We start from the raw sequence: 102,404 nt of genomic DNA on the forward strand, positions 1-102,404 counted from the left end.
ATCTTCAAACTGTGAAAACACAGAAGATACTTTTTTGGAATGAAAAAAATCCAGGGAACATGACAATTCAACATATTGCATCTGGGGCTGTAAAAGCTACTTGTCATGACTGATGAGAAAATAATATGAAGTGTGAATCTAAAGGTACTTTGCACAGGCAAATGCTGCCGAGGTGATCCAGGCACCACTCAAAACCAGGTACCAAACCCATGTAGGATGGAAAGCTCCGATCCTACCAGGCTGAACTGTGATGCTGAGGTACAGCAATAGAATTTGACCACATCCAATTCTCTGAAATTAGTTCACATAGGCACCAATACAGATAATCTTTCCTTTAATAGTGAAGGATTTTATAATGAAGCAGAAACATATAATGTATTCCATGCAACCAACCTCATTTATTGAAAAGTCCTAATTTTATTGCCTTGTTTAGTAACATGTTTGTTCAACAAACTAATCTTTTTCATGAAGCAAAGCACAACTTTTTCTTATAAATAGTATAAATTATTTTATTTACAGAAACTTGTTACAAAACAAATAGACTATATATTTATTTTTCTTTTAAATATCCAAAGTAATTTTTCTATCCCATGACATTTGTTCATGTACTATACAGCAGCCAACACAGAGTTCAGCTGATCAGATGCTCTTGATTATGTATACAAATTATCAAACTATTCACACATTTTACACAGGAGATTGCTTTTAGAACCAGGCTCAACACCGAGCAAGATGCTTCCAAGGCCTACATTCACATTGACATTATGTAGTGCTCATTTCAAAATTATCTTTAAAATGTTAAAATATCTTGCACAAAAGGTAAAAATGATTATTTTCTGCTGAACAGTGAAACATTTAAGAATCTTTCTAAGCCCAATTCCCTCCTCCAGCACAGAATGAGTAATAGACAAGAGAGAGAGATTCCTTGGCAAGAGAACTCTTACAGGAAGACAACTACCTTAGAAATGCCATTTGGAAATCACATCTTTATTTTTTTCATGGTTTTAAGAGGTACTTACTTGGGTTTTTTTGTTTGTTTTGGATTAACAACGATTTTGGACATTTTCTAAATTATTTTATTCATGAATACCACTCCCCCTCCTTCCCAAAATGAGACAGTTAAATAAACTGCAGGTTGAAACCATACTTCATACCCTTGGCATTATACTAAATATCATCAGTTACCAATGGGATTGTTCCAACACAAGGTATTCGAATTAAAAAGATTTTACAAAAGTTACCAGCATCATTTGCTTTCTTTTGTCAACCCATTTCACTTATTTCAGAAATATTATATATGTGTGTGTATATATATATATACACACATGCACACATACATACATATACACACACATATATTATATACAGGTGGAAAAAGCAAGCTCCAAAATTTCAACTGAACATTCAAGTCTTTTAAGGAGAAGCTGTCTAAACAGTCCAAGCTTAAAACGAGTTATAATCAGGCACTTTCAGTTTTTCCGTTAGTTTTAAACCACATGAGACCCACACGGATGCGCACGCACACACACGCACACAAACACTAAAAAAAGAGAAGCAGTGTGTCACTTAACTAAATGGATCTTCTGGGAATCAGGCAACTGATAAGCAATGCCATCTCGACCATTCCAGCTCCGATCCTGCTCCCGGGGCAGGCCCCGACCGCGGGACTGGGCGATCCTTTGCGTGGATCCACTCCCAAGACAGGAAAAGGGACACAACTTTCACAGAACAGAGGCATCCCTTACGTTGTAAAGTAGGCATGTTAACTATTGGCTTGGCAGTGAACCACTTCAAATTATAAAAAGGTATTTGCTTTTTCTTTTTTTAATTAATTAATAAATAAATACTAGATGATCTCAATTGTACCAAAACTGGATATAAGAAAAAAAGACCTGTGCAAAAATACATATTTAAATATGTACAATCAATTAACAAAATATGTCTTCTGAAATAGGGATACTTCAATATTTATAATAGAACAAGAAATTCCAAAATAAAGATACAAAAGTATGTTTTTTTTCTTGTATAATTCTTTGTTCATCATTGCAGCAATTTTTTAGGTTAAGAAAACTGCAGGAGTCATAATGAGAAGTTGGAAAGACTATAAAAACTGTATCTCTTAAATTAATAACAAAATCTGTCTAGAAACAACCCAGCCACTGCAAATTCAATTTTGCAAGGAAAATTCATTTTAAGCTTCCTTAATTATTTACAGTAACAACTATGTGACAATAAAAGCTTCAGGAACAATGTTCTGCTTATAACCAAGATCTAAAACATAATATTTAAGCAGGTCTATAAGGGCAGAGAGAATTTATGTTCTAACTCTTTGCTCCCAATGGCTCAAACCCATGTGACACAGGTGGCTGCAGACGCTGGCTCTGTACAGCATTTCACTTTTAACACATCTGCTACTGAAGGATCCTGAATTTGCCATTTTGCTTTCAGATCAACAGAACCTTAAAAAGCCAGGAGAGTTTGATCTCAAACTCACTACTGTCCAATCTTGCCGAATTTTTGTTTCCTTTACCTTTGTATCTAACCAAGAGTCAAATTGCACTTGTGACTGGCGCTATCCTGAAGTGGAAGCTCCGCCCCAGGGACTTCAGAGCGTGGATTTCACTCCAAACGTGCAGGATTTAATGCGCTTTGAATTCTCTTTGTGGCACATCACTTTGGTTCCTTTTAAATTAAACCAATTGCAGTTCTAACAATCCTTTCAACAGGGCATCCTATTAAATACCAATCCTTTTGTTCCTGAAAAGTTGTCTACTATTTTTTTTGAAGTTTGCATAATAAGACTCTTATTATGTACATTGCTTTCTGTGTGATCTTTTGTATCAATTCAAAGCTAAAGTGTCTGCATAGAGGCTTCTTGTTGTTTTGCTGTATAGCAATGATTTTGTAGGAAGTTCAGGTGAAACTGAAAGCATTATTAGGTAAACAACTAAGCAACTGCTACTCAAGAGTGGCTTTGGATTCCCTGATGTACTTACTACTTGCCACCAGAATGGGGAGAAGGCTGGGCTATGTGAACAATTGGACAGGCGCAGATTGTCTCTACTCAGCAGTAGCTGGTGCCCCTTTAAGGCAGGAAAAAAAACCTCCTTGGTTAGTAATTAATTTTCCTTTCCTTTGCCCCCTTAATAAAACCTTAGTCAGCTTTGAGCCTTTACCTGATGTTTGAAAACTTAAAAACATCCAGACGGGTCAAACCATAATATAATGAGCCCTTTAGAGGAATTCACTTTTGAGGTGTTTTGAAGCAAGACAAAATATTTCATAAAAATTGGCTGGACTATATAAAACTGTGTAAAGCCCCCTGTGCTCATAAAGCCTGGGTGGGCATGGGATGACTGTGATGCACAAGCCTGTGGTTCACAGGGAATTCTACTGTCAAATTGGTGTTTATTCCAGAATTTTGACCAAAAAATCTGAGTAGTGGAAGGTGTCACACATTAATGATTTAGTTACACAAACAAGGCAGAAAGAAACTGACTTTCATGGTTCCTAGAAAATATTTAAATACTTTAAAAACTTAGTTTTAAAAGGGCTAATTTCACCAGCTGGAAGACATATCCAGCCTAATTTTACCAATAAGTTATTTTTTTAAAATAACAAAGGCCTATGGCATACAGTATAGGTCAATAAATACTTCTTTGGGCATAGAGTTTTAGAGGTTATTTGCCTTTGTCTGTTCAATGTTTTTGGAATTTTTAAAGAACAAAATTATCTTTTCTTCCACAATCAAATCATTAAAAGAATAGAAAATAGGGTTTGTATCACACAAATAGGACATTTTTATACTTGTTTTCTGAGCACTGGCCTCAAACAAGTTTTTTCTGGTTTTGTTGGGTTTGTTTTGTTTTAAACTCCTGATAGCTTCTTATCCCAAATTACCTGCAAAAGGCTGGGCAAAACAGACTACTTTTTGAATTGTGCTATTTTTTTATATTCCATCAAAGGAACATTGCTATAAAAACACTAAAGCCATATTCCCTTCTTGAGGGCTTCTTTCCATTGTGCCTCCCACATTTTTCCCCTTGTCATGGGGTCCTCTCCATTGAGGGTGTCTGTCTGGTTGGTTATCACCTACAAAAGACACCATCAGTATAAAAATAAGTCCACAGTAACGTTTATTTCCCCCCAGAAAACATTCGTTTGCCCAGCCAGACTATGTCAAATAGTGGCAAGATGATGTACTCCTGTAAGGAAAATCTCACAGATTTGTAGCAAACAGTCCAGACCACTGTTAACACTGATAAGAGCAATTATGTGGCTGAACTTCATCCAGTGTCCATTTCTAGTATATTCGTTGCTACAGACATGGCTTCAGGGAAATTCCTTGTTTAAGTGACAGTCCAGTAGATATCCACACCTGAGGACCATGGGAAGTTGGGAAAACTCAAGGCATCTTGGAGTCCAGAAATCCAGATGGAGGTTTTGCTTGTAGTGAAAACTGTCCAGTTCATTTCTCACCATGGTGCCTTCAGCTATCAGGGACGGGCTTTTGGCTTGGGGGCAAAAAAGAGAAAGAAGGATGAGTGACCCAGGCTGTTGGAGCAGAGGCTCCGAAAACACATTTCTGGGACAGAGAGAGTGCATTTTGGGGAGAATCTCAGGCACAATGTGACACCAGTAACATGCAGTTGGGCTTCTCCAAGACTTGACATTTCCCATCTAAAGCTCTTGGAAGTTAAAAGGGTTTCAGGCACAGTTCCCTTCCTTAATTCACTCAAATTGTATTTCTCTGTTATTTATATTGCAATGTTCAGGCAACAATTATTAGGTAAGTACAAAAATAAATTCAGCCATCTGAGGAGGGTTTTTTTTGGTCACGGTAAACACACACAATTGTGAAAATCTTCCTCTATGGGTGAATCTGAAAATTAAGAAACCACTCTGAAAAAGCTCTTACTGACCTCCTGGCTCTCAGGTACACAGATTTCAGGGTTTTAGCAGCAGAGGAAACCAAGTTTCTTGGCTTTTCAATCCAGAACACACTAATTTCCAGTGAGATTTGTTTGAAAAACAACAAAAACCCAAACTAATTTTTAAAATGGGATCTTACATACTCCTGAGATATGTTTCCTGTATGGCATATCTGTTCACTTTACCAACTAAAAGGGTTTCTATTTTATTTATAACATTTAATCTTGTTATTACTAAGAAGTTAGTCAATGACACCTTGGGATAATAGGCTTATTTTATCATAGTATCACAGCTCTGTTACCAGCACCATTATGTTCCACTTTGTAGAATGTTTATTCCTGACACAGAAACAGGGAGTCAGCCTCAGGCACACAGCTCAGTTCCAAAGGAGGCTGGAAAGATTTACTTTTAAAATTATGTTTTTAAAATGCAACAAATTAGTTTCATCTGAAAGCAATTGACAGGCAACATCTAAGGAACTTGAAACATCACACTGAAGATTACTTTCATAAAGTGTAGCTTTCTTTTTTTTTTTTACAGTGTTTATAAAAACTTGTGTAAATGTACTACAAAAACCTCAAAATGAGTAGTGGACAGATATGAGAAGTATCTTTCACTTGAACAGGATCTGGAATTGGCTACCCAATAATTAAGAGATGTAAAGTAATATAAGCAGGTGAAGAAGCATGTTCATGTTCACTAGTTTGAGACAAAATTTCCTACCTGATGAAAAAGAGAATTGTTCATCAGTCCTTGCGTCCCTGGGATTGCACCAGTGTGTTTTGCATGAACATTGTTCACTGATGTCAATTTGGCAACTTTGTTTGATTTGCTGCTGCTGCTGCTGTTGATGCTGCTTGAACCAGGTGAGCACTTTCTTTTCTTTCCTATTAATTTGTCAAGGGAAGTATGTGAATGTGAAAAACTGCTGTGTGAATTTACAGTCAGCTCACTGGACTGATGAACAAAGGGCCCTAAGGAGAGCGTGGAGTCGCTGCTGTTCATCATCACACTCATTCTCTTTATGGATTCTGCAGGGCTCCCGGTCGGAGGGCCCCTCCCTGATTGGTCGTGCTTGAGGCTAACAGAGTTAGCTTTGCTAGTCATACAGTTGAGGCCAACGCTGTGGGACGAAGCTGTCACCGACGGATGATAGGAGGTCCCAGAGTTTCCAGAGTTAACCACACAGTTTTTTCTGAAGGACTCTGTGGAATGGGAAGGTGCGAGCAGTGCGGAACTGTTTTTACGCTTCTTTCCTGAGCCGCCGCTGCTACTGACGCTGCCGGTGCTGTTACAGGTGCCACTGCCAGCAGAAGATTCCTTAGGTTTAAAAGATTTGCTGGATTTCATTTTCTGAGGTTTGCTGGGCATAGGTGAAGGTACAGAGGAAAGCACTGTAGGTGTTGAAGGGGATGAAGACACTTGTCTTGATTGCATACTGCAGACAGGATCCACTGCCCCCAGAGCAGCAGGATTGGCGTTTAGTGTCGTCCCGTGGGATGGTACCGATTTGTTATTCAGAGACACACAGGAAGGAGAAACCAACGCTGGCGATGACATAACCGTGGTGGGTAAGAGGAAACCTGCTGCACTGACACCGTGCTGGGGAGCAGGCACCGGGTTTGTCCGGTGTGGTGCACGGACCGAGGCTGCGGTACTGGATGCTGGAGGAATTTTCCTGCAGGTGAACAAAATGACACAAATCAGCCCCGCGTAGCCACCATTCTTCAGACTAATACTCAGTCTAATAATGCTACATTAAAATGATTGTATCTTGAGGCCGATTAATGCCACTGAAATACTTCATTAAACTGACAGTTAATTGTTGCAAAGCACAAAGCACAGACCATCAAATTTCATTCTGATTAATGTGAACAGAAGGTTGCTGCTCTTTAACTAGAATCACAGGTTCCATGAACTTCTATATATACCAAGAAGAATAAAAACTCTTTCACTTTACTCACTTCCACATCTGTGAATTAAGATGCTTCTCCAACATGAAGTCAAGTGCACATCGAATGTGGTTCCACCGCTTGTCAAACACGTAATAACCTCTTCCAATTTGCTGACTACCAAATGTGCAAAACTGAAAAGACAGATTTTTATTGGTGTTTTCTACTTCCAGTAACAACTCTCTAAATAAAAATGCCCTTCTTTATAAATAAATCTTGCTAAATAATTTGCCTGTTGATGTTTAAATAGAGGACACAAAAACATAAATTCAATTTTTTATTTCTATGACTTAACAGCTATTTGAACACTTTCAGCCTTGGTATATTGGGATCATTTTCTTCCCATCTGATACTCTCATCACTAAAAGGAAAAGTCAAATTTGAATCCCTCTGATTAAACATAGGACTGCAGTGTGTGTTTGTGCTTATGTAAAAAAAAATTTATATATGTAACATCTGCTTCTGAGGAACTACCAGCTACCTGCTTGTAGTCTGTTTTTTTTAAAAAAAGATAATTTGACATACTGTCTATGCAATAAATTTTCTTTTAGTTAGACTAACGAGCTTTTGCCAAGATTTAAATATTAAAACACTTTAGTGCTACCTTCAATGAGATGTTGCCACCTTGAGTAAAAAAATGTATGTGGGTGTAGGAGGGAGTCCAATAACAAAATCTCACCAAAAGACACTGTTTACACGTCCTTATTCCAAACCCACAGTCCTTTAGAGCAGTTACCAATTTCATCTTTAGTATTTTGGCATTTCATTTCTTTTGGATTGGGGGAAGCAAGCTATGAAGATTTTTTTTTTTACCATGTTTATTTTGCAACTAGTTAAACCTTCACTGCCTACTAGGCCACAAAATGTCCTCAAAATACAGAAAAAAAAATAAATCACTCCACAGAAAACCACCCTTAAAACCCCCAAGGAACTTGTTTACAAGTTTAGAGCCAGGGACAGACCAAGGTTAACTTTTAAAACATACAGCGGCTGGTTGAGGATGATGACCTGAATAATGACAATCCAGTTTTTCAACAGGCTCTTCTTTTTCATCACATTCTCCCTCATCACTGGATAACCGAGATGCTGGCTCAGCTGCAGGCAAGGGAGGGTGAGGGGACTCGTGGACAGAAGGAGACTCGCTGGGGGCATTTCCACTGTGCTGGGCTGGACAGCCTGGAGGCCTGGGCAAGGCAAGCAGTAACCACGTGTTACTGAACAAAGTCTAGTCAAAAATTCCATCTTTAAGTGCTTACTATTACTGATAGAAGGAAATCTACATCAACAGATTCCTGGTATTGTTCATAGTCTTGGAACACACCCACCCACCCAGAAGGAGGACACAGGGTATGGTGGTACCCCTGGAAAAGCAGCGTTGCCCAATTGTTGCTGAACTGCTTTCATTGATGCAAGTCAGCTCTTACTGCTTCAGACACCAAACCCTCCTCACCAGGAGTTACACTCAGCAGGTAATTGCTAATTGCACACAGTCATCAGGCCTAGAGCAAACACACTGCCCTGTCCAACAGATCCATATCACTCCCTCAAAAATCTGCCTCACGAAGCTGCCAGTATTAATTTCATACCACTGGATCTGCAGATTTTCCTTACCTTGGAAGACTGGGGAGGTGAGGTTTGGGTTTATTAGGTAATAAAGGCTTTGCTTCTGTAAGAGTAACTCCATGAGAATTTTGGTGCAGCTCCTGGGAAGTTTTAGTAGGTGAGGGATGTGGTTCCCTGAGAGGGGGCATCTGCTGATGATGATCCGAATGTCGAAGAAGTTCCTTTTCCCTGGTTTTGCTTTTGTGCTCAGCTAATAACACATCAAATCGTTTTCTTCGACCCTGTACAGCCCTCCGCTGGGTTAAGGAATGTGTCTGCAGAACCATGAATAAATCATTAATCCCAGGCTATTACACTTGTGGAAGTCAAACACTCAAAACACGTGTCTAGAACTCTAAAACAGAAAATCATCACACTCCTGGGTTTAGTAAACAAATGGAAATATGACTTAGAAAACAAGTTTATAATTGGTTGGTGGATGGTTATACTTTGTATCACTGATGCAAAGTAACATAACCAGCAATTCAGTAAAATGCTTCTTTCAAATTTCTTTTTAAAATATGAACTGCCAAATTTTTCACAAGGTCAAGACTAGAACTGAAAATCCTATTTTTACATTGATATCTCAATTGCCAACTCCTGCAGAATCAAAAAGAGAAAATATTTACTTTCACTTATGAAAACATTCAACACAACAAAGGGAAACCTGAAAAATATTTATAAAAATACTTTGCTGCCTTCTATATACTAACATATTCCTTGAAAACTAATGCAATCAAATAGATATTAAGGAATACAAAACATGCAGCAGAATCCAGAGTCAGACAGGACTCCAAATTCTTTGAGTGTCCTGAACATTATACACAGTTAAGATGTGTATGTGAATAAATGGCACAAATTCTAAGGACGGTGAAATAGATGGAAGTTATTTTTCTGAATTGTTAAAGTCACACACAGTATCTTTTTTAACATGACACCAAGGATTTGATTTGGTTCATTTTAGTAGGCAAATATTACTATCACATAATTCAGATACAAATAGCAATTCCAAAAAAGTATTTAATGACCAGGTATATTACAAGGAATTACCGAGAAATGTTTTTAGTTTCTCTTTTTCACTTTTGACCTGCATCTTTCTCTTGTAAAATCTTGCAGCTTTTCCCTGCTCTATTAGCAAAACAACTTCCTCCCCTCTGTAATTCCAAAAGGGCAATGTGTTCAAGTTCAGTTTCTCTGGCTCATTACTGCCAGCTTCATTTACCTTTGTTCTGTAGGTGGTTTATTTACCAGATGCTTCTCAAACTGAGGGGTTAAACTGCTTTGCAGGAAAGCAGCGAAATGTTGCACAGTTAGAGGGAATCTCGATTTTTGGTTCCTCGGGACCAAGTGACAACCCCTTTCCCGCAAGATTTTGAAGCCGGGGAGACAGTTTCTCTGACTGAAAGGTTTTGTGGATTGTTTAATTTAGAGTTTGACCTCTGGGCACGCTCCATGGCTTTGTAGGAGCCTCATTTCTGAGCTGGCTGCAGCAGTACATGCAGCATCATTAACATTTACACTAATACCTCCCAAGTACCTGTTGCAAACTCTGCTGGGGGAAGAGAGTGTGAGAGGAGAAGAGCTTGAATTATTTAAATCCTGCATAAACAAATAATATTTTCAATGCTTATGAGGAATTTTAAAATTCATGTTCTACAACCCAAAGGTTACCCCCAAGGAGAGGAACGTGCTGGCCCCTGCTATCTATGTGTGGAGTAACAGAGTCTGTCCCACACCAACATCCACATTTAAAGGGTTTGTACAAAAATACAATTATCCAGGTTACTTTCAGAAATATGTTTTTGAATAAGTAATTAAGTGAACTGCAAAAACAATTCCCTCTTGGTTCTGGGCAACATGTTTTGAGAGGTACATTTAAAGTGGTAATTACTGACTGTAGAAATTTGTAGTTTTCCATTTTCTACCATATTCCTCAGGAACCTGAATTAAAACTCCAGATAACCTTATTCTGATTCAGACATCCTACCTTGCATGTTAAAGACCTAGTACAAGGTTTCCTGGTTTCCACATCAATGACACCACAGTATATATCAGGATCAAATTCTCTCTCTGTCAAAGATACAGAGTATTGAAAAGTTATCAAAAGACATTCAGAAATACTAGCATTTAGTTTCATTATAAAAATTAAACATACTGGAAACTTCTAAAATAAAACACAGGCAAATGTACAAACAAAAAATGCACAATAAAACTGTACAAATGAAATTTTCTACACTCTCAGCAAATACAGATCTCCAGTCTACAAACAGAATGGAGACATTTACACCTGTGAGTTACCCCAAAGGAGGAGTGGATTCTGCCTGTTAGGAGAAGAGGTCACCAACATTATGGACTGTGACAAACAGGAGTTTCTTGGTTGTTGGTTTTGGCATCATTCTACTAACATTCAAAATAATTGTGTGAAAAGCAGACAAAGTTCCCGGTTTTGAGTTTAGGTGGAGCTCATTGTTCTGTTTTCTGTGTACTTTTGGACCTTCCATACAGAAAGAAAGAAACTAAAGACTTTAAAGACAGTAGAAGAGTGTAACAGAACTGACAGGCCCTTGAGATCTGTACAGTTTCTGAAAGCAAAAGCCACATTTCAAGGTGTTTATATCCTTTAAGTGTATGTCAAATTATAGATTTAAATTGTAATATAACAAAAACTTACTACAAGTTATAGTATTATAGATGTGTTTAATTTGCTCCTGAAACTTACTTCTACATGTGTATTTCTATAGATACAGCACTAGGAGGCATATAGGAAATAATAATTAAAAACAATTACCTGACAATCTTTTATGTAAAAATTTCCTATTATTTGTATTTTCTTCAGGTTTCTTTTCCAAAAATGGAGGCACAGAGAGAAGACCTTTACCATTCAGTATCTGTCCAGGGGAAGGCAAGGGTGGCTTTGGTATTGAGGGACAATTAAGGCCAGTCTTTATTGAGGAACTCACAGTAGTAGAACAAGTTGGACCAACAGCAGCTTTTAGTTGGGCACCATCTATCTTTGGATGAATCTTTTCCACTTTGACAGATGGAGTCATACTATTATTTATGAAAAACAAAGGGAGGAAAATTGAAAAAAATAAGTTAGAATATATTATTGCTCCACACCCTGATCTATTCCCAAAGCAAATGTAGATGTTTCTCCTTTACTCTCTTATTATCTTTTTCATTTTCATATTTTTATGGTATTTATAATCTTGTCTGTCTTCTTTTCCCCCATTTCCTTGTAAGTATTTCAGAGTGCCTTCAGAAACCATTATTTGGATTCACAAGACAGGGTATCACCAAAGCAACTGAAAAGGACCTGTTGCATCCAGTGAGAAATGCCCCGTTCTATGACAGTAAATTGTATCAGCACTGCTGATCTCACATGTGCAGATCAAAAATCACCTGAATCAGAGCTAAAACTTCCTTATGGCCAAAGTATGTAGATTAGATCAAAGAATTAAGAGCCCCGAGTAAAATGATCTTAATTCATGGTGATTTAAGATACAGCTTTGCAAGAGTTCTTGTTCAACACAGTCATGAGTACGATCTATAATCTTTGACTGGGCTGCTGGAAAAGATCTGGAAGAGTTTAAAGTGATTATCTCTTATACCAAAAAACTCTCTGGAAACAAAAGAAAACTCCACTGATAGAGCAGTGCCTAAGGAAGTAATAACACTGAATTCTTTGTCAAAAGGCATACTCACATTTTATCATGAGGGACTTTGCTGTGCTGTACCGAATGCATTAACCTGTTGTTTCCGCTGATCTGCAGCTTGTCTTTGGGTGATTTCAACAACTTGGAATTTGATGATGATGCACTAGTACCTCCACTGGATGAACGATTGCTCCCACTTCCACTGCTACCTTTGTTTTTTGAAGGGAAAGATGAAATGAGGGAAAATACTGAAGAGGAGGGAGGAGTCAAAGGCGGCTTGCTGGAGGAGCTGTGTCTTCTTTCTGAAAAGGAGCGGAAAAAAGGGGATTTTAAGCTCCCATACAGAAACAATTCTTAAATACTTTATGTTGTCATTTGCTACATTAACATTCTTGCTTTATTGCCTTGGGAGGTCCCCTGCCACACACAGAGCATGGAGGATTCAAGCCTCACAGTAATCCATGAGGTTCCACTCAATACTGGTCTCCAGAGGGTTGCAGGAGTCTCTTCAAACTTTGGGAGCTACACTCCTCAGTCACTAAAGCTTAACTCTCTCTCCATCTTAAAGAAAAAGCAAGTGAGAATCAGCCCTGGACCTCAGACACACAAAGCCAAGAGACCCCTGTCCTCAGGCTTATCATATTTCTTCAAAGGTTAAGAATAATTTCTAATTATATCTACTAATGGTCACAATTACCTTAGATCCAACACTTTGACTTTTACTTTGTGACAACCCTTTGGCACGTTCTACTAGACCTCCAGTATGGAACGCCCCTGAGAACAGCAGATCAACTATTGCGTTCTGGGGTATTGTTGTTTTTTGTTCAGTTTCGGATGTTCTCCTCTTTTTCTGTTTAGCAACAACAGCAGCAACAGATATTCTTCTACAAAAACAGAAGTCTGAGCATTTGAATTGAGTGGTCATATTCCATCACGGAACAAGTTATTTAATTAACATCAAACCATGGACATTTCTATATTGCCAGCAACATTTCAGCTAAAATGATGTATATTGCAAAGGCAGTTCTTTAAAGCAATGAATTCTCAAAACACCTGGCAGCTTCAGGAGTGCCCAGCTTTGCCTACACATGCACATGTTAATTGACTGCCTGCTCGGGTGATAGTTGGACAGCTGTGATTCCTCGATGATCTGTGTAATCAACACCTGCTTAAGAGACACGTCTGGCAATGAAGTATACACAAACCACAGATCTAAGAGAAATGAGAAAGAGGTCTATCAGAGGAGTGGAAAGGCAGCGGTAACACCTCTTTCTCAGCCAAGTACTGCTAAAGGTGCCCAAATCTACCACCGATCAATCCCAGGATCAGCTTACAGAATTTGACTTAAGTGAACTGGGAAAGCACCAGGCCACTCATGAAGTTACAGCTACGGCCAGGAGTGAAAGTCAAGCCCAGTGCGACCTGTGCAGAAGTCTGCAACACTCTGGGAAATGTAAATTAGTAAATCTGTGTTCTGCTTATACGACCTATTTTTCCCAGTCTTAAATACAGCAGTGACATGGCCCTTCGATGATGCCCAGCCAGGACTCCATCGGTAGCTGGAAACTGTCAGACAAAACAGCCCCAAGCCTGCACCAGCATCATCGGGAGAGCAGGACTGAGACAGAGCAACAGCAACAACCAGAGTGGCAAGAGGAAGACATGGGAATTTGACACCTGGCAAGCCATTTTTTTACAGAGGTTGGGAAGTAGCATTTGAAATACGTTCATTAGCACAGGGAGAAAAAAAGAAAAACCAAACCAAAAAACTCACAGAGCTTAGACTAAGAAACTCCAGTCAAGAAATGATCTCTGAGACTGAACCAACTTCTGTGTGTTTCTGTTTAACTGCAAAATGGGTGCAAACCACCTAATGAACCTTCAGCAAAACAGTCATCACTTCTGAGTCAATATTTACCAAAAAGTGGAGAGGTCAGGTGTGAAATGCCCAAGAAAAACACACAACAAATGCAGTAACTTATCATACATCTCAAGGAACAACTGCTTTAAAAATGTATTATTTAGAACCAATAGTTATCTGTGATGTGCAAAATCATCTACTTGATTTTTTCAGAACCAGCTGTCACTGAGAAGTCTGTAAATGAAGTATTTTAGCATATTCATGTTCTAGTAAATGCCTGTGCTTCTGGTATGACGTACTGCTTATTGCCAAATGGTTTTTTATAGCAATGGCAAGAATCCCTGAGCAGCTCTGATAAGTTACTATTTGAGGGCCATTAATTCAGTGATGCTACACCCTGTGAGATTACTCTGCGAGATAATGAGAAAAATTGCTCAATACTCTTCCACCTTCTGTATATTTAGAAAATTCAACATCCAAGTGCTTATCACAGTTACAAATGATCTCTAATAAGCCAGTGGATGACTAATGCAATCTTTGGGAGTTTGTTATGATGACTTTTGCTTTTTGAAGGAAGAGAGGATGTTACTTCCTTGAAAAATCCTGGCAGGTGAAAAGAAAAAGGGACTAGAATAAGACTGAGAACCTCCTTGCATCCCGTCAATAGGAATAAACTAGACAAAATAGTAATCTGAGCTATTAATCTGAATGACAGGAACACTTCTCTTCTGGCAACTTTAGCTGGCACTGTTCTGGCACCAAACTGGATGTTACTGATTGCTATTTGCATGAACATTTCACAGCACCAGGTTCAAGTAAGTGTGTTTAATATAAAGTGTTTGAAATTGGTGATGATAAAAAAATTACCCAAGAGAACTAAGCTGAATGGTTGATCACACCCCAATACTACAGTCTACCTGTCAGAGAGGATTTTCATACACAGACACCCCCAGAAAAAAAAACCACCACCACATGAACGTTTTCTAGAATTCTGGGATGATTTCTGAAAGAGATATTGTAACATTGTAAGGCTGAGAAATCTTCACTTACCCTTCTGTGCATAACCACCACTTGTGTAGTCTATCAACAAAACCAGAACAATTTTCAGCTTATTTTTCATAACCTGCCTAGACCTGTTTCTTTTGTTTACTTACGTACAAGTTGAGGTAGGGCTACTACTAGAATGTGATTATATTTAATGTTTCAGTAGTTTTATAAAATTCATGTTTTTAAGTGAAATCTCCTTAAGTTCTGTTTCGTAAAACATGTGACGAGCATTGATGCCTCATCTTATTAGTTAATATTATTTTTGAAACCAGACATCTGTTAAGCATGGCATACTTCACCTAATGAATATACTTATTGACAGATTGACATAGTCTTTTAATGGAAAAATTGCTACACAAACTGTCACTGAATAATCAAGACCACCATCCTTATTATGCTAAGCATATTATAATAATAAATTCTACTAATCTTCTGCCAATCTCATATAGTTCCCATTTTTCATTAACTCTGCACTGAAAAATATAACTATCTCCAGGTGTTCAGTTTTCAAATTTCAAAAGTTGGCAGTCACTTCCCTTCCCGTAACTCTTGAGAGAAAAATGGGGTTTTTTTACATCATCATTGCTTATACAACACATCAAAGTGGCATTTCCAAAACTGCACCTGTGTATGACGGTTCTCAACCCTAAAATTTGGGGCAAGGAATTCTTTATGTTTGCGTTTTTCTCTTGGATTTGTTTGTTTTGCTTTTTAAATACTGGAAAGATGTAAGTTTTGGCTTTGGACAAAGAATCAGAAAGTCTTTCTGGATCCCACAGCACTGCGAAGGATCTGGCCAAAAATGAAAGCTGCGCTCAGCAGAAAATTTTAACAGATAAACTCTCCCTAAACACCTTTGCATTTATAGAATATCTTTGTGACCCTAAGTAGAAGGGCTGGACAGAGAGGTAAAGCTGGGAAAAGAGAAGGAATCCCAAAGCAATGTCCCTGCTCGATGACCAGCATAACTGTGAACTGTCAAGTTGGAAAAATGCAGCATCTCTGTGCAATAGTTCAGCAAGAATTATATATATAATAAATATATATATAATGTCAGAGGACATAGGACTTCCTCATAAAATGGATATTGATAATATAAATCTCTTAAAAAGCATTACAAAAAAATTAAACAGCTTCACTTGGACCTTAGTCTTGCTGCCAATTTTCTTGGGTTTAAACTCCCTATGTTCCATTGTGTACGTCCTACCAAACATGCACTAATCTCTGACAAAATGCAAAAAAGTAACATGGAAAGGGAAGAGGGGAGAAGGGAAGGAAAGGGAAGAGGGGAGAAGGGAAGGAAAGGGAAGAGGGGAGAAGGGAAGGAAAGGGAAGAGGGGAGAAGGGAAGGAAAGGGAAGAGGGGAGAAGGGAAGGAAAGGGAAGAGGGGAGAAGGGAAGGAAAGGGAAGAGGGGAGAAGGGAAGGAAAGGGAAGAGGGGAGAAGGGAAGGAAAGGGAAGAGGGGAGAAGGGAAGGAAAGGGAAGAGGGGAGAAGGGAAGGAAAGGGAAGAGGGGAGAAGGGAAGGAAAGGGAAGAGGGGAGAAGGGAAGGAAAGGGAAGAGGGGAGAAGGGAAGGAAAGGGAAGAGGGGAGAAGGGAAGGAAAGGGAAGAGGGGAGAAGGGAAGGAAAGGGAAGAGGGGAGAAGGGAAGGAAAGGGAAGAGGGGAGAAGGGAAGGAAAGGGAAGAGGGGAGAAGGGAAGGAAAGGGAAGAGGGGAGAAGGGAAGGAAAGGGAAGAGGGGAGAAGGGAAGGAAAGGGAAGAGGGGAGAAGGGAAGGAAAGGGAAGAGGGGAGAAGGGAAGGAAAGGGAAGAGGGGAGAAGGGAAGGAAAGGGAAGAGGGGAGAAGGGAAGGAAAGGGAAGAGGGGAGAAGGGAAGGAAAGGGAAGAGGGGAGAAGGGAAGGAAAGGGAAGAGGGGAGAAGGGAAGGAAAGGGAAGAGGGGAGAAGGGAAGGAAAGGGAAGAGGGGAGAAGGGAAGGAAAGGGAAGAGGGGAGAAGGGAAGGAAAGGGAAGAGGGGAGAAGGGAAGGAAAGGGAAGAGGGGAGAAGGGAAGGAAAGGGAAGAGGGGAGAAGGGAAGGAAAGGGAAGAGGGGAGAAGGGAAGGAAAGGGAAGAGGGGAGAAGGGAAGGAAAGGGAAGAGGGGAGAAGGGAAGGAAAGGGAAGAGGGGAGAAGGGAAGGAAAGGGAAGAGGGGAGAAGGGAAGGAAAGGGAAGAGGGGAGAAGGGAAGGAAAGGGAAGAGGGGAGAAGGGAAGGAAAGGGAAGAGGGGAGAAGGGAAGGAAAGGGAAGAGGGGAGAAGGGAAGGAAAGGGAAGAGGGGAGAAGGGAAGGAAAGGGAAGAGGGGAGAAGGGAAGGAAAGGGAAGAGGGGAGAAGGGAAGGAAAGGGAAGAGGGGAGAAGGGAAGGAAAGGGAAGAGGGGAGAAGGGAAGGAAAGGGAAGAGGGGAGAAGGGAAGGAAAGGGAAGAGGGGAGAAGGGAAGGAAAGGGAAGAGGGGAGAAGGGAAGGAAAGGGAAGAGGGGAGAAGGGAAGGAAAGGGAAGAGGGGAGAAGGGAAGGAAAGGGAAGAGGGGAGAAGGGAAGGAAAGGGAAGAGGGGAGAAGGGAAGGAAAGGGAAGAGGGGAGAAGGGAAGGAAAGGGAAGAGGGGAGAAGGGAAGGAAAGGGAAGAGGAGAGAAGGGAAGGAAAGGGAAGAGGGGAGAAGGGAAGGAAAGGGAAGAGGGGAGAAGAGAAGGAAAGGGAAGAGGGGAGAAGGAAGGGGAAGAGGGGAGAAGGAAAGGGAAGAAAGCTTCTCAGGTTTGGCTACTGCTTCTTATTCTTCCACTTGGACTTGCTGCGATATATAACTTATTGATATATTAAAATAAATGAAGATATCCTTTCATAGAAATAAAGCATTTGATTTTTCATAAAATGCTACTTTCTTTGCTGTTTGCTTAGAAAAAAATAATTAAGAAATAAAAATTTAGAGTAACAATAGTCTCAAAAAATTTTAAAACATTCCTCCCAGGTCTGTGCTTATTTCCCAAAATATAGGAATTGTTTTGTGCTGTTCATTCTGTCTGGGCATCAATTAATAGCTTTGGGGAGCAAATACAAGATGTACAGATCAAATTTCATAAACGCATTTTTTTACACTGACTCCTTATGTAAGTACTGGGCAAAAAGTCAAACTGACCTGTGTCAGCGCTAGAGGAGCTGGTGGTAAAAATGAAGCCCAACCAGGCAAGCACAAGTTCAGTTCAAACACGTTGTAACTTCAGAGAACATTCAGAAAGGTTCTAACATAGGTTAAAAGTGAGGTGTAGAGTAGGTGTAAGAGCATCACTCAGACTATAGGATTAGATGGTGTATATTGAAGTAAAGCACTAAAAAACCCCTTGATGCCTAATTAATTATTTCATATATGTCTTGCATAAAACATAAGCATGATAACAGTGAAAACTGAAGCAAACTCATCCTTTTCTCCATCATACTGAGCTAATATGCAACTTGTCATTTGACAAATTATTTAATACGGCCACATTAGAATAAACATCTTTTACCTGAGGATAAAATTTATTTTCTGTCAGAAGGAGTATTAAATTTCTAGAGTAACTGTGGAGAGCTAATTGACTTGATCTCATTTCTCCAGGAAGATCAAATCCATGACATGGCAGCACAGCACAGACACTGCTGTGGAAGGCACCTCACCTTCACTCCAGACTTTACTTCAGCAAGCAACTAAATCCCTTTTCCAGCTCTAACCAAAATGCCTGTGTTGGGCTCTGATTCACCATCACTCTAATCTCACCATGGCAAAGAAAAAAAAGGAAAAAAAAAAGGGAAAAAAACAGATCCATGAGGATTTTGCAGGAGAAACTGGGAGCTAAAACAATCAGGCAGAGCAGGCAAATTCCCGTTCCTGGGATGCCACCCTGGCAGGTGCAGCTCTTGGGAGCCGTCGGATCTTGATCTGCTGCTCACTCACTTATTGCTGCTTCATTATCCCACTCTAATCACGGGACCTAAATACCAAGGATTCTGCCTTAATCTTCCACTGATGTCCCTTTAATCATCCCATCAGTTCCGTGTGCACTGTAAGTCAGGATGAGGTCACTCCATCTTCAACTGAGTGGTGTTTAACCTCGAACCCTGAGCTGAACAGGGAGCAGCTGAACAAAGTCATCTTCACTTCAGAAAGTCACAGAATGGAGTATTTATGGAGTCCAAGTAACCAGTACGACAGACTGCCAAGGCTTGATGGGCACCAGTGCAATCTGTCATCTCCCTAGAGATACTTTGTTTTACTGTTTCATAAAAAACATGGCTTTGCAACTGGCAGCTGATATTACTGCTTATCATTCAGGTAGCAAAACCACAAGGAGAGTCTGACTGACAGAATGTGTATGCTGTGGCACTCCATTCACCAAAAAGTAATGCTTTAGGCAAGAGAGAAAAACAAAGGAAACATATCATTTATATTGTAGGATACCAAACACAAATTAGGGTGGCACATACATAAGTCTTACGTTGCTTTATGTATTCACATCACTTACCACAATGGTTTTCCATGTCTTGACCAGAGTTCTTCAATATTATAAATAGTTATGGGTACAAACTATTTATCTAAGAAACAGGTTTATATAATATCTTTTATACAGATTATGACCAAGCAATACCGGTGCAACTTTATGCCTTGCAATTCCTCACTTGAAAAACATTCTGTGCAATACATAAGTTTATAATTTTCCTAAATATTTACTTTGGAGAACCAAAACCCACTCACAAGCAATCACTGTGCAAAATACCTTAGATAAAGGTATGTGAAATTATATATAGGCAGGGTCAGTTTTGTTGTTGCCATTGAAGAAAGCAGAGGAAGAATTGGAAAAAGATGATCCTCTCTAGTAAGATTCTAAAGATCAATTTCAGTCCTTTAAAATCACATTTCAAAAAGAAGACAATCCTCTAACTATAATTTAGGGTATTTAAATTATGCTCTTTATGGTACCATTGCAGCGTGGCCAGGATGGGGTTGTAATTCTCTGGTAGCACAACACGACCTGGGCAGGAATGCCACCTCCTCCAGACCCAGCACACCTTCCCTGATCTCCAAGATTGCCCCCACAGAAAGGAGAGTGAGGACTAGACTGCAAACACAGTTATTAAGAACACAGCAATAAACAGCAACACTAAAATGTATTTAAATAAATAACCATCAAGTACATCCCTGTCCCCACTGCTGCCTCACCACAACTCTCTGTTCATTACTAAAGCTAGTTTTTCCATTTTTCCCTATTTGTTACTAATCCTTTCACAAGCCCTTGTATTCAACACACATGCGTAGTTCTGTAATCAATTTCCACAGGATTTACAATTCCTCCTTAAAATACATGGGGCTTTCCCTGAGAGATGTCAAAGCAACAACCACACACAGTGCCATCCCAAGCCTGCAGACAGACAAGGGGGTTGCTGTGTTGTGCTGTGGTAAACTGGAATTAGGGATACTCCCATCAGGTTTGTTTCAGCTATTCAGAGCCCTGTGAGACCAGTAAAACTCTCAAGAGCAATGAGGGAAAACAGAGAGGCAAAATATTAAATTATTCACAGAGCAGAACCACAAGCAAAAATGGAGCCAGTGAGACCAACTGTTGGAACAACCCCCTTCATCACCCAGCAAAGGATGTTTTCCCCATCCTTCTCTATCGTCCTCTTTGCTCAGGTGAATCCAAATACAAGCACTTTAAGATCTCAAAAAGACTCTGGCACAACATCCAAGCACAAACTTCTGTTGCACTTCCCCAGTGAACTTGACAGGAGGCAGGGAAAGGACGGATTTCTCACGAGGGAACTGGCCCTGGCCCTTGCGCTCAGTAACTGTCTTGTAAATCTGTCAAGCACTGACATATAAATATTGCAAAGTTATTATGGAAGGAGAGTAGAGTGTCTTAGATGGTAACCGGGCCATGGAGAGATTATAACATCCACATTATGAGCACTAATACTAATCTCTGTGTAGTCTGTTGATGACATGGCAATACCTGCACTGATTAAAAGGCAGGTATTGAATAAATCGCTTTTTTGCTATTAAAAAAAATAAACTGTTATTTGAAATAAAATTTAGAAAAGTCACAGAGGCAATAAACAGAAGCATCAGATAGGGGTAACCAGCAAAGATCAGCAGCATCTCCAGATGCAGAATGTGTCAACCTCCTCAGAAACACAGGGGAAAACTGCTGTCTTGTACACATTTACCCTGAATAACATTAAAGAAAAGCTTCAGTTGTTCAAAATGAGCCTAAAGTAAATTCAAAAGATATACCCCACCTCAAGAGTATTCCAAAGTTCAGTAAAAAGTTGAGTAAACAAAAGTCTAATAAGGAACAGCGTGTTGAAAGATGAGAATAAAGAATTAAGGGAAGAACCACCACCTAATTTCTGCTCGCTCTCTCTGCCCATTCTCTACACAGAAATCAGGTTTATACCCTTATCATCATGTTCTTCCCCTTCAGCATCAACAATGCTCCTTACAAGAACTTATCACATAGTATAATAATATGGCATGAATTCAGATGAGCTCACCTATCCAAATGCCTGCCTGACTTTCATCCTGCTAATCCTTCTATTCATGCCAGGATCAGGAATTTTAATGTTTTCCCCTGTAGCTATTTCTTTACATGTAGCAAATTTTAATTGTTGTATGTTGACTGTCAGACTCAGCTCTGTTACAAAAAAAAAAGATGCTGACAATGAAAACTCGCTTAAAGGCTGTTAGTGAACCAAAATACAAAGGAGGTTACAGGTTAACTGATAAAGTTCTGGAGATGTGTGTAAAAGAAAGGCCTTGAAATGGAAAGCTCTCCATACAAAAGTGCTCCATAAAAAAAAAAGAGATCAAGAGAAGGGAACTGACTTTGTTTTGAACAGGCAAATAGAGTATACACAAAATAAGCAGTATCAAGGAAATCACATTCTTTGATTTTGTCTTTAAGAAACTACAGGATAAAAAGACGCTGAGCACAAATATTTTTCTTTCGTACTGCGTAACTAGTGACATCACCTGCCACAGGATACGAGAGCTTTGTAAGATTAAAAAAGAAAATATAACCAAGTGCATGGCTGCTTGAACTAGTCAGCTACAAAGCTCCTCCTACCCCCCAGGTGTTGCTGCTCACCATGAGGAAACGCTGACTGATGGAACAAAGAGGAAGCTCCTGCCACTATCTCTGATGTCACTCATCCCTCACCTGTCCCCTGCGTATGGCACAGGCCACACACAGCCTATGGATGCAACAACTCATGTGCTTCCCTATGGGAAACGGGACAAAAGCATTACCAAACCTCTACATCTATGGGCAGTGCCCACTGGCAGGAAAAATTCCTGGAGAAATGAGAACAGCATAAGTGATCCAGGCTGGGGTTCTGCCTACACGGCAAACACACCCTATTTTCTGTTCTGGGGTTTTAGACACAAAATTTGCAATTTTTTAGGATGGAAAAGGAAGATGGGAAGCAAATCTGTGATAAGGTACATTACAGTATTTTTCAAATTTCCAAAATTTGAAATCTCTTGGAACATAAACACTCAATTTGCAACATCAATGGAAAACAAATAATTTGGTTTCTTGTTCTAAGTCAGATCCTTATTTTTTTAATATTTAGTATTTTTAGGCATTAGTAATTTTTTAAGAATAAAAAAGGATCAACACAGCTTATTTCATTAATACTGGTCAATCACAATTGGCATAAAACAACTTTTCATGTTTAAAAACACTGACCACGTTAAGTGTACACTAATTAAAATTTACTGCAGCATTAGCACAGCAGTCTCAGGGAAATCACTAATACAGTCAAACCAGGGCACAGACCTACTGTGCCTTCACAATAATGTCTTTCAAATTAAATATACCAGCCTTTTCACATTTCCCTTTGAAAGAATGGAGCAATGCTGTAATTAGGATGTGCTAACTCAAACGTTTGTGCAGTTTAACCTTTTAAATAAAAAACATGACTGCACTTGACACAAGCAGGCTGTGCCTGCATTTCCCCTCTCCTCCAAAGCCAAGCACAGACCATCCTGCCCACAGCCAGCCATCCGCAGAGCTCTAACAGGAATGTGTTTGCCCTCTGATTTATAAATTACACGGATGAGCACACGCCGAAAAACAAGCTAAAATGAACACACTCTTAATAGATTCTTTAATTAACACTTTGATTAACAGCTGCCAATTTATCTAAGGCCCTGACAGGACTGCAATCAGCTGTTTGAGCTTTGATTGCTCTTTTCTCTCACTGAGCTGTGGATTCAGAGTGCTTTGGGTTTTTGAGTTTCTGCAGGGAAGCAGCTCCAAGCAGTGCCTGGGTGGGTATCCACATGCTCTGTGTGCCCCCGGTACCCTGCAGGTCTGCAGAGACACGAGCATTGCTCCTCGGGTGTCCCTGCCCGTGCCTGCCTTTGGAGCTCTGCCAGAGCACTGTGGTGACATTTCAGAAGGGCTCACGGGGCCGCTTGCAGCGCTTAATCCCTCGCTGTGGGATTATCCACGTCGCGCAGCAGTTCCACGAGGCCCCACCACAGCAGTGCCACTGTCCATGCCAGGCCACCTCCCCACTGGTGCTCCGGGCTGGCCCTGGGCACCCTGCGGCAAACAGGTGTCCCTGGACCTCTGCCCAGCCCCAGCTTAACCCACAAACCTGCTGCTGACAGCGCACCAGAGCCATGGGGTGGCACGGGCAGTGGTCAGACACGGCCATGGCATCAGGATATGTGGATGCTCCATAATTCCCATCCGGCAACGTGCCAGGCCCGTGCCAGTGGCTATGGGATGATTCCTACAGCAAATGTTCTCATCACTCACCGCCCCACGTTGCGTTGGTTCTCCTGCAGCTGCATCACCCCTCCTGGGGGCACCCACCATCCCCACAGCTGCAGTTCCCTGTGGATGTGGCTCCTGCCACCCCGGCAGAGCAGCACTGGACACTCCACTGTGCTTTTCCAGCAGCAAAAATTCACTCCAATATCTACTGTCCTGAACTTCCAGATCAGGATCCACATCCTGAATCTCCAGGTTCTGAGATCTGACTGTCAAGGACTGATTGCCATCCAAAATCAGGGTACAGACAGTGAAACCTAATTTTTACAAAATTATAAATTTCTGGACTATTTCCTAAATAATCACTTAAAAAGTTACAGCATATCTGCTGACAAAAGGAGTAGGAAGAAACAGCTTGTGGCTTTTGCTCTTAAGTCACCGTACTCAAAGCTGAAATGCCTGGTCTTTTCCTCACTTATCAAATTACACACAAACTCATTTTCAAAATGTAGCCACTAACTTTTTCACTAAAATAAGAGGTTTGCCAAGAAGAGAGGCAGCCAAGCTTGTACAAACACCTTTGTGCACTAGTATGAGTGTGTTATCATATTACTCTCCTTCCCCTAAGAATGGTTAAACAGAAGGGAGCAGCATTTCAGCAGATTGGATTTTGTTTGGGTTGGGGTTTTTTTCTCTTTATTTAAAGAAACATTCAGAAACCTGGACGCTACTGCTCCCATTAACAGGCTTAGAAATTAATACTAAATCCTAAACCACAAACACTAAATACTAATGTTCCCATGTCTATGTGCTCAGAACACAAGACAACAACCAGTTCCTCTGTGGCTCCAAATTCCAAGAAGTTGACAGCTCGTATCACCTACCCCTTAGTTGTGTTAAGGGCAACTGAGGAACACAAAGACATTTCCTTGGATTATGCTGTTTTTGAAATACAACTCCTTCCATCGCTAAAATTGGTACCAGAGGCAGGCATGTTTTTGGAGTATTTGTTTCTATTGTACACTCTCCTACTTCACACCCGTAATTAAAACTGGGTAAGTCTCCAACAGATTTCAGTGGTTCACAAAATTCTTGACTTCGAACTACTATGTGGGGAACCAGCACTGATATATTTGTCTTAAAAAGAAGAATTTGTCCTTTTTTACTCTTTGATTTGGCCCACTCTCATTTTAGGACCATGAGGGCAAGTAAGTTCTATTTTGTTGCTTGTTCCACAAATAAACTGACCAAGATCAGTCAATTTAATTCCCACATGGGACAATACAGAAAGCTCTGTCTTCCTTCTGGGTAAGAGCAAGGACAAAGAACCCAACCACGAAGAAACCCCAGCAGCTGGGCATCAAGGCAGGAGCTGGAATGGAAGGGAGAGGCATGACGGGACATTCACACAGGGACAGAATGGCCACGGCCCATGGGAAGGCACACAATGGCCCAGAGAACGCAATGGGATTTTCTGCCTGCTTATGGTGTAGCAGCAGCAGATATGTATGTGCCAACTGTCTCAATCTGTGCATTTTTATTTACTATTTTCCAACTTCCAAAGACTTCTGAGTGACATTACGCAGTAAATATTCATATTGAAATATTCATATTCACCTTGAAACAGACTGTGAATGTGGCACAGGGAAATCACACGCTGCCAGTGTACTGTGACAAATGCAAAAGTAATTCCATTTAATGTAGTAAAAGCAACCCATTATATAAGGCAATGAAATTAGGAAGTTCTTTTCCTGGTACTAAATATGGGAAAAGGTTTTAAGTCTTGCTTTCTATCAACACTACTTAAAATCAATTTTAAAATCCCGCAAACATCAACAACATTAGATTCAATATAAACTCTTATGCCATCAATTAATACCTGAGTACAGAGGCCTAAAATTAGCCTTGCAAGCTGTGATAACACATTGTGCAGATCCAGACACAAAGAACATCCACCTGCGCACGCTGCTCACCCCAGGGGGAGCTGCAGTGAGGAGACTCCTGCTCTGACATCAGAAGGGCAGGGCAAGGGGGGAGAAGCAGTTGGATAGGAATCACTGTAGAGAACCCAATTTCCAGGTCTCTGGTGTTGCAGTCACCCAAGAGGGGGAACTTGAATTTTGCCAAAATTGCAAAAACATTGTTGTATTGCAAGGGAAGAAAGTTTGCTTCCTACTGCTGCAGATAATGTACAGAACAGCACCAACCCCGTCCTTTCTGTACTTCCTCACTGAACACACACAACACTAACAGAGATATTGGTATTATTTGTGGTATCAGCACTACACCTACACATACAGTAGCCCTCTTGTATGAATGGGCACTGCAAAATGTTAAGAAATGGAAAACAAAAAAATAAAATGGGAGGGGAAATAACTACAACCTGAAGTATTCTTCACATTTTGCATTGCCAGGAAAATTCTTTTTCAGATTGGTTAGAGAATTTTCAATCTTTTACTTACATTAGATTTCTTGTCTGGTTTTGCAAAAAGAGATTAATGCAGCTCTACCACATCTCCTTCCACTTATCTATGTTTTAGTGTTCTGTATTTTGAAATTAGGCTAATTTTAAGAAATCTGAAGTGCTGGATTTGAGATGGTGCCCTCCCACTCCCCTGCTGGGAGGTCTCCTAAAGATACTGGGGTTTATCATTAGCATTAAAATCAGCATTCAGACAGCAAAGGTAGGACCTCTCCATGCTCTTTCAAGGGAAGGCAGGAAGATCTTTGCTGGCCATCATCACATGCACACTCCAGCCCAGCTGTGCCATGTGCATGTCTCATTAAATTGGCAGGCCAAAAAAAAAAAGGGCAAAACATGATATGAAACCTGAAGCTATGTCTGTGCACAGAGCAGGAGGTGCTGCAATGGGAGAGTGATGGAAAAACACACAGGACAAAGCTACAGATCACCAGGCTTCATTATGTCACTGCACACGAAAACTCACTTATCCTTTCTCAAAATTCAGCCATCTCAGGCACCAATTTCACAAACACTTCAAGCTGGCTGGTGTGAGCTGACACTACCCCAGCAAAAAGCACTCCTGCCCTCTCCCCCAGTCCTGACTGCTCAGCCTGAGCCTCTGCACCATCTGCTCTCTCCGTAACAAAGAGCAGAACCATTCACTCAAAGGCCCTGCAGTCTCACAAACCAAACGCCCACTTGTGCCAAAGGTGGCAATTAACTGAGCACGGACTAGCAAGAATTAAACTGGGACTTGATCCCAGGGAACGGGCTGGAGGCCTGAGCAACAGGGAATGACAGAGAACTGGGGTAAGAGCTGCAGTAATGATGAGTTTGCCAGTTCCTAGAAACTTTGCAGGGTACATAAAAAAACTTCCAAGGAATTTCATCTGATTGATATCAACACTGCATAAGCTGGGCTTGCTTACAGTGCAGCCTGTTTATATTTACATTTAGTACTGTCTGAGATGATTTTGTTGTAAATATTTTGTTTTAAAGAGATTGTTTGGTTACTGGCTACTATTATTATTCTTCCTGGAAGGAAGAGAATGATGGGCCTTGAGCCAACACCAAACTTCTTAAAGTTGATCAGTTGAGAACTCGTGTGGTTACTTGGCAAACTGACTTTGCTGCTATGAGGGGTGTAGAGGAAGAATCCCACCAAGTGCTACACAACAACATGAAACCAGCCTTAGTGAAGGGTGAGGCAAATTCATACAAAAAGTAATGCTACTTGTATTTATGGTGGTTTGTGTCTTTTTTACCCTCAAACTCGAAAGGAGTGCTCTGAAGTACCACCATGAATTAAATCCCCAGAGCCTCCAGAACCAAAATGCCGTGGATTTTGGAATCAGTTGATTTTTCTGTCTAGCAGTTGCCACTTTGGAGAGTGTCTTACACGCTACAGAACAAAACAAATATAGCAGGCAAGATTACTGGTTTTGTTGTTTTCTTTTCCAAGTGGGCAAGCTTAGAAGTTCCTCAGGTTTCAGAAAACTGGAGTGAGTCCAGGATAAAATGGATGACTGAGTACAGAGGAACAACTTGACAGTCTTGTTGGTGCACAATCAAGTGACAGCGTTTTATGCCTTAGTATCAACTCCACTTACACAACATGCTTGTTTATACCTGAAATACAAAATATAACTGCTGCTCATGTAGCACATGGGTACACACAGAGACCAAAGGTTTCAATACAGAAATATGTAATTTATAGGGACTAAAAATCAGAAAAGGACATTTAGTACATGAGATTTCAAAGCATACAGCCAACACTTATTGTGGATCACTGTCACCTGGACAACTGGGACAGGGCAGAGGAAATGGCAAAATAGCAAACAGGCCAGGGCTTTCAGCACATCCTAACTACCTGCCAAGCCTCCACCTCCCTGGGTACATCCTTGTGATCACAGAAAAAAGGGATGGGTACGCCCCCAAATGTCAGTGCACATCCTCAGTCTCAACACTGACCAATCCTATGGAGAGTTGGACTGAGAAAAGAACTTGTCATTACTAAATTTAAGTGATATTACCTGTCATTCTCAGACCATGGCAAGCCAGATGTGAGCATCAAGCCTTGTAATACTACACACATATATAAGTTTATATAATTTTTACAGCTATTAAAGTAGTCCCAGGTATTTTCAGAAGCTGAAAGGTGGATTGCTTTGTGAACCACATGATGACCTTTGGTCTAAGGGTACACAGCACTATGATGGGGACGGGACTGATCTGTGGCAGTTTACAAAACTTTCCTCTGACCTTACAGGTGGCATCTTTCCAGGCACATATATGTTTACATGTGGCTTGTCACGGGCCATAAGCCAAAGTGAAACTGAAGAAAACAAGTACTAGCCAGTCCCATGCCAATGATGAGCAGGGCCAGAGCTTTACTGAGTACTGTAAGGCTTCTCAATATCATCTAGGAGACTGAAAGAAATGAAAACAACTGTTTCACCACTTCCACCCTAATACACCAAAACCACAAAATGCTTATCCTAGGAACTCAAATGAAGACTTCAGACACATAGTAACTGAAGAGACACAGCCAATTTTCCTCTTGGAGGAGACAAGAATTCCACACGCATACCTACAGACAAAGATGAACAGCTCTTAAAACTCTCAATGTGCACCACATAGAGCTTCTCATCAGCTCAAATCCAGCTCCACAAATAATCCACAAACATCAGAAAGTGTCAGGCTCAGGGGTGGAAGGGTGCTCTCAAAAGGGCACACCTTCTACCTAACGCACAGAATTCACCACAACACGCCACAGAAACCAGGGCTTTTCCCAGAGCCAGACATGACAAACAGGTTCTTTGTAACCAGCAGGGTCACACACAGAGCACACGGCACAAAACCACTTCTGCCTGGCAGAGGTAGAAAATCCTCTGGGGTAAAAACATAAGAAGGTGACCTGGCTAAAAGAGAAGGCTTCTTTTCAAAAAGCTACTTTGTATAGAATTGTGAGTTAAAGGTTTTCTGACAATCTTGCCAAACAATCAGGAAAAACTCAGTTCTGTAGGAACTGCTTCAACCCTTCAGGAGCGTGGTCTAATTGCATCCTTTTCAAAGCAGTGCAAGGAGACAGTGTCATCCCAACCTGGGCAACTCGTTATCTGGGGAAAAGAGAACAGAAAAGAGGACAAGAATCTCTTGGCAGCATTTCTTCTTTCTGTAATACATCTTGGGGAAACAAAATGTAATTGCAGCCTTTGTGGTCAGCAACTCCCTCAGACATGGCAGAACTTGCATGAGGCAGCAAGAACAGGCGAAGTTTATCAGGAGTTTACATATTATACACACGAATAGCTTCTTCTCCCACACAATTTTGCTATTGTTCAAAGGATTAACCTATTGCCCTGCTAAATGACAACTGGAGAAACATCTACATAAACTATAGAGTAAAAATATTGATTTTCTATATAAACACTAGTTATGTTTTTGGTTCATCAATAGGAGATAATAGGGTTTGAAAGTATTTTGGCTGTTACTGCCCGAGACAGCTAATGATGGCCTATTAGTCAATAATAGCATCACAGACTTATGTATAATTGCATGTCATATTTCTCTATTCCTGTTTATTCTCTACATTTTAAAAAAAGATATCTGTAATTGTTTCATATTGTTATGGAGCTCTTACAGAGCTAATCCAAGATTTCTATTGAAAAGCTGCTTAAAACTTTGCTATAAAGAGGCACAACACAACATTCAGGAATCTGAACTGACTTCCAGGCCATTTACATTTCTTGGATATAATTATTTAGTGCTAAAACTGAATAAAGTCTAATGAGAAACTTTAAAAGTTGGTGTTAATCGTGCTCTTTCAAAATTAATTTCCATCTGCAATTATTTATTATTTTTTTAACTTATACATGAATCATGTGGTTATTGAATGCTACTCATCAATAAACTCACAGGTTTCATTGTATACAAAGTGTTATACACTCCCTCTTCTGGCAATATCTTAAAAACACAGTTTCTAGACCTTATGTGTATCACATACTACATTTTAACTGTATCATTACTTGTAAGAAAAAGACCTCAAAGAAGTATCATGTCAGTATCTGCAAGCTTGTTTTTAAAAAGCCAGCAAACATGTTAAAAATGAGTAAAAAAATAACAGGTGAAAATTACTTCATTTAATGCTACTTAACTAAACTAAGCAGCAGCCCCTAAAACCAAAATATCGATTTCTTTCAGCTTGATAAGAAAACTACAGTCTCAAGTTTTTAAAAAGTGTGGCACCTGCATGGCTACATTTTGGAACACTGCCTACTTTTCCTGGGGCAGCAGGTGAAGAAGTTCCTACAAAACCCTGTTTTTATGTAGGCCCAGCATGGATAACTAACTTCCACCTACCACACTGCCTGCTCTTCTCTTCAGCTGTAGAGAACTGGTGGGCATTCCTCACCGCAAAAGCTGCAGAAGGCTACACATACATCCTAGTCTCTAAAAGAAATATTATTTACAGTATAGAAAAAAAATTTTAAATAAACTTAAGAAGTCCAGTCAGAAACAACAAGGTGACCCATTAATTAATAAGTGCCCATGCACACATATCTGCCTCTCCTTCTTCCCCTGATGGTCAGTGCCTGAAACAGCCAGGAGAAATGTCCCAACCAGGACACAGTGTTGCTTCCTTCACCTCCCACCAAAAGGTGCAAAATCCAAAAATGCCACAACACCACACAAAACACATCTTGGCATTGCTGCCAAACATTAAGAGAGAGAAAAAAACAGTGAAAAGGCTTTTGTTTGTTTTGCCCTGTTTATCTGCTTCTCCTTTCTTTCACTTTTGCTTCTCCTTACAGAGCAATAAAACTGCCACTGCACCTACTTTATTCTCCCTCCTTCAAGGTCATTTTCTTCTACCTACCTTATTCAGCTTCCTCCTTATTGTCTTCATCTATTTCTTTTTAAATGTGTTTTACTCAAGTGCTTTGTTTTACATTTCCCTTTTTGGCTATTCCCCCGTGTCCTCTCTTGGACACACACCCACCCAGACTTCAAACCACTTAATCCCAGCCGTGCTGAGCCAGCCCTGCCCAAGCTGCCATCCCCCTCCTGCCCACCAGAGCTGGGCACTGCTGCCCCAGCCAGGTACTGCACAGTGTGCTGGGAGCACTGGTATCTTGCAAAAAAAAAAAAAGTGTAACTGATGGTTACCAATGAGATTTCCTATCTGAGCTAAGAAGCTGTGCTTGCAAAGAAAAGAAGGCTACCTCAAACACAGCAGTTGTTCAAGAGCTGGATGCTGGGATGAGAGGGTACAGTTCGTGCAACTGGAAACTATGTAATTCCATGGAAAAAAAATAAAAAAGGGAAAGAAAAGAAAAAAAGGACGAAAAGCAACAGGAATTATTTTCTTTGTGACAGTTCAATACTCAAAACGATTTTACAAGCTTCCCAGAACACTTCTCCCTGGAATCACAAAGCTCTGTGGTGTTCATCTGAGGTCTGCAGTTCTTGGAATCATCTATACAGCACATGAAGCTTCTGCCCCAAAAACAAATGAGAAAGTCCATATAAATCATTGATCTGCATGTGGTTAGCTTATGAAATTAAACTACTCCTAACCCCACTCTCCAACACCAAATTCATATCTCCAAGGCCCTGGCACATTCCCATCTCTCTTCTACAACAGCAGAAATCCTGCTCATTTTTACTCCTATTCAGGCTTCTTCCATCTCCCCCAGCCTTAAACGAGGTTGCAGCTTCATTTCTCTGCACTCAGCTCAGGGCGCTGTGCCAGACCCTGCCTGCCCATGGCCTGCCCTCGCAGTGCCACCTCCTCTGGCTGGGCTCTACTTGAAGGAGGGGCTGAGGCATTAGAAAAGGGCCCTTTCAGCTGTGAAGGAAACCTCCCAAGGATGTGGATCATGTAAGCTGATGCAGAACTGCCTTCCCTGAACCTGCAGAAAATCCGAAACAATGGTTGGGAGAGCCATGTCCTGCTCCACGTGCCGTTTCATCTCACAAACTGAATGCTGAGTGATGAAACTTAACATTGACTTTTTGATTGGTTAACTCTCAATGTCAATCATTTTTAATTGTAGACCTGATGCAACTATCCCAGTTGGCTTCTTCCAAAGTGAAGCTACACCAACAGTGTTGGTGAAGTCAAATACACCAACAGCCACGTTTTATTGGAACTACTTGTTCTCTTCAGATCTTGCACCCATCTATTAACCAACATACTCACTTTCTCCCTCTTGCTGAGCAACTATTTTTGTAAATGACAAGGAACACCACACTGCTTCCTCTTTTCTCACAAAGATAAATATCTTCGTTTTTCTTTCTTTCCTCTTGTTTTTTCACCATCAACATTTACCTTGAAAAGGGAGTAGCTCCCAACCTCCAAGCAAATACCTGGCAAGGAGATCACTATAAAGGAGCAGGGTTCTCATGGAACCCCTGCATAATAATTGTCTGTTAGACTGGTTTTAAATATTTTAACATTTTAGCAAGAACAGAATAAAAAATCTGTTCTCTCTTCAGCCAGTATTACACCACAAGGATTTGTGCATCTAGGTCTTTTGCTATGGCAGAGCACCATGAAATTCAATTTACACTTAACCAAAGCAGAACCTAAAGCACACCAAAGCACTTGAAGTTTGTGGTATTTTAGTGCACATGGTGTTGCAGGGAGAATAACATGAGTTACATGGTATGCAGCAAACAGAATAATCAGTATCTTTTTTAAATCTGAAGCTGAACATCATGGGTTTTTTCTTAGCTGATACTTTAAATTGCTTTATGTCTTCAAACACAGCTTGACAAATCCATGTACTCACAAAAAAGGAGGAAGTTTTACTAGAAAACTGCCATCAACTTCTCAAACAGGCTCCCTGTGCTTTCATGTAGTAAACAAAGACCACAGCCATTCCATTTACAAAAATAACCTTCTGCATGTGAACCGTCTGTGAGGCTACAACAAACCACAGCGCCCCGTGAAATCTGCCTGGCACATCTGGTGCTCAGCCAATGGCTTTGGGGTGCACATTTCAAAGCTCCAAAGATATTTACAGAGTTTCTTTCCAAGTTGTAGTATTTTTATTTAAAAATTACTAAATAGCCAGTTGAAACCTTTTTTCCCCTTCTGAAATGAATCCTGCATTGACCTCTGAGCCCATTCCCTTCTGGGAATATGCCAAGATGATTCTTGCAAAAGCTACAGAATTTCACAAATCTCTACCAAGAAATAAAACTAGTTGTTGCTGGACCCAGAGACTAAGATCCAACTGCTGGAACGAATCTGGACTGTGAGAGCTACTGGGAGAAGACTGCATTGGAAAAGAAGCTGTTGAAGCTGCCAGTGGTAATTTGTTAAATCATATACATTAACTCGAGCCATAATATGCCAAATGCCACCTGTGCATGTTTGGCAATATGCTTGGCAGATTGCTCAGCACATCTGTGACACACCACAGAATATTCAAGCTTTATTTTGGTTATTAGACTACTACAGAAGATTACTGATACCCAAGAAAATTCTTATGATTTATATAAACCCTTTTCATACTGCTTTAAAAAGACATTAGTGAACAGTGGACACTTAATTACTGAAACAAATTGCTTCCTGCCAAAAGTATGCAGGCCATAATGAAGGCTTATACCTCCAAAATGCGGATGAGCTCAGGCAATCTCCCATGAGGAAAAAAACCACACACAAAAAAAAACCCCTAACAACAAACACCCCAATCCTCAGGTCTAATGGCTTTGGAACAAGATTCAGTACATTCCTTTCTTTTCTTATCTGCTTCAAATGTTGCCTTGCACAGACACTTTATCTTTGACTTTCTAATCCATGAATCCACACTGAACACAATTTCTGTTCTATTCTAAACAAGCAACATCTGCACAACTTTGAAAAATAAAACTTAAAAATATTAAATACTGATGTCAGATCTTTCAGAACCATTAGCTGCTGCCAAATTTAACAAAAAGAGGGTAGGAGAAATTTTTTCTTCAATTCACGGCATGTCAGAAGAATCCAAATATATAACACTGCAGGGACTGCAATACTTAAATTATACATGAAACAAATCCAAAGTACAACAGCATATTGACAGAGATAGTTAAGAGATCATTTATCCCAATTAAAATCACAAGTATCACATGTTCTCTCCAAATCCAAGCACTTAACAACAGCACCAAAAACCCCTTTATGACTCACCAAAGTGGAAACGTGCTAACTAAAGGCAGGTGTGAGCCCTGGCTGAGGGAGGAAGGAACCTGGTTATACAATTAGATGAAGGAGATTCCAGACAGACCTTGCACTGACTTGCAGGATGGACCCAGGATCTGCCCTTTAACATAAAGTTGTGTGATAACTTCTCTATTCCCATCTCATAATCTCCTAGAAACCACAAAAGATGGGCAAATCTGTACTGTTAGCCCATTTCTGAATCCTGTGCTTCAGGTTTAAATGTGCACTGATTGGAAACAGAAACGTTGAGCGATCCCCCAGCAGCTCACAGGGCAGCAGCAGCAGGCAGAGCCCGTGGCAGTTGCTCACCTTTGCCACTGTGCCAAACCCATGGAAGTTAATCAAAACACTCAACATAGCTTTTTAATGACTCAACAGCCCAACACACTATCATCATCTCTGTCCAACACGTACTGTATTCATGGTTTTCACAATCACTACATGACTCACAGGCACTCTCAGTTTAAGTTTTACAGGTAGCCTTCATTGTTATTGCTGAGAGTTTAACCCTACTTTGTATTTAAGAAAACCGAGGCACAGAGGAAACACACAACTCTGAAAAAAATGAATTAGGAAAAAGTAGAAGGAAGAAACCCATCACAACCCAGTGCTGATGCTACTTTGACACTGCTGAGCTCTCTGCGAGCCACAAGCAGCCCAGCCAGGGCAGGGAAGCAGCTCAGGAGGCTGATAACAACAGGGAGATGTGATAAACCCGTGGAACGGATGAAATGTCAACGAAAGGTCACACAGCCCAAAACCCACAGCGCTTCAGGGTTTCCACAAACAACCTGGAATAACTGTCACAATGTCTTCCTCAAAGAGCCACCTCTCAGTGCAGTGCAAGAACTGCATCAAAAATGTCTTCATGGGAAGGAGAGAGGGGAAACCAAAGGGACACGGGCACATCCCCTGTCTTGAGGAATGGACAGCAACTTGACACAGCAAACTGATTTTTACTGTAAGAATTTCTATATTAAGAGAGGAAACAGCAAGGACTTCAGAAATACACCTGTTATAAATATAGAGAGAGGGTCTATGTGGCACTGAAGCTGGAGAGGCTGAAGTGAAGAGAAATACTCCAGCTGAAGAAAAACACTGTGCTTTCTCAGAATAGGTCATCATGATAAGTGATCTCAGGTGCTTCACCCACAAGACTCAATGCCTGAACTCTGTATCTTCTTTCCATCTTCCATCTCTGAACTGATCCTGAGTCATCCAGGGAAGATGCTGATACCATGACAGTGTGGCCATTGAAAAAGCAGCAGCAAGAACACAAGCAATAAAAGGCTTCAATCAGTTGTCCAGTCCCCCAGATGAAGCAGCAGGGATCTGACAGAACAGAAGAGTTGTCCTTGGCTGGCTGGCCTGCTCCTTCCCCACCATCTCTCCAGCAGCACTACCACCCTACACCAAGTGGCTACAGCCCTTGGAGTGCACTGACAGCCAGTTGATGGTCACAGAGGACAAAAACCACCACAGTCCCACTGCTTTTAACCTGCACGTGGTGTTACCCACACCAGCTGTACAAATCAAGGCTAGTATGTATACCAACACTATAGAATAAATAATTAAAATGGCAATTTATACTCCAAATGCCCGCTTGGATTGCCTCAAAAAGTAGAATTTAATTTTGAATTAGTGACTTTTCTAGTCAAATCTATGAAATAGAGTAATATCAGTTTTGTACACAAATCTGTGATTTGTATCAATACAGTATTTTAATAACAAGGTGAAATGTTCTAATGATTGAGGTGATATTTAAATTAATTCTGACTACAGGAAAAAAGCCAGGATATGTCCTGGAATGCACTTTTAGCCTACCTAGTTAAGTAGTTTATCACAAATATGCTTTGGAAGAAATTAATTAGCTCATTAGGTTTAGCTAATAGTTTGTTTAGCCTTCCTTTGACAAAAGTAACATTTCAAAATAGCATATTCTGCTATTCAGAAAACAAAATCCCACATGACAAGTTTCAGAGAACACCAAGTACAAGCAACACACACCACCAGGAACTGTAGAATATTTTAAGAGATTACTATTTCTCTAGTAAAAATTAAAAATAAAAGACACTAAGAACAACATCAAAAGATACAGCATCATTGATGCACTGTGATTTTTCAAAATTTGATAAAGTAACCTCTCCTTTATCAATCCTTGAAATAACACCACCAATAAAAAACTTAATTCAGGGCAAACTGACTGTGATGAATCCAAAGGGTGTTTTACTTTCTTGTTATGGTGATTGCATACTTTTTGTTTTAAAACAACTGTGTATTTTCACTTCAGCAATTCCCTTCTCCTGAGCTACGCTATGTTTAAAAAAAAAAAGATCATTGCCTGATATTCAATTATGTGCCACATTTATCAGCTTTCACATTCAATTTTCTAAAATAAGGGACAACTGTGTAAGGATTTCAAGAATGTGAAGGCTGATAAAAAGTTTGGAGAACTACTGCTACACAAAATCACCAAGTCAGCCTTCTTACCTTTCTGAGGCTGTTTGGCAAACTGAGGTCCTTTAATGATGTTCACCCCACCCAAGCCTGTTTTTCTCATCAGAATGACCCCGCCTGTTTCCTCTGCACCACAGCCCGTGCAGAGCCTCTTCATTGTTCAGAATGGGCTTAAGAAATACTAAGAATAACCTCACCATTTCCATCCTCTCCTTCTACACTTCTCAAAGTATGAATCTGCCACTGATGTAAGGTTTGCATCAGAGAAAGTTTCATGTTTAGAGATCACACTTCTACAAAGTGGTACAGAATGGAAACATTATGTGAGCATTTATTACTAATTTATTTTAAAATTATTATTCATGCCTTTGTTTCTTAGTTCCCTGTTCACTCTGTCCCTTTTAAATTGCAAACAGTGTTTACAGAAGAGTTTGAATTAACTTCCCATAACAAGTCTAACACTGGTACAAGCAGCATTACAACATGCCATGTTCTCATGTCCATGCTCAAGAACCAATGTCACACCTATCGACTCTCAAACTGCTCCTTCCACCTGCCCCTAAGGCTGTCACAGCAATGACCACACTGGTTCCTACAGCACAGATACCTGTTTGTCAGGCAGAATTTGGAGATCACCTTCTCTTTTCACAAAGACAACTCAAGTGTCCACAGCTCTCCATCACTACCAACCTAAGGCAGTTCCACATCACTGGCCTCAAGGTGGAATATTCAATATGCCATCACTCAGAACTGGGTACCACCCAGTCCTCCCCCATAGATTTATTTTTAACTGACAGAATCAATTTTGTATGATATTTTAGAAGGACTTATTGGACAACAAAGTGATATTCAGTGACAGGTGAGGAACTACACAGGCATGGAATGGACTTGCTCTTGGCTAATAAAAAGGCCTAGAGCAATCAGAGGAAGAAAAGCTGATGTCCTTTTCTTCTGGCTCCCAACAGCTCTGGGGAATTATATCCACAAAATTGCGTGTTTTAAAACAAAAAAAATTATTAGTACAGCCATCCACACAATAACAAGAAAACTAGTCAGAATTAGGACAGAAAACCTATTCAGACTCTTCTCCGAGTCACTCTGATGCCACTGCTGGATCCAGCAGCAAGCACAGTGGTCCATAAGGCAATATATCATAAAACCAAGTGAGAGGTAAAGGTAAGAAGTTCACCCTCTGCACAGCATAGAAAGACCCTTTTCCAGTCTCAAGGAGCAGAAGTGAGTATACCCTTCCTTGCCAAAGGGCTGGATTATTTAAGATGCAAAAAAAATTATCCCCCGTTCTCAATGTCAAGAGATGTTCCCTCCCCATATCCAGCATCTTGTATCCTTGTAAACACCAAGGGAATCAGTGCACTGGCCTAGAAAAAACAGAACATGTACAAATACATGCACACAGAAGGAGGATGCTCTGTCCATCTTTTTTGTTAGCACTTGGTCAGAAAACATCTCATGGATTTCTCAGGAAAAAAAAAACTGAATTCCAAAAACCTCCCATCCAAATATCAGCATGAAATTGTTTTGAAGTTAATTTCTAGTCTTGAGAAGAGCAAGAAAAAGCAGAACTGTCAACCTTCCCCAGTCAGGTTTGTAGGAAGCAACTGAGCACTTGAACTGGCTTAGCATTTCACGTTTTCTCAGTCCTCTGTAAACACTGGCCAACCAACACAACAAGAGCTTCCTTGCATAGTTTATACACAAAACCATCAGACTAGTAAAAAAAATACAAATTGACACTTGTGAAAATAAATAAAACAAGCCTACTGGCTATTGGAAGCTTACTGTGTTTTACAAATTTTGTTGTAAGTTTAGCTTTCAGCTCAAGTTCACAGTTCACTTGTGCAAAAATAATCTGTATAAATATGTAAGGAGACATGACAGACACAAACACACTGAACACACTGGCTGTGAAATACACTGGATACGTCACTTTGAAATGGAACTGTGCGTATGCAGCATTTCAAGAAAGCATTAAAGAATTAAAAAGAACAAGATCTTTTCATAATTGCATTACAATGTATATGAAATTATTAAACACAGGTTATGTTCTTTGACATTTTTTATAAAGATCTATGTACCATCAATTTAAAAAAAAATTGCCAGGCTTAATCCTGATTTAACCTCACCCTTAATTATTAAAAATAGTTAAGCACTTACCATAATGTGATTGAAATGCCTGTGGTTTTACGACCTGATTACAGTGGTTACACATCACCAAATAGAAATCATCATGAGCCGGGCAAAGACCAAATATTGGCATATCTAAAAACAAAAAGACAAAATGGCATCTCTCAGCTGCTGACAATTATCGAAAAACAGTTTAATTACAGAGCCATGACACTAGTGTTGAATCATAATTTTAAGACATTTGTATCAAATTTGAAAATGAGGAAAAAAGAGCATATAATGCAATAGATAATTTTGTGCTGGAGTATTACAAAAGCAAAAATCTTCCTACAAAGATAAATGCAAAATGAGTGATTACTCGTAGAAAACATCTATTAGAAAATGATTTAGGACTGATTATCTTATACCAGATGCAAGAATGTAATAAAAAAAGACTGACTTCAATTGACAAACACAACGTAAGAGGGGATGGTTTATGTGTTCTGAAAGGGGTTTGGATTTTATTCCAATAACATTAAATGAATTCAAAAGTGAACTTTATTTTCTATTTAATTTTTTAAACCATTTTAAACACACACTCATTTACCAGGCAGTATTACATGCCTAATGGTTTTATTTGTTCAACAGTGCATTATAGTCCAGCCATCTGCTGCCAGAGATCCACGTAACAGCTACACAGGAGAGAGAGCTGGAGATAACAGTGTTTCAGAGCACGTGTGGATTTTGGAGATAACACACACACTTGTAGACTTTTACTAGTAAAATAAAACTTCTACAATTTTGTTTTTAAGAATACAGTTTCTTAGTAACATATTTAACATTTATAACTGCATTCAGAGACCACTAGGGAAATAAATTCAGCATTTACTACACAACTTAAAGGTATATCACATTTATATAACTAAAGATGTTATTCAATAACTAAAAGACAAAAATAAGAAACATGAGCATAATATGTGCCTAAGAGATCTGTGCCACTATTTAAAGATTTAAAATTGATAGAAGCAAATTTATTTTCCTATGAAAACCCTCAAGTAATAGATTTATCTTAACAGTAACTTATTTTCTAAGTTAAACTTATTTACCTCTGTGCTAGAACAGACCCCAGAGGTTTGCCTATATATATTTTTAACAACCACCACAGTTTCATTCATTAATAGAAGAATAATTATGAAATAAATTGAGTGTGCCATAACACAAGGTAACCCCTGGCAGAACACCACCATCAGCCCTCCAGAGCCCCTTGGACTCCACTTTGCCTCTCACAGACAGAACTTATCCACACCAGACTTGTAGAATTAAGGACTTCCCTTGTAGTACCTTCATCATAAAAAATTAACTCCTTTTCTTTAAAAAACAGAGGGTCCATCCCAGGTTTTCCAAAAACCCCATAGTGCCACATCAACACTAAGCAGGATACCTGCAATAACAGCTCCAACTGGATTTTGCAGTTGGACACAGATGACCAAGGACACCTGACTTGGCTGAGAGAGATCACAGCTACTCATTTAAGTCACAGGCACCTTTTGCAACTGAGGTTACATTAAATAAACAAATAATCTCATTTGCACTTCATTAAGTAGTGACTCTTACTTATTTATTTATATGAAATTTATTGAATAAAGCATTAAGACCTCCAGCACACCCAAGTACTGCAAATCAAGCAAGGCTAGTAAATACATGCTGAGAGGGGGAAAAATCAGATAGGAATAATAAACTTCTATTTTTCAGTATCTACTTTCAATGATGCAATCTTAAGCTAGGTAAGAAAACAAGTATAAACTTAAATGTCCTTGCTAATATTTCATGCAGGAGCTCTTTGGGTATGCCTGCATATAAGTTTCCACATGGAAAGCACATACTCCAGGTCACTTCCACCTGCCTACCAATCCACCAGGATGAATGGGACAATAACTGCGTGCACTGCCTGATATTTACGTTGTTAATGGCCCACGGAGAGGCTGCTACTGTGTGATGTCCAACGAACTGTAAATCCACATCCTGGAACCTGTTCCCATAACTACACCTTTCAGACCGCACTGGATTCTCAGACTTTACACCAAAGGGTACAGAATGCAAGGGGGAATAGTTAACATGAGAGAAGGAGTGACTCTCTGTCTCCTGCAAAATAAAACACTCCTGGATACTTGTCTGGGACATCACATACAAGTACCATCACTGTAAGAAGTCTTTATGAAAATTTGATGGCAATACAGAACGACAATTTTAAATGACAACTGAAACAGTTTGGCAGAAATGAATGTAAACTAAAATGTTTTCCTATTTCAGTTTGGGGATCCCAAGAAATTTGAATAATTTGTAAGTATCCTTTACACTGTGAAACACATCTTCAGTTTTAAAATCTTAGCTCCAAGTGGCAGAAAGCAATGACAGACTACCAGGAAATACACAAACTCACAAAGCACTATTCTAAGAGTAAAACCACTTGACACAGAGAAAAGGATTTGCTGCACACTTAAAAATCAGTGTGATTTCAAAAGAAGGCACAAGGCTCCAGCCAGATCACAAAAATCAGTATAAAAGATGTTCTACCCCACTGGGATCTCCTAGAGCACCAACAACAGATCAGAATCTCAACGTTCCAGTGAGAGAGTAGCAAAGATTAGAGCCCCCAAATGTAACTCCTTTTGTTTTCTCATATGAGGTAAAATAAACAATAGCTTTTTATTACCAAAGCATTTATTTTCAATTCATACAATTAAATTCTTCTGTTAGAGAAACTTACAGGGCCCTAAATAACAGCAGAGTCTGACCACGCTGAGCACGGTGTGAACAGCCCAGAAGGGCCACACAGTGGGTACCAATGGGCAAAAAGCAGGACAGGACCAGTCCTTCATGGAGCCCTGAACAGCAGCTTTAACCTTGGCTTTGAAACTGTAAGGAGTGTGACACAACCGAGATCAGTTAAGACAACAGGAAGAGACCTGAATCCACACTTCCAAACCCAGGAACTCCACTCTTAGTCAGGTAAGTTCCCATGTCTCTATTATACCTCACTGTCTTTAATTGAGCAGAGCAAGAGCAGGTGTCAGTGAATCTTATTTCTGTGTTCCAACAGGGCAAACATCTATGTGACACCATTACAAGAATGACAAATGAGACCATGCATGTATTAGAGAATAATATACAGAATAGCTTAAAAAAAACTTACATAAGAAGCGTGTGCCAGGAGCAGGTGACAGATGCCTAATTTTTCCTGTTTCCCTCAGCCACTTATGAAAGTTCCCAAGTCTTGCAGTTGATACTCTAATATCTAATACTTTATATATGTTTCACTTCATGACATGCACATTCTCTATTTAGGAGTCTAATGAAGTTTACGGTATTTCAGCAGTGCCATTTCAATGCACTGTTCCCCTGAGTTTGGAGATTACTTTCTGAAATACTTCACTGCCAATGTAAAGCCCATGTTTCCCAAGGAAGAGCCTACAACCATGATTCATATGTTCCTCTTTTGAAGCTGGGCTCATTTAACTCTCTCCATCTGGGAATATTTTTCAAGGTCAAACTAAAAAGTTAAATCAAGACCTCAAACCTTCCATGTATTTTTCTATAAATCTCATATTTTTATGGTATCAATATACAGACACCATTATAAGAGCTGCTAGTTACATTAATTCTAAATCCAGTTAATTTACCTCTGTAATAGGAAACCTCTGAACATCATGACCCACAGAATTCACTTTTCCTTTCAAATGTAACTGTTTTTAAAAAGGTAACTTCAAATGATGTATTGTTGAACTCTACCAAGACTGGAACAAGCCCATGCCATACAATGAGATAACTGCATTACTTGAGTGTGTAATAAGGAAAATGCTTCTTATTTGGAAAAAGCCAATACAGCATCATTTTCTGACAAAAAAGGAAAAACAGTAATAGACAATCTGGCACATCATACATCGAGTAATGTGGAGTTCAGCATGTCTGATCTGAAAAACTTTCTAACACTGAGCTCCCATCTCCTCTGAAACACAAAGTGGAAATACCTAAGTGATTCAATAATTGTTCAGTATTTCCAGCATTCTCTTTCAGGGCACCTACACAACAAAAAAAATCACACTTGTGGTCATTAAAACCAAGTGTGTCGGTGTTCTCTCAATCTCACAATTCTATTACTTAACACACACAACAACCTAAACCCCCTCAGAGAACAGGTCATCAGTTCACATTTACTTATCCACTACATTCAGTGATGATCACAACTGCAAATTTCTATTGGATTCTTTTTAACCCCCACAATTTATCAAATTTCCTACAAATCTTATTGTCCCTTTTCAGACAGGGACCATTGCACAGTCCAACTATCCTGGTATCCAATAAGACAACATTCCTTCTATAAACAAAGTATCACCAAAACCAGTGAGTTTAAGACCTTCAGGACAGCAATTTCCAGAGGAAGAGGGTACAAGGAGCCCTAATTGTGGCTGTGTGCAGAGACCAGAACACAAGTTTTACTTTCCAGAAGTCTGCCTACTGCAACTGAAAAGAGGAGGAGAGTGAAAACTGAATCAGAGGAAAAGAAAGCAAAACTACCAAGGGCAGAAGTGAAAGGGCAAAGAACAAATTATCAGAGTTACAGCAAAAGAACAGAAATCTTGATAAAAATGCAACATGAATATGTAAAAGCTCAGCAGAAATATTTTTCAGGCTAACCAAAACACTGCTAATGCTCATTCTTCCCTATCCATTCCAAGCATAAACATCTGCTTATTAAGATTATTTTTTAATGTCTCAGTCTGATTTACCACAAACAACACACATACTGCTCACAATTTGGGGTAATTTGACAATGGACATTGTACACTGATACCTGATGTGAACAGGAAAAGGGTTTGGATACAAAGATCCATCCCCACAGCATAACATGCCTCAGCACAATGCCAACCTGGTTATACTCCCAGAATATTTTTAATCACTATAATTAATATTAGATAAATTAAGCTCATGGTGCCCTAAACTACTAAATTTACACTCACAGCAGATACAACCCTTTATTATTTTTAAAATTCCTCAAATACAGAATTTATTTTTCTTTTTAGTGGAGTCTGATCTAAATACACCTTAGAATAAATGCACCAACTTTTATGAATTCACTAGTTTTTCCATTAAGACATCAGGGAACTGTTCCAGAAGGACTATAGAAGGAAATTGTAAATAGATCCCATTATTTTGGAATGTTGCCAAAATCTGGATTGTTTGGAATATTTACTTCATGAAGCAAGTAAGTTCAAATAATGTCCACCAACAGCTATCTGGAATATATTTGCTCTGTACTTTAGCTGTATTTTCTCTTCTGATTGGAAGAGAACCAACCTTGATCATACTAAGGTAAAAATATGCAAGTACACCTTATAACTTAACTGACAGATCTCATTCTCTACAGGCATGCTTTTATCAGAACTTTTATTTAAGAAAACACAACTCTTCACTAACATCTGAAAAATTCTTGAAAATGGGAGAAAGACCCCACAGCTGTAGTAACTTAAAAGTAGTTGATATCTTGAAGGAAAAGAAATTTTGTGACAACTCCCATAATTTGCTTGTAATGTGTGTCCCAGGTACTGTCAAATCCTGATAAAGTAACAAAAATACTTCTATTGTTTTACCTTTTTTGGCTGTGGAGAACAAGAATGTCATTTACTATCTGAAAGCAGACAAAACCTCCCAAATTACATTTTTTAACTGCTTGTGATCTGGGGGAGATGCAAGAGGATGAGAAGGAAGGCAAACAAACAGCACTGGGGACCACATGAAACAGGTTGTGCCAAACCCAGGCAGATTCCAGACATAAAGTTCAGCTCTGCTATCACAAAACTAATGACTTATAATTGGCCCAAAAAGCTAAAATTCTGTCAAGAAATCCACCCAGTGGGCAAGTCCTGCTGACTTTAGTTGTCAATACGAAGTGATCTTCAGGCAAAGGAGCACCTGCAAACTGAGGCAGTAGAAACAGCACTGCAAGGTGTCTTAACTAACCTGGTTATCTTAAGTAAAGCTCTCATCTATTCTGAGTCACACAGGCCCTTATTTTAACTGATATGAATGTTTTATTAAAAAAATACATGATCCAAGCTAGCATCTCAAAACTTACCTTTCATACACAGATATTTCACTTCCTGCAACTAAAATATTATTTTCTAAACAACATTTTTCCCAACTATTTTCCAGAAACACTCAAGTGCTTATCATTCATGAACACATGTGTTTTTGTGTACTTATCAATGTGAAGTGACATTAAACTACTGGCAAATTTTTTACTGTATACTATGTAAGATGATAAGAAAAGAAGAATATTCCTAAATAGATATTGAGAAAGAAAATAACTAAACCATGCAGTATTCAGAGAGCTATGGTTTACACAAATTTTAAACCAAAATAAGAAATTCTAGCAAAATGTGCATACTTGAGGGTTTTCGGCAAAATTTCGAGGAATAAACACTTGGGTATTAATAGAGCACAAGTACTTTATGAACCATATGGGCAGGCATGACAAATTTGTGCCTGCAAAGAATATATGCACAATCAAACAAAGCAAACATAAACCAATCAAATTTACACACAGAAACACTGTTTTAAAGAATCTGTCATGTAATTTTGCTCATGTTGCCTCAGATGCAAAAGAGCCTTTTAATACAAAATAAAACAAAACAAATGGACATTCCCATACCTGAGCTGTTTCATTCAGGGCAGCATTGCTGAATTATTTTCTGCAAGGTTACCTATTTCTTAAAACCCTTGCCAACTCCATTCTGTACATTAAGTACCTTACATTTTTTGCATGTACAGCTTTGGAAGCCCAGGAGACATTTGAAAGGCACAGTTCTCCTTGGGTTCTGGACTTTGTTTCACCATGCAGCTGCTGATTGATCAGGTAAAGGAACAGCTGAAGACTTGATTAAATGTTTTTACTGCATTTTCCACTTTGGTAAATACAGGAATTACCCAGCATTTTATTGAAGTCCTAAGAATACTCAAACCTCAAAGTTTTGGCTCAGAGAAATGACTTTCACTCCAAGACTGAAAACCTCCACAATCTGGTTTAACGAGCGCAGGAGCTGCATTAGGAGATGTGATCCCTGTCATAAATCTCACCTAGTGTTAGAACACTAAATCTCTAAAAGTGGAGTCCTCTCTCAGTTCTCCTTTCAAAACTCACAACGCTTTGTTATTTCCAAAGCTACAGCTCTGTAGATTTTACTTTGCAGAATCTCACCAGTGAAAGGGTAAAGGATGACCTACCTCTGTCCTGTGGGTTCAGTCGTGCTGCGCTCCCAAAACCCCATCCCCTGCACCACGCCCTGGATTTCACCTCCAGCACAAAGGTTTGCCACGTGCTGCAGGCAGTAACACTCCTCTGTGCATCCCCAAGCAGCAATCCTTGTGCAAGGCTGTGAGAACAGCAATTCTCCTGAAGCCTTTCCTCCCTCTCTCTGTGAGGATGCAGAATCAAACACTGACAGTCTCCTGTTCTCTAAAATTTAACAGTTGTGGGAAATGTCTGTGTCATACCCAAGGATAAAAACTGAGCAGCAGAAAGGAAAGAGAAGTGTGTCATGCACATGTGCACCTGCAGCCCAGCGTGCAGCTGGGAGTTCTAATTTTAGGCTCCCAAGATTTGAATGTTCCTGTAATTATATATAAAACATATTAAAGCAGACGTCCAAGTATTTAGTGAAATTTTTCGTATATGAATTCATCTACACACAATTAATTTTTTTTAAACTAAAGCCAAACAAATGTCAAATTGTTCAACCTATTAAACAGGTTTTCTAAGTTTATTATACAGGATAATACATAATTTCAGTGAGCAAGCTTACAGAAGATTGTCGATAGAAAGACTGATGAGCAAATTTCTCAATGAAACACAAGTAGCATATTTTAATCTGCTGAAAAGCTTTTTAAGTCTCCCCCCACACATCGTATCCTGTTACACGAAGTTTTCATCAGCAATTTGAATGAAGTCAGTCATCTGCAAAACTATTCCATTTACTGTCTAGTTTTCAGCCCTAAAGATATTTAAATTTCTCCATCCAATTTATATAAGATTATGCAAATGCTGAACATACAATTTGTCATGTAAGAAATCTTCATTCAAAGTCATGCATTATTTTTAGGTGACATGATCTCATCATGTCACTGCTGTATTCTGGGAAAGCCAACAAATTATTATTTATGTTTCTACGTAAAAAAAAAAAAATCCAATCCTAAAATACCTTAAGGAATCCTCAAAGCCAAGTTGAGTTTTGTAACTATGACACAGAAATTAAACTGAATTCAAGGAATGAAAAAGCTTAAATCTGCACAGTAACATTAAAATCTGGACCAAGTTAATATGAAAGTGTACACAGAAACACTTCAGTTATTACACAGAAAACCAGGGTCTACTTTGAGGTGGGGGGAAAAGTTCTAGATAAGCCACTAGTTAAACACAGCCCCAATTAAAATTAAATAAATCATCCATAGAATAGCCTAAAATGTATCTTAAGTCATATAGCCCAAAGCATGTTACAATTACGAATTGTTTTAACATCAACAGGCTTGGCACTTTTCTCCTCTTTCACAAGCAGCACTCCATGTACTCTGCAGTACTTTTGGAGTAGGAAAAAGGAAGTTTGTTTTATTTAAACCTAAACTCACAGTTTACATAAAACAGCTCATTGCAGCAGAGGCATTTTGATACATCGTGAGTGCAAGGGGTGAGTCTGTTCCAGGCTGCTCAACCTCTCCGATCTCCTATCCAGGAATGCTTTGGAAGGGAAAAAGGATTGGCATGTGTGGTTTCTGCCACCCTCCCTGGGTAACTGTCCATACCCAGCCACAGGACGGGGTGCTGGCTGCAACTTGGTGCCTGGTCACAGGGAGCAGAGCAGGAACTGCCACTCACACACAGATTTACATGGTTTTTTCACTAATGGTAACTGGAGGAACACAATGTACCCATGAGTGCATCTTCTGTGGTACGAGAACACAACAAAATTTAGTAATAATAAAATACATCATGTTCCCTGCTACCTTGGACATGCACAGTGCTCATCTTTCAGGCTCTCCCCTCCTCCTCCCTGCTGACTGCAGCCCCAGCTCCTGAGTGACAGCAGCACGTTCTCTAATTGTGCAAAGACAACACACCTCAGCACAAAGAATGCTCCAGCCACATTTCACATCCTGCACCTGATACCTGAGGGAGCAAATCAGCATACTCAAAAAAGAAAAAAAAAAGGAAAATAAAACAGAGGACCTGTCAACTGAATTGTGTATCAATATTTTCTTTTATTATGCAACTCAACTACCCAAAACCACCCCACCCCTGCCACTCCCATTCTCCATGCACTGGAACATCCACCTCAAAAATAAAACTGTTTCAATCATGCCTAATATGTCTATAATGAAACTGATGCCTGTTGATTTTCACATACCAACTCACACTTCTGCATCCCTCTCAATTTGGCAGGCACTATTAGTTTTCCCATTAAAACTTATTTCCTTTGCTTTACAGATTTACCAGAAGTTGATTTGATACAATAAAAAAAATTAATACAAGTTGCACAGCAACAGGCATAAAAATGCACCATAGCAAAAAAAAAGTACTGTGATATTTAGTAAGATTAAAAGATAAAGTGGAAAGTAAAACAATGTTTTTGTTGTTACAGTGCAGTAAAAGAGCTAGCCCGCTTCTTACATCTTTGAACACACATGTGTCTGACCTTGGCTATTGCACACATTTAGACAAAGAAATATTACTATTTCAATTATCTAGCTGAGGAACTAGCAAAACTTAAGCCTTTATGTCTCAATTGATATATTCCAGCACACACAGAGCTAAAAACATCAGGGATTTCCTTCTAGGAAGGGATACACCTGTTCAGATGGGTTAGGTTTCAAACCAGTGCTAGTTGTCCTCTGACACACAGTTATGGTAAGAAAATAGGAAAGCACTGAAGAAAATCAGACTACCTATTCACAGTATAAGGTCAGTAATTTCACTGCTGGCTGTTTGTAATACAACACAAACCCAGTTCAGCCTAAAAACTCTTTATGGAAGTTAATTTTGTATTGTTATGGAATTTTGAATTATTCTAAAGAAGAAATTTCGTTTTTGCCTTTGCACGTCACTTCCCCTTTAGAATAAGCCCATCACTATCCTTATTCCAAGATGAATTTCTTCACTGTTAGGAGTGATTCACCTTTTTTTAGGAGCCCGCCTTCACAAAATCTTCCAAAATTCCATCTTCAAACATTACATATGGAATACACAGTAAGTACACAGAATACAAAAAAGACTTTGAAAACACTGGGTGGACAAACTGGAACAGGTATTGTTCTTCTGTACCTGGCATTAATTCTCCACTACTGAAATCACCCATTTTACTCTTGAACAGAAACAGGTTAGGAAGGACTGCAACATTTAATATTTTAAAATTAAGATCTATTAGAAAAATGAAGGATCACTTAGGTCATATTATAGATGCAGAAGCTCTGAAAGGACGCACATGTTTTAAAGTAGCTTTTCTGCTCTTTCTTGGTCTGGGCCTCTTTAACATTGTGATGGACACAGACAGTAACATCTTCAGCAAAACATAACAAAAGGAAAACAGAAGAATTTGCTCAGACTACTTAATGGTTCTGAATAGGTTTGTTTGGTCTAATTCACATTTTTGACAGATACTTCTAAGACTAATTCCCTCCCCTGGTCACTCAGCAGATAACAGCACTCACACCTAAGAAGAAAAGAAGGTACTGGATGTGTATGAATGGACCTAAACACACAGTGGGAGGTGAAAAAAGAACATTTCTCCCTTTTGTAGGCCAGCTAGGGAGCAAAATGCTCTTGGGGAAAAGTACTGAAATGGGCACCAGCTTTAAATTTTAGACACCTTGTGTCAAAAAAGGACATAAAAACAATAAATGTGATCATATAAACAGCAAGACAAAGTCCTGCTTCTGCAGATACAAGATTAGACAGCACAACTGTGCAATGAGACACAGGCAAGTGGTGTCCTGCACCCAGGAGAAGCCCACAGACCTCAAGGGGTGGTTCTGATGCACCGTGTTACAAGATGAGGTCTGTTTGCAAAGGAGATGTCAGAAAAAGACATATGGAGTCAGTTTTAAGGAACAGCCACAGGAAAGAACAGAGAATTGGTATTTGAAAAAAGGCATGGAAAAGGACACTTCAGAGCACTGCCCCTGGATGCTTCAGGATGACAACACTAAGATTATATAGATAACAGAAAATTGAAAGGTAAACAGGATCCTTTGATATTGTAACATATTTGTAGAATTTACCATCCCCCAATACACTGAAAACAAATAACACATTCACCTTCCTCAAGCAGACAAAAGATAACTACTGCAAACACATCTAGGACAACAAACCCACGGTTTATAACAGAAGCAGATCCTTTGCCAGACACAGCAGTTGCACACACATGAGTATGAGGGACCTCGGCTGGGATCTTTGGCTCAAACCTGCTCAGAGACTATGGCAATCTCTACTGGTGCCTATCCAGGGTAGGCAGGAAGCCAAAGCCACTGCTGCCAAACTTGTTGAGCCAGTCTGCCCAGTGCTGGCCCACAATGCACCGCTTTGTGTTTGGAAATTGCTCAAAAGCTTTTGCTTCCAGCAACAGTGTGGAGCACTTGGGGAAAGATGCCAAAGGAGTCCAAGAAAGGGTATGGCCAGGCCACCCTAACAGTAGGGACACCCCAACTGCTCCTGTCAGTCAGTGACATCACCCTGAATCACTGATGACGAATGACACCAGGCTTCCTGTGAGACCTCAGTCACAACAGCACTCACGTGAGTGCAGGAAAACTCTTGGCATGATTAAATTATAAATAAAACTGCTGATACTGCACCTCACCATCATATGTCTTCACATTCTACAGTGAAGAGCTCCATCTATTCTGGCTGTGATTTTGCCCTTTCCTGGGACAGGAACCTTTTTTCACATTGTTGTGGTTATCCACAGCAATCCTGTATGGCGTCAACAGGAGGACAGAGAATTGCAGTGTTGCACAGAGAACCCCTTTTGCATCCCAAGCAGTTGTAAACAAGCCTCAGATGAGACACAGTGACAGCACACTGAAGATTTTACTCTTATGCTCTACCTACTCTGCAGATAAAAATAGTATTCTTATCTCCAAGGCTATCAAGCTAACGCTTCAGATCATTAAATTCAGGCCACAAAAACAACAGAAGAGACTCGCAGGTTTTATTCCAGCAACTGACACACTGGTTTGTGACCCTGCACTTCAGGGCACAAGCTGATAGTCAGGCAGAACCAAAAGGAAATGTCCCTACAAAGGGCTGATGCCTTTTTGGACTTCTCCAAACACCCCATGGAAGTAGCAGTGTTGGAACAGGCAGGCACAGCAAACCAAGGCAGCTGCCTGTTAAAGTCGGTTCTAGAGAAGAAATCAGACAAGGGGACTCTGCCCAGCCTACATACAAAACATAATCAAATTATACCAGGTACAGTTCAGACACTGATTATTTCCCCCAGAGTCCCATAACACAACTGGTAGTAGAAGTCTTCCTTCAATCACTGAGCTACAAAAGCCCCCCAGAATTTAGGACAAAAATTTGCAATCTATTATATAAGCATAATTACACTGACTTTGGTGGGCAACAGATATATTGAATTTGGCTCAAAACTTCTCTATAAATGACAAACTACAGTGTGGAACAGAAGCTCCTTAACAAGTAGGATTTCTAGACAGTTGATTTGGGTGACACAACTTTCACAGAAATGAAAAACAAAATTGCTTTTGGGAATTCATCTTAAAGTACTTTTATAAAGTAAATGCTGACTATCAGGAAATTAACTTAGGCCTTTCCTCTCAGATACTTTAGTACCAGCAAGAGCAGGATGATTTGCCATCTCCCTTAGCAGAGCAGAACAGACTCATTCGAACACAGATTCCATGTTTTAAAAAACAAATTATCTGAACATCCTAAATCCCCAAATAATATTCCTCACAAACCAAAGTCCAGTAAAGTCTTCTAATTGTCAGGAGCAAGTTAAACTCCTTTAATATATTTGTAGAGTCATTCTAACTGAACAGGAACAAACCAGACGATTTTCATATTTACTGGGAAGAGTGGGAAAATTCACAGAAAGATTTATTGTTTTGAAAATAATTTGCTTTCCAAATAATTTTACATGGCTGTCTCAATAATCCAACACCTACACTGTCTGACTATTAGGAACACTTTGTGTTCCTTTAACAGATCCATCAAAAATACACCCAGTTATCCCAAATCTTTGCAGCATTTGAGGCCTCTGGATATTCTACATGACTATGCATTTGTTCTCAAGGGACAAAAAGGATATTTGGTATGGCACACATTTATTTATACTGTATAAATGATGCCTCTTTCTCCTTTTGGCATCATGTGCAATAGCCCTCCAATAAGAGATAAAGATAAATGATGCTGTAACTCTTCTTCAGCAGAGTAGCTCAAATTCAGAAGGTATTTTCTCTAGTTTACAGATTTACTGGGAAGCATCTCAGTAATGTTAGAGAAACATTTGATTTCTGTTACCTGGCTTCCTGATATAACTAATTATTAAAAATAAATTAAAAAATAAAAAGGAAACAAAAAACCCACTAATGCATTAAATAACATAAATTAGGTCTTACTTGCTGTTAATTTTTCACAACACACCACTTAAAACTGATCCTAATTTACATCACAGTTATTCACTGATACAACCTCTTTAACACTCTTAAAGATAACCAAGATATAAGACCTACTATGCTATACAATAGATACAATAGATAGACGTGTAAAAATTAATCAGATTCATTCTGAAAAATTCGAGGATTATCAGACCAAATATGTGATGAAAAATTCAGGATCTTCTTTAAGTAGCCATCACCTTGTCTTGGAAACAACTTTACAGTTAGAATACAACTGTTATTTCACAAGTGTTTCCCTCAGCAGAGATAGAGGAGCTGCTTAATCCAGTACTACTAGGATGAAAAAAAAATTGTAGAGCCACACCCTAGGTGTAAACTGATACAGATTTTCTTCTGTATTTTCTCCTGAAACAATAGCCAGAGGGTGTAATTCAGGCTATATACACCTAGACAAAGCCATGGCTATAATATCTAGGGACTGACAATTAAATGTTTGCATAGTGAAGCACTTCTGTGCTGTCTGTCTGATCGTGAGGTTGTACAGAACGTGGCTGTCTCCTCTCTCACCGAGTCCCATAAGCTGGTCCTGCATCCTCCCTCCAGTCACAAGTAAAGGCCATGCTGACTTCAGTGGCTCATGATAACACCTCACATTCCCAGGTAACAATAAAACCAGCAGAACTCCAATTTCCCTACTGACAACCATTTATGCAGTCAATGAAAACAACTCTAGACAAAAAATTAAGTTTCTGGAGGGTAAACCACAACCCAATTTGCTGTTCATGGAAAACAAACATCCAACTTACTGTGTAGTCACAATGTGATTTGATTTTCAAAATTAATTCATTAAAGCTTCTACACTTCATTTTAATGCAAGCTGCTATAGGGATTCCAGGTGTGAAAGCATCAAACCAACTTTCTTGTACATAAAACCATGAGAGTTCTGGATTTCAGAACCAAAGCACACAACATGAGCTTACAATCACAAAACAGTCCCTCTTGGATTTTAACCCTTTGGCTCCTTTGTACGTGTTGTTTCAGTGCCAGTTGAAAAAGCTGCATTTTCTGTTGCACCACAGACAGTCAATGAAAGATTCAAGTCCTGCTTAGCAACAGAAGAGCAGATCAAGAACACTGCCTAAGTTTTCTGCTTGTTATAATCCCCCCAGAAGAAAAGGGAGGCATAACCATCACCCCTTTCACCTTGTATTATCAATGAAGATTGCCTATGGGCTATGCCAAAGCGACTGGAAGGCGAAATCAGGATGGGGGTGAGCTGTCAAATAAACAATCTTCCTCATGGGAAAACAGGTTACCACAAACCAGCTTATTCCACAAGGGCTGATGAGCAGCATTTACACACAAGTAACTGAGCACTGGAGTATTTCTAACCTACCTGAGCCAGTAACTCAGAGCATTTCCCATCACAGTGACCATTTCCAAAGGCAGCAATCGCGACTCCAGGCAATGTGGGAGCAGCTGTGTGTGCAGTTTACTTTGATGAAGTCACATCCTGTCATTCCTCACAATATCTGGGGTTACCACGAGTGTCTGACTTGCCATGAGAATCAGTTCTAGAGCCACAGCACCACCAGTGCTGGCTCACAGCTGCACAAGCAGGGACAGCTTTTGACTGTGGAAAGGCTTCTAGCAATGGGAACACAGATGACAATAAATTCATTGCTTTCCATGACAACTGCTTTTACAGTCATGCTATTCTGCTCCATTATACTTTGAATTGCCTTTGTCAGATTTTAACACTTGCTGCTAAAAAAGCTTGAAGTGCAATACAAAGCTCTATTCACCTCTGTGTTGTCACCTACTCTGTAAGAATGTCTAGGAAATAATGTTGAGTATCATGCATATGGTGGAACTTCCACAGCAGTTCTGATTTCATTCATTACACAGGAAAAGAAACAATTTTTAAGCAACTTAGAGATTACTTAGACTAGTTAATTACAAGACAATATTATAATGGTTTGGGAAAGATGCAATCTTTTCTGTCTTGTAAGCAATAACAGATCGTACCTATCCCCAGCCGACCTTTGGCAGTTACAGTCATAGGCTGGGCACAGCCAGGAGAGGTGTAAGAACTGGACACATTTGCTTTTATAGATCCACTGCAATGGAAGAAATAGCTTTTAAAATAGTTACCTTAGAGAGAGTAATCTGCATCCTCTTAACCCAATTTATTTAAAACTACCCTTCACTAGGCCTTTTTGTCTTTCCTGCTCTACTTAGATGATAATGTCACAAACTCATGTGGAAGTTGTATTTCAACATATTTATTGCATTGTTCTTATTTTACTGAGCATTTGCTATTAAGTATAGCATAGAAACTATACAAAAAGCAATCTTTAACCAAGTGTTATCAAGGTATCACCTCTTCTAAACAGGGATAACCCAGCTAATCATCCATACCACTTAAGAAGCATTAGGTAACAGAGAATTCCTGACTGTTACATATGTGCATAGACAACTATTTCTGACGGTTCTTATTAAAAGAAAATATCCTGCCTGCTCACATATTATGGACAGATCAAGACAGTTTTGTGGCTGCAGTTCCAATGAAAGTCCCCATGGCCTTGTAATATCAGACTAATACTATGGTAATATCTAAAACCTGCAAAGTATCTTTAAAGCATATGAGATGACACAGTTCTAACTTGCAGTCTAACATCACAATATTCTATTTATAACATCTGACTCATCTCACCAGAAATAATTAAATATTGTAAACAGAATTTGGATTTAAGGAGAAAAAATAACAAGAAGAAAATGAGAGCCAGTCACTGCAGAGAATTTCAAAAGTAGCATCCTTTCAAATTGCATGTTTTTCAAACAATCTCATAAAACCTCTGCAATTTTCTTAAACAGTTCAAGGCAATTTTAAAGTCTCCTTGTAATTGTTTTATGATAACCAGTCCACAAATCCTTGAAACACGTTGTGTAAATAGTCAATTAAAATGCAATGAAATGAAGAAGAGATTTATCTGATTACAGGCTGTGAAGAGCTATGCAGCATGTCAAAAAAGAAGCATGGCACTTTGTCCTGCTACCTTAAAATATTTATTTCAATCTATTAAAAATTCTCAGTGTATTTGCAGGCAGTCAAGGACTATAGAGCCCTCTAAGTATCTCTGACATGATTTAACACAACAAAAATCGACTCAATTGAGCACCTCCCAAGGCTGAATAAAAACAAATTTAAATTTGAAATAAGATGCTGTCTCCTACTTGTATTTACAACTTAATATTGAAACAGAAGTTTCACCAATGCTTTAATTATTTATTGAACCTGCTACTGGGAAAATTCTAGACCTTGGGTCTATGTGATAAAGATGCTTCTAGTGAGCCCTTCTGGCCCAGTCCTGGATTTCACTGCCCAGCAAGGGCCCAAGAACACCAAGGCCTCATTGCATAGTTCTTACTACCATCACAGCTCTGGTAACTTCCATTAATAGCAATTAATATAATCAAATCTCAAAGCTTCTGCTGAATGCCCTAGAGGTTCATGGAGTAATTTTTTTTATTACCCCCAGGACATATGAACTGTCAAGTCAAAGACCAGAAGTTCTGCTGTTTTCAGGTGACATGATGCTGAACAGAACTTGCTCCCAGATGCTCTCCTGACTGATTGTACAGTCTCAAAGTCTTCCAGAGTGTCTCCTGAAGGTGCCTACCAAAAACTGACAACCCCCATTCCCACAGAAAATTCAACACCTGCTTTAAGACAGTATAGTCTAAAAACTAAGACTGGTACCACGCTACATGACCCCACAGCCAGCACCAATTCTGACCTGCAAAACCAGAGACCATCTCCAATTCACTCAGCCTGTGATAAAGGAATTGCCTCCTCTGCACCTCCCCTCACGCCCAGCTCATCCCAGACAGCTCAGTTACATACAGAGAGCAACCACAAACTCCTTGGGATTCTCAGAAGCACAAACAGAACAAATCACTGGCAGCCTGTATGGATGCTCTAAGGATGGCAAAGACCTCTTTTTAGCCAACATTCAACTATCTTGATCAATTGTCATCAATCAAATTCAGCTCAAGACCCAAGATACAAATGTTCTGTCCTTCTATACTTGGTTGCCAGTTAACTCAGCCATGGTGACAGTACCATAAAGTGTCTGCAACAGCAGCACCAAAGGATGTCACATGCAAAAATCAAACTAAGAAAAAGGAGCTCTGTGTGTAACTAAAAAATGAGATGCTTAAGTAAAGACATCCCATGGTTTCAGCACACACTGAATAAGCTCTTAAAACCAAGCACTCAAACAATTTTAAAGTGTCTAACCAAATCCCTCTTCTGCACCCCATGCTTTTATTTTCCCACCTGAGTTGTTATAGTTTCCTTTTTTATAATTTTTGTAATTTTAAATATTTAAAAATTATTTTATGAGTCAATACAAGAATCAGACTTTTATCCCAACCACTTCAAAAGGGTTGTACAGATTAATAAATAATACTGCAAGTAGTAATGATGATGGACACGGGTTCTTTGTCTCTCCAATGCAGACTTGGGGGGTGGGGGTGGTTTGGGCAGGGAGTTTGCATGGTTTTATTTTATTTAAAACAACACACATGATAACTGGTAGCAACTGGAAATTTCCTGTGGGAAGAGTCAGAGTTTCTTGTGGGGTGAGGGAATGTGGGTCCTCAGCCCCAGTAAACAACTTTAGGTCTCACTGTTTCTATCCAGAGCCTCTCTACTCTTCCACAGAGCAAAACGAGCCAAACTGTTGTCAAATTTTGTAAGAAGCAAAAGTTCACTCTGTTGAAGCCTGTCAAAGTTACTACGCATGAACTCTACACTGAAACACACAGTTCTATTTAGAGTTCCTCTTCACAACAATGGGCTAGAAAAAAATTTTTGAAGCAAACTAAATTCATCACAAGTTAGCCAGAATTTCCTGAAAAATTGTTTCAAGCAGTGACTGCAAAGTTTGATACTAAGAATCAGTTCTTTTCAAACCAGATATTACAGCCACATCAACTCCCCTTCAAGATCTGCTGCATCTCCAAGATCAACTGAGTGTATGAAAACATTTTGGCTGCATCCGACAGGACACACTCCCAGTCACACAAAGATGCACTTTGGTGAAGCTGCTTTTTAAAATATAAGGAAAATGCACAAAGATGACTGGATTATTTGCCTTGCTGTTTTAAAATGCATTTACAGATTATAAGGCAACATGCTATCCTTGCTTCATCACAAGCTGTGTGGCAGGGGAATCACACCTCTAGCTGGTTCACAAGCACTAATTAATTAAGTGACTGTAGGAGCCAAAAGACTGTCATGTCAATTACATATGAAAATAACTAATAAGCACAATTGATTCTAACATGCTCTTACATTGATAGGATTGTTCAGCACAAGAAGATTTCAGTGTACAAAATCAAAGTAAATTTTAAAGGTTACTTAAAAGTAAAATCTCCCCATGATGATAGACATACTTTTCCCATTTCCACCTTCTGGGCATTTTCCATACCAAGAGTAAGTCAAATCCACTGGGCCCATACCTTATTCCTGCAGCTCTGATTTCTACATCAAAGCTCAGTGTGGACTGTTACTGTCTCAAAAAACAACATGTAGGAAAGTATCCAGCGAGTTTCTCACTTTGATGAAGTTCTTGTGAGGATCCCAGCAGGAAAGATTGCATATTATGGATTAGAAGAACAGAAAGCTTAGAAGAGCAGTGAGAGATAAAAAGGGACCTAAGTATAAGACATAACATTGGGAGTTTGGAAGCCCAAATTCAAATTCTAGTTCTTACTTAGACGTGAGCTTGGTTAAGAAAGGGAGGGTTAGATGCGGAAAAAAGTGTTTGAGACTATGAACTAAATTTAGTTTCCTGATCCCTGCATGGAACTAGCGAGCATCACTGACAGGTATTAAGGACTCATCAGGCTTCACAACCACAAGCATGCTGAGAGAGGAGCTGCCTGATCAGCAAATAGGAAATGCCAGTGACAAAGGTGTGTCTGAAAACTGCCTCCCCCTCCCTTGCTTGCAAATGTTGCCCAGGAATTACACAGTTATGTCCTTTATCCCTTTAACACAGTAACAGGCATAATTCTTTCCCTTTAAAGTATAACAAAAGGAGAACCTGGCAATGTTAAGTCCCTTCTTTAACACAGTGTTACAACAAGTGAAACCCTCACTCTTCATTCAGGAGACTCAGACTCTACAGTCTGCGAGGCTGAAATCCACCTCCTGCCACCAGGCAGACTGAGGATGAGCCCATTCCCACTCACCAGAAGATGCAAAGAAACAGCATGTGGGAAAAGAACAGCTACCACCAATATCCCAGTGGGGACACAGACCAGTGGGAGCCTGACAGTTGTTAAATAGAGAAAATGGTTCTTGGGTTTGAACCCAATTCTAATATGTGGGCTGTAAAGTTGTGTTCCTTCCTTCGTTCCCTCTCCAGGCCATGAATATTTAATTCTTTTATGCAAACTTGAAGAGTTGCAATGCAAGGTTAGATTAGCCTAAATAACCTTGAAATCCTTTTGTGATGTTGGGCCTCCCAAGTGAACTCCCAATCTGTAGAGAAGTAACTTTCACAGAGAAGAAATTGTGTTGTAAGTCATATTTAAATACTGTGTGGTACCCTGACAAAAATCTTGAGGTTAGAGTAGGTTTGACAAATTTATACTTTTGGTTCACCTTTCTGTGTTAAGAACTAAGGTTTAGACAGTCCAATAAATGTTTGTTCCTCAGTTTTGAATACAAAATTCTTCCTGGGAAAGGGAATCAGTTATGAGCATTTTCAAAGTTTTATTTGATAACACAACACATACATACGCTGGCATGTTTCACTGCTCCCCTAGCTCCTTAAATTAAGTTAATTTAAATTTAATTAATACCACTGCAGTTTTATTTTGCAGTAGGCCGAGCTCCCTAGAGACCAGTTAAAGGTACACACCAAGTCAGCATCTCATTCATATGTCATAAAGCAACCAAAATAAATAGACTTCTGGAAGCCTGACAGAGCTACTACGTATCACTTAAATTCTCAATTCTCAAAGTGTTTTATGAACATCCTTCAACTCACAACCCTACAAAATCATTCACATGGTTGGAGTCAGTGCGGGAAAAGCTGTGTCTCTGATCAGTCTATGCAAAAACAGTTTCATGATCTTTCTCCAGAGGGAAAAGAAATAAGATAGATTATTCTTTACCCTGCCAGCTAATCGTTAAAATCTGGAAACCTTAATGCTTGCATTTTAACAGGTAGAAATAACAGCAAATGTTTGAAAATCCTTATTAGTAAAATCTTTACTAGGATAATGTGTATGCTTATTGTTGTAGATGCTGTTTTAGCACTTGAATGATTTGCCTGTTCAGAAAAATAAATTACATATCCAGCACAACTGTGAGATTGGAACTTGGCAGTGAAGTAATAAAGTGTTTTTTTCAAGTGCCTAAGAACTTACAAATACACTCAGAAGATGACAAAATGACACAGGTGAATCTGAATGCCACAGCACAGCTGCCTATTGCATCTTTCTTCCCAGTCAGTGACCAGTGAGACTCATCCTAGAAATCCAAATTTTAGCAACACTGGGAATTCTACACAAAATATCCATTTTGATTCAGCCTCAATATGGATCACTGCCTCCCAATCTTACTAGCCCACGCCACCTTGCTTTAGGTTTCATTTGCTGTTTGTAGCTCGCAAGTCTGTAAGTGCTGATTCAGATAATTTTCTAAGGTCCCTGGCACGTCCTGCCTCCTGTGATTGTAAACCATGTTTACAAACTCAGTCTTCCATTTCTAACAGCATCAAACAACTGACTCTGGTGTAACTGTTCTAGCGTTGAAAGCAGCTGGGCCTGTTCTCTGGCACACATTTCAGACAGTCCAAGGCAACCAAGTACCAACAATATTAAGTCAGTTTTAAAACCTTCCCCTGCTATAAAATAATTGTTAGGCTGGAAAAACAAACACACAAAAATTAACATCACAAAACAGACTCACTGCGTTGTTTTTCTCCACTGCCTGTTAGAAAGTAACCAATAAACTACAGCTTTCATTCATCATCTGCTTACAACTCCAAGTTGTTACTCTTGCAACAAACTAGGCCTTAATGGGCTTTTGCTAATCACAGGTGAAAGGTCACTCTCATCTAGCAGCGCACCAAGCAATAAACATAACACACTGACATGACAGAGTAAGGGGATTGATATTCAAATGCTGACATGGATTATACCAAGAATCAAAAGATTTTAACACAAGAGAAGATATTATTAATAAGTGCTGGTCACACAGTTTCCTTAGGACTATTTATAGCCTTATACATATATGTATAAAAATATATATATATAAATATAGTAAAGACAATAAGTAAGTTATGCCCTAACTTGTAGTTTTGAGATTATGTATTAATGTAATAACAATGCTAATAACACCAGTCACTGACAGGCCACAATCCCAGATTCAAAGGAATAGGACCAGAGTTTTCTTTCTCTTTCCCATGCAGGTCCCTCCTGCAAATAGTTATGAGCAGGAAAACTTCTCTGTACACGTTTCTTCAAGAATGAATCGCACTCACCTTCTCGGCAAAGTCGCATTGCTTCTCGGTTTCTTCCATATTCCTTGAAACTTTCTTCTAATGCTGTTCCTAAAACCAAAAAAGCCACAATATCTCAATTCGCGCTAAAGTTGGGGGTCAGGGCTACGCCGCCCCCGTTGCTGCCCGTGTTCTGTCCCGTCCCGCGGTGGGCACAGCCCGGCAGCGAACAGGGCTCGGCAGCGCCCGGGCTGTCAGCGCCGGGGATGCCTCACCTGCGGCGGAGCCGAATCCAGGGCAGGAGGTGCCGGCTCCGGGACCGGATCCGACCTGCCCGCACCGTGCCCCGGATTACAGGAACTGGGGCAGGCGCTGCCGCTCCGGGGCCGCGCAACGGGCAACGACCGCCGGGGCGGGGGACCCGACCCAGCCCGCCCGCCGGGCCCGGCACCCGCCGCGCCGTCCCGGGGCACGGACCCCGCGGGGCGACGGGGACGGGGCGCGGGCGGCCACTCACCGTCGTTCCCATGAAGTTTAGCAGCATCGACCCAGTGGCTCCAGGGCTGCCCCAGCATCGCCTCGGGGCTGGGCAGGGACCTGCGCTCCCCGACGGCCGCCATTGCCGCTGCGGTGGCGGCAGGGCCGGCGCCGCTCCCGCCTCCTCCGCCTCCTCCCTCGCCGTGGCGGGGCCGCCGCTGCCGCTGCCTGGCGGGGCCGCCGCGCTGCTCCCTCCTGACGTCACCCGCGGCCCGCGCCGACATTCTTTCCGCTGCTACAATGTAACGAGAAAAGTCAGCGGCCGCTTAAGGTGGCGCCGCGCTTTCTTAAGGCGGCGCCGCGGCGCTGTCAGCGCGCCCCGCTCCGCTCTCGCCTGCCTGCCCCGCCAGCAGCCTGCGGCCCTGCCGACTCACCTCTGCGGCGGCCCGGGGGGCAGCGCCCGGCTGCCCATTATTGTGCGGGGAGCGCTGCCTTCCTCTTCACCGTGTAGGTGAGGCGCGCTGGGGTTTGCGCTAACAAAGCGGCGGAAGGGAGCCGGGGGTAGGGCTACGCCGCCTGCCAGGCGAGCCCCAGCTCCATGGGCCGCCTTGCTCCCTGCGCACCGCGGCCCCGCGACCCTATAAAAACAACGGCCGCATCACAACCCCGCCTGGCACCCGCTGCCCCGGGAAGGGGGCGGACCCGGGAGCGACGCGGCGGGCGGGACCGGGATGGACGCCCCGCCCCTCCTCGCCGGTCCACCTTAAACCCGGCGCCTCCTTAAAGGCAGCGGCGAGCAGGAAACTGGCTCGGGGCGGGCGCGTTCCCCCTCCCGCCGTTCCCTTCCCTCCATCCCTCCCCTCCCTCCTTTCCCTCCCTCTCCTCCTCGCCCCGGGGAGACCGCCTGGCCCCGGGCGAAGAGGGGGACACTGAGCAAGTTTCCTGCTCACTGCTGCCCTCGTTATATCCGTAACCTGTCTCCCGGGGGAGGGTCTTGTCATTGTTATTCCACATTTCTTCTTAAACAGCTTTTTTTTTTCCCCCTAAACTTCGGGATGAAGTTGAGCGACGATTAAATGATGCTGTCGTGCCTGACAACTTAGTAACAAAGTTGAAGCGTTGCAAAATCAAGTTGTTTCATTAAACAAAATCTGGGTTTGGAATTCATTTTTACAGGATTTTCTCTCCACTAACGTGCTCAAGTACCAATGCCAAACTCTCAAGCCACGATCTGCAAAGATTTCTGGCCATGCTTGATGCCAGTGTCACTAAACTATCCTCGAAGAGCAGCTAAAAACATGTAAACCTGATGTGCTGCCTCCTCTATAGGTACTCAGTCCACGTGTGAGCTTGAGAGCAGGACTGGCACCATCAGTGGAAGTGCACACAGATCTCATATGTGTATTCGCAAAACCAGACATCAAAAATTAGAACTGTAAATATATTTGTTTAAAATAAACAGTCCCAGTCCTGCAGAGGATATGCAAGCTTAGCTAATTTTAATTTTCTATTTTCATTTAAAGTGTGGGACTATACAAGCTAGAGCTGTTTCTTTCCAAATTTATGCATATAAAAGATCTATAAATTCAAGCTCATCACACCATAGTCATATGGGATGGGATAGGTTGTAATTATAAGAACAGTTTCAGTGTTCCACCCAACTGATAATTTATGTGACACTCTGAATGTATCTCATAAAACTGCACATCTAATACAGAACAGCTAATGTGATTTTTCTCTCCTCTTGATCACTGCAAGTTTAACTTAACTCCTTAATAAAAGGCCAACACCATAAAATTTAGATAAAGAGAGCAAATGTGACTTCTATTGCAGACATTTGTAGCAGGATTAATTATCAAAGGCCATCAGCTTCTCAAGCTGGGTCCTGATCTTTCAGACAGTAACACTGGCTCTTTGCTGCACTGTAGCTTCCCAAAACTCTTCATCTTAGTCTGAGCATGAGTAAAAGTGTTCATGGTACCAGAGTTTAAAGATAATTGCTGAATGGAAGGCATTATTGTTTGGTTAATTATCAAATGGTATACTTTATAATTTAGAAAACTGCTTATTATTAAAGCTAAAACCATCTCTGGAAGAAAAATGTCTGTCAGGTACTGAACAATTTCTGAACAGAACCTCAGCTTTTTTCTGTGATGTAGAAGCCAAATAGGAAAAAATATCTATGACTTATTTCTTTTAAATTTAGTTTTTCAAGTGCTTCAGAAATGGAGTCTAAGATAACAACCATAGCTGGATTCAGACTCCAGCTATAGGATAAAATATGGTCTATATTCTCTGTGTCAAATATTCTCGTTTGTATTACAAACTTCATTCATGCAGCTCCTTTGTCCTGGAGAAAGTCATCAGAAAGCTGCTCCAGCTCCAGTTTGAAAAAGAATCCCTGATATGTCCAAGTGTCCATCAAATTCATAAAGGCTTTTTCTATTATTTTTTTACAAAAAACATAAAGCAAATATAGTGATGAGTGACCAGAGCCATAGAACACCATCCCTTACCCTTTACCACTGACAGTTGACCAGGGCATATCAATTTAATGTTCATACATCACATAATTCTTTTAATATTCCCAATGTATGTATGTCCAATCATGCAAAAGTAAAATGGCTTAATTTATCAAAATTACATTGATTAGCTAATTACTTCAACAAACCAGTAGATTATCAACTTTTCAGTTTCTAAAGTTGACACTCATCAGGTTACTTAGAAGTGCCTCTTGATTCAGAAGTGCCAGCCATGCAGGTAAAGCTCATGCCACAGCTATTTCATACAGCTTTGATTACCCCCTTTCTGGCTCTTCTCTGTTTTTTCAATCTGGTTCTTGCATTTTTTTCCCTCCCTCATTCACAGCTTTTCTTTTTTCCCCATATATTCCCACTCAAGATCTAATTCTGCAGTCTGGGCCTCAGGCTGTCCTTTAGTAAACCTTCCACTACTGAAATATTTCCTCACTGTGCCGTGAGTACATCAGTATTCCAGCAGAGGGAGGGAAGTGGCAGCAGAAGGATCAGTTCATCAGTTCAGTGCACAAGACCAATTAGTCAGAGAGCAGGAATAGGGGCAGATGAAAAACTAATTTTACAAGCATTGGAAGTGGCAAGAACTTTCTTTTCCCACAAACTCACTAGTCTGAATATGTGTTTGGGTTCTCTCAAGCACACAAGTTCAATTTTCTGAAATTGTTTCCATAATGCTACACATGCATGCTTTGATTATTTTAGGCTAAAATAGGTAAAACACTGAAAGTCCACCACATTATAAGGAGAATAGAATTGAAAACACATGTACAAGCTGTAGACTTTAACATAGCTGAGTGTTACAAAACTGAGACATCCAGTTAGGAATGTAGTCATCCAAAACTGCCTTGGCAGTCAGCAGAGACCCAGGGATACTTCTGGGATCAGTTTGGTCCCTTCTGGTGCACAACACTTAGTGAAGAAACCTTCTCTTCCCACTCACCATGTAAGTAGTCAAAGATGTCCATGCACATAAATTAGTCACCTAATTTATTAGGCTTCTAGAATTAAGTAGGGTGAATCTGGTCAGGAGCAGGGGGAATACTTGAGTGTGGAAAGCACTGCCTCAAAGCCAATGCTTCTCTTTAAGAGAACAAAAAGGAGTCCAGAAATGCCACCTGTTCTAAGGACTCAGCTAAGGAAGCAAAATAGCCCAAGCAGTAAAACTGGGACTAAGACAATGTGTGAAAAACCATAAGACTGCTCATATCTGTGAATGAGAACAGGTATTCGGAGAACAGGGAGAAAACATAAGGAGGAGTTAAGCTGAGAAAGTCAGGAAGATAAAATATGAGGCAGGAAAACAGCAGAAAACAGTGGATGATGTAGATAAAACAGCCAAATAATGATGTAAAAACAGCATAAACAAACAAGCTGTATAACACAGCCTGCAAAAGGAAAGAGACAAAAATAGGAAACAAAACACAGAAAAAGAAAACCCACAGTTTTAAAGCTCACTAAATAGTTGTAACAACATATTAAACACGATTGGTGCCACTATGGATAAATATATGCCTACAAACAGCAGGCAACTGCTGGAAACTGCAGCGGATGGTTATTTTGTGGCATGACACTACAGGCATTTTTCCACCTGTACCAGCAGGTTTCACTCTTTTGCCAGGTGGCCCAGGAAAGCCGTTCAAACAGGGAACACCTACTGCAGCTGCTCAGTTAGAATCTGTGTGACAGCCTCCATACAGGACCTGAGATATGACAACACTTAACTGGACTGAAAAAGGAAGTATTAATCTGCAGCCCAACTCCTTTAAGAGCAGAAGCACAATGATGAGATTCACTGATGATTTTCCACAATGAAAGTGAAAGGATGTGAGAATTGAAGTGCAAAGGGAAGACAGGAAGAACCCACAAGGATGTCACTTTATCAGTACTCAGAAGAAAGGAAATGGTGAATTTGCAAAGTCTGTCAAGGGAAAGCTCTGAGGGACATTATGGCATAAAGGAAATCAAGTAAGTTAATTCTAGCCAAAAGGTATGAAATTATCAAGAAGGGCTTTGAAACTAAGAAGAAACATTGTTACTGAAGACTTGTTGGTAGATGAGTTCAGGATGAAGTTACAACTCAAGCAGCTGATATGATGAAGTCCTGACCCTCCCATCATCTCCTGCTGACAGTGGTGGAAAAGGGAGCACATTCTGTGCATTTTAAAATATCTCCAGCATGAGAAGTGTAAGAATATAATTGGACAAGTGTGGAAGCAAGAGATAAAAAGTTCATATAGATCAGAATATCCAGATGAAGATAGAACAACTCAGCCACAACAAACAGAGCATTTAATTTAAGACCCACTATGAAAAAATATTCATACGTCAACAAAAACACATTATGGTGACCTGGAGTTCAGTGAAATGGAGCAAATTCTCCCTTTATAATTAAAAACATAATTAATCCTGCAAAATACTAATCATAAGCAGCACATAACAAAACATCATATAAGAAACCATGCCAGTTTATTATCCTTTTTCCCACAGATCCTGAGAAGAGGTTGATGTGTGTAATTTTATTTATGAGTAACACTTCAAAGGGGGAGCTGAAGATGCTCAGAAGTGCTGGGCTACTTTAACTGCTAGAATATGACATTACTGTGGGTACCTACTATCAACCACTTGTACCAGGGAAGAGAACAATATTGCTAAGATTAGAAGGCTAACTTGAAGTATCCTTTTCTGAGGAGGAAGAAGGGGGGAATGGAGGCTTACAAGTGTAAGTAAATCTGCAAAGAATTCAGCATTAGGATGAGAATGCACTACATGCTCCTGTACTTTTATCCAAACATCACAGTAACACTTTTACACACAAATTATAAGCTAATATTATTGCCATGCATTAATAAAATACACAGTATCTATCAAAACATTGCAACCACTTCCTTCTTTTCTTAACTATCAAATATGTCTTAAAGATGAGTCAAATTTCTGCAAGAATTGATGACACAGTGATCTAAAGCAGAAAAAGCAACACAGGAGCACAGATCATTGCCCTGTTTCGATGTCTCCAGAAACTGTCAATTCTTGGAAGAGAAATTTGCAGAAAAACCTTCAATAGTGACACAAAGTTTCCAAGTGTTAAAAGTAAATAGGTAAAACTACACAAAATACTTCCTGTTAGTGATTTGGAAATCAAAGTAATGTTTATTAATTTTACATAAGGTATTGAAATCACCTTTTGAATTTGAAAATGTTAAAACAATTTCAGCAACCCAATTATGCAGATGAATTATTTTAATCAGAGGAATCAGAAATAGCTCTGACCTTTTAAATTCTTATTTATACACAGAGAATATGATATTACAACTTAGAATTATTAAAATACACAGCTATTCATGCCAACTGTAACAAAACATTAGTGCTGAGTTTCCGTTTACTGAAATCAAGGCACAATTTGGGGGACAATTTGGTACTAATGATCTTCTGGTGGGATCCAACTACCACACAAGGCTTCATAACCCTGCCTGGTTTCTCACCACTGTGTCTACTCCAAGACTCTCGGTCCAAGCACAGCCCACAGGATTCAAGCTCCTGACACCACAACAATGCCACACTATGATGTGAAGCTGCCCGAGGTCCCACACCCTCAAAAGTCTGACATGCTGATTAACCTCAAACCAAGGATCCTGAGAACCCTGGCACAAATAAATTGAAATTTATACCGTTCTCCTTATGCTTGACTGCTGCATGCTGCTGCTTTGCTGGTGATACCTGCACTGACCACATGCTTAGCAAGTTAACAACAAAATAACACACAAGCTGGACATGGGCAAGTCTGTAGATGACACAAAAACCAGGAAGACACAAGTAGATAAACCCAAAGGGTCATTATGTACAGAGACTGTGACAGGCTGGAAGACTGACCTGTTTCAAGAGACACATTAAAAAACTGGACAGGGTCCAGCAGAGAGCCAACAAAATGATTAAAGGTTGGAAAACTTTGTGAAAAAATGAGAAGGAATTGGGTTTGCTCAGCCTAAAGAAGAGAAGGTTCGGGTGAGATGTAACCACAGTCTTCCAATAAGTAAAAGATAATTATAGAGAAAATGGAGCTACTCTTTTCACAAGGAACACAGTGACAGGGCAAGAGGCAACAGGCACAAGTTGCTTCAGAAGTTCTGTGTGGATGCAAGAAAAAAATATTTATTGTGAGAACAATTAAATATTGGAACAGGCTGTTCAGAGAAATGGTGAACTTTTCCTTGCTGAAAATACTTAGGGCTTGGCTTGAGCAGGCCTCAGATAACCCACCTGCAGCAGAAGGCTGGACCAGATGATGTCCAGAGGATTCTTCCAGTCTAGACTTTCTCATGATGATATCAAAACCTTATATATGTTGTGGCCCTATTTAGTGATGAGGAGCAAGGAAGGAGACAAGAACAAAGCCAATTTTTGCTGAACTCTGGGTTCACTAAGATAGCCACTTCTCAGGGGCTGGAAAACCCAGGGAAGCATTTTGTAATTAAAATTTCAGGTATTACAGCTTCCAGTGTTACATATTGCAAGAGCCAGGCTATAACAAACATTCCTCACTATTCTTGAGCCCGGGCTAACTCTGCCACTTAAATAAGTTCTGCAGATCAACTCCATGCTAACTGTAATGGTCCTTTCTGCTGCAATCTATTTTTAAATATATTAAAAGATGAAGTGCACAGCAAATACTGGCCAGGCTGTAACAGTCTGGATTCTTCATGCCTGTGCATAAGGGTGAAGTCTTTTCTTTCATGGTGTTAAGCAAAAATATGCAAAATTATGAAATGCATGTGATGATAAAGAATAGAGATAAATGTAAGGAAAATAGAGAAAGAAACGGATATTGTTTCAATGAATTAGCAATACCTGATAAAATAATCTGCACTAGCAGCCTTTTAGACAAAATTTCAACTTATTATCATAATTTTCTCTTTTTTCTAAGATTCTGCCATGAACACCAGTCATGGAGAACAATCCCACTGTGTTAGGCAACTGAACTCTTCACCTCAGTTTCCAATTCTACTTTCTGAACTTGTAAGATAACAGGACTGATGCAGCTGGTAGCCTATCAGACTTCAAATGCTTGAACACACCATGGAAACATGGAAATAGACAACAATAATTATTGATAAAATGAAGGTTCCTTTTTCTAAAATATAAAAAATAAATAAAACATGTTGATTCTATGATATTCCATCTGCCACAACTTACTTGTACAAACCAATTCACTTAATTGATTGAAAGATATAATCCATCTTAGCTTTATCGTTTTAAGTTTGCTGTTGCATGCATTGAACTCTCTTTAGTTTTACTGTAAGGTCACTTTATTTCCCACTGAAACATACATTAAACATCTGCATTTTAAAAAAGTCTCCTCTCTGCATCTGGTAACACTTCAGACTTGCTTTGCAACCCTGTTAATATCCTGTTCTCCACGCTTCTCACATCTAAAGTATGAGAATCTTATGCTTAAGGAAAATATTCGGGTAAGCACGTCACAGTACCTTGAAAGTTTGGTGAATCGCTGGGTGGACTTATCAATTGATCTTCATCTGTTCAGATTTTGGAAGCTTTTCCTAACTTGTACCTGATTAATTCTGAAAGAAAAAGAGTACAGCATTAAGACATTTGAAATCTTAACTCTGTCTCTTAACTATAATTGTAACTATTTAAAAATGAATATAAAGCATTTTACTAATTTTATAAATACATTTGGATTTCAAATTGAAAGGTAAGCAGGGAGCTGTTATGGTCTCTTCTGTACAGAGCAGCTCTTTAAATGGCAGCCTGACATTACCAGAAAGGTATGCATTGGATGAAACCTCAATCTTAGCCCAGTTACTGCACTTACATCGACTGTTACTAACTGGATTCCCAAGCAGACGTGTCTGTATCACAAGCAGGACACACAACAGGACTGGATTTCCTACAGAGGACTTTTCTAGAACACAGCACAACTCCAGCACAGGGGCTCTCAGGACACAGCCATGGACATTTTTACCACTGTGCCACAGAGCATGGGTAGCTAAAAACGATCCCTCACGTAATCATCATCAGTGACTGTCACTGTATCACTGATGAGGAACTGCACAAAAATCGGAGACGAGTATACATTGAGGCCTTTCCACAAAAGGAACTTTTACTATCTCAAGCTCAGGTTTTTTAAGATCCTTTCATTCAATGCTTATAAACTTGTTGCCTACATAAACCAAACTTAAGACTGGTTTGCTTTGGTTTAGCATAAATCAGTGCCTAACTGGTTAAAGCTAAACCAAAGCCTTGCTGAAATTTAAAAAAAAAAAATCAACCATTCTTGTGCACAGGCTGTATTTAAGATCAATTAATTGATTTTTCTAAGTGCTTTGAAATTAAACTGGTGGTTTTTTTCATCACTAAAAAGCATGAAGATACATATAAATAAGCCAGCCTAGGGCTGGGACCAGATGACACTTCAGTTCTCCAAAGGACTAAAGTCCAGACAAGAGGAATGCAGTCCAAGAGGGCATCCAAGCCATCCCATGGGCTGTGGGGCTCTGCCCCAGGGGAAGGTGCAGAATGATGCTTTTCCCAGCTTCTGCTCCCCTGGGAAGCTGATTGCAAACCTAGTTCATGTCTTCAAAGTCTTCTTTATGCACTGAGGACTTTTTTTCCTTTTCCTTTAAACTGCAGCTTAGCAGCTGACAGTACCTTGACTGAGATCACCTAGAGATGTATTTACTGAGATTGACTCTGCTTAGTGATATACTTGATCCTAGAGAAACACATCCTAGCTTAAATATTTTCTAGTCACTTTATAAAACCCAAATTTTTCATGTCCATGGGCAAGACTTGAGAGCAAGTCCAGTATTATTTTTCTTTGTCCTCTGCTTTGTGCTTAACAAAAGTGACCATTAGCGAATTTCTAGACTAGTAGAAGTCTCAGAAAACCCTCTATTTCTTGGTTACACATACAAATCTCACTGAGTAATACAGTATAAAACTTTCTCTTCAGTTCTTACTGCTGCTGACTGGAAAAATGCAACACAGTGTTTGTCAAAAATCCTTTTTCCTTTGTTAGTTTTGGACAGGAGACTCCAAATGCACTCGGATTAACCCCTTCCCAGAAGATCATTTCATGTTTAACCTTAAAGTCCCCATCCCTTCAGGCCTAGGACCTCCCTGCAGTGGAAGTAATTCACTCCTCCACCTCTACCCCAGCTTCTTTATGGGGATATGGGAGCTCTGAATGCAAAACACTATTTCTTTTATCCTGATGTGTTATTTGTTACATAAAATGAAAATTCTGCCACTTCATGCAAATATGAAAATAAAAACTATAAAACAAAAGACATCTCCAAAGGCATAAAAATGCAGGAACAGGGTGACAAGTGTTAAGTACAAGAAATGGACCCGACAAGGGTGAAGGAAAGATCAGCAAAAATTTTATTTCTATATATGAGAGATAAGAGCATACTATCTAATCACCTGTGAATTTTGCTGTAGGGACGACATCTGCAGCCGAGTTTAAGGAAGTTAAAAAATAAGTTTCAAAATAATAAAGTGACAGCTTAACGACCCTTTAAAGAGAACTCTTTCTCTGGATAATGGGTGGCAAAGAACAGGAATGAATCTTGTTGAGAATTTACAGCAGGTCAATTACAACCACAACTGTCAGCAGAGAGTAATCCAAGGAAGCGATGGGATGATTGAGAACCAGCCAGGAGGAGCTCTCTCTCCAAAAGGCACACTTGGTACCTTGGAAAAGGCAGATCTGGTTGAAAGGTGGAAAGATGACAAAAACAGCTAAAGCAGCAATCCAAGAAAATGGAAAAAGGCCTGCATTTCCAAAGCAGTGAAGCATTATGCCACTCTCCTTGCCTGACTGTCAAAGACACTTGGTGGCAATTTCTATTTAATGCTTTGAGAAGTTACTGATAAGCAAGACAGGAAACCACAGCCTCAGTCTTTCTATCAACACAGAAGGATACAATACAGGCACAGTTACACTGACTAATGCGTATTATCCACTTAGGGGGAAACATATTTGCAATTGTAATTGCAAACCAACTCATCAAAATAAAGGAAACGTAAATGTACATCATAGAACATCCCTAACTTCTGAAAGTTATCCAAACTCCACTAACTCTGTTTCTTTTCATCTTTGGTAATACGTACCAAAGAATGTGCCTACATTTTGGAATGTTTTCTCCCCCTTTGTTATTTACTAAATATCCAAAATTGAGATCAAATGCAAAGGCTACATTAATATAAACAGAGATTTGGACATCACTGGGTTTCATTTAGGCATTTTATAAGTATGGGGATAACTTCATGAGGTCTTATTCTGACCCTGGGAAAAGTGGGTGCAGGAGGGGTGTGTTGAGGGAACAGGACAGGGCAGCAGCAGCTCAGGGGCTGTTACACCAGCTGGGAACTCAGGGGTAAATCAGAGCAGTTCTCATGTTAATCTCCCCTGTGCTGGAGACTGACCGGGACCACCAACTATAGAATGTCAGCGGGTCAAAGATGGTATCACAACCACCAATTGCATAATTGGCCCTCCCAGTCCCTCCAGGAGACACAATTCTTTACTTCTTCACAGAATGAAAAGTAACTACCAGCTACATGATCAAACAGAGATTAGATACCAAACTTCTGTAAACACCAATTACAAAATTGCGGCTTCTCAAGATTTCATATATTTCTTATGTATACCAATAGGAAGCATTTATCAGAATTAAGCAAATATTTACTACTATTTGTGCGAACACAAATGAAACAAAATATTCAGTTCAAAATAAAACAATGATACAAGTTCTTCTGAAACTATTTCAAACAAGCATAAGTATCTTCACAGATAATGAGAAGGGTTGAACTTATGTAACTAATAACTTAGTTACTACATACCTGGTATCTTAATCAATGGAGAAGCAACAACACTTTTTGGATAATTCTAAATAAACTGATGAAAATTGCAATAGAATTATGCACAGCAATGTGCACTTAAGAGGTCTTAACTTTGACTACTATAATTTTCCTTTGTCTAATAACAACAGGAAAAGATCAGCTTTCATTATCTTTCTGAACAAATCATGCCATCACTAATATTTTTCATCTTCCAGCCATTTCTCTTTTAACTTAGAAGTGTTCTTTAGCAGCAAGATGAACAGTCATAAGAAACAGTTTAAGTACAATCACACAAATCTTAGAACAGAAAGGTAAAAAACATACCTGGTTTCAGAAATAATGAAAGATTTTCTATAAGCAAGTACCTTGTCTTATATTTCAAAACACCTACATCTTGCAGTAGGATTTATACCACTGTTTGAAAGTTCAATCCATAAAACATGTTAGTTTACTGCAGCAAACTAAGATAAATAAGGACAGTTGAAACTATCTTTCTACATTTCTTTTAAAATGGTATTTATATACATCTGTAGAGAAGGAAAAGATATGTTCTGCATTTAATGCCACAGGAATACTTCATACCGGTTACAACTTGTATTACATCAGAAATACAAACAATAAAAGCCTGGTAGTAAACAGTAAGATATTGGACATCAGCATTTTCCATTTTTAAAATAAATAAAATTCTGATTAGATCATTTACAATGGTGCATGAGGTAAAACAGTAACATAAAAAAATATACAAATGTATAATATAAACAGTTTTCAAGAGAGAAAGGCACAGCTAATCAAGACAATCGAGAGTACATGATTAATATGATTTGCAAAATTTATTACTGAGCTTCTCTGTTAAAGGTAATATTATTCAAACTACACTGTCACAGTTATTGCAGATTAAGGATTTCAAATTAGCTCCTCGTGTATATCATTATTTTGAGTGGCTGCATTTTATCTGTCTAATTTTAAATTACTGCAGGCAGATGAAAGTCATCCTAAAATCTGACTCATAATTCAGGTACCATAGCACTAACCTTCACAGAGATGCTGGTTCTTACACAGGTACACCACTATTCTCAATGTAAACAAAGGACACTGGCAGGCACCCCAGGCTAAGGATGTCAGCATTTTTCAAACACCTTTCTGACTGTTCCATTTTGTGGTGATGCAATATGACCTACATTTTCAACGGCCACAGAGAGACAGAGATAGAAAGGGAGGAGATAGAGAAAAGACAGACAGACCTTTGCTGTCCTTATCCTCCACCAACTACAGCTTTAACTGTCCCTCATGGGGATGGTAATGGGCAAGAAAAAAGCAGAATAACCTTATCGTACATTCTGAATGAGAAGCTAAAGACAGGCTTGCATAAGAAAGAGCAAAATTTTTTTCCTTCACTCCTGTGAACAAGTACATAGTGACACCCTCAACAGGAAAGAACAGTAGAATCAATAATTTTATAATCAGTTGCCAGAACAAATCTGTCTGCAATAGGGATGCTTATTTTACCACTGCGTATTTCCTCTTATGCTCTTACCACTTCAATTCTCCGTATTCCCTTCAGATTTCAAAATGAAATACAAAATAATCCATATCATTATCATCATTTTTGCAGACAGAGAAATTGAGGAAGGAGGAGTGATTTGCCCACAGTTACACACCAGGCCCAAGGCAGGCTTGGGAACAGAAAGCATCACTCTTCATTATCTTTGTCCTGTGCAATCTATTAGGGACTGTGATACCTGTCATCCTAATATATAATCTTGACATAATACCAGAATTATCTCTATCTTGTATTTCTTGCACATGAACTTCATACAGAAATCTGCACTAAATTACTGCTAACTCTCACAAAGCTTTCCCTCACAAACAATGGTCCAAACTGGCTCTGGAAATGCACTTGACTGTGAATTATACAACTCGGCTCTAGAAATGTCAATTCTATTTTTCATTATAAACATGTAAAAATATAGACCTAATTAAAGCTTTGGTTGGATTGGGGTTTTTTCATTCTTCTGCAACTGAAGCACCTTTCCTTTCAAAAATCAGTATTCTTCCATTTTCCACAACTAAAACTAGCATATTAAGAAATTCAAAGCTTGTTGCTAGGATTGTATTAAGCAAAAACAAAGATCTTGTGATTTTCAGTTACTCCTCTTCAGTGCAAAAAATGTCCTGCAAAATATCTGCAAAGCACTAAAAAGGATCAGCGTTCCTTTACTAATGCTAGTAGTTAATACAGTATCCAAAATAACAGTAAATAATTTCCTTATCATTAAAACTGAAGGCCAAACCATAACCTTACATATACCTTTGTAAATCCAGAAATACTCCAGCACTTTCCAAAGAGTTTCTTAGGATTTGCATATGGGTAAACAAGACTGTAATTTGGCACTGTGTTTGAAACCAGAGACAAATAACATGTATAGATTAATCCTGGGTTTGAACTGTATTTATGATAACAATAGCTTTCTTATCAAGCAGCGTTCACCCCATGAAGTGCAATCAGCCCTGCACAGCAAGAGGTTGAGAAGCTGCTGCTCATTTGCTTGAGTGCTGCTGCCTTTTCTAACTGCAACTTTACCTCAAACTGTTCCATAGTGAGGAGTTAGGGAGGCAACAGCAGCTACACCAAGAAAGGGAGAGAAAAAACGAGAAGAGGCAGAGTGGAGAATCAAGAGACAAACTGATAACATGTATGAGAGAAGGGAATTACCCATAAAATGATGGAAAGGAGTTTGGAAATCAGAAAGCATTGATATTGCAAAGCGAGGATGGGAAGGCAGGAGGGTGGTGGAAAACACAAGGTCTTAAGCAAAAAGAGAACAGTTTCCTCTTCAACACTTGCCCATCAGACTATGGGGAAATCCCCAAACAATTAAATGAAATTACAATCACACATATCTCCACTCCTATTATCCTTGACAGAATCTTGGTCAATCTATTTTACTCCTTGAAACTGAATTTAGTGGGAAACTGGTATTTCTTCCATTATAAACAAATTTATTTCTGTTAATCCAGGACAGGAGTTGTGCTGATATAAAAGAAATCTCTTCAGTATTGTCAGCATTACTAAAGCTCTCCTTTGTGAATGTTTCACTGCACCATTTTCTCCTTTCTTTTTTCTTCTTTTTTTTTTCTTTCTTCTGTTGCGGTTCAGAAGGGAAAGAAGCTGAGGTGACACTTTTAGTGCTGTCCAACATCATAAAAATTCCAGCTGAAGAAGCCAATCACTGCAGAGACTTGCAGGGTCCAACTCAGCATCCACCCCAGAACGACTCTGACTCTTCGCTTTGCCTACCAGTGACTGCCATCTAGAGACAGAGCCCATCGCCTCCCGTGGAACAGGTGGGAACAAGGACAGAGATGTTACAGCAAGGAAGGAAATGTCAATCCCTGGCAAAAAACCCCCAAGAAGCCACATTCTAGAAACAACTAGCTTAAAAGATTAAATTATTTAGGTTTCTCTTCTCAACATGGAATGTTACGAGCCCATGACTAATGAGCATTTGGCCCATGACTCCTTGCTTGTCTCTGAAAACTGCAATTTTGTTACACAAGCTAAGTTGTATGTGTGGGGAAAATATATGGCAAACAGCACTACACTGTTCTTCATGTAAATCCTGTGTTGTGGGGTTTTTTTTGCCAAGAAATATGCTGGCCCATGCTAAGAAACTGAATACAGAATCTCAGCAGCAGCAGAGGATGCAACAGTGACATTTCAAAGACTACCTTTGTTCAAATGCTGACAAGGCTTTAACATTCATGACATTAGAGATACTAATGAAATGAAAATGTCTTTATAAAACCTTAATATTTTCTTTTTAAGAAATAAATTCACACTGACTCAAATATACCAGTGTCTTAAATGTCTACAAAAGCCCACCTGAGCCAACACCTCTTCTCACACTCTGTAAATTTGACACATATTTATATATTGTATTAACTCATAGCTGCTTATTATGCTATACAAAAATCTTTATCTTTTTCTAACTGTTACTTATGTAGCTATTAATAAAGCACCTAATTCTCAAGCATTAATCAACCAACTGCTAGATACTCTTTAGCTGAAAAAAAGAAAGGATTTTTTTGTTATCATTTACCTGGAGAATGTAATAATTTGAATTTTAAAATATTCCCAGTAGCAGTTACCTTCTCTGCAAACTATAAGCAGATATAAAGCCACAGCTGTGTAGGTGAGTGTTAGCATACTCTTTAGCTATTAAAATAATTTATTAACTATGATTAATGATGGGTTGTGAAGAAATCAGTTCTCGTTTCCTCACTCTTCTGCTCATGGACAAGGAGACTGGTAATGAAGCATTATAAAAACACAAGATCTGTTGCTGCATTAGATACACAACCTCCAGGTCCCACAGAATCCACCCTCTTGCCGTCAGTCCTACTAAGAAATTAATTTTTCCTAAGGGGATACACACTCACAGATAAAATGAAATTAAGTGGGATTACAGAATTCCCTGTCAGACATGGCTACCTACGAATGGAGTGAATGCCAGGCTGGAGTTACTGACATCAACAGTTTCCTCCTCGTGCAGGGATGCAGCCAGCTGGAACAATTGCTCATTCTGATCTACACTCAGGGCATGTTTTTCCCCACAAGGAACTTCACGAATCTCCGTGGTTTTTCCAAGCAGAATAACAATTCTGTAACTGGCCTGGATGCAACATTACAGCAGAGAATATTTAAACAGAGGGATGACAGGGACTCAGCACAGCATTGTCCTACAGGATGACATGCAAGAAGCACTCCTCAAAAAACCCAACATTTTCTTGAAAACTACCACAGTCTTTCTTACAGATATAACAAATTCCAGCTGAAATCGAATAAACTGATAAACAGGTTACAGAAGTGGGAAATGGGTTTTGCATGTACCATGTACTCTGATCCCATTAAAATCTGTCCAATGTGTAAAGATCTGTTAACCAAAGGAGAGATGGAAGGAACAACAAAAGGTCAGACAGCCCATCCCTCAGCCCCAGGGCATGATAACTAAACTGTCTCGTGGGAACAATACAGGTAATCAAACCTGTTCTTAAAGACCCGGGGCAATGGATGCACCATTGTCCCCACAATGGTGATTATTCCAACCTTCCAATACTTCCACAAGAACACTGTGTTTGTTCATGATCAGTCTTCACTGCTGCAACATCTGTTTCTTTCCCTACCTGACACAACGCCCTTCAACAGATCTGTGTTCTCATCCCCTCAGTCCCTTCTTGTTTAAGTTAAGGAATTGCATTCCTGTGGCACACATGGAAATATCATGGGTTTTAGATATTTAAACAACTGCCTGGCATCTTCACACTTCCTCCTTCCTAATTTCATTCAATGATGTCCTCCATGTGTTCAGTTAATTAATACTTTATTTCAAAACTCAACTAGACCAAGGAGACTTATATATTCACTTATTTTCATGCTTAATATTTTATATAGGGCTTTTTTTTGGCTAAGAAAGTCTAGGAAGCTCAGCTAGAACACAGTAAGCACTCCTTTCCTATGCAGTGATTTTACTTATAAATAAACCAAACAAAGGCATCGATGGTACTCCTATCACTTTAAAAATTCAAGTCATGTGCCTGACTTAATAAATGTTACTTTTATGGTGTAAGCACAAATATAAAAAGAAGGTTGGCCCCTTTGCCCTTCAGCAAAACCATGGACTTTCCACTGGTATCAGAGATGGTGCACAAAGAAGAGCTGTGAAGAACCAGAAACACAGAAAAAATCTTAACAAATGGCAAGAAGAATAAAAAGTCAAAAATCGATCTGAAAACTTCAAAGTAAATCTTCACGAATTCTGACCACCTAAAAGTGAGATTTTTTCTTTCATATATCCTCCAGTATTTTATTTATGTGCTTAAAGTCTCAATAGTTACATTTTCTCTTTTTGAAGTATTTCTATTTCTAACACAAATTTTACTCTTAATATTTAAATTCTCTGATAACAAAAGACAACTATATGACATATCAACATTCCTCTCAATGAACACACTTGCCTGGGAAGATCTTGGACTTGACATCAGAGATCACGGAATTTCCAATTACTCCTTCCTCCTTTCTCAACAAAAAGGATAATGGAGCGTAGCCAAGTCTGGGCCCTGCTAACAGCTGGATTAGCAGAAATCCTTCCTTTAACTACACTGACACATAGTTAATGTAATATTCTCCTATTTCTATAGCTTTATCCAAAAGAATTACATTTTGTCATGAATTACTGTAACAACATCTCTCAGCCCCAACACAGGGTGCTGTACACTCCCCACACCTCCCAGGAGCTGCCTGGTGTGAGGGCTGCCCCTTACTTAGTTTTCCCCAAGCCATGACAGTATTCCAGCTGCTTGAAAGACACAACCAGCACAGAAGCCAGCAGAGAACACCGGCTTATTTAAAGACTTTATTTGCCAAGAGACTTTAAGAGGCCTCTTCAAGGGAGCAACATGTTCTCATAGCATCCATCTCTAAGGAAGATACAGGACAGCAATTGGTCACTGATATTAACAGAAAGAGAAGAAAATGTAGGTTGCAAAGTGGCTGCCTTAGAGTTGAAAGTCTCTTGACAAATTTAGTTGGCCAGTCCTAGACAGACGTGATGAGGAACAGACTGTGAAGAGGCAATCACAAGTCAAGATTCCGTAAGAATAATCCAGTCATTGGGAAACTCATTATCTGTATTAACATGATATTACAAGTCTATATTAACATATGAGAGGACAAGTAAAGTTCAAAATCCCTTCAAGAGCTTGCAAGACCAGGACAGAGTTCTTTAATGTAAACACTTGAAAACAACAGTTCCTGAGCTATTTCCTTCAATTTGTTTGATGACATAAACTACAGTTACAGTCACTCCTGCTTGTGCAAGTCTTTCATGTAACAACGGGAAAGAAAAGCTGCACCAGGAAACCTGACTGTAACTATCACCCTATTCCAATCCAGGCAAAGTGGCTGAAGCTCAAGTGCAATTTAGGTATTTTTTAAATTAAATTTCAAACTAATGACATTTTAAAAAAATCCTGCATGCTTTATTTTAATCTACATGTACACAATTTTATTTCAGGATACGTTATTGTTCAACACCCTAACTTTATATATAAATACATATACACACACACATACCAAAAACCACAACCAGATCTCAAAAATGAACAAAAAACCACCAACCCATAACTGCCAAAGTGACACCGGAATGAAACCAAAGTGAAAATATTTACTATGAACCACAAACTCACAGGTGCATACTTGTAGTTATTATTAGCAGGGCTTTGTTTTATTCTCATCTCCTACAAGCCAATATTCATGTATGTTATAAAACACAGTTTATTTGCCTTGCCTCTTTTATTTGTTCATTTCTCTCTATCTATAATCAAAATTTAAATTCTAATTAAAATAAAAGTGAAAGACAGAGAACCAAAAACAATTTGTGGTTTTAAAACATACTGCACTAACATTTTGAAAAAAAAAACCAATCCAACAAGCGAACCTGAAAGGTGTTCCTGTCACCTTTACTAAAACAGCATTCGAAAAGTTACCCAGTTAAAACATTATTATAAACATGGATACATTGTTACACAGTTTTGTAACTACTATTAAAAGAACTAACACTTCCTGCTCACTGTTTTGGGCACAAATATAAGCACTTTCATATCTCATCTGGAAATTTACCTGCACATATAAATACATACGTATACACATGTACTCTACAGATAATGTATTTTGTGTCCAATTCCCCTTTTTCCCAATGTTTGACATTAATTTGCCTATTTACCTTTTGCAACTCACCAAAACATTTTATGAAGCAGATCATTTTATTCCACAATTCGGGGTTTTTTTCCCTTTTCTTACATTTTCCATGCTCAAATTCTATCCCTGCTTGTAAATAAAGCACGGAAATCACCAGGGAGGTAGTCATACAACTTTGAACAGAATCTGACCTGCAATGCAAAAATTAACTCGATTGTTCTTCTCCTGCACTTCTGAAATTACTACTTTGCTGTAATGGGTCATTCCCTCAAACACCTTAGTCCTCAGTCATGGAATACCTCCTGTGTTGGGCTACACTGCTGTGTTCAGTCTGTCTTTCTCACAGCAACACCACCTCATACCAGTCAACAGTCTGGTGATTACAAAACTCACTCTGATGGAAAGAATTACGGGCATTAATCCCCTCAGGAAGGAGGATGGCTGGGTTGAAGTCTCCCACACATGTGGTGAGCAGTCTAGCGGATAACAGCTCTGCTAATGACAAAAAGGGAACCAGAACCATTGCCACCTCCTGGGTTTTGAAAGCAAAGATTGACCTTTGCTCCCTTTTTGAAAGAAAGGGCTTATGATCCTAATTTCAAGAGAGCGTGAATCCAAAATGCTCCCCAGAGAAAGGTGCTTAGTCCTGGATGGAGGCAGGATTTAAGCATGTTCCTACTTCAGCTACTGCATAGAAAATGTGCAGATTCATCATCTCCTTCAAGCTGCTCTGGCTGGTGTCACTTCAACAAAACACCAGCAAATATGGAATCATTTGGGCCCCTCCACTTTCATGGAAACCCACCCCCACTGGCCTCAGCCAGACTAATCTTCCCTTTGGTACAACCAACTTCAGACAGGTAAGGAAATGCCATAACCTGGACCTGCTTCTTCTGGGTCTGAAAGTCTCTGCTGGAAACACCCAGTTACCCTCTCATCAGGCATCTCCTGAAATATGTGTTTAAATCATCTTCTTTCACAGCAACTGAAGCAATAGTTTAGAAGCAACATTTGGACCCTCGGAAAAAGAAACCAAGGAGAGTTTGCCTTCTTCCTAAGCAGGCCACAGCTTCTCTTTGGGGCTTTGCCCTGCTCCCAGAGTAGGATAATGGTGGTGAGAAACAAAGTGTTTTCACAGGATCAGAGTATTCAGAGTTGGAAGGGACCCAAAAGATCATCCAGTCGCACTCCTGGCTCTGCACAGGACAGACCCAACCATCCCACCATGTGCCTGAGAGCCCCATTTCCCTGAGGAGCTTCCATTGCTCAACAACTGCCACCCATATTTGATTCAATATATGACATACTAAAACCTAAACCTGAGCAGGCATCACTAAAGTGTGCAATCATGCCTCCAATTATTTCTATTTCATTGCTCAGGCTTGTACCTCACTCAGAAAACAGAGGGTGAGAACATGTGTCAGTGTATCATGTTTTATGGGAACTGTAAATTGTAGCTGTGCTTAAACACTACCCACTGACAGAGTTTCTCTATTACAAGAAAATAAACCATAAAATAATGCAAAGCAAAATCTAAACCCAATTTAAAACAAGAAACAGATGTTTATTGATAGAGACCTGATACTTTCTTTCTTCATCTTCTGATAGAAGCCTGTCTTTCAACATCTCTCCATGACACAGCCAAGTTCAAAGCCTTGTAAATTTCTGCATCTTCTTTTACAGATTTGGATTGCTTTAAAAATAAAAAAAAAACAAAAACAAAAAACCAAACTTAACGAACCAATTTTATTAAACTTTGAAAAGCTGACTCAGAAGCTGTGCAATAGCTCTGATTCAGCTTTCTTAGCCAAGTCAAAGCATCTGGCCACGTGATGCAGAAAACACCGCTCTGAAGTCCAGCAAGAGCTGCTTTCCAAAGGAGGAAATGCCCCTTTTCTCTCGTAATCTTTGTGCAATATTTCCTCGGTAGCACTAACAGGCATTTATTTAAACATGATACAAGTAAATACTATATTCACCACTCTCTTATTCTTCATACAATGTTTCAAACCACAATTAAATACAAACATTTACCATTTGGCCCAATGCCAGCAAAGACAAATTTTTCCTTCTGAGCCAGTGGTAAAATCTCATTCAATATCCACCTCTTCCTCTGAAAACTCTGGCATGACACAGATCACTACTAAAGCCATGAACTGACAGATTGGGGAAGGAAAAAATAAAAATATGCTCTTTTTCATTAGAAAAATAAAATAAAGCCACCCTGAAGATATCCTGCCAACAAACTAAGAGGCCACTAGATAACTGACTGGTTCTGCCAAAAATAAGTGCCAAAAGAATAAACATGTGCTTTCTTACAAAATACATGAAACAGAATCACAGACTAGCATGAAATGCTACCCTAAAATTACCTGAGTCACTTTAAATCACAGAATACAGACATCATGTGGGATCTCCGAGGCACTGCACAGGCAGCTGAAGTCTGTGGTGTTAATGATTTTTAGATTAAAAGAAAGTTCTAACCAGCTAATCTGTCTTACAGTGGTTTCATTCCACTGAGTTCCAGAAGGTACTTATTAAAACACTTTGACTTTCTTGCTAAGTGGGAACCTACCAAGTCCCTGGGAATAGGGCACCAATGACCCATTGTACCACTTCTGCTAATTCAACTCCTCAATTAGAGCCCCTTCTGGCACACACACAAGGCACACTTTCCTTTGTATCCCTGCACCTGCAGGCTCTGGTTTCTACACTGAATATCTACATTTCCACTGTCATGCAATTTCAACCCGAGTTTGACAAGCTTTAATAAATTCGTCACAGATCACCTTAAAATGTACAATAATTGATCTTCAAGCTTCATAAATATTCAGTAGGATCTGCATATGAAATGTAGAAAGCTGTTACATAATTCCTGTGAAGATATCTGAAAGAGGACAGTACCAGAATGCCACCTGTATGACTGAGATTAACTAAGGCACAGAGCCCTTACTTAGGAAAAAGTTATTTAAAAGGACCACACAGCTCTGGGGTTCTTTTATAACTGAGATCAGCTTTTCTCTGCCTTCATGAGAAAAGCTGTAGCAATGAAATGTCCTTCTAATGAACAAAATATTTCCAGGACTTGTATTTTGCAAAGTGCTTCTGTCAAAAATTCTGGAATTTTGCTTGGTTTTTTAGTTACAAAACTAAAAATAACAAATAAAACCAATCCTGTAGCCTGTAACTTGTGGTTGCATTATAATCTGATAAGAGTCTGGTTTGTCAAGTATGGGATTAATAGTACATTTAATCAATCTTGGTAACAACACAGGCAGTAGACAGCAAAAATTATTATTGTTCAGATAATAAAATGTTGCATTTTCAGATTATTGGTATTGTCACTACAGTCACAACAAATATTTTCACCCTCCCTTCTCTTGGTCTGCTGCAATTCTACGAAAATGTGCTGGCTCTGCAGGAACACAAGGGTCCATGTCAGGAAAGCTTTTTACAAGGCTAAGAACCACCTCGCTACTTTTTTTTACCTCAATCACTGGGTTGAAAAATTTCAGGTTTATCTGCCAAGAGTGACTATTTTAATATCTGCAGAATCAGACAGCCAGTGTCTAAGAATTCTTCAAGAACGAGATGACAAGCTCTTGGAACACTGATTCTAGTTTTCAGTAAATGCAGAGGCTAAAGGAGGCTGCAAAGAAAATAAAACACGAACATAATTTAAAACAGAAAAAAGCCAAAACCCCAGGGTGACACTGATAGGTTAGCTTGATATCAGTCTTGCACAAAATCAAGGTACATTATCAACAGAAAAAGGATGGTGGTAAAAAGCAATGTTAAACATAGGCCTACAGAAAATAGGTCTCGCTAAATAAATTTGGTATGGCTTTCTGACAAGAATATAGGTTGGACTGGATAAAAATACCTTGTAGTTTCTGACCTACTATACTTAGATCTCTGTCAGATTTAGTGCCACACAACAGTCTGATTTAGAAGTTATTCAACACAAAGAAAACCTGGAATCTAAAACCACTTCATAAATTATTCGGGAGGCTTCGGAAAAATATTTTAAATCCACCTCGTCAATAGTTAAAGCTGTTTTCTTAGCTCTTAAAAATCAGAGCTCATTATAGCCTAGAATACTGTAAAGAGCTTCTTCTCTTTTAACTTTTTCTGCAGTTGGGAAAAAAAATATAAATACACACAGTTAAAGAAAAAGGAAGGAGGTATAAAGTTCTTTAAACTTTGGCTCTCATAGATTGTTTTTCATGAAAGAAAACTTCAGCTTTAACAGATTTCCTCAATAAAAAAACAAACGATGTACTTAAAAGCCATATTTTCAGGGAAAAAATGCTAATGAAAAATCAGAGCCAGTTCCACACACATGTAACATCTTGCAGTACTAAACTTACCTAGCTTAGAATTCTTGCATCCAGAGTCACCTGGAAACACTACAGAGGATCATTTAACACTTTTGACAAGGACAGATGTGCAACAAATTATTATTTATAAGCTGCTTCAGGGTCTTACCATATGGCACACATAAAGGAATTCAAGGAAAAAGGGAAAACGGCATCACATGTAGCTTGGTTGAAAGCACACACAGGTACTTATTCCAAAAGAGCTGGCACAGAGTCAGGTGCCATACCCTGTGCAAGACACTTTTTCCTATTGCATGAACCCCTAGTGATGCTTTAAGGAAGGTCCAAAGCTACTCAGTGTTTCTGCTGGTCAGTTGAAGGATTATATAAAAGACTGTAGCTGACAGAATCTGCACAGAATACTGGTGAAGGACAAATAAATAAGAGTAGGTCATCCCTGCTCCAGAGATCTACATCACACATCAGACTGAATTAGTGGCAAACCAGGACTGTGTACAGCCCAGTGCAAAGCACACTCCATGCACGTGAAGCAAGGGCTGTTTTGTACTTACAAGATGAGGGATTCCACTTGGAAATGGAGCAAATCAAAAGGCATTGTGAATTCTCAAATGTGTACAGAAACCCAGTAAGCTGGGACTGCCTTCCTGGGAAAAATATTCAATATGGCAAAATAAAGCAGGAAAGAGAACAGGCTATTGCATCAATACATAACCTTAGTGAGATTCTTGATAATGTATTTACCAAGTTCTGCTTCCCATTCAAAATGTGAAAAGTTAATGAACATTGATGATGCCTGAAAGTCCTATCTTAAAAAGAAAAATAATGGCTTTGTTTTCAAAATTGTTCTTATGAGCCTAAGACCCAGACCAGAGAATTTCACAGAAGCTTGTAATTAGCAACATATATGAAGAAAAAAATGGCACAAAAGTCACTAAATATTATTAACTACTCATACGGACTGTTGTATTCTAAATTAATTACTCAATGACTACCTATTTGTCATTGTGGAGAGTTTCATAAGACTATCTGACCAACAGTGGAATGATGAACAAAAAGTGAGAAAATATTGTATTGGATTAAATGACAGAAAATAACACAGAAGTTCTAAGATCATTAAATAAATAATTGTAGATTTTCACCTACAATAGTCTTCAGTTCTGACCAACTTCTGTGGCAAAAACAGAAAGGGCGCAGTAAATGGAAAGAGCTCAGAGAGGGGCAAGAAAAAATATTAAATTTTGATAAAACTGGAGGCTACAAGATGCTTAAGACTTCCAAGAGGAAATCAGTGAGTCAAGAGGGAAGGGGAGCAACTATATAAAGTTTGCATAGAGAAGTTCAGCAAGGTCTTCTTCTCAGCCTATGGCAAATTATTAGGGCTATATCATAGTGACTAAAGCCTTAAGAAAAACAAAGGTTTTAATCAAGCCAACTATATTAAATGGCAACAAAATCGGAGTTCATAAAAGTGAGCATTTTTAATAGTGTTTACATAGCATGGCCCATTCTTTGGCCCAAACTTTGCCTAATTGGATAGTTAGGTTTTCACATAATTATATCACTCATCAATCACACAAGAATACATACAAATTTCAAGAACAGAAATCACTTATCCAAGTTTGCTATGTTGGAAATTCTTTATTCCTCAAAGTTCAGGCAGAGTTTCAAACACCACTCCGAGTAATGCTTTCCCAATAGCACCTTCCAAGAAACCCCACCAGTTGCCTATTGAAGACAAAGTACAGATTCAAAACAATCTACAAATCGTTAAATAGCTGTTAAATGCCGCTATCCAGAACAAAAAAGCACCTCTTAATCACTCACAGCTCTAAAACCAGGAACAGCACAGACCACAGCACACATTAACTTTGTTCTTTTCTCACTCTGATTTCCCGCATCCCCCTAAGACTGTCAATGAAACCTGCTGAGCAAAACAAGACCGTGAGTGACCTAACTGTGCAAACCAAAATGAAGAGGGAACAGGAAGATGTCAAGCTCTGGACACTTCCATGTGCCACAATATATACTCCACTATACCAGCTTTAGCATGGCCCAAGTGTTCAAGTCTGCGGACCAAAAGCCTAAGACTCAACACAGGGTAACATCACAACATCTCTTTTTTCCAGACACGCCATTTTTCTGCAGCCAGTTTTGTCAGGGCAGGAAGAAACAAGCATCGTTCCCATCTGCTAGTGACAGCCAAACTCACTAGGAAACGTATCAGAATAATGATTTTTTTGCATGCCCCCAGCCCTGCTGCTTGTCCTCTCAGCCCCAAGTGAGGATGAGCCCAGAGTGGCCAGCGTGGCTCCCTCGCACCTGCACAAGCACATCCTCCACATCCTCCGCATCCTCGCCAGTGAGCAGCACCGAGGGGCCGTGCTCCTGCTCCCTCCGGCCACAGGGACTGCACAGCCACCACGGCGGGTCCCACCACCCTCACAGTGCCATGGCCATGGCACAGAGCACCATGGCAGGTCTGTCCACCTGCTCCCCTGTGCCATTGTCACCGTGGCAGGTCTGTCCACCTGCTCCCTTGTGCCATTGTCACCATGGCGGGACCGTCCACTTGCTCCCCTGTGCCATCACCACCACCACTGCTGGGACCCAGGGCAGGCCCATCCACCCTCTCCCTGGTGCCACCACTGCCATCCCCGCGGTGCCAGCACCGTTGTGGGACCATCCCCCTGCTCCCCAGTGCCATCACCAGGCGCTGGGCACCACCGTGGATCCAACCCCCACACCTCTATGGCATCAGCACCACCACGGCAGGTGGGACGGCAGTGTCGGAACCCTGTGCGGGGCGGATGGCAGCGGGGAGGATGGTGGTGCCGGCACCCCTGGGAGCACACCCCAAGCCGGGAGCGCTGTGAAAGCACAGCCGAGCCTGGCGGCGGCCCCGCGGCCTCGATGGCGCCGCACCATGTGCCGGGGGCATGGCGGGGCGGCCGGGCGGGGGGCGGCGGGGCCGCTGCGGGCGGCGGGGGCGGGGAGGTGGAGCCTGGCTGCGGGACCGCCGCTTCCCTCCCCCGTCGGGCGCTCACCTGGCGGGGCCGCCCCTCGCCAGGGGGCCGGTTCCACGCGGGGCGCGGGGCTCACCCGCCCGCCCTCCCCGGGCCGCGCGTTCGCCGCACGCCGGCTCAGGCCCCAGCAGCCGCCGCCTCCCCCTCCATGGCCGCCGCTCTCCCCGGCTGCATTGTGGGAAGCTGACCTCACTCGCTGCTGCCGCCGCCCCGCCGGCTCCGGCACTCGCCGCCATGGGGGCCGTGACCGACGGTGAGACCTCCCTCCCTCCCGCTCTCCATCCTCCCCTCCTTCCTTCCGCCCCGCGACCGCGACCCCCGCGCTCGCCCCCGGCAGCGCCTGCCCCGGCGCCGCTCGCCCCGCACACTGAGGAGCCTCCATCCCCGGCCCTCCTGCCCCGGGGCAGCCGCAGCGCCCGCGGCCGCCGAGCCTTAGCGGGGCTGCGGAGCCTCAGCGGGGCTGCGAGCCTCAGCAGGGCCGGCCGAGCCTCAGCGGGGACCGGCCGAGCCTCAGCGGGGACCGGCCGAGCCTCAGGGGGGCTGCGGAGCCTCAGCGGGGCCGACCGAGCCTCAGCGGGGCCACTGAGACTCAGAAGGGCTGACCGCGGCCGCTGAGCCTCAGCGAGGCTGCGGAGTTTCAGCAGGGCCAGCCGAGCCACAGCAGGGACCAGCCGAGCCTCAGCAGAACCGGCCGCTGCCGCCGCTCCCCGCGGGGCCGGGACATTCCCGGGATGCTCCTGCCGTGGGGAGCGGAGCTGAACGGGAATCTTTCCACAGATGAAGTTATCCGCAAGCGGCTGCTGATCGATGGCGATGGAGCTGGTGATGACAGGCGGATCAATTTGCTGGTGAAGAGTTTCATTAAGTGGTGTAACTCCGGATCTCAAGAGGAAGGGTATTTGTTTTCTGTTGTTTTGTTTTGGGTTTTGTTTTAAGTCATTGCATTGCAGTGAAAGACAGGGCTCGATCCATTTTGAAAAGATCAGTGTCGAAATGTGCACATCTGGTTTTCACTGTGGCTCTGCGGTGTTCCCAGGACAGATGCCGAGCGCTGTGCTGGGGGATGAGGGTCAGGAGCTGGAGCCGGGTCAGGAATCATCGGAGGATGCGGCTGCATCCTGAGCTCTGCCAGCACCTCTCGGAGCCCTCAGGATTCCCCTGCCGCGGCAGGATCCGTCCGGGAGCCCCGCTATTATAACAGCATCATGACTCTAATATTTTAGTTGGCAGTCCTGCGTTTGTTCTGTCAGGGTAGGGTAATACGGCTGGTGTTTGTGCTGCTGTGGTTCTCTTTTTTTAAAAAACAAACCAACCAGGCTAAAGTAGTAAGGGATGAATGACAACGTGCTGTAAGGGCTATTAGTACTGGATATAAATTCCCAGAGGACGCAATATTAGGATTGTGTGTACTGAGAAGCACTGCAGTATTGAAATACTAATTTCAGTGATCACAGAGCGAACCATATTTTTGTAATTTATAATCCCTGGCTCAAACTGCTCGTTGCTTTATTACTCACACCTGTAAGAACATGATGGTGGAATTAATGTGTACAGCGTTTCTAAATGCACTTTCAAAAAAATGATACATCGAATCTTTAAAATATTTTCTTTATTGAATAATTATTATTTAGCTACAATTTATGCTACTTGAAGTTTTGTTTTCTTGATCTGTAAAGTTAGGGAGTGTTTTTATGCTTTTGGGAATAAATGTCTATTTCAGTTACAGCCAGTACCAACGAATGCTGAGTACTTTGTCACAGTGCGAATTTTCAATGGGAAAAACTCTCCTGGTGTATGACATGAACCTGAGAGAAATGGAAAATTATGAGAAAATCTATAAGGATATAGGTAAATATGAGAAAATGTTACTGGTTTCTGTTTGACAGTTTCTCTTTTATGAAGAAGCTCAAGCCAGTTCTGGTAAACATCATATATGTATCTCTAATGAGTGGTTTGGAGGTTTTTGTTTTGTTTTTCTTACTAGATAGCACTCCTATATATGCTGTGAGCATTTTATCCATATATAAAATATATACAAACCAGCTTTTCAGATCTGTTAAAGTGTATGTAATTTTGAAGCTGATGGACCTAACAGGCCACCATGTCACAAACAGCTCTTTAGCTTTTATAATTTAGCAGAATGGCTTATTTACATATAGTCTTTGAGTTCAGTATAACACTGTATACTTTTTTTTTTAAGAAAACAGTATAGCTGCAGCCCATGAGAAGATTTCTGAGTGCAAAAAACAAATCCTGCAAGCAAAAAGGATTCGAAAGAATCGACAGGGTAAGGAGCAATGTCTGTATTTACACTGGCAGACCTCATTATTTTGTTATCTTTTTAAATACCTTGTATTGGAAAATAGATTTGAGGTTTTTGGAAGTAGGAAGGATATGGATACTGTATTAAAGGTGATGGGTTCCACACCTGATATTCTGGACATGTCCTTCTGAATACCTGTTACAAAAGGTGTATTTTTTCCCTGCTCTTGAAAGCACATGCTGATAATTTCCATTGAAACTTCAGTCTAGAAGATTAGCAATTGGGAAGAAGCAAGATTTTTTTCCTTGAAAAATAAAACGCAAAAAGAAGTTTCGAAGTATTACGTAAAAGGTTTTTAATACAACTGTCTGATCAATTTTGTGGATAATTTTAGATACAACCTGAAATTAAAATAACTGTAACTAGTGGGGATGTAGAGTCCTTATATCTTTACAAACACAGATCTGAAGTGTTTGCTTTTTGACACGTTTTGTCCAGTCTGCAGCACAGATTTTTCCATGCAAATTAGGTATTTGGCTTATGAACAGTTGCTGTTAGAAAATGACTGTTAGTTGCCTATATAACCATAATATTGTTTTTAATGTGTAATCCTTTTTTAAAAAAAATCCCAAGAATTGAAAAATCCATGCAACATTTTATACATTTTTCTAAAAATCTTAAATGTTCACATGTGACATCAGCACTGTTTTCTGTACATATACATTGGGTATCTAAATCCAATCCTTAAGAAACATACACAAAAGACCAAGTGTCCAGCAATGCAGAGCTATCTAAAGATTGTGTTTTCTTGCCTCATCCTTTTTGAATCACTAGCACTAGGTAAGTTTGAGTGAATAGATAATGGTCTACAATCATATCTGTAGTATATTTAAAAACTCTTTTGATGTAATCATCTACTTTGAAATGTTATAGCATGGTGTAAATCATATATATTTTTATATATTGCAGGTGTTTTTTGATAGATGTAAGGTGTTATGTACAGATTTGAAAAATACTAAAACAGTTTTTCAAGAAGGAGAAACCATCTGCTATTCTATGGTACCTGAGTTTTGCATCTTGAATCAATATTTTCAGAATTATTTAGATTAGCTATTGAAATGTCTTTCAGAATATGATGCATTGGCCAAAGTCATACAGCATCATCCAGACAGACATGAAACATTGAAGTAAGTATAGAACTACCTTAAATTATAATAAGCCAGTAAGCTGGAAGTCGCCAGATTTGGCATTTCCTTGGTTTCAGTTTGACCTTTCCTCACTTCTGTGTAATTTCTTTTGCCATAAGAAAAACTTGTGTTTCTATGCCTTTATCAGCTTCCTTTAATTAATCTCCTTCTCTGTGAATCAGAAGCATTGCTAATTGTTTTGTAGTTGAGATTTTTCCATTGTTAAGGTGAATAAGTGAACTCGGATGTCAATGCAGATCTGATGTCAGTTTACCAGGGATGGGCTGCTCAGGAAAGAGAGTGGGAAGTGCTGTAACACCTGCCCGTGAGGGATTCAGTGGTCATTCAAAATGCATAACACACAAGCAAGTAAGGTGGGATGAGAGAAAGCAGGAGAAAGCTCTTAGGGTTGGGGCTTTTTTGTGTTTCCCTTGCAGTGGTTGTTCCGGCCTGCCCAGCTGTAAATTGCTGTGTTGTTTTACCACAGTGTAACCTGCCCTGGCACGCAGGTTGGACCTCCCTGTTGTCCAGCTCATCTTGCACATTCCTTACAGTGCTGCTTGGCACATTCTGGATTTGGATCACCCTCTCTGCTTTTGGGGCAGTTGTGGGGGGATAATCTTTTTAAATTTATCAAGCCACTGAAACATTCCAGGACTTACTGCAACTATGAGTTTGTTCTTCTTGAGCTCATGAAAGGTGTAGCATGAGGTTACTGTTCCCATTTAAGTGCAGCTTCTGCCTATCCTATTGCCCACTTTCAGTGAATCATAGAATCAATTGGATGGGAAAAGACCTCCAAGATCATTGAGTCCAACCCTTGGTCCAATGTAAAATGCTCTCAGTCACAGAGTGGGATTCTTGAATTTTCTTGTGCAGGGCCAGGAGTTGGACTTGATCTTTGTGGGTCCCTTCCAACGCAGAATATTCTATGAATCAGCTTCTTTAACTTCCATTGTATGGTCAAGTAAATAATATGTTATAGGTGAACTGAGTTGTTACAGTACAAATGCCCCATGTACAACTGTATTCCAGCTTGGAAGCCTAGTTGTAAAAATCCTGAAATTACAAGTTTAGAACATAATAATTTAAGATTTACATGAAGTGGCTTTACCTCTGTATTGTTTCGCTTACTATGCTTTGTTTACATATACTGTTTATTTAATAGTTCTTTTTCCTCTATTTAGGTCAAATCTGTTTTGCAAGAATTTTACAGAACTCTTTAATAAGACTATTCAATACCATTTAAAAATACCATATTTTTATAAAATATGTTTATATAGCATATAAAAATACTATACTATTTCTTTTCAGGCAGCTAGAAGCTTTGGGAAAAGAATTGCAAAATCTTTCTCACATTAAAGAAAATGTTGAAGATAAGGTAGGTTTTTCATAGAGATTGTTATATAATAATTTATTAGGAATACAATTAATGGACAGTCTGCTATTGGTTGTCTGACTGTTTCCTACAATGTGTATTCTATTGTTGCAGTTGGAGCTGAGAAGAAAGCAGTTCCATGTTCTCCTGAGCACTATCCATGAACTTCAGCAAACCCTGGAGAGTAAGTGTTGTTCTTAGGTAATAGATATAACTGGGTTGGGTTTCAGCGGATCAAAAGGATTCCCAGCTTCCAGCAGTGGGATAGCTCTGTGCAATTGAGGTTGGTGACCTCTTGCATCGGCAGCATTTTTTTCCCCAGTGGTAGTCCAGAGCCTGAGACTGCCCAGAATTCTTTTTCTTCTACACACTCCCCACTGTGTCATTTCCTGACCAGCTTCAGGTTAATCTGTAGGCAGCAGAATGCTTTAAATATAGGGATGGAGAATAGCAATTTAAGGTTAGTTTATTTGGGTTTTTTTTAAACAGAGGAGGTATTTCCTACAGAAAATTATTCTCATGCTTATTTTCAAAGTTATTTGTATAATTCCTATCTTGATAGTTTTGAACATGTCATGGTATCATGTGAAGCTTTACTAAAAAGAATTTGGAATACAGGAAAGGTAATGACCGACCTACTCAAAGCAGAGTATGTGATAGAGTAGGGACTAAAGCTGTCATACACAAGAGCTAAATTCAGGAATTAGTCATACTCATCTTTTGTCATACAAATATCTAATATTTTCAAATCAGCACTAACTTTTCATGCTTTAATATGGAAATATTGTTTTAAATATTATTTGCTGGGTATTTGCCATGTCTTTTGAAGACACACCAATTGGTGCAGCCTTTGAGCATGACCTGATTAAATGCATAGATTGCTGTAAGAGCAGACTTTCATTCTCTAAGGCCATTTAGATCTTCTTAAGCAGAATGAATTGTTAATCCTAGGTGAACTTTAGCAGAAGGTTATTGTTATTTTGTGTTGCTAACACTTGGTTAAGTATTTATCTTTGAAATATATTTTCATATGAATATATAGATTAACTTTGATCTTTCAGGATTTTATAGAGGACATAGCAGTTTAGTGTAAGGTACAGCTTCAGTCTGAAATAAACCATTAGTAGGCAAAGAGAAGGCATGTGATTTGAAGCAATCTGGTATTTGCTTGTATTTATGCTATAAAATTTATCCTGTATTTCCAGTAACAGTTGTTACAGATAACATCCTTAAAAACTTTGAAGGATTTTTTGTTTGTTTGTTTGAACTTAGCATTTTATATAATGAGGTGCTCAACTACACATTTCAGGCCATCAAAATAAAATATTTGAGTGGGACACAGCTCTGCTATATAGTCTGTAAATATGACCAGGCATGTTTGACTAACAGTAATATTGAATTTTAGATGATGAAAAACTTTCAGAAGCTGAAGAATCCCAAGAAACTCAAATGGAAGCAGAGGCCAAGCAGTAGATGTAATATGAAGACTGACAATACTACTGAAGAAAGTCCAAGTATCTTCACATTGTGTTGAAACCAACAGTAAGGGAGGTGGAGCTGAAAATAGTTTCCTACTGCTTCTGAGAATTTTTACATAAAAATACTTGTTTTTCTTATGCTTCAGGGGAAAACACTTACAGATCTGTACAGACAGGCACGTTGTGTTATTCCACAAATTTTGTAATTTGTGACTTGGTTCACAGTGCTTGTGAACTAAGGTGTTTGCAAAACATTGCCAATAAAAAGTGTTTTCACAGATTTTCCCATTTTTAGTAGGCATTGAGCTTAATAATAAGGGTTTCATTTCTTACTTGACATCAGACTGAGGGCAGTGCCTCTTTGCATGAGTCCCAGCTTCCATATCCCAGTCTAGATGGGACCTAAATCTGAACTAAGTAGGGGTCTCAGTTTTTCAAAGTAGCTGCCATTTTAGAATTTACCTGCAACTAGACTAGAATTTGCTAGTTCCATATAAAACAAATTACTTCTATAGAATTAATGCTTGTTAAGGGTTGTAAAACAACAAAAATCATCCCGTAGTAGCTTAAATTTTTTTCCTCAATATGATGCTAAGAACCACAGCAGTCTTTGCTCTGCTTTGTTTGTTGTACCACATCAAAAGTCACATTTTGAAATGGCACATTTAAAACTGTGATTTAAAAGCTTTGTTCTTCAAGAACCAGGAATCTAATCCTGATACCATTTATAATCTGCTTCTGGATTTTACTTGTCCATTGCCTATTAAGAAATTCATCATAATTTCTGAAGCAGATGGTGGAACCCAACCGTTCCTTCCTTCCTTCCTTCCTCACAACGAAAAACTGAAGCTGCAAAGCAGTAACCATGATGTTAGAGAATCAGAGGTACTTGTATTGTTAATAGGGAAGGTGGAATCTATCCACCTGGATCATCCTGCAGTCTGTTGGGAGGTAGGAATCACAGGTTTCAAGCTTCCCAACAAGAGAAGAGAATGGAGTGTGCTCTATGCTTTTGTAAAGCAGGAAGGAAGGAACAAGGGGCAGTAGGTGATATCACTACCTGTTGGCCTTGCTCTAAAAACACCTGTTACATTGAGCCTTCCAGTGGTGTGGGTAAAGGAAAACATTTTGGATCTCATTGAGACAGACCCATAAGCATACACAGTTCAAGTAAAATAATGATGTTATACAGAATAGAGCTGCCTTCTCACCAGGAGACAGCTGACAGGGATTTCCAGCACTGAAACCTCAGACTTCTGTAGTGTAGATGCCATGTAATTCCCCCTCTCCATGGCTGTGGATCTCTGTGCGTTGGGCTGAACAGGCATATCTGAGCTTGTTCTGCTCACATTCCAGGTTTGCTAAAGGCGAGCCAGCTGAACAAGAAGTCACACAACTTCAGTAGCACAGTACAGCCCTGAACTAATAAGCTGTCAAAAGTGTTCTAGTTCACAGCTGGTCAACTCAGAACACAGGGGAAGCTCAGGTTTGCCTGTGCAGACATGCAGTGCTTCTCATGCACTACAGATTTGGCAGGTTGGGGTGGTGGTTAAGCAAACAAAAAGGATTTAATAGGAAAAATACACCATCAAAAAGTATTTAGTGTACTGTGTTTTTCCTCTCCTAACAACAGTGAATAGAAAAATATTTTGTAAAGCAGCAGTACTAAATTATTGCTAGATCAGGGAGGAGTCACTGTCATGAATATGAATTACAAAGATCATAAATGACAAAGGCTCAAAAACACTTTTAAAGTGTATTAGCGGGTTTTGTGGTTGAAATGCCCTCTACAAGCTACCTGGACTGAATTTTGGTGCCGAGGTGGATGACATTTACCACCTAAAAACAGTCTCCATAACAGTGTCATCATGAAAATCTCAAATTTTCCCACTCATTGGTTTACACAATTATTTGGAAATTACTTGGATCACTTAAATATCTTGGAACTTGCATTGATCTGTGTAAAACCTGACCAGAAATGTGCCACCATCTGAGTCTGTCCTTCTGGTAATGAGTACCCACGCAGAAACAAGAGCTGCACACAAGAGAAGCAATACAAACACACAGTAAAGGAATATATTCTAGTTTGAATTACAGTGATGCAATCTTGAAAATAAATTGCTGCCCTAGAAATTCAAGTTGCACTCATGCAATGTGGCAGCAAGAGGGTGATGTCACCAGGCCACCTTGGAGAGCAATCAAAGGAAAAAGCAACATCAATTCATTGTAAATGCAGGCTCAGTGGGACATCCAAAATATTTGCTTCTGATATTTTCAATATTTATATATCTAACCTCTGGAGCACTAGAGTTGTACCAAAAGAAGAAACAAACCCAAATGGAATTCTAATACCAGCCAATATTAAAACTTCTAAGCCTCAGGTTCCAGCATTGAATCTGCCCTATATATGTTGGAAATGTTTATCTGCATCTCCTTTAATCTTCTGTTCCAGAAGTCTTCTGTGTGTCCTATTTCCAAGGCAGGGATGATGGTCACTGTTCCATCCCTGCCTGGAAATCTGTCCTCTCTGATGCTGCTTACCTGTGCTGACTCTAAGCATTCATGTATAAAAATCTAGGTACATAAACTCAGAATGTCCACAATGACACTCTTAAAATAAGAAATCATTCCTGGTTTTATGATTTGCCCTATCCCTATCTGAGCTGAAAGATTATATGCCTAAACGCTCTACCTCAATGCTCTTGCCATGTGGATGTGAAAATACAAGCAGAAAGAGAGTTGCTGAAATAACATTTGCAGTGCCAGGACTTATTTTTCTGTCCTGTCTAAATGACAGAGGCAGAGGGAGAACGGAACATTGGACTGAATTGGTAACTTGGGTGGAATTTTTAAAGCAATTTACCAAGCTCTGTGAAAGGAGGGAAGAAAGAAGAAAGAATGTCACAGTGACACACTGCCAAGTGATAGGATATCTCAAACCATGTTAATTTGAAGAAAGCTTCTGTCGGCACAGAAAATTGCAAAAAATATATCCCAAAAGTTTTATGAGCTAGAAAATATTAATTATATTAGATACTTGTTGTGTAAGTTTTCCAGCTGCCACAGCTGGCTTGTCCCGCGCTTTCCCTCACTTCTTTACTCAAGTCTCAGATGGATCTCCTTCTATTGTGAGTTTAAAAAAATAAAGAAAAAAAATCAGAAATGCAGGCAAATACTGTTAGTTCTCTGGGAACCTGTGTGACTTTTTCTTTCTAGACTACATGCATTAGGGACAGACTATAGTAGTGTATGAACCACTTTATAGAGCTATGTGCAACAGACACTGGAAAGCAAGTTGGCAACAGAGATACGTTCTACCTTTTGTGCTTCATCCCAAGAGTCAAATGTGTTCTTGGGTTACTACAGCCTTCATTTGCCAAGTCTGTTTTAACAAAAGTTATTATCAGTGTCACAGAATTCTTTTCACTCGTAGCCCAGGGCCGGTGTGTTGCTGGGCGCTGTGTGAAGGCAGAACAAAGAGGCAGTTCCTGTCCCTGTGTGCTGGGCAGTGCCACAGCAGCCGGGAAGCAAAGTCAGGCTTAGAGACCTGCCCTGGTGCCCACCCTGGCCTGGCCTGATCCACCTGGCAGCAGGAAATACTCCAGCAGGAGCTGCATGGCAGGGCTGTAAGAGGCTGCTCAGCGATGTGCTGAAGGCACTTGTGGGATGGAACATCAAGGCATCCTTCCCTGCTGAAGGGACTCTGCATCCTCGTGCCGAGGAGCTTCCCAGGCATTGAAGAGTAATCCTAAAGCCAGGGACACAGCATGCTGTGGTCTGTCCAGCTAGCAGAGTCCTGAAGGGAAAGATAAGGGGCCTTACACCTCTGGGCCAGGTGAAATGATGGGGGACTTGTTTCCTGGAAGGAGGAGCCAAAGGCAGAGCACTGTTTGTGTTCGGCATCTGCGGGCATTGCAGTCTGAAGAACCGAAGCTGGTGTTGAGGGACCCACGAGGAAGGAACTCGGGAACAAACTCATTTTTCTCCATTTGTTACGTCTGTATTTGTGTAGCTTTTGTGTGGGGCCACACGTTTAGATGGCGCAAAGCACAGGAGCTCCCGGGAGCTGCCAGACACGCCCCATGGGATCGTCTTCGTGGGCTCCTGAACAGCTCTAAAGCTGATCCCCACTGTGATCCATCAGGCGTTCCTAGCGGAGCGCGGCAGGGCAGGTCGAGCTCAGGAGTGCTTGTTTAACACCCCACAGTCACGGAACGAATTCCGAATGCCCTAATGGTGCAAAAGCACCGAAGAAGCCCCAGCTGCCCCAGTTTCTCTCGCCGTCCCCTCGGCCGGGTCCGGCTCCGTGTCCCGCTCCCGCCGGGGCGCGCAGTTGTCCGCCAGGGGGCGGCAGAGGCCGCGCTGGCCGGGAATGGCGCTCCCGGAGCTTCCCGGCACCGCCAGCCTGTTCCGTGCTCCTTCGTTCGTCTTCAGTGCCTGTTTCCCACGCGCGGACAAGCCCACCAGTGTCCGGAGGGGTTAAACCCCCAGAGAATCATAGAATATTACAGAGCGGGAGGGACCCACAAGGTTCACCGAGTCAAGCTCCTGGCCCGACGCTGGACAGCCCCAAAGGGGTTTTCCCTGCTTAAACCTGCACTTCATTTTGTGTGTCTTGCCTCAACTACACGGATTCTCAAAGCCTCACCTAAACTGCCCCAAAACACATAAAACACTGCCAAGGAGCAGAAGTGTCGAAACTTTCACTCTATGTGATGCCTCATGATGCAACATAAGCGCATCCAATATTACTTTTTCCTACTGATGAGGAGATACCAAACCCTCCACACATTGCCCCTCCCATATGCAAGGGCTGGAAGAGCAGAGCCTGACAGTGCTGGCAGCAGTGGCAAAGCCCGCTCTGGTACACGACATTGCTGCCTCCAACACACCCATCTCCATCAGCACGAAACCAAGGAAAGATGTTTCAGGATCATTCAATACTGGGATGCTCAGAATTTGCAGCATCACGGTGAGAAACTTGGCAAAAGTTTGCTAAAAGCATTATATTGCGTAAGAATTCCTAAAATAGTCAACAACCCAGACACGTGTTTTTAAATTGCTCTCACATTAGAGGAAAAATAAAAAGCAAAGTAACAACGTTCATTATGCTTTGCCAGTTTGATTGCAAAAAAAAGGACAATTTAAAACTGTGGTTTATCTCCAAGAAGGAAAAGATTGGGCTCTTCTCAACATGAAGCAGTTTTGTCAGAAGTACATCTAGAAATAACAGCGTGTGCTGCAAGTTACAAATAAGCTCCACTAGTAGCCCCTTTGGAATAAAAAGCAACATATAATTTATGATCCAGCAGGGCAAGCTGACTGCAGCCACCTTCCCAATGGCTCTCACATGAAGCATTACTACACTTAAATCTCCTTTTATGAACCTAAATGAAATTCACCTTTACATTGAACTTGCTGCACCAAAATCCCCATGCATTAGCTCCTATTCCAAACTATATCTTTTCCTTAAGCATTGTATTGTTAAAAAACTCCCAAACAACACTAAGCTTCAAAGCTGAAACCTTTTGCTTGTGCACCCAGGGTGTCAGTGAGAGGGGACAGGAGCTGGGCTGGCCACATGGGCAGAGGTCTCCAGGACCTGCCTGAGCGTAAAGGCAGAGCTGAAGAGCTGGGGGAGCACATATTTGGGGTGTGTTTGGATTTGACTTTTCAGTACTACTCATTCAGAAGGATGATGCAAGAGATAGTAAATCCCTCTTTGAACAGACAGATTATATTTGTATTTAGCTTGTGATGGATTCTCTCCCTTTCTCTCCTTTACTGCCTAACCCATCAAACCTGCCAGCTGCTGCACCAAGCACACCAAGCAATCGCAAAGGATCTCAAGGCACATGGGGAAAAACCCTTATGTGGGCTCCTTACTCCAATACAGTAAATAGCCAGCATATTTACTGAATGGAGAGATGTAAAAAGGGGAGTTGTGCTACACGACATCATCTCTCAAGATACAAGTGATAGGACTAAACCCAGACTCCAACTCTACAGTGCATCAGCCAACACAGGTTTGTCTGTACCATCCTACACCAAATAATGTATTAGACAATGAAGAAAATCTGTCACCTCTATTTCAGGCCTCTCACATGATGCTGATTTTCTAGCCATCATATAAGGGCTGCAGCTCAACAAAGAAGTTTTAAGAAGGAAATCACACTGCTCCTGTGATCTGGGTAAGAGGCTGTTCTGAAAATAATGCAGGGAGGTTGCAAAACCACTCAGATAAAATAAAGTGAGAATAAACAAAATCATCATCGGGTGATTAGAGAGCAAAATCCAAAGGGAAGCAGCAGGGTTGTTTGGCAGCACAGCATTTCCTCAGGGGCTGGGCTTGCAGGACCAGCAGCAAAGCTGCAGTGTACAAGCCCAGCCTCAGCAACACAGCCAGGGGACTGCAGGCACTGCCTGGAGCTGCTGCTCGCTGCTCCCTGCTCCCACAGGCCTGGACTTCGCCAGTGTTTACTTGGCCTATGGATGCTTTCTAATCCGATGTCATGGGCTTTTCAAGTGTGCCAGTTCCCGCCGTAGCCTGCTGCCAACTGATAGATGGTTTATGCCACTAACAGCGCCTGAGGATGAGAATTGCTAAAAAGCAGTGGGAATATTTACTTTCTCCTCCTAATGCAAGTAGCAGGCAGGGGATTTCAAAAGCCTTGTAACCTGCATGTAGCCAGCTGCAGCCCAAGCCTGCCTGGGGGCAAGCACAAACTGCGGGACACAGCTCCGTGGGGACAACTAGCTAGAGCACAACAAATCCTCAGGACAGAGTGCACAAAGACAGGCTGTGGCATCAAACCACTGCAGTGCCCACAGGGAGTGGCCACGGAAGGGATGCAAGCCAGCGGGCTTATTGTCTTGGAAGAGTGGAAAGAAAAGAAAGGAAGCAAAAAAGAAAAAGGAAAAGCAAAGCCAATTAACTGCACTGATTGCCCCTTCCTAATTCCCACTTTCTAGGACTAGATCTGCAGCCTCTGTATGTGCATGCATATAGACATGTGTGCACATCTGCACACACACAACCACATCCTGCAGCTGAAAACCTTGCAGACTGCTGTGTACACTGTACAAAAGCACTTCTGGAAGCTTAAACTGATTAAATCGACACACATATCTCAGTAATTGCCATTTTTTCTGACCACAGCTCGAAGCCTCACACCCACTGCTTCTTGAGCCAACCCAGAGCCCCCTCTGATGCTTTCATTCCCAAACATCCACCAATAATGCAAACACAGAGCCCCTGTGGGGGTGTAAATACTTGTTATTATTTGTCTTGACACTTAGGGAAGCGCTGGGAAGTTCAGCTACCTTTCTGTTTCACATTGTCCTGTTACCACCCACTGTCAAACTTCCCCCGCTTGTTTGCTTTACAAACGCTCATCTCTCAGGGGAGCAGTGGAGGAAGAGCCTGGGCACACAGAGCAGAGAGCAGCAATTTCATCGACAAATAATAGTAACCATCCAAAATGTACTGATTACATGGATACGTCAGTGCAAATGAGACAAGAAAGATTCCCAATTGTGTTATCTCCAAATTGCTCCCTGCCTGTCGCTGTGCCTGTGATTAGCCACGTCAGCCACAGCAGGATGGGTTCAGCACCCCGTCTTTCTCCTGCTCATTAATTTCAGCAGCAATCCCCAGTGAGTGAAACAGCAGCAGGTTGTGTTTGTTTGCTAAAATGCTGTAAAGCTCTGTGGATGCTGTGCTAAAGCCAGAAAGATGCCAAATCATGCTGAGGTGTCCATTCCTGGGGCTTCATGGCAGACTAGCTCCTGGTGTGCAC

At 40.4% G+C, this 102,404-nt stretch overlaps 2 protein-coding genes across 5 annotated transcripts; one reads left to right on the forward strand and one right to left on the reverse strand.

Moving 5' to 3' along the window:
• Positions 1–337: 337 nt before the first annotated feature.
• ATXN7 (ataxin 7) lies at positions 338–88,475 on the reverse strand. 3 transcript variants are annotated; one of them, XM_071550322.1, is made up of 13 exons: positions 88,321–88,475; positions 69,799–69,891; positions 61,822–62,076; positions 61,347–61,415; positions 39,145–39,249; positions 12,192–12,444; positions 11,275–11,537; positions 10,474–10,556; positions 8,496–8,761; positions 7,870–8,068; positions 6,897–7,018; positions 5,656–6,610; positions 338–4,514 (listed from the first exon to the last, which is right to left on the reverse strand). In XM_071550322.1, the coding sequence occupies exons 3-13, from the start codon at positions 62,063–62,065 to the stop codon at positions 4,497–4,499; spliced, it is 2,577 nt and encodes an 858-aa protein (XP_071406423.1). In that variant the 5' UTR covers positions 62,066–62,076; positions 69,799–69,891; positions 88,321–88,475; the 3' UTR covers positions 338–4,496. The 3 variants fall into 3 exon arrangements, with proteins under 3 accessions (XP_071406423.1, XP_071406424.1, XP_071406425.1); XM_071550323.1 differs by lacking the exons at positions 69,799–69,891; positions 88,321–88,475 and adding an exon at positions 62,216–62,450; XM_071550324.1 differs by lacking the exons at positions 61,347–61,415; positions 61,822–62,076; positions 69,799–69,891; positions 88,321–88,475 and adding an exon at positions 46,375–46,588.
• On the forward strand, positions 88,300–94,883 carry THOC7 (THO complex subunit 7). Of its 2 annotated transcripts, none has more exons than XM_071550326.1 (8): positions 88,300–88,552; positions 89,077–89,194; positions 90,026–90,147; positions 90,500–90,586; positions 91,692–91,749; positions 93,064–93,130; positions 93,242–93,311; positions 94,533–94,883. In XM_071550326.1, exons 1-8 carry the CDS (start codon positions 88,534–88,536, stop codon positions 94,598–94,600), a joined length of 609 nt encoding a protein of 202 aa, XP_071406427.1. In that variant the 5' UTR covers positions 88,300–88,533; the 3' UTR covers positions 94,601–94,883. The 2 variants fall into 2 exon arrangements, with proteins under 2 accessions (XP_071406427.1, XP_071406426.1); XM_071550325.1 differs by having other exon boundaries at positions 88,303–88,552; positions 90,020–90,147.
• Positions 94,884–102,404: the final 7,521 nt, after the last annotated feature.

The sequence above is a fragment of the Pithys albifrons genome, chromosome 3, assembly GCF_047495875.1.
Source record: "Pithys albifrons albifrons isolate INPA30051 chromosome 3, PitAlb_v1, whole genome shotgun sequence".
NCBI lineage: Eukaryota > Metazoa > Chordata > Aves > Passeriformes > Thamnophilidae > Pithys > Pithys albifrons.

Excerpts from the sequence above, each read along its gene's own strand:
- THOC7 (XM_071550325.1), top strand. Across the intron at positions 89,195-90,019 it reads TCCGGATCTCAAGAGGAAGG|TTACAGCCAGTACCAACGAA; the intron begins GTATTTGTTTTC and ends TGTCTATTTCAG. Across the intron at positions 93,131-93,241 it reads AAGAAAATGTTGAAGATAAG|TTGGAGCTGAGAAGAAAGCA; the intron begins GTAGGTTTTTCA and ends CTATTGTTGCAG.
- ATXN7 (XM_071550322.1), bottom strand. The coding sequence starts at position 62,065 with ATGTCGGCGCGGGCCGCGGGTGACGTCAGGAGGGAGCAGCGCGGCGGC. Across the intron at positions 39,250-61,346 it reads AATGCGACTTTGCCGAGAAG|ATATGCCAATATTTGGTCTT; the intron begins GTGAGTGCGATT and ends TTTTGTTTTTAG. Across the intron at positions 7,019-7,869 it reads ATCATCCTCAACCAGCCGCT|TTTTGCACATTTGGTAGTCA; the intron begins GTATGTTTTAAA and ends CTGTCTTTTCAG.